Source organism: Carassius auratus, chromosome 36 (genome assembly GCF_003368295.1).
Source record: "Carassius auratus strain Wakin chromosome 36, ASM336829v1, whole genome shotgun sequence".
In the NCBI taxonomy this organism is placed as follows: Eukaryota; Metazoa; Chordata; class Actinopteri; order Cypriniformes; family Cyprinidae; genus Carassius; species Carassius auratus.
The window spans coordinates 15,999,640-16,143,818 of NC_039278.1; the positions used below are offsets into that span (position 1 = coordinate 15,999,640).

Sequence of the window (144,179 nt, forward strand, 5' to 3'; positions counted from 1 at the left end):
CTTTAGTTCATGTGTCTTCTCATTAGTTTATTGTCATTTATTAGTTCCACTTCGTCATTGGGTATGGTCTTGTGTTTCCCCATGTCCATCAGTTTTGTGTATTAGTGTATTTTTTCCCCTGTAACTACTGTGTAGTGAGTTTTGTCAAGTCTACTCACATTCATGTCATTATTAAATTCTGTTTATTTGTGCTCCTTTTTGGGCTACTTGTCCTCAGTGGGTTATTGTTACATCAGAACTGTGTAACACTTCACAATTCAATTTTCAGACCATGTGGTGCAAATGCAAGAAGAAAAAGATTTAACCATACATTCTTTTTTTCTTTTTTCTCTCTCTCCAGAATATGAAAGCAATTGATGCGCAAAAATGCACGTTGCAAGTGTCATTGAAAACCATTATAAATAAAATGCTAAACGTGACACAAGGGACAGTGATGTAAAAATCCCAAATTCATTATATTTATTGCTACAATTTGTTAATAAAGTATAGGTTACTACGTACAGGAAAGCAGATGAGAATATGAACCCAACATGCTGAAATGAATGTTTTCCTTTTTTAAAAAGATAGTGGTATAAAAAGGCCTAATTTGATATACACCTTATTAATGTTGCAAACTATATTGCCTACTGGGAAGCAGATGTGACCGGAATATGAACTCGACATGCACACGTGTTTTCCTCCTAAGAAAAAAAAAATATTTGAAAACGCTTAATGTGACATTAAGGCATTAAAAAGGCATTAAGATAGCAATCATACTGAACAAAATTAGAAAAACAACACTTGTTTTTGGAACCATTTGTCATGAGCTGAACTTTAAGATCTAAGAGTTTTTCTCTCAAATATTGTTCACAATCTGTCTAAATCTCTGTTAGTGAGCACTTCTCCTTTGCCGAGATAATCCATCCACCTCACAGGTGTGACACATCAAGATACTGATTAGACAGCATGATTATTGCACAGGTGTGCCTTAGGCTGATCACAATAAAAGGCCACTCTAAAATCTGCAGTTTTATCACACAGCACAATGCCAAAGATCTTGCAAGTTTTGAGGAAGCATGCCATTGTCATGATGACTGCAGGAATTTCCACCAGAGCTGTTTCCTGTGAATTGAATGTTCATTCTCTACCATAAGCCGTCTCCAAAGGTGTTTCAGGGAATTTGGCAGTACATCCAACCGGCCTCACAACCGCAGACTGTGTGTAACCACACCAGCCCATGACCTCCACATCCAGCATCTTCACCTCCAAAATCTTCTGGGACCGGCCACCCGGACATCTGCTGCAACAATCAGTTTACATAACCAAAGAATTTCTGCACAGAATCTCTGTCAGAAACCTTCTCAGGGAATCTCATCTCCATTCCCGTCGTCGTAACTAACTTGAGTAGACAAATGCTCACATTCAATGGCGTCTGGCACTTTGGAGAGGTGTTCTCTTCATGGATGAATCCCTGTTTTCACTGTTCAGGGCAAATGGTAGACAGCGTGTATGGCGTTGTGTGGGTGAGTGGTTTGCTGATGTCAATGTGTGGATTGAGTAGCTCATGGTGGCGGTGGAGTTATGATATGGGCAGGCATGTGTTATGACCAACGAAAACAGGTGCATTTTATTGATGGCATTTCGAAAGCACAGAGGTACCGTGATGTGCCATTCATCCACGACCATCACCTCATGTTGCAGCATGATAATGCACGCCCCATGTTGCAAGGATCTGTACACAATTCCTGGAAGCTGAAAACATCCTAGTTCTTGCATGGCCAGCATACTCACCAGACATGTCACACAATGAGCGTGTTTGGGACGCTCTGGATCGAGTATACAACAGCATGTTCCAGTTCCTCCCAATATCCAGAAACTTCACACAGTCATTGAAAAGGAGTGGACCAGCATTCCACAGGCCACAATCAACAACCCGATCAACTCTATGTGAAGGAGATGTTGCAAATGGAGGTCACCCCAGATACTCACTGGTTTTCTGACTTTTTTTCATGGCTGTACTTTACACATTTATATGCTCAGCTGCCACGGACTTTCCACAGTTGTATCAGCTACCAGTTAGATGGTTTGAGGTAATGTTGGAACTATAAAATCAACATTTAAAAAACTTAAAAACTTTGTAATTATAATGTCTGTTATGCATAGCTACCACTTTCGCTGTGGCTAGAGCATTGTTGGTATGAGCTGCTGACCAGTTAAGATGCATCATTTGTGGTATGTAGCCTGCTTTCTTATTTTAATATCACTGTCTTAATGCATTAGACATTTTTAATGCATTTTTAAATAATGGTTTTATTGGAGGAAAACACTTAACATCAGACTTTGCGAATTGCGTTCATATTCCAGCCACATCTGCTTGCCTTGCAATTTATACTGAATTTGCCTTTTTACAACACTGTCTTCCTCTATAAAGCCACATTTGTTTATTTATATGGGGGAAAACTTAATGTGAAATTCAGCACGTTGTGTTCATATCGTTGCCTCATCTGCTTTCTTGTACGTAGAAGGCTATATATTTTATTAATAAACTGTATACCAAACTTGGGTTTTTTAGATCCCTTTTTGGTCACACTTTATTTTAGGGTCCAATTCTCACTATTAACTAACCATTAACTATGACTTTCGCCTCAATTAACTCCTTATTTGCTGCTTATTAATAGTTTATAAGGTAGTAGTTAAGTTTAGGGTATTGGGAAGGATTATGGATGTCGTGCATTATATGTACTTTATAAGCACTAATAAACAGCCAATATGTTAATAATAGACATGCTAATAAGCAACTAGTTATTAGTGTGAATTGGACCCTATACTAAAGTGTTACCCACTTTTATATATCGCATAATGTGCTTAGTGTGCAATGTATGCTTCCATATTCCGGGCTATTTTGCTTGTTTGAAAATACAGTATGCTTTATTAATAAAGTGTGTACTGAATTTGGATCGTCAATGTTACGGTTTTAGTAGGCTACATTGCATTCAAGCATTCCGTGGCCACACCCCTGCGCTAGTGGTACAGCCCACAGCGCAAATTGCAATGTTGGTTGAAAAATAGAAAATTGTTTAGATTTAATTTATTCATCCTTTCTGAAAAGTCAAATTTACAAAAGGGAGAGAAATGGCAATTATTCATTTATGAAGTAACTGGAAAAAAAAGAAAGAATAATGTAATCTTACTCACTCAGTATGAGGAGTGCATGCTTCTAGAGATGCTGTGCTGGAGAACGTGCCTTTTCCACAGGGAACACATGGTTTATGGCAGTTTGTGTCCAAATTAATTCCACTAGTGCAATAAAAACCTGGTTTACAGATGCAAACTCTAGTGCATGGAGTAACTTCCTTCTTATCCTCTGTTTCACCCAAAAACACAAAAACAGAGAGAGCCGTCAATCAACAAATATTCTACAAAATCATCCGTACATCTTATCTGCTGTTTATTAAATTAATATTAAAAACTTTTGAATTGTACTGTTGAATTGTTTTCACACTACACTTAATCCAGATAACGGACTCTTCACACAAAATTTTATTTATTTATTTACAGACACACACACACACACACACACACATGTATATTTGCATTATGGTAATGACAATTGTGCTTAATTGTCATGAAAACTATGCTGCAAAAATCCTAATATTTCTACAACAGGCTTAATTTTCTTTTTGCAAAATGTTGTCCTTTATCAGTGTTATTTTATTAGCATTGAGATACTATTATACTTTATAATATGATAATATTATAGTCAATAAATAATTAGAATAAATAGTTTTATATTTTACCATTTCTTTTTGATTTACAAATTTTTTTGTATGTTTTGTAATTTTTTTGTAGTTTATTTTTTTATTTTTTATTTTTTTTAAATCTATATAGTTTTTCTTAATTTTTATTTTAGTTTGAGTTATTTAGTTATATAAATCTGGTTACTATTTCCCTCACTTTAAGTTTCAAATATATTTTATACATTGATTTCCAAAAAGGTATATACAGACAACACCTCCCAACAGTGAATCCAGTGTCATGTTTTGTCAGTACCTGTCATGGGAATGGACGTGCTATTGAAAGTGGTGGTAGTAATGATATTTTTGGTAGAGGATGAGGTTGGCTTCACTGTTGTGGCATTCCCACACTCATTGTCCTGTGTCGCTGTGCCCTCTCTGAGCATTATCATTCCCAACCGAGCACAACTGTGGAAAAATACAGAGAGAGAATGCATGAGACAAGAGCAGGTTGGTCTTAATGTTGTGTGTTTGTAAGGCAGCACTGGTTTGATATTCCTCAAATACTCTGGTTATTTTTTGGGGATATTAAATGCATATTTTGAGGAAACTGAAGTGTTTTTTGACATTGCCTGCATGTAAACCTACTATAGGAGACTCCCAAAACAATATTAGGAACCTTAAAAATGGTATAATAGGGGCATTTTCACGTGTTTCCCCATATCCATCAGGTTTTTGTATTGTTGTGTTTTGTTTCCTGTAACTACTGTGTGGTGCATTTTGTCTAGTTAAATATTTGTAAGTCTCAAATACCATTTTTATCTTTCATTCCATGGCAAAAATGGGCTTCCGTATGTATTTAAGGTATTATTGCAAAACAGTAGCATTTGAATGAATCTTACTCACTCTGTATGAGGACTGCAGTCTTCCAGAGATGGTGTGCTGCGAAACATGCCTTTTCCACAGGGAACACATGGTTGATGGCAGTGTGTTTGATAATTGTTTCCCACTAGTGCAATAAAAACCTGGTTTACAGAGGCAAACTCTATTGCTGGTCTGAGTGCATGGAGTAACTTCCTTCTCATTTTTATCCTCTGTTTCCACCCAAATACACAAAAACATAGAGCAGTCAATGAACACAAATTCTACAAAAACATCCTGAACATTCCAATCAACTGTTTATTAAATTAATATAAAAAAACTTTCAAACTACACTTAATCCAGATTAAGGGCTCTTCACGCATTTTTTTCATTCCCCTGCACAGTTTTTCTATACAAACATGCTAGATGAGGGGGGGGGGGGAAATAATTTTTGCATTGCATTTGCATTGCACATGTTTTTTTTTTTTTTATGAAAGTCTGTTTCTGCCACAGAATAACATTTTTATAAATGTAATTGCGGCTTTTTATCTCACAATCTTAATTGTTATTCTCACACTTCTGAGTTTATATCTAACATCTTTTCGGGTAAAAAATTAATAATTGTGAGATATAAATAAAAATTGTGTGAGAAAGAGTTTCAATTGCCTTTATTCGTTTATTCTGCTTGCATAGGTTTTCCATTGTAAGCATGCATCGTAGATGGACGTGTTTGACCATTGCGTTCACGTCTTAAAAGGCACAATATGTACGATTATTTTTTTAAAATTAAATATCCAAACACCTCTATAACAATGTTAGGCCTATATATAGCAATTTTTTCATTGATGTCATAATCCCTCGATTATGAAAAGTTGGAAACACCAACTTTCTTTGTCTTGAGAAGCCATTTGTTTGTTCAGTGTGTTTGAAAGCACTATGGAGCTTTTAGAAAAATAGCTGTTGAGGACAGTTATGTTCCCAACTTTACTGAACTGGATGTCCCTCCTTAAATATTAGCTGTCCAGGCGTTATTGGCATGCCCCTCTTTTTAAATTGGTGTATGTTTGCCACTATTTTTACTGCTCACTCACCAAGTGGACAGGCAATGCACTGAGGCATAGCATAGTGGGTGTTTCATTCCCCATAGTGTCCACTAGAGGATGCAGTGCGAGACGTTTTTTGCATGTGTTACATGACTTTTCTGAGTGAAAAGGATATTCAGTGATGAGAAACTGGGTTGATTTTATCCCATGCAAAATATAATGATGAGTTGTGGGCATTCCCACATTTCCCTACCAAATAAAAAAATCCTTAGTGACATCAGCTGGAAAAATTTATACAAATTTGCTGAAGTATGTAATAATGTAATAATATGCACTGATGCATCACACAGAGTAAGATCGGGAATGTTTCTTAAGCATGTAAGAATAAAGACACCATTAATTCAGAATGCAAAACAACCCTGTTTCATTTTCGAAACTCGAATGCTGGGAAATGTTGTGCTACTACTAACCAGAACACTCTTGATTGCAGCGTTCACATCTTTGGATTTCCTGAGTGGATTTCTGGTAATAATTACTTTCGCACTTTTGTCCGTTATAACCTACGTGCGAAACAGAATGCAAAAAAAAAAAAAAAAGACATCAAAAGTAATTTCTAGCTTTGCAGGAGTAAAAGCACATACAGCATGATTACACGAGTTTTGAAGTGACTGGCGACTGATTTCGAAGTACACACTCATACACAAATTACAGACATTGTGAAACTTGAGGGAAAATCGTTTAGATAAAAGCTGAGTAAAAACTCCCTATAGTCAATTTGCAGAAATCAAAGCTTTAATCTAACAAAAGGTGCAATAATTTGGTCAGTAAAGGCCATGAGTACACGAACCGCTGCTTGTAAATTCCAGTTAGGTTCTAAAAGGGACAGACTGACTATTTTTAACCAACTCATCTGTCACTTTTAATCTACACATGGTCCAGCAGCATGGTTTTTCAGTTTCACTCAAGTATGAGTTTTGCACCACTCACCACAGCTGTTCAAGATGGTTTGCTAATGTTTTTGGAATAGTTGCTAGGTAGTTATAAGAGTCCCCCTACAAGACTTTTAAGCTATCATTTGTCTAGTGATGATTGCATCCAGATGCGCCAGTAACTGACGTATGAGTATACAGTACGATAGAACTAAATAAAAGGTTGAGGAACTAACCACTGTTCTTACTAAAAGGGCACACTAGGTCATGCTTCATGAGTAAATTTTAGTGTAATCTTCTTTAGACATTACACAAAAATTTATGGTTATGAAGTGGTGAGGTAATCATTTCTGGTAAAACACCATCAGAAAGCTAAACATGGTTTGCATATACCACAGTTGCTACTACTTAGTCTACAATTCATTAGTACATCAAATTGGGTTAAAACATGAGGTTTAGCTATTATAATGCGTTCATTATGAAAAGATTGTTCAAATACAGTCTTAACGGTCTTTACTGGCATTGATGGTTCCATGTGTAACTTTTAAGATCTGTGGAATCTATTGGGGGGGGGAGGGGGGTTAAAGTGGGAAAATATTCTTTTAATTATTAAAATGTTCTTCAAAAATGGTTCTTTTAAGAACTGTCCCCTTTTGGACTCTTTATTTAGAATTTTCTTCCAGTTTCAAGATAATGGGCAATATATGAGTCGCTAATAGACGAAGTCAGTGGCGCCATAATGGTTATTGCACACAATACTATTGAAGTAGGCAGACTGTGGCTTGTATTTCAGAAATAAGGTGAATGACATGAAAGAAATGGAAGTGGTATAAACTTACCAATAACGTTGACGTGTAGAAATGTAAAAAACTGTGAGAGGAAAACAACAGTGAAAAGTTTTATCAGAATGCCTTTTCAAAATCTAAGAGAAGTCAAAAACTGCGTAATTGGTCTCAATCTGAGACCTCTGGCTCATTTTAGTATCTTACGAAAGGAATCAACAAAAGGTGTTTTTTTATCGCTATGTTCCCATCAGTTTTCAGATTGCATAATCAGTTCAAAAACAAGTAGGCAACATCATAGTTCTGACCCAGAAGGAACATTATGATGACACATTGTTGATATGGAGATAAGTGCATTAACTTAAAGGGTGTGCATTTAAAGTGACATTTAATGGCAAGATCTATTATTAAGAAATGTTTGTTTTGGGGGTCTGTCAACCTTAATTGCAGCTCGTTACAGATGCTTTTAGCTAGAATGTTTTCAAGCTGAGATCTATCATCAGATCAAAGCAAGTGAGTTAAAGATTGATGAAATCACAAACAGGTGTTCTGGGTCACCCAGAGTAAAAACTGCAACCATCCGGTTGGTGTCAACAAGGGTCAAGGAAAAAATGCAGCTGAAGGACAATCTACATGTTTTCATTGCATTGCTCAGTTGCATAACAGGAGGACTGACAAATTCACATATGCACGTAATCAGTCTTTGTGCCTAAGAACAAACAGATAAGGGTCAGATCACAAAATGGAAATTTCTCAATGCGTGTGAAAAACACCCACCGAGAAATTCTTATCAAGTTTGCTTTGAATGACCTGGTCACTTAAACTACACAGAAAACCACACAAAATGTACAGGGAAACAGGCTGAGAAAAATAAGCCAGGTTATTACTATGTGCCCAGGTTTTAAGTGGGTGGGTTGTTTCTGCATCGGGGTTCCCTGTTTATCAAACTGAATGCTCACACAGACAGGGCTCACCTCAACTGATCTGTTTAGAGATCTGTTGATAGATCGGGATCTTCATTTGGTCAGCTTGTGGTTAAACTATCACAACCGAGGGTAGAAATGAGAGCAGACGATTACTAGTAACTGGCATGTTTTGTTGTTCTCATACTAAATTGGAAATTCTTTGGTGACTAAATTCTGAAGTGATCCAAATAAGGCTAAAACCTATCAAATGGCCAGGTGAGCTGAAAGCGAGAAGCAGCTTTTTCCATTCAGTGTCTTGAAACGCTTACGTTATTAAATATTATTTATATATGGATTATGTCAGAAATGGAACTGATTTTCATGGAAAACTTATTATTTCATGTCATTATGTATTACGAAAATCGCAAAACCGAGAGAGCTGCCTTTCTAGAGCGCATTTTAAATAAAGGTTCTTTGGAACACGTTCCATCTCCTTAGCAAGAACTATTTAAACTTTAAACGGTTTTGGGGGTTCTGATTTGGAACCTTTATTTTGAAGCTCACTTTATTCACACATCAATTCTAAACCGACAATAATAAAAGTCACATCCGTGATAAATGACTATTAATAAAAAAACGACTATTCGACTATAACTATACATTAGAAATAAACGCCACACTCACCAGATAAAACAGCAGAATAAAAGTGTTTCTTGTTGAGGTAGATGGTGTCATGATTAACAGCAGATGCAGATGCTCAATCCTGCAGTAAATGTGTCATTCATTTGCCTCCTATAGTCTCAGCGCCTTTATATTTGAGCGCGTGGGAAGATCAGACAAATGGACCAATGAGAATAAAGTTGAAAGGAAGTGTTTTTTTTATATTATTATTGCTTGAGGAAAATACAAAATTGGAGCCAAACCAAAACTTGACTAAACTCAGCTATAACTGATCAACATACAGAGAAACCAACACGTCCACAAGATGAATAATCCTTTACAACAAATGAAAGCTTATTTATTCAGGTAACATTAAAACACACTGCTGAAGCCAGATGATGCATCATCTTCTTTTTAAAGCTACAAAATAATAATTAATAATAATAATAATAATAATATATATATATATATATATATATATATATATATATATATATATATATATATATATATATATATATATATATATATATATTAGTTGCAATTTATATGAAATTTCACATTTCATGTTAAAGTTTACAAAACTCTTTATTTGCCTCACTTAAGAACATTACTGTTTTTATTTATTTATTATTATTATCATTCATTATTGTACCTCTATATCATTATTTGCCATTGCCTCATTCATTCATTGATATGACAATTTTTTTTTTTTTTTTTACAAACATTGGTTATTCCATGTGTGTGTGTGTGTGTGTGTGTGTGTGTGTGTGTGTGTGTGTTTGGGGGTGGGGGGGGGGTCATTGTATTTAATAAAAAAAAATAAAAAAACTCACTAAACAAGCTAACACTACCACTGGTCAGAAGCCAACAATTCACATCCATACAAAATGATTAGTGTTCCATTATTACACATACAGAAATACAACATGTACATAAGTATTCCTTTCAGTAAAAGTAAAAAAACACATTCTGCAATCACTCAAGAGCATAAGAGCGGCCATGGGGTTGTGAATGCTGAAAGCGATACCGCGGCAAACAAACCACATTTTGAAGCTGGTCAGAATGCCGATGTCTCGTTGCACTGCGTAAGGATGAATCCTAAAAAAAATATTAATGTTAATTATTATATATATTAATGTTACAGAAACAAATCATCCATAGAAAACAACTGAGATGAACAGCCACCAACATATGAATGACACAAATGTTACTTCAAATCTATAAATGGAATTGCCTCCAGGCCTTTCCTTGGTTTTCTTCTACAGTACACAAGTCTGTGTAATATTAGAAGACTGCAATGAATCAAACATTACACATTTGACACAAAACTTCCATGAAGGTGAAACACAAACGTCTCAGGTTTACTTAGTTTTTTTCCAAAAGATTTCCAAAATCCTCTCTGTTCCCTTTTTGGTCCTTGTTTAGTCTTTTTTTAGTTCATTCTCTTTAGTTGTGGTAATTTCTGATTCTTTTTTATTTGTCTGCGAAGTGACTGTTTATTCCTCGTGCGTTCCGCCTGTATCTTTGTTTGGGATATTTAAGTGCATCATCAGGGTATTTAAAGTGCACTAAGTACATGATTAGGGAAGTACAGAGAGGGTTCACAGGGTTCACATTTCAGCTGTTGGGTTTTCAAAAGAAATCAATCAGATTTCTAAATAAGATCACATTTGTTTGTTTTTGTTCAATGGTTTTCTGAAAAACTAAATCTTCCGATTATCTGATACGCATGATACGCAGGAAAACACCCTGATGCCTGATTTCACGCCAATGTAGCCATTAAAGCAGGTTCATTATAAAACAGATATTAACAGTAACAAAATACATATTATAAACTCTACAGTTTTCATATGAAGTGATACTGAAATGCCATTTAAAACAACGATAAATATGTAGAAGGGGCAATGAGCAACAGTTAAACACCTGGACTGTGTTCCGCTTTAATGTCTCACCGGTTCATGGTCAATCCAGGATGAGGCTGACCCTCCCGTAGATGCTGGTTTCACCATGGACCCCCGCAGATCCAAACTGCTCATCTGAGAGCCAGAGTTCAGGCTGGGATTGGACCATCCGGACAAACAGTGCTGCAATATTTGCATGTTTTTGCAAGATTTTGAGAATCACATTTATCAAGACAACTAAAGGTTAAAGGTCTTTACTAGAGACAAAAATATTCAAACACTAAAAAACTTGTACTATCTATTAATAAAGCTGTCACACACATTATTAGTCAATGCAGATAGTCTCAAAGGCCAAATATCCCCAGGGCAATTGGCCGCTATATATATTTAGTCTTATCAGTCGAGAATTCAATGTTAATGCTGATTTGACTGTATGAAACTCACAGAGGGCAAACCCAGGCTGTCAGAGGGGTCAAAACTGCAGCGGCGATGGGCTTTGTATTTGTGCGCTGGCAGCAGAGTTGAGCGAGGAATACTGACCCTGAAACAAATGCACTCAAACACTCAATAAAATAAACCAAACAGAGCTAATAGATAAATGAAACTGCAATTTTCTGACCTGTAATGTCTAAAGAGCCTCTGAACCATTTTATATTGGACTGGCATGTATGGCACATAATTGTCTGAATCTTCTATGTATTAAACTACTTGATCTATTTAGAATAACTAAAATAAACATTTTGTTTAAAATGAAAAACTATATGAATACCAAAATCAAATAGAGATTTTTTTCTCTCATGCTCACAGAGGCTGCATTTATTTGATCAAGAATACAGTATAATCTGTAATATTATGAAATATTATAAAAACTTTAAATAATTAGGTTTTTTTACAAACCTGATTCCAAAAGGTTGGGACACTGTACAAATTGTGAGTAAAAAAGGAATGGAATAATTGACCAATCTCATAAACGTACATTTTATTCATGATACAATATAGATAATATATCAAATGTTGAAAGCGAGACCTTCTGAAATGTCATGCCAAATATTGGCTCATTTTGGATTTCATGAGATCTACACATTCCAAAAAAGTTGGGACAGCTAGCAATAAGAGGCCGGAAAAGTTAAATGTACATGTAAGGAACAGCTGGAGGACCAATTTGCAACTTATTATGTCAATTGGGAACATGACTGGGTATAAAAAGAGCCTCTCAGAGTGGCAGTGTCTCTCAGAAGTCAGGATGGGCAGAGGATCACCAATTCCCCCAATGCTTCTGCGAAAAATAGTGGAGCAATATCAGAAAGGAGTTTCTCAGAGAAAAATTGCAAAGAGTTTGAAGTTATCATCATCTACAGTGCATAATATCATCCAAAGATTCAGAGAATCTGGAACAATCTCTGTGCGTAAGGGTCAAAGCCAGAAAACAATACTGAATGTCTGTGATCTTCGGGCTCTTAGCATCACATACAGGAATGCTACTGTAATGGAAATCACAACATGGGCTCAGGAATACTTCCAGAAAACATTATCGTGAACACAATCCACCATGTCATTCGCCGTTCGGCTAAAACTCTATAGGTCAAAAAAGAAGCCATATCTAAACATGATCCAGAACTGCAGGTGTTTTTTGGGGGGCCAAGGCTCATTTAAAATGGACTGTTGCAAAGTGGAAAACTGTTCTGTGGTCAGACAAATCAAAATTTAAAGTTCTTTTTGGAAAACTGGGACGCCATGTCATCCGGACTAAAGAGGACAAGGACAACCCAAGTTGTAATCAGCGCTCAGTTCAGAAGCCTGCATTTCTGATGGTATGGGGTTGCATGAGTGTGTGTGGCATGGGAAACGTACAAATCTGGAAAGGCACCATCAATGCTGGAAAGGTTTATCCAAGTTCTAGAACAACATAATATGCTCTCATCCAGACGTCGTCTCTTTCAGGGAAGACCTTGCATTTTCCAACATGACAATGCCAGACCACATACTGCATCAGTTACAACATCACGGCTGCGTAGAAGAAGAATCCAAGTACTGAAATGGCCAGTCTGCAGTCCAGATCTTTCACCCATAGAAAACATTCAGTGCATCATAAAGAGGAAGATGCGACAAAGAAGACCTAAGACAGTTGAGCAACTAGAAGCCTATATTAGAAAAGAATGGGACAACATTCCTATTCCTAAACTTGAGCAACTTGTCTCCTCAGTTTCCAGACGTTTGCAAACTGTTATAAAAAGAAGAGGGGATGCCACACAGTGGTAAACATGGCCTTGTCCCAACTTTTTTGACATGTGTTGATGCCATGAAATTTAAAGGGGGGGTGAAATGCTCGTTTTCACTCAATCTCCTGTTAATCTTGAGTACCTATAGAGTAGTACTGCATCCTTCATAACTCCAAAAAGTCTTTAGTTTTATTATATTCATAAGAGAAAGATAGTCTGTACCGATTTTTCCCGGAAAAACACGACCGACTGGAGGCGTGACGTGTGGGCGGAGCTAAAGAATCACGAGCACCAGTAGGCTTTTGCGTTGAGAGCGTTTGGAAGCTGTGACATTACCGTGAGGGAAAAACCCATCATCCAAAACAAACCATGGCTTACAGTCAGATTCAGCCGTTTATTTATGATCCAGAATCAGATCCAGAGGCTGAAACTGAACGAGAGCAGCAGCAGCAACGACTCGCTCTGAGCGGGGCTCGAACCCGGGTCTCCGGCATGGGAGGGGACGCACTAACAAGGAGGCAGAGATATTTTAAGCAGTTTTACTCACCGCATGCGGTTCCAACACACGATCGTGACCCTTTTTCGTTGGGATTGCATTATCCTTAAGAAATAAACGATACACAAATCCGTCGTCAAACTGGACCTTGTTTGTAAAACAAGCATCTTCAAAATGCAGGGAACAAACACAAACACTTGCACAACTCCGTTGATGCTCTGTAAAAATAAACTCCATCCACTGGTCCCTTAATGCTGGTTTTTTTTTTTGGTAATCTGTGCAGGGTTGTCTTGCCCTGGCAACCAAAAACACACTTCTTTTGTGACATTTCACGACGCTCTCACTCTGATCAGTGAATGTCTCTGCTCTCAGTGCTCTGCTATACTGGAGGGCGCACTCTTCCGGCAGAAGTGCCCTCAGGACCCATATAAGGAAATTCCGCTCCATCTAACGTCACACAGAGCCATACTCGAAAAAACTTTCTGAAACTTGTGACAAACCGGAAGGAGTATTTTGGGTACAAAAATACTCCTTCAAACTTACAACTTAATTTTTGAAACTTTGTCCATGTTTAGCATGGGAATCCAACTCTTTAACAGTGTAAAAAACTCAGTATGAATGAAATAGCATTTCACCCCCCATTTAAAATCAACTTATTTTTCCTTTAAAATGATACATTTTCTCAGTTTACATTTTATATATTTCATCTATGTTGTATTCTGAATAAAATATTGAAATTTGAAACTTCCACATCATTGCATTCTGTTTTTATTCACAATTTGTACAGTGTCCCAACTTTTTGGGAATCGGGTTTGTATTTCTAAAACATATTTTAAAATGTAATTTATTTCTGTGTTGCAAACCTGAATTTTCAGAAATCATTCTAAAATTCTGATTCGCTGCTCAAGAAACGTTTGTGTTTCAAGTTGAAAAACAGCTCCTCAATACTTTTTATCAGGGTGCTTTGATGACTATTAGGTTCAAAAGAACAGCATTTGTTTAAAGTAGAAATCTTTTGTAACATTTATAAATGTCTTTAGTGTAACTTGATCAATTTAATGCATCCTTTCTGAACAAAAAATAAATACATTTTCTTTCCACCAAACTTATTACAGGTAACATATGAATAAATGAGCACTTTGACATATGCACCTGATTAAAGCAGGCTCTCTTTCAGTATGAGGGTGTTTAGATTTGGGCATCTTGCACACTGGACAGGCGTCTTGTGCATCCAGCGGAACTGCAAACAGTCGACTGTTTATTCTGTAGCAGAATGTGCCTGTGGACCAAATGGAAAAATGAAGAGAAGTATAATGATGTAAAAAAGCATGACAACGTGATTTCACGTAAAACCCCAATCAGTAGATCTCTTACACTGATGTGTGTCTGTAGGTGGCTGCGGCTCATCACTGCTGAATGAGGAAGATGCAAGATCAGCAGCAGATGGAAATCTGCGGAAAAAAATTGCATTTGCATGATCAAAACATCTTTACGACATCTTGTGAGCTCGCAGGATTAAGCATATGATTTGCGAGATATAATAGATTTAAGGCACAGATGCCAATGTGTTACAGAAATTTTACCACAGTTAAGGGACATCGAAAGCAAGGATGAAGGTAACCTTCAGTGCATGGTACCAGAACTCATTATCTACCAGGTTTCATTGTGAAACAATTGACATAGAAAGAGACTGACCCTGATAACAAGCTGTGGACACACTCATCTCGATTAGCCAGACGGAATCTACTGAGATCACTAAAGAACTGCTCCGAGTGATCTTCAAGAGAGCTTTCAGCATCCACCAGGCCTAAAAATAAATCAAACTGTAACCTTCATGGTTTCCAAACAGCACCTGCATGGAAACATTGGTGTATTCCATCTATGCAAATTAAAACGGGGAAAATCTTCCAGTCCGCCCACCTGCTATCCAATCATAGCCCAGTAAAGGCCGTATGTTTCGCTCTGATATAGTATCCATCTCCAGCCTCGCAGTCGTTGTGCTGTCAGTCTCTCTCTGTAGTCCCAAGAAAAGAAATATAAAAAAACAAACACATCTGATACTCTTGAAATGAAAACACTATGGCTAAACCGTAACAGATGGGGATTTCTTTCTACGTAGGTGTTTTTTCACTTCTTTGGAGATCAATGTAAACCATCAGATCTCCCTTAGATTTAAGTTTTTTTCTCTCTGCTGTATACTGGTTACCTGGCGCCATCTAGCAAATATGAACCAAGTTGACTAACAGTCTTCATCAGCCGATTTACTGTCTTGATGCATCAATGTTCAAGAGCACATACCTGGTCAAAGGTGCTGAGAGGTGCAGATTTGGAGAGCTTCAGTCTCACAGATCTGCTCTGTCCCTTCCAGCGACTGTTCGCTGTGTCTTTCAGTAGTGTGCTGTATGAGCTCAGTCCTAAACTCTGGTTGGGTTTAGTTTTATGTGCGTCCGGTTTGGGAACTTCATGATCTCCAGGAAGCCATTCATCTGAAGATACAAAGACAATTTCCATCAAACTTAGCAATGTTGAGCCAATATATTCATGTTCAGTGATTCATTTATTTATAAGATCTCATCTTACTAATATATATATTACTTATATATATATATATATATATATATATATATATATATATATATATATATATATATATATATATATATATATATATATATATATATATATATATATATATGAGATCATACATTTAACCATGATTTGGTCACACTGAAAGCACCAGTAGGGTATCTGGCCATCAGATGATACCCTTGTGGGTACCAATTGATGGCTTTTAAACTGTAATGTGTTTTGTGTGTTATAAAAAAAAAATAAAACTGTTGCACTCCATATATTTAGTACCTTATAAAATTGGAACTAGCTAATTTTGCACAAAAATTGGTAATTTGCATTTTCATATTTGTATATTGCACCTTCTCTGTAAACTGCCTTTTTATATCATGTTAACAGTCTTTGTTATATCATTTTTATGTTAATTGCCTTTGTTATGTAATTTTAATTCTGTTATGTAATTTTAATTGTGTAGGACTACAGATGGAAATTAGCATAACGCTAAATCTGATTCAGCCATCTTTTTTTTCATGTAACTGCACATTGTTCCGATATAAATAAACTAAACAAACTGAACAGCAATACGTTTTTAATCATTTAAAATATAATAAAATTTAGTATGATAAATTAACTTTTGTCAGAATTTAATTATTTCGTTTATTTATTTAATTTTTTTATGTAAATGCATCGGTTACACTGAATGATGGTAGAACACTATTTCAACCCGTATTTTGATCACTCATTTAAAACATTGATGTTGATACTTTACGTGCCTTTAAGATGCTTTTTAAGAATATAAAATCACTTTTGTAAACGTATTTTAATGCAGACACCAAAATAGTCTCGTTGTGACCCATATAACATTATGCACATACAAGAGTAACAATACAATACATAAGTCACATAAACGAACGTTACACGCACTGCATGACGTGCATAAAGACACATGAATTGAATCTATTATAAAAACAGATCACAGCTGTGTTTCTACACTCTGACCGGGTGTTCAGCTCTGTTCGTACACTCTGACCGGGTGTTCAGCTCTGTTCGTACACTCTGACCGGGTGTTCAGCTCTGTTCGTACACTCTGACCGGGTGTTCAGCTCTGTTCTTACACTCTGACCGGGTGTTCAGCTCTGTTCTTACACTCTGACCGGGTGTTCAGCTCTGTTTCTACGCTCTGACCGGGTGTTCAGCTCTGTTCGTACACTCTGACCGGGTGTTCAGCTGTTTCTACACTCTGACCGGGTGTTCAGCTCTGTTTCTATGCTCTGACTGGGTGTTCAGCTCTGTTTCTACGCTCTGACCGGGTGTTCAGCTCTGTTCGTACACTCTGACCGGGTTTTCAGCTGTTTCTACACTCTGACCGGGTGTTCAGCTCTGTTTCTATGCTCTGACTGGGTGTTCAGCTCTGTTTCTACGCTCTGACCGGGTGTTCAGCTCTGTTCGTACACTCTGACCGGGTTTTCAGCTGTTTCTACACTCTGACCGGGTGTTCAGCTCTGTTTCTATGCTCTGACTGGGTGTTCAGCTCTGTTTCTACGCTCTGACCGGGTGTTCAGCTCTGTTCGTACACTCTGACCGGGTGTTCAGCTTTGTTTCTACACTCTGACCGGATGTTCAGCTGTTTCTACACTCTGACCGGATGTTCAGCTGTTTCTACACTCTGACCGGGTGTTCAGCTGTGTTTCACACTCTGACCTGGTGTTCAGCTCTGTTTTGACACTCTGACCTGGTGTTCAGCTCTGTTTTTACACTCTGACTAGGTGTTCAGCTCTGTTGTACATTCTCACCGGGTGTTTTGGTGGTTCTCGCCGCTGATGCTGCTGTCGACAGTGACGCTCGCGGCGGGTGCGCTCCGTTCCTCTCCGTTAAAGGCGCGCGATGTGGGCCGCCCTCGGCGATGAACGCTTCGTACACCGAGCTGTGCTTTTCGTCCACCTTATCCGGACACGAGAGCGTCAGCTGATGCAGTTGTTCGCTTTGTTTCTCGAGTTTATGCAGAAGATCTTTGTTCCGCTTTCGCAGAGCGTCGATCTGCTCGAACGCGTCCATTTCGTCGCCACAGCAACGAACCAGACGCGCGTCAAATTAAACACATAACACGAGGCGCGTTTACATCTCTCGCAGCTTAATATTAGTCTATTTAACAATGTTAATTGTGTAAATTATGAAAAGGATTTAAAAAAAAGACTCCGCCACAGGAGTAAAACGGTCAAAATCAAATAATACAAAAAAAAACTCTGATTGGCTCCGGACATTTCCCACAATGCATCTGTGTGAGCTTGTTTAAAGGGACAAGCACATCTATCTATCTATCTATCTATCTATCTATCTATCTATCTATCTATCTATCTATCTATCTATCTATCTATCTATCTATCTATCTATCTATCTGTCTGTCTGTCTGTCTGTCTGTCTGTCTGTCTGTCTGTCTGTCTATCTATCTATCTATCTATCTATCTATCTATCTATCTATCTATCGTCTGTATCTCTAAGTGCACAACAATACAATATGTAGCAGTTATTGTTTATCGTGATATTTTGTTCCTTATTTTGACATTTCATAGGAGTAATGGTTTTGCCCTGCACCTAAACCTACCTCCTACAGAAAACCTTCCGCATTTTTACAATAAAATGAAAAAAAAAAAAAAAAAACTTTTTAACTTTATTCTTATACCAGTTTTATAAGCGAATACGTCCCCAAAGGGAGTTTTTTTTTTTTTTTTTTTTTGGAGATTGTATCAGGTTTAGCTCACTTTTAGGTAAAAATCTGTTTCCAAAATATGGTTAAGTAGGTGCACACACACACACACACACTGTCTGGTTAGCTATCCATGTAGGGACTCTCCACAGGTGTTATTGTTTTTATACTGTACAAACCATATTTTCTATCCGCCCCACCTAAACCTACTATCACAGGAAACTGCATGTTTACTTTCTAAAAAAAGAAGATGATGATGAAAAAACTCCATGGGCAAGTCCCTAAGTGTATGTGTGTATTCAGGTTTAAGTCCCCACCAGAATATATAAACCTGTACACACACACACACACACACACACACAAGCAACATATTAGAAGGATTTCTGAATACTGCAGTAATGATGCTGAAAATTCAGCTTTACATCACAAGAATCAATTACATTTTAAAATATATTATAATAGAAAATAATGATTTCAAATTGTAATAACATTTCACAATATTGTTTTTCACAATATTTGTAATGCAGCCTTGAGAGACTTCATTCAAATTTGAATATCATAATGTAACAGCTTTATTGAAACTGAATTAATTATTTTCTCTTTCATTAGTTAATGTATAATACTGAACACTATACACTGTATATAACACTATATATTCATAAACTTTCATGTCACTTTAACAAGGTAAAACACACACACACACACACACACACACACACACCATTCCACGATATATATGTAATATTCCATAATGTATATGCAATATATTTTTTCTATATTGTTCATATATATTGCACCAAATATGTTTATCATAATGTTTCCATAATATATATAAAATTATTTAAATTATATGCAATATAATATAAATATGTTTTGATTATATAGCTTTTTTAAAATAAATTATTATCTTTTTAAAAAGAAATACTATTTCAGTATATGATTTCATAAAGATTATTTATTTATGCGTTTTATATTGATCTTTTTTTATTATTATTCTTTTCTTTTTTTTTACAACATTGCACCCCTGTACGCTTTACATCTCTCAAATGAATTGACATGTATTTGTACATGTGTCCGTTCATCCTGAGTTTTGATTCTAAGTGTTCATCTTGACTCTGTGCTTGTCCGGATGTAATGGCAGTAATCAAAGCACAGCGTGCGCGCGCTCATGAGGACAGTAATGATGTGGACCCTGTCCTGCGGCGCAGTGCACACTAGTGTCTCTCCTTATTCAGAGCACGTATTTAATGTGTTCGAAGATGTCCACGGAAAATGCATTGTCATTAGACTGACCACTGCACTGTTGTGTTGCATCCCATTAACATTAAACAGTGCTGGTCATAGAGTCGGGTCACCCCTGACCATCCCCTTAATTTCTCGCCTCACAGTTTGTGCTGAAGACAATTATTGCGTGCTGCTTGAATACTTTATAGCTCATTAATGAGGGAAAGTTTTTCACGGCTGAAGGAAGAAAAACAAACATGTGGGCAAGATGTAAATAGTGGAATGGTTCAGAATGTTTCTTTAAAATGTTAGAGAATTATACATAGGTTAGTTAAAGTAGATAGACTTGCTGTGAACTACAGTTGCATGTGGATTTATGTATTATATATTCCAACAGAGGGCAGTATTTGGCTAATTTAAATTGGGGTTTTATGCTAATTGGTAAAAATGTTGATGTGTGATGAGTAAGAGAACCATTCTAAGAAATATGTAATAAAATCCAGATTCATATTCTGAACTGTTTCCCATTATCAAAATTAGCCTAAGTAGAGCTCATAAAACTGTATTTCTGTAAATTATATATAAACGACAGGCTGAAAGCACTGCACTGCATGTTTTTGCATGTAATAGCTTTATTCAAACAGAATTAATTATTTTCTCTTTTCATTTGTTAATGCATAATGCTGAACACTATACACTGTATATAACACTACATATTCATAAACTTATATGTCACTTTAACAAGGTATACAAATAGAAAACAAAAACAAATGTCTTGCTAGTCACACACACACTTCCACAATATATATGGAATATTCCATAATGTATATGCAATATATTTTTTTCTATATTGTGCACATATAATGCACCAAATATGTTTGTATACACACATTATCAACTGTATTATGGAATATAATACATAACAATATATAAGTAAATATATTTTCACATATTTTTCAATATGAAAAGCAGACATTCTCTTAATATATTATGATCTATTAACACAATATATTATTCTGTATATTTTCAATATACATTCAACTATTTGATATATTGATGGTTAATCTATGGAGAAATATATTTTCTTTTGAATGCATTCTCAAATATTAAATATGAATTTAAAGGAATAATATTTTAACAGAACTTAAGTATATTTAGCACAAAAATGTGAACTTGTCACAGTGAAAAATCCTGATAAGCAGTCGAGTCAAAGCGATAAGATCAGCCGAGGAGGTTTCTGTAGAACAGGTCTCCTGATATTGAACAGGCTGATAAAAGAACACTTTTGGGTCAATTGTTTCTGCTGTGTGCCTGATAGAGGGTGGATCTTATTAAGATAAGACAGATAAGCCAGCTAGATGAAAAGTCTTAAACCAAGTGCTGTTAAATATAACAAGAACACACCGGATGACGAGCTCGGTGCAACAAGGTCTGACTGTTCACTTTCTGAATTATCAAAATCATTTCACTGCTGTATAAAACAACAGTAAAGTGAATATAATGATGCTAAAGAAAAAGCCACAGCATGCATTTTCTGGAGAGAGGTCAACCTCTGCACAAGGGAATCCATGCACATCCTCACATTGCCTTGGTAACATGGGCAGTAATAACAGGTTAGCAGACATACAGCATCATTATTTTGCTGTGCATGTGATTAAAGGTGCTAGAAGATTCTTTTGGGAAGTGCAGCTTAGTGGTTAATAACCCGAGTGTTGGCACCAAACCACTTTGGATAAGAAAGGCTCTGCTAAATGGCAAAATCTGAAATATTGTACTTTTGAAACGTGGTGCATCGCTATATTTTATAGAACTAAAAGTTGGTTTGTTTGTTTATTTATTTGATATTTGTTTAACAGGTGTTTGGAGAGGGTGAGAAATGAAGGAGTTTGATGATGTTGGACAAATAAAGTTATTCTGATGTATTTGTTATGAACATTATTTTGATAATTATTTCATTTAAAAAATTTTTTTTTTTTTTACCAATACGATTTTCACAATCTGACCAAGAATATGAATTAAAGAAATTGTAAAACTTTCACTCAAAAATGAAAATTTGCTGAAAATTCTACTCACCCTCAATACATCCAAGATGGGAGGAAAAGGAGGAAAGCAAGTTATGTCATATGTGCCAGCCAGAAACAAGAAGATAAAAACATCTAACATCTTTGGATTACTTGTGGATTATTGTGATGTTTTTATCAGCTGTTTGGACTCCCATTCTGACGGCACCCATTCACTGCAGATGATCCACTGCTGAGCAAGGGATGCAATGCTACATTTCTCCAAATCTGATGGAGAAACAAACTCATGTACATCTTGGATGGCCTGAGAGTGAGTACATTTTCAGCAAATTGTAATTTTTTGGGTGAACTATTCCTTTAAGAATGTAAATAGGGGTCACTTGATTTTATGTTGACTTGGAATATTGTTCTTCAGTGTATTTTGACCGCTAAGCTTTGAGATCTTAAGCAATATTAGATTTAAGACTAAAGCTAGTTTAATGCTATAGGTTTTCTGAGATCATTCATGAGCTAATTGGCCAGCAAAGAGTTCTTTTCCGTTTAAAGAGTGTACAGTGACTGATGGCTTCTTGCCGTCTCTTTGTTTTGCACCTTCTGTTCCTTGTCTGATGAGTTAAATTCGAGCAGTAAATCTCCTGAAGGGAACATAGCAGTCAATCAGCAATGAAATGAGTGTGTGCTGTAGGGCAGGTCACCACACCATGACCGAGGCTCATCAATCTGCCAAGAGCTGCTTGGACTAAAGACAGACGTCTTCAGCAGTCGTTTCGCTCACCTCCAGCATGCAAATCCTTTTTGTTTACTTAGTAAGTCACCCTGTTAATTGGACAAATTTGTGCATATATTTACCAAATATGGAAATGCATTTTGATTATGTGAAACAAATCGGCTCATTTGAACATATATTTGAATTACTTCATGTCCTGTACACTAAAAAATAAAAATAAAGGTTCCAAAAGAGGGTCTTTGCAATGATTCCATAGAAAAGGCATTTTTGGATTCCTAAAGAACCTTTTCAGAACAGTTCTTTAAACCATTTTCATTGGTTCCTAATAACCTTTTTTATCGTAGTGTGAAGAACATAAAAAAAATCTGAACAACATAAAGCAATATCAAGTTTGTGTGAATGTTAAAAGGTTTGTCATGAACCATCTGTGCCAATGAAGAATCTTGATTTTTAAGAGTGTAAAAATGCATATATAAATTGGCAAGATATAAAGTAATAAAAATGTTTCCTTTAAGGGCTTCCGATGTGATGTGCTGGTTTAATAGGGGTTGGTTCATATCACTTACCCTAAATATTACATTTATTGCATAAATTTTCCTGCATAATTTTTGCTACATACATTATCTTTTTCCTTTTGCCTGGCACATTTAAGCTAGAATAAAATAGTAATAGTAACCAATTGTAATTCTAATAATCAGATAATAATGTTTTTTTGTTACACGTTTTATGAAAGGTTATGTTTAAGTATGTCAATTTGGCAATATCTAATTAAATATGCATTAATTTGCATACATTTCCAGAGCAGAAATCTTAATATTGGTTAAAGTAAGATTTAAAATTATTGTTTCATTTTGTTGACATTTTTTATCACTCCATAAATCAGTAAATATTATCAACAGCCAAAATAAAATACAAATTATTAGCCTTATTTATTAACAGCCTTTAAATATATGTATTGTAATTGAAATCTACAGATGCATATAGATAAAGTGCAATATAATAAACACTTAAAAGTGTATTTTGCATGTTGTCTTTCCACTTTCCACTTCCAACACATTATTAAAAGCCAAACAGCCCAAAATTAACTGACCAGTGCATAATTTGTTTTTTTTTTTGCCTGTAATGTCTTGCTTTTTGTTAAATTAAAACCACTTCATGATCATGAGATTTCTTTAAAACATTTCAAAATCCCATTTGATTGTTGCCATTTAAAGAGCATTTTCTTAAGTATTGACCTTAATATGCTGTTGTAATATACCGCTGTAATTTCCTGGAACCAAGATGCATGTTTATTAAACCTAACATCAGCAGAATTTCTAAGCGCTATTCTGTTCCTTTGCACTTTAATCTTATGCAGCACAATGAACTGTCTTAGTAATAAAACCTCTCCTGCACATAGGCCTTAATGTGAAGTCATGCTTCTCCCTCTGAGTTGTAGCTGATGAACCTGCGGCCTCTAATGTGACATGAAGCAAAGATAAATGCTCTTGGTCTCAGACGTCTGCTTGCACTTATTACTGGCTTCATGGCTTGTCATCTGAATGCTCAGGCACCTGCATGGAGCAGACTGAAAACTCGGCTCTTCTTGACAAAACGTGTCTAATTGTGTACCGGTGCACGGAGAACAAATTCAGTCATTAGAGATTTATTTACTGTGCTTTGTAAGACCGGGGATTGAGTACGCTCAGGTAAATTCTCCTCTCAATGATTAGGAACATAGAAAAACAAGCTTTGAAAGCTTTTTAATTAAGATGTTAAGGTGGAACTTGTATCTTAAAACAGCAGCTTAGCTAATATTTGCTAAAAAGCCCATTATTTAATCAAGCTTTCTGCTTATGAACTAATATTTATTGCTCTGAGTTGTACTTGTTCTTTTGTGAGAACTGCTGTTAATATGAGAGTAATGCATATAAAATGATGTTGGGTTTTTTACCATGACAAATGTTGGGATTATTTGTTCACTTTTGCTAATGCTTTTAATTGCTGTCTATTTATTATTTATTTGAGGCAAACTTGCATTCAGGCTGACACATTTCTGGTGCTTTATTCTAACTGAATCAAGTCCCACCCCATCATTTTTTTCATATCAAATATTATGTTTCATTTAGAAATAAATATTGTCAAAGTAAAATCGGTTGTACATAGTAATTCACATTGATTTTAAATGTGAAATACTGTATGTAATTTCTGCACCATTTTGCTGTACTAAAAGTAAATGATTAGTGCATGGGCAAACTATAGGATTAAAGTTTTCTTTAAAACACAAACCTTAAAGTTCACCCAAAAATGAAAATTTGCTGAAAATTTACTCACCCACTGGCCATCCAAGATGTAGATGAGTTTGTTTCTTCACCAGGTTTTTTGAAAAAATGGAGCATTCCTTGCATCACTTACTCGCCAATGGATGCTCTGCAGTGAATGGGTGCCGGCAGATTGAGAGTCCAAACAGCTGATAAAAACAATAATCTACTCCACTCCAGTCCATCAGTTAACATCTTCAGTGACAAGATGTGTGTTTGTAAGAAAAGTGTACCATAAAGCGCTTATTAAACTGTGTATACATTTGAAAGGAAGATCCACTTTGTGTTCAGCAATGTTGAGATCAGCCTGCAGAGCTTCATCATGTTTAATGGACACCTGTAATTAGCAGCAGCCATTCACCCATGTTCCCTATTGTGAGCTAAAGGTTGTTCTCCTTCTATTCTGGTCTCTAGCATTTATCCCTCGACTTGCGTTAGTGTTATGATGGGCTAACTCATATGGACAGCTGGGCAGTTCTGAATCTGATCGCTGCCACCGATGGCTCTCGCTTTCTCCAAAATCAGCTAATTACAGTGGTTAATCAGGCTGGTAATGAGTATGGGCACCGTGCCATTTCAGTCTGACCCTGGTGGGAGTGAAGCTCACTTCCCTGCCAAGCTGATGTCAGTTCCTGACAGCTCCCTGACTGTGCTGCCGTCTTCGTCCACCTGGCCTGTGAATAATGAGAAGCCAGCGGATATTAACCTGTGTGCCCCTCTTCCAGATTTGGACTACCTCTGTTTAACAGGTGTTGGGACGTGAAATAAAGACAGCTAATAAATAAGAGCTTTAGGATATTTTTATTCTGCTTACTGTAATGCTATCAACACACCACTAACAAAGTATTAAACTTTGACTTGAAACACTTAGGGCTTTGCTATCCTGTTTCTATAATGTTCTCAGTGGTTTTAGCACATTGTTGCTATTGTTCTAATGTAGGTGGTTGTCAGCCACTTTAGCAACGAGCATCTTTCTTTTTTGTAACAGAAAATGTAAATGTTTTTTATGTTTTATTATGATTTTAAAATCATTCTTTCTGTGGTCCTCTTGTGGGTTTGATTGCAAAAAATGTAGTTATCAATACATTTATCAAAAAAATAACAATTTGCCACTGAATACAGATACAGACACAGCCAAAAAAAAGGTGTTTTGGTAAATGTTGGTAAAAAAAAAGGTAAATGTTTTGAAATGCTTAAACATTTTATTCATAAAAAAAGTATCGCAATTTCCAAAAAAAGAAAAAAGAAATGGCAGCACAACTGTTGCCGACTTTGATCATTCTTATAATAAATCAGCATATTAGAATGATTTCTTAAAGATCATGTGACACTTTATACTGGAGTAATTGCTGATGGAAATTCAGTTTTGCACCACAGAAATATATAAATGTATATCTTTTTTTTTGTGGTTTTTCATGCAAACGTTTTATTAATCAATATATTGATCATTAATTTTAAAAAAATGCCACTGAATGCATACACTCACACACAAACATATAGCCAGTTTCACATCCCACACCTATTCTGACCTTCTCTTGTTGGATCTATTAACATCTCCAGGAACCCCCACTTCTGCACTTCAGGTCTGTGAAAGGGATCTGTGTCAGATCTTCCAGAAACAGAAGACAAGAAAAGCACCAGGCCCATCTTCACACAAATCTTCAACACATCACTGGAGCTACAGTATGTGAAGTGCTTCAAACAGTCCACAATCATCCACATCTCAAAGAGACCCAAAATCACAGGACTTGATGACTATACAGACCTGTGGCTTTATCGTCTGTGGTCATGAAGTCATTTGAAAGACTGGTGCTGGCCCACCTGAAGGACATCTTTGGATTCTTTCTGGACCCCCTGCAGTTTGCCTGCTGAGCTAACAGGTCTATGAATGATGCAGACAGCATGGACTGCATTATATCCTACAACATCTAGACAGACCAGGGACTTATGAAAGGATCCTATTTGTAGACTTCAGCTTGACTTTCAACAATATAATCCCAAACCTCCTCCTGTCCAAATTTACCCATCTCTCTGTGTCCACCTTCATCAGTCGATGTGAGACTGGGGAAACTGATGTCAAACAGCTGCACCATCAGCACCATCAGCACCATCACTTTCATCAACAGTTAACTTGGCAATAAACATGTGATACACAACACTATTCATACATTTATTTATATATATATATATATATATATATATATATATATATATAAATAAATGTATGAATAGTGTTGTGTATCACATGTTTATTGCCAAGTTAACTGTTGATGAAAGTGATGGTGCTGATGGTGCTGATGGTGCAGCTGTATATATATATATATATATATATATATATATATATATATAAAACATACTTCTTATTCACATTTCCTTGTATTTGTACATAACGCATCTGTACACAAATGTAATCTATTGTCTATTTGTATATTGTGCATTGTTTGAAATAGTTGTATTTTTTATTTCCTATTTACTTATTCTATTTTTATTATCGGTGTCGTGTGGCTGTCTAATCAGTTTGAGCTTCTGTCACCAAAACAAATTCCTCGTATGTGTAAACTGATATATTTATATATAAACTCTCACTAGTATTTCATGTATTTTATATTTGTATATATGTATTTTTGTCATTTGAAAATTTTTATTTTTATACATTTATTTATTTTCAGCTGATACCATCCTTCTGCCCCGTTTTTAGAGCCCCTCTTGATGTTTCTTCAAAACATCAACATCAGGCAAAAATAGCGCCTCGATCGCCCCTCCTCCTGTACATCCCTCCCTCTCTCTTCCTCTTTTCTGCATCTCACTCAGTCAGTCAGAGGAACATCAGCACAGACAGCCGCTCCGACATCCAGCTGTCCGGACGCTGATTCATTTCACCACACACCAGCTCTGGGTGCAAACTCAGAAGGGGTGTTTGGGAAATTGAAAGGCGTCCTAACAGGGCCAGCAAGGACTCCATCTTCAGAGAGGTATGTCTTGCATATTCTACAGTGTGAGGGGGTTAAATTGAATTGAAGAGTTTCCTTGTAGTTTACAGGTGGAGTTATGGAGATGGATGCAAACAGCTGGACTTTTAATTAATGCCTCTCCATTGATTTCCCCCATCAGTTATTCTTGATTTTCATGATTTAGATGATTTCATTGGTTAGATTAATGCAGCTTCTTGTCTGCTGCTTTCTGTTTTTGTTTTTTTTCTCGACTAGATTGCTTGATCGAAGGCATTGCTGCATGCGACTCTATAGCTATAATTTTCTCTCTAAAAAATATTCACATTTTCTTACAAAGTTTTCATACAAATGAGTGGTTTAGAGAGATACGTAATAAATGAAAATGATAAATGAAAATTGCATGCAAGCATAAATTTGTGACGTGCTTCATAAAAAATTTTTTTAACAGATTTTAATAGTTTAACAGTATACATTAATAGTTTAACAGTATACATGGAATATTTGAACTTTAAAAAATGCGTCTGACCTTTGACCTGCAAAAATGTTGGGAAATATAATTCATTGATATGGATTCGGTAGAGTCAATATATACTATGTATAATACTGCATAAATAAATATGTTTCATAGTACTTCATACTAAAAATATGAAGAAAAAAATGGATTTAGTTCAAATAGTAGTTTTAAATGCATGTCTCTGATAATGATGTGCATATACATAAACACTGTCATGTATTGTGTGTATTTATCAGTATGGTTAAGAATCCAAAAGCATACTGTATATCATTTTTGTCTTCAGCTCATTGGCTGACAGCTTTAAAAAAATCACAAAAAGCTCAATACTCATTTCTAGATGAGCCTGTTTCTATGATAATTGTTGCGCTTTCAGACATCAATTGAGTCAGAAAATTAAAAATGTTACAGGAAATTTATCAGCACTTTCCAGCTTCCAAGACACAGGAAAAGTGCTGACACCAATGAGGCAAAACACCATTTCTGAAACAAGTCAGGTTTCCACAGATTTAATACATTTTATGATGTGATGATGTAGGAGACATCTCAAGAAAGCCTCATATAGCCCTGCTTGAATTTAACCGTCATTAAAAATGAAACCAGCTCAAACATGCTGCTCCTTCTGAGTGCATTAACCAAGTGCATATACATTAACCTCCTTATGTGTTGTTTGCCTAATGTCTTAAAGTCATTATGAAATCAAATGGTCCTACTTACTTTCTTAATACACACTCTCGATCCCATTGCTAACGATTCATCACTGCAGGCCATACAAACGAAAGAAGATAGGTAACTCCAGTATTAGATTTGGAATTTTTATGGCAAACTCGCATTCAGGTTTGCTTAATTCTGGTGTGTACTCTACTAGGAAGATAGTCTCCACCACGGGTTAAAAATAAATAAATGATAATAATTGCGATTTTTTTTTATCTCACTTTTTTTCCCCTTCCTGCAACTCTAGGACAAAAAAATTAATAAAAATAAAATACAAAATCGGTGACAGAACTGTGAGATATAAACTTGCAGTTCTGCAGAAAAAAAGGAGAAAAAATCACGTGATATAAACTTTTACTTTTTTTTTTAGAGTTCCGAGTTGACATCTTGCGAATCTCTCAGATGAACTGAGATAAATTGTGAGATTTTATTTTTTATTTATTTATCCCGTGGCGGAATGGCCTACAGACAATCCAATCAATCGAGTGCTATAAGTGGGTCCTGTATGCACCAGTACTCAGTACCGCCACTTCCAAATATAGATCTTGAGCATACCGCCACCTCTCCATGCGCCCAGAATGTGATTTTAGCATACCGGTAAGTTCATTTGGACATTTGGTTTTTTTAATCCTTTGACTGCGATGCCGCTTTTCAGAGCGCCCTTCACAATGCACGCTTCCTAATTCTTCCAGGTTCGGAGTATGGAGCATGAATCATTTGAACCAGTTTGGGAGTTCGAAGCAGGATCGCGAATCATTTGAGTCAGTTCGGGAGTTCGTAGCGGGTTCGCGAATCATTTGAGTCATTTCGGGAGTTCGTAGCGGGTTCGCGAATCATTTGAATCAGTTCGAGGAATCGTAGCGGGTTCGCGAATCATTGAGTCAGAACGGGAGTTCGTAGCGGATTCGCGAATCATTTGAGTCATTTCGGTAGTTCGTAGCGGGTTCGCGAATCATTTGAGTCAATTTGGGGATGGCGAATCATTTGAGTCAGTTTGGGAGTTCGGAGCGGGATCGCGAATCATTTGAGTCAGTTCGGGAGTTCGTAGCGGGTTCGCGAATCATTTGAGTCAGTTCGGGAGTTCGTAGCGGGTTCGCGAATCATTTGAATCAGTTCGAGGAATCGTAGCGGGTTCGCGAATCATTGAGTCAGAACGGGAGTTCGTAGCGGATTCGCGAATCATTTGAGTCATTTCGGTAGTTCGTAGCGGGTTCGCGAATCATTTGAGTCAATTTGGGGATGGCGAATCATTTGAGTCAGTTTGGGAGTTCGGAGCGGGATCGCGAATCATTTGAGTCAGTTCGGGAGTTCAGAGCGGCTTCGCGGATCATTTGAATCAGTTCGAGGAATCGGAGCGGGTTCGTGAATTATTTGAGTCAGTTCGGGAGTTTGGAGCGGCCTTGCGGATCATTTGAATCAATTCGAGAGTTCGGAGCGGGTTCAAGAATCATTTGAGTCAGTTTGGGAGTTCGGAACGGGATCGCGAATCATTTGAGTCAGTTTGGGGATCGCAAATCATTTGAATCAATTTGAGAGTTCGTAGGGTTTTTTTTTTTTTTTTCTTTTTTGCTATAATAGAGTACCTGGCACCTCTTTTGGGCCACTTAAAGCACTGAATCAATCTATGGATTAATTCAAGTCCCAATTTAAAAAAAAAAAAAGAAAGAAAGAAACTTTCATATCGAATCCGTAATTTTATTTAGAAATTCATTTTATTATAAAAATAATAATGGATTGTGAATCATAATTCACGTTGATGAAGGTGAAGTTTGTAATTTATAAACCAAACATTTAACCTCTAGATTCATCTGTGTGAGTGCAATCTTCTTATTAAAAGAGTTTTTATTTTTATTTTAAATTAATTGGACAAAAATATATCTCGGGTCGCTTAGGAGCATTGTTTGAAATGTGTAAATATACTACTTTCTTATTCAGTATCTACACCATCCCACATAAAAAAAAAAAAAAAAATCTTTGACGCATGTTCATGCACAATTACGCGCGCACTCGGCCTTCTCCACCAACACTTAAATACTTTGTTCCACAGCTCCAAGAATGGGAAAATCAGAGAGCCAAATTGATATCATGGAGAAAAGCAGTAAACCGAGGAAGCAGCGCTGGACTGTAGTGGAGATCGGACTGTCTGTCATTGTGCTTCTGATGAGCTGTGCTCTGGCTGGACTCATAGTGCTCTACACTTCAGCTCTGAGAGGTGGGACACAGATTTCTGCTGCAGTTCCCCCCAAAAGACCTAAACATGTTCAAGATCTTTGTAATAGGCTACATTAAGAAACAACCTGAATTAATTTGTTAATATCTCACGTGGAGCAGATTGCGCAACATTCATTTTATAGAAGAAAAATACTTTAAATTAATATTAAAGAATTATATAAATGTATATATTTTTTTTTACAATTGTGTGTGTGTGTACAATTTATAATTAGTGTTTAATTATATATAAAAAAATGTATTCAAAATAAATATAAATGATTTTCATAATCAGTAATTAATATTACTGTTTTCATACATATATAAATATGTTTTAATATTATTAATATTTTTAATATAAATATTATATAGTTATGTATATATTATATTTATAATTTGTGTATTTTATATTAATTATATTTAAAATGTATATTATAAAATAAATAATTGATATGAGTTAAGTAAAAAAATACAATTCTTAATGCTAGTATTAATTAGTAATATTAATGTTTATATATTTTATAATTATTATAGTTTTTAATTATGATAAAATATTGTATTTAACCATATTTAAAGTGTATAGATATATCATAAAATGAAACAGTCTGAACACAAATAATTTTTTAAGATCTTTTATTTTTCTCTTATATTTCAGAGCGCTTTAACATAAATGAATCTTCAAAAGGTACAGTATGCTGCGAATTGATCATAAATCACATTTTGTGTAGTTTGGCATATTTTATCCACGTTGTTTATTTCATTCTGATGTTATGTTTTTTTGTCCTGCCACAAATCCTGTATAGTCACTCCATATACTGTACAATGTTAAATTTTTGGACATTATGTACAGTATATATACTACACATAAGCACCGTCTTGAGTCTTATTAGTCATTCAAACCAACGAGTGTCAGGTTTGCTAAATATGCCGATAAGTTTTGATTGATAAGGGAAAGATATAAGACAACTTTGTTTCAGTAAAATGCATAATATAAAAGCAGTTTCCAGTGTTAAGCTGAAGTGATAAGCTCTCTCCGTAGAACGTCTGAAGTGGATTATGTCACATGATCTCAGCTGTGTTTGAGTCAGATATTAACCTCATGCATGTTGTTTATCTCACCACATCACAACAGGGCTGAAATATCAATCAAGTGCTGACAGCAATGTCTGTACAACCCCACAGTGTGTCACTGCCGGTAAGAACAAAACGTCATTATGAAAGCTTTTATTTTACACCACCTCAAAACTGCAGCTGAAACCTAATGATATTCTAGATCTGAAATGATTTCTTATTCAATGATGCAGCGGCCCGACTGCTCCAGAACATGGACTCCAGTGTGGACCCGTGCCAGAACTTCTATCAGTACGCATGCGGAGGCTGGATAGAGCGTCACGTCATTCCTGAAACCAGCTCACTTCACAGCGTATTCAATATTCTGAGAGATGAGCTGGAGATCGTACTCAAGGGTCAGTTACGTCAACTTCACACAACCACAGTGTGTATTATAGGTTTGTGTAGATTTCTTTCAAACAGTGTTATCTGGTTGGTGTTCAAATCAAATCAAATCAAAGTTTATTTATAGAGCACCTTTTTAAAACAGCAGGTGTTCACCAAAGTGCTGTACATACAATATAAAGTAAACAGTAGAACTAAAAAACATAAAAAGAAATAAAATATAATAAATAAAAACACAATAAAATATGCAATAAATCCAATAATGATTTATACCACACACTTAAAAGAACTCCTAACAGGTAACTCTCATACTGTGTTATATGCTGTACTATACAAATATGTTTTTAAATGTAATTTAAAAACAGCAAGTGAAGATGCCTGCCTAATGTACAAAGGTAAATTATTCCAGAGTTTCGGGGCCGCTACTGCAAAGGCACGGTCACCTCTGCTCTTTAATCTTGCATTGGGGGAAACTAAAAGCAGTTGCCCAGCAGACCTAAGTGCTCTGGATGGAGCATATGGCTGTAATAGATCTGAGAGGTATTTAGGAGCAGTATTATTTAATGATTTAAAAACTAAAAGTAAAATCTTGAAATCAATTCTAAAACGAACTGGCAACCAGTGAAGGGAAGCTAATACAGGTGTAATGTGGTCTCGTTTGCGTGTCCCTGTCAATAAACGTGCAGCCGCGTTTTGTACCCTCTGCAAACGTGTTAGAGATGCCTCACCAATGCCTACATAGAGACTATTACAATAGTCCAGGCGGGATGATATAAAAGCATGGATGACCCTCTCAAAATCAGTAAAAGATACAAATGACTTGACTTTAGATAATTGCCTTAACTGATAAAAACATGATTTAACTACCAAATTAATCTGTTTATCTAGTTTAAAGTCACCATCCATTAAAACACCTAGGTTTTTTACAACGGGCTTCACATATGACTTTAAGTCGCCAAGATCTACATCAGGGGTATTGATGGTACCACCAGGTCGAAACAAAATGATTTCAGTTTTATCTTCATTGAACTTTAAAAAATTAGAGGCCATCCAGGCTTTAATATCCTCAAGACATCTCAACAAAGGTGCTATAGAGTTTGCATTGTTTCGTTTTAAAGGCAGATAGAGTTGCGAGTCATCTGCATAACAGTGAAATGAGATGCCATGTTTCCTAAATATGGACCCTAAAGGTGATATATATAAGGAAAATAAAATGGGTCCAAGAATGGAACCTTGAGGGACTCCACATACAAGAGATGCAGTAGAAGACACAAATTCCCCAAGACGTATCGAGAAAGTTCTTTCACCCAGATAAGATCTAAACCATTGTAACGCGGCACCCTTTATACCAACACAATGCTCGAGACGAGAGATCAGTATATTGTGATCTATAGTGTCAAAAGCAGCAGTAAGATCTAACAGCATAAGAACAGCATAGTTACCTGTGTCAGTGGCCAATAATAAATCATTATAAACTTTGATCTATCATTGCACAGGAGTTCTGGAGATGCAAAGTAAGGATGACAGAGAGGCCTTCAAGAAAGCCAAAACGCTCTACAGCTCATGCATGAATGAGAGTGAGTACGCATTACTGGGATCTACATATACTCTAGATTATATAGATTATTAGTATGATGTTATGATCATAATTGATGTCAGGAGTATCTTGTAAATTTCACAAATATTTACAAAGAAACGGTAAGTAACACACTGAACTAAATGTGAAATTTAGAAGTAGAGAGAGTAAAATGTACTACGATAATCTGTTTACAACTGTAAGCAAATGAAATGATCAAGTTTCACGAATACTTTGGATATATATTGTATTTCATAATCCATGAGTTTCATATTGCAACATCATTTTTGATTTTCCTACAAATTAGCAATGCTTTATGGGATGAGTTCAAATGTTTCACTTTTTCCCCTCTTCTTTAAATGGCTTGAATTAAACGGATAATGTTTGAATTTATCTACAAGCTGGTTGGTTTTAGGGTTATTATGGTCAACCAAAACTAAAACTATTATTTTACGGAAAACGGAACTACAAGTGTTATTTAATTTAACATTTTTGTTAAGTGAAATAAAGCTAAAATGAAACAAAATATTAATATTAGACTAAAACAAAATTATACATTCAAATAAAACTCTAATAATATATAATTAACAATTTAAATAATAATAATATATAATTGGTTAATATTTGACTGAAAATGAAGGCCACCTACTAAGTGTCTGTTATGCTGTTTTTGTATAAATCCAGTTGAGTCTCGTCTCTCTGCTTCCCCCTGCAGTTGTGATTGAGCAGCGTGACTCACAGCCTCTTCTCAGGCTCATTGACAGTATTGGTGACTGGCCCGTAGCCTCTGAGGTCTGGAACGACACAGCAGGTACAAGAGATACCGGTGGCCATCTCTAATTCACTCTCACAGAGAATGGCAGCATCTTGGGCTTATCTAAATGGGATAAATGCAATCGCTCCAGCAGTGCTGTCGCTGGGTGTTGATAAGACACTAGACTGATGGAAAAGTCCGGTGGTTTCACAGAGCAGTGGCTGTCCCGCTCATCTGTCATGTTTAGGGGGAGATAGAGGAGGGTGAGAGGATAAGAGAGTGACCCACTGTGATGCTTGGCTCTGTGGCTTATTATAGACTTTGAGAAGGAGAAGAATAATTAAACATAATAGAAGAAGCTAACTGGAGTACAATCTATAAATGTAGACATCAACCTAGACACACACCTGACTGATTTAATATGTGCCTTTAAAGCGATGCATGCTGGTTGTAGAAGCCAATGGAGATGTTTAACCACAACCATAACTGGTCTTTGGAAAACAATCACTCTGTCTTATTATGCAAACAACAGACATACAGAACAACAGAAATTTGAATAATAGTGAAACTAACCAGCCGTGATATGCAATGCACTCAGTTCTAATGAAAGGCAACCGAACAGCATTTGCAACCTTTTTGACTTCTGTAATGTGATGCATTTCTGGGTGAAACAAAGAACAAGAAAAATGTGGGACCCGATTTTATCCATTGGGAATTAATTGGATAATTAAATGGAGAATGGAGCCAAAAAATAAAGAAGGGTGGCTAAAAAGTAAAGCCATTTCATTCAATTTTTTTTTCTTGATTAATTACATGGAGTTAGATTAGAATAATGCATTTACAGAATAAATAGGATTTCATGTTGCAAGATCCCTTAAAATGCTTTGACAAACGCATTTTTCTGTCCTGTTTTAATGTATTTTCTATGTAAACAGGAAGTTGATTAAAGACATATTAAGTGAATTGTCCTCTTCAGTGAAATGAGAAAAAAATGCATTTGTTCTATCAATTTTTCAAATTTTCCTTGTCAAAGAATTAAATTGGGCAGGCCTACTTATCAATTTCATTGCATTTCCATAAGGCTTAAGAGAGCATTTATTTTTGCTTTTTGATTAAAAATCAAGATTATTCTTTAAAATTCTGTCCAACACGTCTGGCACCGATTCCCAAGTATGGCTGTAGGTGTGAGTTGGTTTGGTCTTAATGATGCAACCAATCAGATAACAGCTTTAAAAAGGGTGTGTGAAACTTTGATTGTATTTGAGAACATACATTTTCCATTTTTCTGAAATGTCTTAAATGCAGCACCTTTCTCACAGTTTACATGTCCAACCACAGTTTGAAAACCGCTGAGTTTTTGCAAAATATTTGGAAGCACACTAAGATATAAAAAATATACATTGCCTCGGATTGAACAGACATGGACTAAAAACCACAAATCTCTGATCTCACAGAACAAGAGTGGAGCCTGGAGGACACACTGGCTGTTCTGAATGCTCGGTACAATAAGAAAGCTGTGCTGGAGATGTTTGTGTGGCCAGATGATCGAGACTCCAGCCGTTACATTATCCATGTAAGTTATTGAATATAGTGCATAGTTTATTCTTTTTTATCATTAATAAATATGCCATAGTATGGAAAACATAGATGGTAATTACATGTTGATAAATTCACAAAAACGTTTTGGCAAAGTTGAACAAATTTCTCCAGCAACATTAATAGAATGTTCATTTAAACATTAATTTAACATTTTTTAAATGTAGCTATAGTACTTGTTTCAGAATGCCCAGAGAACATTAAAAAAATAACGTTTTCATATCTTAATGGGAACATTAGCAAAATGTTCGTAAACATTTTTTATTTTATTTTTTTGCTGGGTATAGTAGTACCATGAATTACCATGCATACCATATATGTTTGAATATTGAATATGTACCAAAAATAAATGAAAAATACCAATTTGATGTTATGAGTTGTCATTTTGTTTTTAGTGGCACATCACCTTTAAAATACACAGAATCTAAGTGCAATTTATTTTACCTAATAGCCCCTGATTAAAATGCCATTTGGAGCATGAGCTAATAAAACAGAATGTGATTTTTCATTGGATTAATTATGAACATTTCACTATTGGATGATCTCATGCATACTGTACTCAAGCAGCAATTCAGATAATGAATTGACTTTGTCATTAAACCACATCCTTTTGTTTCCACAGGTTGACCAACCAGCACTAGGAATGCCTTCAAGAGATTATTACCTCAGTGATGGGAATTATAAGAAGGTATGTTATGTCATTTTGAGAGACGCATTCTTTCCCTAAAAGGAATAGTACACCCAAAAATTAAAATGTTATGTTTATCTGCTTACCCCCTGGGGACCCAGTATGTATGTGAATTTGTTTCTTCAGTAAAACACAAATGAAGATTTGTAACTCAAACCATTGCAGTTTGTCAGTCATATAATGTAAGTGGATGGGAATCGCGGTTTTGAGAGTCAAAAAAACAAACACAAACAAAACCAAATTAAACCCTGTGACTCGTGAAGATACATTGATGTGTAAACATATGAAACAATCGTTCTTTGCAAGAAACTGAACATTATTTACATAATATTTTCTCTCTGATTCACCGCAATGTCTGAACTGTCCTGAGCGTGTTCTCAGCAGCCGGCGTGAGACACGTCTTCTTCTTCTTCTTGCTTTACGGTGGATCGCACACTTATAAGTTAATTACCACAACCTATCTCTCGAATAGACCACTCTATCTTCAATATCAATTAGGAGTGTCAGTGGTCCATTTGAGAGATAGGTGGCGGTAATGAACATGAGTCTGTGATCCGCTGTAAAGCAAGAAGAAGAAAACAACATGTCATGTGCTGGCTGTTGAGAATGCGCTCAGGAGAGTTCAGACATTGCTGTGAATCAGAGGTAAAAAACAATATAAAATCTGTTCAGTTTCTTGCACAGACCGCTCGTTTCGTGTCTTTACACATCAGTGTCTAGTAATTTGGTTTTGTTTGTGTATGTTTTTTGGACTCTGAAAGCCGTGATTCCCATTCACTTCCATTATATTACTGAGAGACCACAACGGTTTGAGTTAAAAAGTCATCTACATCTTTAATGCCCTTGGGGTAAGCAGATAAACATAGAATTTTCATTTTTGGGTGAACTACCCCTTCAATGCTATCGTTCTGATCACATGAATCATCATGTATCTCTGTGGGCAGGTGCGTGAGGCGTATCTGGAGTTCATGGTTTCCATAGCAAGGATTGCACGAGAAGACAGGAACTTGACCCAAGAGGAAGAGCGTGTCTGGGAGGACATGACTCAAGTGCTGGAGCTGGAGACAGACATCGCGAACGTGAGTTGAACTGGAGATGGCAAAACACAACAACCAACTTTATAAAATGCTTCTGATACTCTAAATGCCATGCGTAAGTCATGCGAGTGTCAGCTCTGTGCTTCAACAGGCCACGTCACCTGCAGAAGAGCGCAACGACATCACTGTGCTGTACAACAAAATGACACTGAGAGAAGTGCAGCAAACGTTCAACCTCAATGTAAGTGCAAAGGGCAATATGGAATATCAATGGAATCTTTTTACTTTTACACTTAGTCCTCCTCAGTATTTAGTGTAGTGTATCTCTTTATGAAATTTCAGGGCTTTAATTGGACACGCTATGTCCAGGGTATCATGTCTAGTGTGTCAGTAACGGTGCAGCCGGATGAACCCATAGTTGTGTACTGCTCACCTTACCTGGAGAAACTCAGAGCTGTTCTTTCCAAGCACAGTCACAGGTGATGTTTCAGTTCATGTACCTGTTTGACACATGAAAAATGTGAGTTAATTCTTCATTGACATGTCAATAAGAGTAAAGGTGATGGTAATAATAAGAATTTCATATTGAATGAATGTTTGAGTTTATATTGAGGTTGAAGTTGCAAGTATTTGAGCACAAGTTAAGATATTGTCGAGATTTCTTCTAATTCCACCTGCATTCTATCTAATCCCATTGCAGTCAGGAGACACAACTGATTTGTTAAAGAGATCTTATTTATTAATTTTCCTTCCTACACTTTAATACTCATTTAGATATATGCATGGCAGTTGCTTTGATCCAAAAATTGCATCTTTACATTGCATTCAAGTTATCTGTTATAACATTTATTTATTTAATCATATATATATATATATATATATATATATATATATATATATATATATATATATATATATATATATATACATATATATAGTATACATTTTTTTTTCATTGTTCATTTTAATTTTTATTTCAATTTTAGTAATTTACCATATTTATTAGTTTTTTATATTTCTATTTAGCTTTAATTTATTTTTATTTAGTTCAAGTAATTTTCATCTAATAGTTAAATTTATTTGATATATATTTACATTATATAAAAATGTACGCGTTGCATAGTATATCTTACACATACACCTGTGACCTCTGCAGGACTCTGCAGAACTATCTTGCGTGGATGCTCATCATGGAGAGGGTCAGCAGTATGAGCCGGCGCTTCAAAGACGTGAGAGCGCACTACAGAAAGGTCAGCCTCAATCTGAACAATCACAAACCCAGGAGAGCTCTCGTGGCATTTAACTGCTTTTAAAACTGCGCTTTGGTGGTCTGTTACTGTTTTAGTCCATTATACAGGTGCATCTCATAAAATTAAAATATCATGGAAAAGTTATTTATTTTTTACATTTAATTAAAAAAAGCGAACTTTCTTATATTCTAGATTAATTGCACACAAGCTGAAATATTTCTAGAGTTTTTTGTTTTAATTCTTAATTTAGTTACAGCTTCGGAAAAGAAATTTTTTTTTCAAGATCTCAAAAGCAGGTTTAATTATGAGCTCAATACTTGGTTGGGGCTCCTTTTGCATGAATGACTGCTTCAGTGCGGCGTGGCATGGAGGTGCTTTAATAGCGGTCTTCAGCCCCTTTGTATTGTTTGTCAGATGTTACTTATCTTCCTCTTCACAATACCCCATAGATTCTCTGTGAGGTTCAGGTCAGGTGAGTTGGCTGGCCAATCAAGCACAGTAATATCATGATCAGCAAACCACTCGGAAGTAGTTTTGGCTCTGTTTACATGTGTTTTACGTATTAAATTCAAAATTCTCCTTCTCGCTTTTAAGTCTATGCATGGCCTTGCTCCCCCTACCTCTGTAACCTGCTTCTCCCTTACACCCCAACTCGCTCTTTACGATCCGCTGATTCCAGCCTTCTCGTTGTCCCTCGGCATCGCCTTGCTTCAATGGGGGGCAGATCATTCAGTGTTGTTGCGCCCAAAATGTGGAACTCTCTCCCCCCATCACTCCGTTTTGTTAACACTATCTCTGAATTCAAATCCATGCTCAAAACACACCTATTTTCTGAATGTTATAGGTCTTAGTGTGTTTTTTATTTATTTTCATTTTTTTTCCCTATCTCTCTGCTGGTTGCTGCCCCATCTACCCAATTCTCACTTACTGTACTTGCACTCTCATTTGCCTATTGTTGTTCTGTCTGCTCTCTTTGTCAATTGCCTTTATTGTTGTTTGTTTATTGTAACGTGTCCTTGAGCTCTGGAAAGGCGCTATATAAATAAAACGTATTATTATTATTATTATTATGTGCTGAAGTCCTGCTGTAAAATGAAATCAGCATTGCTATAAAACATGTCAGCAGATCGAAGCATAAAGTGCTCCAAAATCTCCTGGTAGATGCATTGATTTTGGACTTGATAAAACACAATGGAGCAAAACCAGCAGATGCCATGGCTCCCAAATCATCACTGACTTCAGAAACCTCACACTGGACTTTGGATCCTGTGCCTCTCCAGTCTTCCTCCAGACTCCAGACCTTGATTTCCAAATGAAATGCTAAATTTACTTTCATCTGAAAGGAGGACTGTGGACCACTGAGCAACAGTCCAGTTATTTTTTCTGGTTTAGGTTTGGCTTGGTTCTAGGAATGTGACAGCGGTAGCTCTTTTCCTAAAGACTCTTGATGCACTGACTCTGACTTCAGTCCACTCCTTGTGAAGCTCTCCCAAGTTCTTGAATCAGTTTTTTTCTGACAATCTTCCCGAGGCTGTGGTCATCCTTGTTGCTTTTGCACCTTTTCCTACCAGTCAACTTTCTATGAATATATTTCGATACAGCACTCTGTGGTCTAATTTTTCTCGGTTGCATTATGTGTTCCCTCAGGCTTTGCATGGCACTACGGTAGAGGAGGCCAGGTGGAGAGACTGTGTCCGTTATGTCCAGGGCAACATGGAGAACGCCGTCGGGGCTCTGTACGTCCGGGAAACCTTCTCTGGAAACAGCAAACACATGGTAAGAATAAAACACCAAACTGGCCTGCAAAAACACACCACTAGACAAAACAGGAACATCCTCCCTCAAAACATCATATTATCAGCTATTATCAGATTGATATGGATTGTTTAGGCGGTTCTGATGAGGATTTCAGTGATTTGACAGTAAGTCAACTCAGTTTATTAAGTCAGGATGAATGATCCTACATTATTTTATATATACCGTTACTCTGCATGGCATGTATAGATGTGGTGGCTTTATATAGTTTTTCTAGGACAGTCAAAAAACAATAACAGTCAAAATGCACTTTTTTAATGTTCTTAATTCTGGCCTTATTGTGTATGATTTATCCATGCACATTATTCTGAAGAAATATACAAGTATAGGTTTGTCCTCATTTAATCAAAACAACTTTCCTTTTCAGCAGACGTCACATAGTCCTCCCTATAATTTCATGATATGCCCACTAAATAATCAAGAAAGAGTTTCAAAAGTTTTGCAATGTTGACTTTAAATGTGTCTCTGCACTGTTATTCAGGTGCGTGAACTCATCAAGAAGATTCAGGAAGCTTATGTGGAAACGCTGGAAGAACTGAGCTGGATGGATGAACAGTCCAAGGAAAAAGCCAGGGAGAAGGTCAGATGCTATTAATGGCCACAACTCCTGCACTGCAAAAAACTATTTGTTGAGTCAACTTAAAAACTTTTTGACCCTGCTGTCTTGTTGTTCGGTGTGATGCAGTTGTTTCAACATGTGCTTTTGAGTTATACTAGTTCATTCATTCAACATTCAGGTTAATTGAGGACCAATACATTTAATCTTGTCTGGACAATTATGTCTGCAAAAAATTTTAAATAAGGTGAAATGGCAGAATCTCAGAATTTCAGAATTCCTTTTTAGAGTGTGATGAAGTACATTTATTTCTGGAGTTTATCCATTAATCCTAGGGATTTCCATTAGTTTTTTGTGAGCTGAACACCTTTGACCTAAAATATTTACTGTACTTGAAGTATACCCTCTGTTAAAGTTAATATTTTAATAATTTACATTCATATTTTAATGGTTCTCTGATGTTTGTTAATAGGCATATGACATGGAAGTAAAAAAAAAGTATATATATATATATATATATATATATATATATATATATATATATATATATATATATATATGCTAATTTGAATAATTATGATTTTTAATAAACTTCTTTATTCTGTAAAAACCCAGTGGTTAATATAAGAAATGTTATTTTTTTTATTTTGATATAGTCATTTTCTGATATAAAATAATTATTATGTTTTTTTTATGATTTCATTAATTATTAGCATAATTATCAACTCACACCTCAGTTTAAAACATCAGCTTATTATCATTATGAACTGAGATTCATATTTAAATACTATGTTATATTAATTAAGGTATTTTTGTTTGTTTTTATTGTAAAGCACTTTAAACTGAATTACTTCTATGAAAGGTGTTATTTCAACCATAAAGTTTATTATTATTATTCGCTCCTACAATCTACAAGTTCTTCTCGCTCTCCAAACGCCTGTTTTCCATGTCTTGCAGGCCATGGCAATATCAGAACAGATCGGTTATCCCGACCACATCCTTGAAGAGGAAAATAAAAAACTGGACGAGGAATACACACACGTAAGGACACTCAGAGAACTTTGACCTCCAAAGAAACTACCATCCAAACCAACAGTGCTTTAAGTGGGCCGGTACACACCGGTACTCAGTACCGCCACTTCCAAATATAGCTCTTGAGCGTACCGCCACCTCTCCGTGCGCCCAGAACGTGATTTTAGCTTACCAGTAAGTTCAATTGGACATCTGTTTTAATAGAGGTTTTAATCCTTTGCCTGCGCTGCCGCTTTTCAGAGCGCCCTTCACAATGCACGCTTCCTAATTCTTCCAGGTTCGTAACGGGTTCGCGAATCATTTGAGTCATTTTGCGGATCGCAAATCATTTGAGTCAGTTTGGGAGTTCGTAGCGGGTTCGCGAATCATTTGAGTCAGTTTGGGGATCACAAATCATTTGAATCAGTTCGGGAGTTCGGAGCGGCTTCGCAGATCATTTGAATCAGTTCGAGGAATCGGAGCGGGTTCGCGAATCATTTGAATCAGTTCGGGAGTTCGGAGCGGCTTCACGGATCATTTGAATCAGTTCGAGGAATCGGAGCGGGTTCGCGAATCATTTGAGTCAGGTCGGGAGTTCGTAGCAGGTTCGCGAATCATTTGAGTCAGTTCGGGAGTTTGGAGCGGCTTCGCGGATCATTTGAATCAATTCGAGAGTTCGGTGCGGGTTCGCGAATCATTTGAGTCAGTTTGGGAGTTCGGAACGGGATCACGAATCATTTGAGTCAGTTTGGGGATCGCAAATCATTTGAATCAATTTGAGAGTTTGTAGCGGGTTCGCGAATCATTTGAGTCAGGGAGTTATTAAAAATCCTTTTGCACATTTTATTTATGTTCAGTAGTTCTTTCTAGCTCAATCAAATCCACAAACTAATGAAATTATTTATTATTAAGGTCGCCTGTTGACTGCTGTCTATAAAATCCCTTCAATATAGTTGTTGTTACCTCAGGAGATGAGGGGAGTAATCAAAAACAAAAACAAAACAAAAACAGAAAATATTTTTTTTTGTGTGGCTATAATAGAGTACCGGCACCTCTTTTGGGCCACTTAAAGCACTGAAACCAACTAATATCGCATGGACATGAATACATGAATGATGACAGAAATACTTCTGTGTGATTATCTGTCTCTCTCTGTCTGCTCACAGCTGAATTTTAGTGAAGAGAACTATTTTGAGAACATTCTGGAAAACCTGGCAGTCTCAGCCCAGAAAGGTCATAAAAAGCTGAGGGAGCCCGTGGATCCTGACATGTACGAAACATAAAAAAAGAAATGCTAGAATGCTAGAAAGAGTTTTTTTTTAGTTATTCTCTTTGTCTCTGTGAATGTTTTAGGTGGATTATTGGTGCGGCTGTGGTCAATGCTTTCTATTCACACAACAGAAACCAGATCGGTAAGTTCATAGCCATAAAGTCAGAAATAACATTACATTATATAACAAAATATAATATAGAATATTATATAATAATAATAATAAAAAAATATTCTACTCGAACAAGAGAACCTGGATTGGTAAATTCATAGCCGTATAATCAGAAATAATATTAAATTGTAATAAATTAATAGTAAATAAAAAAAAATCAATAAATTACTAAATTAAAAATGTGGAACTCTCAAAACAGAAATTAGATTGTAAGCTCACAGCCATATAGTCAAAAATAATATTCTATTATATAATATAATATACAATATTATATAAAATATAATTATAAATTAATAATACATTTATAAATTAAATAACAAAAATAAAAATGTGTCTAACTCTCACAACAGAAACCACATTTCTAAGCTTACAGCTTAGAAATTAATATAATATAGAATATTACATAATATATAACAATAAATTGATAATGAGTGTAAAAAATTGAAATAAATTGCAAAAATAAAAATGTTTAACTCTCACAACAGAAAATAGATTGGTAAGTCCGCATCCATTTTGGCAGAAATAATATATTGTGTTGTATAATATAATATAGAATGTAATTTAATATATAATAATACATTAATAATAAATGTAAAAATTACATAAACTACTGTACAAAATAATGTGTTGAACACAACAAAAACTATATTTATAAACTATTAATATATTCTATTTTTCAACATACAACATTATATAATATTTAATATTAAATAAAAAATTATATAAAAAAATAATAATAATTTAGTTAGTTCACAGATATATGGTTAGAAATAATATTATATACTATAATATAATATTCTATACGGCATTATATGATATATTAATACTTTTATTTCATCGATTTACCACAAATGGACAAAAAAAACAAAACATTCAAATCATAAATATTAATGAATGCACACTATTATAGCTCCACTTTAGAAAACCTTCAAGCATATCTACAGCAAAGAACCTTTTCAGGTCCACTATAGCTAGACCAGCACAGACCAGTCTAGTCCAGCATTGAGATTCATGAATCTTTCCAGCAGAGAAGGCCAAAAGCGCAGGACTTGTCCAAACGTGAGTCTTCTGTGAAGTATTAGTTCTGGTCAGATTTCTCCTAATCTGTTGAGGGCTCTCAGTATGAACGCTTTCTCAGCCCATTGTCATAATGGCTCTAATGCCTGTAGTGCTTTTCTCTTGTAGATTAAAGCAAGCTAGTTTCAGGCTCCACTGCCCACAAAGCTTGTGTTTCCAGAGGTGGACTGCGGACGGCGAGTACACGCTATTCAGCCTGGGTTAATACCATAAAGTTAATACAGAGATTACAAAAGCCAAGTGATTATGCAGATTTTCAGTTGGAGAAATTTCCACATAATTACTCTTAGATAGCACATTTTAATGTTCCTGGACAATCTAGGAAACACTTCGAGCTGAACTGCCATTTGAGAGACAACTGTCGGCACAAAGTCGTTTCTACTATAGCTGGAGGACGATACACAGCAGAGACGTTTCTGTCCTTCTAATATAGCTTCTGCGCTCTGATATACACCATTACCATCACATTATTAAGCGTTTCTTCAACTACAGGCACTTTAGAGTCTTGTGGAGACTCTTTAAAAGCACTTTTCACACTGTTTTATCTAATGTGTCCACTAATATGATTTCCACTTACATTTGAACTGAACTTGTTCAGACCTAAATCAGCCAAAGTACCAGCACAAAAACATGCTCAACACAATATTGATTAATTATCGTCATCAAAAAAGAGAAAGTTATATTGAGATATCATTTTTTTCTTAAATGCACACATTTATATAATATTATAACATGTTTTGTAAAGTTTTACTGGATATTTGCATAGCTTGACTGAAAACGATGCACAGTAAAAAATATTTTACCTCGATTTTTCAGTTTTCTTCTAACATTACATGTCTCTTTTACCACATTGTTAACATTGCTTTCTTTATGGTTACAAAAGTAGCTAACCTTTCAAATTAACATTATTTGGGACAAAATTGTTGGTTTTTGCCACAACTCAGCACTGGTAACTGATTTTAATCATTTTTACACAATAATGAAATCTTAAAAATATATATAATCAGAATTCATACATGCATATATAATAAATCATGAATTAAATATAAATGTGTGCTTCATATATATATATATATATATATTTTTTTTTATTTTTTATTTTTTTTTTTAAATATAAAAATAGTAAACATGAGTTGAGTTGTTTTCTTGTGACTCAATTAGTATCTCAAAAACACATTTCCTGGTCAATTACCCAGGCATTGTGCTGAATTGCATCTCTTTCTATGCATCCATCTTTCTTTCAGTGTTTCCTGCTGGCATCCTCCAGCCTCCGTTCTTCAGTGAAAAACAGCTGCAAGCTCTAAACTTTGGTGGAATTGGGATGGTTATAGGACATGAAATCACTCATGGATTTGATGATCAAGGTAATATGCATCTCATCTGATGGATTGTACCAAATATCAGTTAGCTGTGGATGAAAAAAAAAAACAGTGTGGCAAAAGAGCAACCACAATGCTTGTCTAAAATTCGACTATGTGTTCCAAAAAAATGAAATATTTATTTTCACAGGCCGCAGTTTTGACAAGGATGGAAACATGTACAACTGGTGGAGCAACTTCTCTGCCGAGCGCTTTGAGGATCAATCTAAATGCATGGTGGAGCAGTACGGCAAATTCAGCTGGAAACTTGCAGGAGGCCAAAATGTAAGAAGAACTTCACTCAGTAGGATACATTCAGAAATCTGTATCTGAATGTTTAAAAATGAACGAATAACAAATATATGCTTTGTACTTCCAGTACTTGCAGTGTGTGCATGCCTTTAGCCCAATCTAAGAATTTCCACTGCCCTTAAATAAATAATAAAATAAATAATAATAATAATAATAATAATAATATTATATATATATATATATATATATAAATATATATATATATATATATATATATATATATATATATATATATATATATATATATATATAAAAATCAAGCAAAAATTACTTGGTATAAATTCTTGAAACTAATTTAATCTTTTTAGCCACTAAAATTAATGGATTTTAAAACTTGACCGACATATTTAGAATGTTTTTTTTTATTTTTTTTTATAAACTTTGAAAATGACTCGTTATTTAGTAAAGTCACCTTAGCTAACCCCACTAGCATTTTTTTATGCTTATTTATTCACTTTTTTGTAAATATGGCAATAAATTGACTGCATTCTCCGTATTTTGCTTCTTTTAAGGATGTTTAAATACTTTTCCTGACTTTTATAAAATGTGCCAGCAATGTCTCAAACTGCATTTATATTTAACACAACATCAGTCTATCAATTCTTCCTAAACCTATAATATCCAAATATAATATACACATTCACTCTAAAAAATGATTTTCTTACTTAGTATTTTTGTCTTGTTTTCTTGTATAAATAACTAAACATCCCTAAATAAAGATACCTTTACTTGAGAAGTATAATGACTTAAAATATTGTGTTTTCTGAAAAATAGTGTTTTCTGAAAAATGTATACAAATTTTGTTTTGCTTAAGAAAAAATATATGTCAAAGGGGCAATAAAAATCTTAATCTTAATTCAAAGGGAAAATCTTTTTTTTTTTCGCCCCATTGACAGATATTCTTAAAAAAAAAATGTTTAGGTATTTCTAAAGGAAACCAAGAAAAAAAATACTAAGTAAGAAAATGTTTTGCAGTTCAATTTATAGCTCAGTACATAAACAAATCTCTTTTATTCCTCCTAAAAAACTTTTAAGGAAATAAAGATTTATAAAAATACTGCTGTTATTGTAAACTTCATTTTGTTAATCAAAATAAAGTTGAAATAAAAGAAAATATAAATATTAGATAAAAAAAAAACCTAAAAAAAACTTAAGTTGAAGTATTAAAATTATTAAACTAAAATCTAAAAGCAAATTATATATATATATATATATATATATAAATATAAAATATATTTTTTTAAAGTATTAAAAAAAGAGCACTGAAAATATCAAATTAAAAGCTGATTTTAAATATTAGTAAATACTTTAATATCATAGAAATAATAGTTAAATAACACTGAACATTTTTACACTGATGTTGTTGCAGGTCAGTGGCATCACAACACTAGGAGAGAATATTGCTGACAACGGTGGTGTTCGTCAAGCATATAAGGTTTGTATAATTAGTTGCCTTTAAACAACTAGAAACACAGTGAGAACTACTTACATCTTAAATACTCACATCTTCATCAGAACATGTAGAACTCGGTTTATGTGAGTTTGATGTTGTGTGTGTGACATCAGGCGTATATGAAGTGGGTGGAGAGGGAGGGCGAGGAGCCCCGTCTTCCCGGACTGGAAATGGATCACAAACAGCTCTTCTTTCTAAATTTTGCCCAGGTATGAATGACATCTACTTTAGGACGCCTGCATGTGCTCCCCTTGATGCCCATGCAAGGTCAGGAGCGTATCAAACTAAACTGACACATATTAAAAGATACAGGTGCTGCTTAATCTCTGTAAAAAAATACATGACCGCAGGCTCTCGATCATGTGCTGAAGGCAAGAAATCAGTGTTTGAATCATGCCATCCGATGGGATGGGTGCAGCTTTGAAGGACGTGGATTTGGATGGGCACATTTCAAAATATGTGCTAATAAAATAACAAAATGTGTTCAGTTGTTCTTGGCTTATTTTTATTGAATATAAAAATGTCTCATGCTTTCTGTAGGTCTGGTGTGGTGCCTGTCGCCCTGAATACGCCATTCAGTCCATCAAAACTGACCCACACAGCCCTCTGGAATACAGGCAAGAGCTTTGTGCCACAGTTGTGAATTAAAGATGAAAATCTAAGTCATACTTAAACATGGCAGTGCATTCGATAACATGCACAAGCTATTAAACATATTTAAATATAGCAAAAACAAACTTTTGAAGGGTAGTGTATATTATACATATACAAAGCAATTTTTCTCTCCCTTAACAAATTTTTAATAGACATGGAAATAATATGCAATACATATATATTTTTGCAACATGTTCAAGCAAAATGTTAAAGAAGCAACACAGTGCTTCAGTAGAGCTCTCTTCATTGAAATTCAGACATTTTTTAGTGGTCGAACTATTTTTTAGGTTCACTGTAGGTGTTTTGTAATTGATCATGTTTTTTGTTTTTAACAGGGTTCTAGGTTCCCTCCAGAACTTTGAGGCATTTTCTGAAGCATTTCATTGTGCACGAGGAGCTCCCATGAACCCCGAGGAGAAATGTCGAGTGTGGTAATGTGCCGGCGGAGTCACGGGAGTCTGTGTATATTATAGGAACCAGGCAGCGGTTAGGAGAGCTTGGATCATCTTATGTTGTGTCTGTTAGTCTGATGTGTCAGACACTACCAAGGTGTTAGACACCTACATGTGTGACTGCATAGATGTCTACTGTGAACCTTTCAAATGCGCACATATAACTGAGTGCAGGCGTTGTGAATGTGCACAGTAAGGGTGTTGTTTTTCTGAAAAAGAGGCATGCTTTTTCATTATCTATAGGTCTTGTTTGAATATTTACAGGTTTCTTTTAACACTATTAATTTTTGCATTGAATAACATGTGTTAACACAATAGTTTCAATGCAACGAGAGGCTTATTGACATCAGATTTTTCCAGATTATGTAAATGGATAAATCCCTCGGTTGGCTTACGATTCTGACGGCTCTCCAATAATATATTCGTTGTGCTTGAGCGAACCCAAATAGCGCCAACAACTGGAGGCTTGGAAGCCGATGGAGATTGTGGTCTGAATAAAAACCAGTCAAGGCATCATGTTTCGTTTCATAATAAGCAGCCTTGAAATATTTTTATTATGCTATAAGAAATATTATTTTATTTTCCAAAGCATGCAGCGGGAAAGAGGCAAAAGCTTGAGTCCTATTGAGTGATGTAGCCCCCCCCCCCCCAAAAAAAAAATCATAATGTATATGTGCGAGCTACAGTACGTTTTTCTAAACAATCTGTCGTTCTTTAAAATCGAGGGCTTAGCGTTATGTAAAAGGACCCGTGTTTACAATTACATGACAACCTTAAGACTGTTAAAACCGTATTGCTTCAGGCTTTGTGTGTTTTTGTCCGTAAATAGCCTCGATTCATGGCTGCCTTGCAATTACGTGACGGGCTTCTGGTAAAGCCAGCAGATAATGTCAGGAAGTGCTGCAATACAGGAATGAATTAGACACAACGGGTCACTCAGACTGATTGTTTGTTTCATGTAAGTTGTTCGTTCTGCCAGGGAGCATTTCTGTTCATTCCTAATGTCAACACAATGTTTTAGCATGTCATAGAGAGACTGAGGGAGCTTTAACTGTTCAATCCTCCTGGTTTGGTTTTCATTCGGGATTCTTAAAAACAGCTGAAGCATTAAGATCCAGAAAGATGTTTTTTTTTCAGATCAAGATAATTTTCTAAAGCAACACATTTTGCAATCATTTTTTTGTTTTCATAACTGAGTTTTAATACTCTTTAACCATTTATGTTTGATTATGGTCATTGGTGTAAATGTTCACGTCACATAACTCTGCTGGAAAAACAGGTTAAAGTGTTTATTTTTTATTGATTTATTTTTTCATTGTAGCTGTTTTTTTTTTACTGGTCTACTAACTGTAACCAGCTAGGAAAAGACCAGGTCAAACTCCAGCTGATGAACCACACTCTTAAAAATAAAGATGCTTCAAGAACCATTTTTGGTTCCACTAAGAACCATTCAGTCAAAGGTTCTTTAAAGAACCATCTCTTTCTTAACCTTTTTGTAATCTGAAGAACCTCCTTACACCACAAAGAACGTTTTATCAAACAGAAAGGTTCTTCAGATGTTAAAGGTTCTTTATTTAACCATTTAGACGAAATAAGGTTCTTCTGTGGCATCTTGAATCACATTTATTTTTAAGAGTGTATCTAGACTACCAATTTTTTTATTTATTTTTTTGCTTATAATGGTCATTGGTGTGAATATTCACTTAAACCCGGTGGAAAATACAAGTCATACCACCATAAAGTGGTTCAGTTGCTTTTGCATTTATCCAAAGCAACTTTCAGTGTATTCAGGCTATACATTTTTTACCAGTATGTGTGTTCCCTGGGAATTGAACCCATGATCTTTTGCACTGCTAATGCAATGCTTTACCACTAAGCCACAGGAACACGTGGTCTTCTAACGTTAATCAGACTTGCAAAGATGTGTCAACCAGGTCAAAGTCCTGCTGATGAACCATCTAGACTAGTTTGAACCAAGTACAAATCACATAAAACCACAAACTATATTGATTTTTCAGCAGGGAATGTGTAATTTTGTACATAAACGTGGCATAGACCATAGTAGCTGGTAACACTTTCCAGCCTGGCCAAGATGGTCTACCAGGCCAAAGACCAACTGATGAACCATCTATACTAACTCCAACCAACTATAAAAGCACATAAACCATGATTTTCCAGCAGGGAATATGTAATCAAAAGGATTCATTATGCAAAGTTGTCCCTCAAGGATCTGTCGGCCAGTGGGCTGGTAATTTTAGGCAAAGTCATATCTCGTAATTTCATAAATTGATCTGAGATGTGTGTTAATGGGGCAGCGGGGGTTCATGTGTTAGCTGGAGCGTAGCGGACGAAGCCACAGGCAGCAGTTGTCTCTCAAATGGACACTTTTTATCACATTAGAAATCCGGTCAAAGCCGGTGACTGTTATTTTCCATCTTGATTAAGCAGTAATGATAGAATGAGATGCTGGAAAAGATCAAACGGGTGTCAGGAGAAGAAATGCTTTGTCAAGTTTTCTGAAAGCTTATAGCAGAGTCAATATTGACTTGGGTTATTGATTATGACTGTTATCTCTCACGACAAAGACTTTAGTCAATTGAATGTTCATATCTACCTTGAAAGCTTCATTGCTAGCCAATCTACACCTCGACACCTCTGTTATGGCACGTACTGTTTGATGCACATGAAACAAGCGATATATTGAATGCAAGCAACTTTGGTACACATAAATTAGGGTTTCATTAAAAATCTAAATTGGAAAGATTTGAGCTTTTACTAGGTCAGATACTGGCGTGCACAGAATCCAGTGTGATTCAGAAACAATACCTGTATAAAATTTAATTTATGCACAATTGATTTACTTGCCAATGACGTCAATGCTATAAAGGTGCATTATAGCAAAATATGTTACATATGAATATGCAACACTATCAACTCCATAATAGCATGCATACATCAACCAGACACATATTTGTGCATTTTTATCTGGCCTTGAGGCATTTGTTATATTGCGAACTAATAAAATGAGGTGTGATGTGAATTACCTGTTCTTTATACCGCATTAAAGAACTACATATTTGTGCCAAGGATTGCTGATGTGCTTTTTAGCAAATCTCATTTTAAAATAGCCATTTTGTATCCTGTGAAATTAAAATATATAAAGCCACCCTCTGTGATTGTTTATACGACTGCCCTGAAGAAATCTGACCTGAAGGGAAAATAAGTAGCTATCAAAACTTTGGCAAGTGTGAATTGTAAAAAAAATAAAAAAATAAATAAAAAGCATTTGTGTGCATTTTTAGCATGTAGCTGGTTTTGAAGGCGTTTCGTTAGAAATAAGCTTATCATTATTATTATTATTATATGAATTATAATTAATTCTGAAATCAGGAATTATGTACTTTCTTCAGTGCACTACGGAACAATCGTCAGACACAAGAATGCTTCACAATTCGGTTTTACAGACTCCGTTGTTATTTTTTTACATTTTATTTTTCAGTTCAAAGATGTATCTCATGAAAACATGTCCAGGTTAAGTTTTGCCACAAAATCAAAAGAAGAAAAGTACAGGTATATCCATAAACTTTTCTATATGTCCAAAATGAAGCATGTTTTTGGACTATTAAATAATACTATATATATATATATATATATATATATATATATATATATATATATATATATCTGTGTGTGTGTTTATGTCAAAAATGTCATAATTTTTTGACATTGACAGACATTTTTTTATTTATTTATTATATTTGACACTTAATTAGTTTTTATTTTTTTGTGGTTGAAATAGACATGTTCTTTGCATGTTTTGTGAGATTCATCCTCATATTACAATATGCCACATGGCCACAGATGCTGCTATATGAATATGTCTGGGGCTGGTCTTATTCTGTATACATAGACATGTTGACTTCTGAAACGCCTCAGTTAATATTTACTGACAGAACTGCTCTTGATATTACATGAGAGACCATATACCTTTTAATGACTTTCCAAGTGAATGCCTTGTAATTATATTGTTCTGCCAATACTGATTGTTCAAGCAAAAATATATGGCTTAAAAATGTTATTTAGCTACATTAAACATTGAAATATTGTTATGATATATAAGAAATGATGTAAGCTTCAAAAATAAACTCATATAAAGCAACAAATATATTCTGCATTCATTGTTTTTTTGTTTTGCTTTTAAACATTGACATTCATACATTAAAAACACAAATATACTTTGGTAAGAGTTTTAATATATTCAATATCATTCACATTCTTTAATTAACAAGTCACATTTGGTCAGACATGTTTGGAGAAAATCATAATAAATATAGGTTTATAAAAATAATCATTAAATGAGTAGATTTTAGCTCTAATGCAAAGCTTATAACACAAACTATTTTTCAATGGCTGATCATTTGTCAAAAAAATTAAGGAACAAAGCAAGATTAGTAATCAACAATGCATATAAAAGTTCTTGCACTATATTTTAATATAGAAACCAACATATCATATAAAAGTTAAGATGATTTGAGTCAGTTTAGTGGGAATACAACACTGGATAACCAGAAATCACAGTCCATGCATCCCTGAAGAACTATGAATCTTCTATCGTGTGCAAACATCTTCATTGCACTGTAAAGAACACAAAATGGAAAATCATTATTAAATTGGTTGATGTTGTGAAAATGAATTATTAAACTTGAGTATTATATAACACTGGATCTCATTGACTTTTATTGTATGCACAAAGGAAAACAACGTGGACATATTTTTCCAAAAATATTAGTGTTTGATGAAGCAGAAAAAGGCATACAGGTTGGGAAAGGCACAAGAATTTGCATTTTGCTGGGGGAACCTACCCTTTAATTAAGGAAAGTCAATTTTTTAAGCTAAAAGCAAAGTATAACTAAGACTCTCAGGTCAGACTGTCAATGCATTCACGGCCGTGTGAAAGTCACTCGCATCTCACACTCCAGAGGAAATGGCATCGATAAAGATGACGCCGATGGTATTTTATGGGTAAACAAGGCCTGCGGCACGTCCTGTTATTGAACTTTAAAGCAACATCTATTCTAAAAGAGCAGCTGTGGTGCGTCTTTTGACTTAGTTATATTAATAGAATATTTCACAGTTACCAGATTGAGCAGACTTATGCATTTCTGACAAACCGTTTAATTCTGAGATTCATCTCATGTCAGAATACAAAAAACTGAATACTGAAGAATTAAGTTCTGTACAGAAAATCAAGTGGCAATTATTTATACAGCGCTTTATACAATAAAAATGACATTATAAAACATGCTAAATTCATCTATAAGCAGCTCTACAGATGTCAACAGTGTCTTTATTCAGTTATTGTGCTCTCGTTTGTTATACTTCATGCTGAAATCAAAAGTCTGCCAACATGAGAGAACATTTTTAGAAGAAAAAAAAATAAAATAAATAAATAGGTACAGCGCTGTCATTGGGGCAGCACCAAAAAGGTACATATTTATACCTTAATTACCCTTACATGGTACATATTAGTTAGTACCTAAAATGTACATATAAGCAGAGCTGGGTTCTTTTTATAGTTCTTTTTAAATGCCTGAAATCAAGATCACAATTAGCTTATGGATTACATGTTTACATATTATTCACACAATGGCAGTTAATGCTTAATGCATTTCATGATGTTGATAAAGAATTGACTGCATTTCCTTTTCTTTAGTTTTTCGGTACACAGTAATCCCATTCAAACCTATGTGATGAACAAGTTAGGTCAAACGCTATCGAAAAGTATGTGCAATCCAGATTACGAACTACAATTTTCGTTTTATTACAATTTGTCTAAACTTTTGAAAGAGTAGCGCCACAGAGAGAGTTTTGGACCCTTTTTTCGGAGAGTGTCTGAAGTCTACTCAATCCCCAGAAACATTTCTCTTGAGACTGTCCCGTGTCATTCAGTGACGACACTGGGTTTGGGACCTTTCCTTCCTGAGGTGGTGTAAGAAAACTTTTTTGGCCAATCTTCTCGGAGATATGCTGCTGACTGACACCATGTTTATTCTCTGGATGGACTAAATGTCTTTTGGTAGTTTTAAGGGTGTGGTACGACACAAAACACCCTTCCTAAAACCAGACTTTTGACTTAGGCATGAAGTTAAACAAATGAGACCACAATAGACCAGCACAGAAAAAAAACATGCTAAAAATATGCCATGACACAATTTGCACAGAAAACACGGATGAAATGAATTGAAATCTCTTTTGCGTGACTTTTGTAATTAGAATTGTTATACAAATCTGATAGTGTCTTGTGTGCTCAAACTTTTGAAAAAAAGATATTCTTTTTTCAATAATTAGAAGCTACAAATTTGTTGCAATGATATATCGTTAATTAAAACTAAAACCACAAAATAATTTCTTTTTGTTAATTTAAATAAAATTCCTAATTAAAATATAATTTTTAAAAAATACAGAAAAGTAAACAATTTATTCCAGTTAGTTATTTCTCATTTTCTTTAAAAGTACTAAATTAAATAAAACTAAAACTAATAAATATAAATAAATAAATTGCATATTAAAAAAAAACAACGAAATCGCTAAAATGTTATCTTATATTTTCAGTTTAGTTACTTTAATTTTTAAATTATAGTAGTATATCAGTGATCCTAAATAGCAGTGGAATATATATATTTTTAACAGGCTTTTGTTTCACTGTTTATGAAGACATTTTTTTATACAAATTACAACAACCACTGACCTATCTATGAAGAAATACATTCTTTCGTCATTTCAGCATTAAATGTTTTGTCTGAAGGACCACAAAATTTTTTCAGGACATTTCTAAGTATCTTTTTTGGTTCATATACCATTATGCTACTGAACCACCCATCTTAATAAAACCGAATCCCTATTGGTCATTTTTTATAAACCGCTGTCTTTCAGAATAAAAACTATGTGGTGTAACCTCTGAATTGTTGCAAGATGGTGATTTACTATGGGAGTCCTGTGCATGCAAGCCAGAAAACTAGAGGACTACATCATTTATCATGTAATGCAAAGACATTTAGACTATTTCATGTGTCCAAATACTTTTTGGAGTGACTGTATTTGTACATAAAGGTAAAAGTAATGTAAGGAAATTCTCAGTTGGAACATACAACAAAACTATCATTTTCTTATGCATGTCTTTCTTTCTTACATGCAATCAACATAATAAAAGGTAAATGAGGACTGGGATAGTTAAGCTCACATAATGACAACAGAGCACAATAAAACTAGTCAGTTTGACTTGTGCACTATATATGAAGTCTGTTTTATTGCACAGACTTGACCATCTACACATACTATGGCTACAAAGCTTTTATAAAGGGTGAAACCCGAAGATTTCTACTTTTAACCCTTTAAAGCTGCAGGTCTTGTTTACTCATAAATACACACTTTTCAAGTGCCTCTTAATTATCACGCGGTTGAAAAACCTGTTGTCCGTAATCTACTACATGCTTTAAGCCATTTGACTGGTAGATTATACTTTTTAGCAAAAAAAAAGACCTTTTAATATAATTGTAAAAACATTCACTTTATGATACTCACAAACAAATATAATAACTTATACTTTTATACTTTTTATTTATTTATTTTTTTGAAAAATCATGTTATGCATGAGTATTGAATATGATCATCAGGCTTTTAAGTAGCATTTATTTGTTAATTTCGCAATCTTAATTTTATTGCATTACATCATATAGATCATAAACACATATAGAGATCATAAAACTAAGCATTTAAATATAACACAGATATATCATTTTATATATAATTTTATCTGATATACTGTTTTTATTTATATCACTGTTTTACGTTACTAGCCATTCAAATTTCATCTTACTTTTTGCCAAACAAAATATCAGCACCTGAAACAAATTGCTTTTTTTTTTTTTTTAGCGATAGCGAATGCTACTCTATTTCTCTGCAGAACGTTTTTTTTTTTTTTTTTTTGACTGGACACACATGGCACCATGTGAACATGCTAGTTTCGTTTACATCTAATCTTGAGCTCGTCAAGGAAGAGAGAGGCCAAAAGTGTCATTTCCTCCAGGATACCACTGTTAACTCCTAACCTCAGACCACGCATTACGTTAAGAGCTACACGTCTGTGTAATAGCAGCCTAGGGAAATGCATCAGTTGGTTTTAGTGGGTTTCATTGTAATATGAGCCCTCTGTAATCTCACTCCCAGGTGCATCAATGGAAACTCGGGCGGTTAAGATCATGTTAAACCAGGAGATCAGCCTCACAACAAGACTCTGTTCTGTCCTACAATCACTTCACTTGTTCAAACATCCACTTACATAAGCATCTGTGCTCCAACATTGGCTCTTGTGTGCTTGCATGGATCAATGCAAACCAAATATTCTTTACTGCAGTAAAAACCAAAGTGTAATTGTCCTTGAAAAGCAACACTACTCAATAAGAGCATTTAGAATGGCCTCAAAACAAGTGCTAATGTAACATCATGGTCACATTTCTGGAGTCAATTAAAGTAAAAACCTAAAAATAGAGAAAAGCAGAGAAAAACCACTTGCTCTTTGACCTTCATATAATAAACACTTGTTCAGTGAGTCATTTTATACATCAAAATGTCAATGTGAGTCATTTAAAAGCACTCAGACAGTTTCTTGCTAAGAAACTCAATTATAAAATAGTTTATGTGTCAGATACATGTGGTAATGCCTATTTTCATATATTCCAGTTGATTAAAAAAGAAAGATACTTTACCTCATTTTAACTGGATTAAATGAATAAGTTTCACATTATGTAAACACTATTTTAGAAATCTCAAAACAGTAACACTAATATTATAAAATAAAGGTTCAGGCTTCAAATTCTGCATTCAGAGTTGCTGTAGAATAGCAAATGCACAAAATATAAAATCTGTATCAATGCACCAAACAAAAAACAAGAAAAACAAAAAAATCCCGCAGAGGAAGAATACCTGACTGGATTGATAAACAGAGCTATACTATAGTATCTGAGGCTTCACCTTACAAATGCTTCATGTTTTACCTGTGGCTTTTCACCAGCCTGGACGTTCGCCGAGATCCCGAGAGCTTTGGTGATGTCCTCCAGAGATATGTTGTCTGCAGGAGATTTCTGGACAAAATGCAGCAGAACCTTTTCTCCACCTGAACAGGGTGACATTTTCGTTTTTAAATTGGGATTTCCGGGTTTTGTTTTCATGACAATTAAGATTATCGTAAGATAGAAAATATCATTAAATAGTGAAGTATTTATACATCATGGAACACCTGTTAAAACAGGAAATTAATAATTTAAGCAGATTTTAATTAGAAAAACATAATTATGTCCAGGCGTAATTATTCTCATTACTCTGTTACAGTAATGAGAGTTTAATGATAATCATCAAGAAATTAATGAGAATCGCAAACAAACCCCGAAAAACATCCGGTTGCATTCAAGTGATGAGAACATGTTTAATTTTCTTGAAAATAATGCCACAATGCACAAAAAGTTATTCAAGATTCAAGATATAGATGAGTTTGTTCCTTCATCTGAACAGATTTGGTGAAATGTAGCATTGCATTATTTGCTTACCATTGGATGCTCTGCAGTGAATGGGTGCCGTCAGAATAAGAGTTCAAACATCTGATAAAAACATCACAATCTACACGACTCCAGTACATCAGTCCATCAGTTCACATATTGTGAAGCCAAAAGCTGTGTGTTTGTAAGAAACAAATCCAACATTAAGGCGTTTTAGCTTTTTTAACCATTGCTTCCGGCCAAAATATGAGTCAATAATCCAAAATTACCCTCCCTCAAGGAAAAAGTTCATCACCTGTTGTTCTCTCACATCACATTCTACTGAATTTTGTTTTAAAATATTTTTCAGTTGTAAAATGATGCTTAACGATTGATTTGTTTGTTACAAGTAACATGCAGATGGACTGGAGTCATGTGGATTATTGTGATGTTTTTATCAGATGTTTGACTCTCATTCTGACGGCACCCATTCACTGCAGAGCATCCATTGGTGAGCAAGTGATGTAATGCTACATTTCTCAAGATTTGTTCTGATGAAGAAACAAAACTCAGTACATTTTCTTTCTTGAGTGAACTTTTTCTATAAACCTATAAACCTATAAAAAATTATTTTTTCTTATAAAAAATAAGACACAGAAACCCATCAAAAACTTATACATCGAGAAATTTTTCTGAAATGATAATATCTGCTACTGGCAGATTTCTTCATACCATTGAGCAGATTTGCATGCTCCAGATTTTATATATGTGAGGTCATGTTGCCCTCTAGTGACAATAATTCAGACCGCATAGGATACAAGATTTTCTTGTTTTCAGTTTTCTATCAGTTCACAGAGAACATTATAGTAACACACCTATCTAACAACAAGACTGAACACATACACTTCATTGAGTGTGTCTGCAGAATAATGAAAATGCATGAAAATGACAGAAAACATTGTAATTTTACCTTTTGCGACGATGAGCATGCCTCCACTCTGCAGAAGATCTCCACTAAAGTTCCCTTGAATTCCTTCTGCACTTGCCTTCAAGAAAGGGTGTAACATAAGGATCAATAGATTTTAAAGATGCTTTAAAATGCATGTACATCTTGAAATACGATATTATTTAATGCCTCAAACAAGGCCTTAAAAAAAATTTACAGACAAGACAGCATTTTAAAGTAATGTAATCTATAAAGTATCACTACACATGAATTATAATTTACAATAAATCTTTTTTTTTTTTTTTTTTATGGCAGCGTGTAATGTTTTATAAATACCTTTGAGGCGATTTCTCGTACTTTCTTCCCCATAGCAGCTGGAATCACATTCATGGCATTGTACCTGAGATTGGAAACCAGAAAGATTTTTGTACATTTTGACATGCTTGCATCACGGCCCATTACACAAATACAAAAAATATTAAAAAACACATACATTACAAGTTTCCTCATACCTTTTAAAGCCTAAATCTCTGTAACACTGTTTTTTCTCATCAATGTAGATGTCTGAAACAACAAAGAGAAAGTTAAAAATTCACAGGATCAGGAAGATGGTAATGATAGCTTTTATCAGTGGCAAACCCAAGGTCAACACAGGCATGGTAATCATAGTAACAGGTCATAAAATAACAGTAAAAAACAAGAATTCAATCACCAATAAATTCAACACTAAACCCACACAATGTGCTTAACCTGAGGTTATCACTTATTTCAGAAGAAAGAATGCAAAGCATTGCATTTTCTAATCTGGTATCTCCTGCTTTGGAGATGCATTAACAAAACCTGATTTCAGTTAGATTCGAAAAGTAGATCACCATTTGCTTCAATAGAAGCAAGAAAGCATTTAGAAATGTCTTGCAATCTGAAATATTTCACCTACATTTCATAATATTATGCCATGTTTATAACTTAAAAAAAATGTTTACAAATATTTTAAACAATTAAATGTTTTGTATTTTCATACATTCCTTTTATTGACAGGTTAAAGTGTTTCTATATTAAAAAAAAAATATAAAAAAAAATCTAAAGGAAAAGTTTTTAGGGTTTCATTTTAATTAAGTTTAAATGTTTATATCTCTTAAAACAGTTTTTAAAATCATACATAAAAAATAAATTAGTATTTTCATTGTTTCCTTTTATTCCCAGTTTTAAATGTTTCTATCTTTTATCAAATAGATTTTCAAAACATCTAAAAGAAAAATCTACATATTTTCAAAGTTTGTTTCCTATACTAAAAACAAATATTTATGCATCTCTTCTGGTTCAAAAAGGAATTGAATCCATTTTAGATGAACTTAATAGAATTTTCACTACAGTCTATATTTCAGCAACATTATTGCAAAACTAAGAAATTAGGAACAATACTAAAGATATGTGACAAATCCTCACCTCCCTTGAAGAACCCCCCATCTATGAACTCCTTCACTCCTGTCTCTTCAGGTCCGATGCCGATCAGAGCAACACCGTTTGCTTTCAGGTCCTTCTCCAGTTTACTGACCTCTGCTGACATCCACAGACAAACCTGACAACCAAACCTCCGCAAGAAGAAGAGAACAACCGTCTGCTCCTGCCACAGAGAACCAATCTCCACCATCTAAGACACAAGACATGAGACAAACAAAACAAATGTCGACAAGATATATTCAAAGTGAATGGGCTTCCATGTTTTCCATGATATTAAACATGAAACTGTGACATCAGTGTCAGACTTTTCCTATGTACACAAAAGGCCTATTTCTCTCAAATATTGTTCACAATCTGTCTAAATCTGTGTTAGTGAGCACTTCTCCTTTGCCGAGATAATCCATCCACCTCACAGGTGTGACACATCAAGATACTGATTAGACAGCATGATTATTGCACAGGTGTGCCTTAGGCTGACCACAATAAAAGGCCACTCTAAAATCTGCAGTTTTATCACAGCACAATGCCACAGATGTTGCAAGTTTTGAGGGCGCATGCAATTGTCATGATGACTGCAGGAATGTCCACCAGAGATGTTGCCCATGAATTGAATGTTCATTTCTCTACCATAAGCCATCTCCAAAGATGTTTCAGAGAATTTGGAATCAACACAGGTGCATTTTATTGATGGCATTTTGAATGCACAGAGATACCGTGACGAGATCCTGAGGTCCATTGTAGTGCCATTCATTCACGACCATCACCACATGATAATGCACGGCCCCATGTTGCAAGGATTTGTACACAATTCCTGGATGCTTTTTTTAATGCCCATGGACATTACCTTATGTGAAATATACCTTTAAAATATACCTTTAAAAAAAAAAAGGCAAAGAAGGCAAATCTATTACATACAATGTTTAATATTATTACAGCAGCAGCAGGAAGCATGAAGTGCTCTAAAACTTCCTGATATACGACTGTGTTGACCTTGGACCTCAGAAAACACAGTGGACCAACACCATGCAATATTTACTTTCATCAGAGAACATAACTTTGGACAACTCAGCAGCAGTTGAGTCCTTTTTGAAGCGAGATGCTTCTGACGCTGTCTGTTGTTCAAGAGTGTCTTGACACAAGGGATGCAACAGCTGTAAACCATGTCTTTCATACATCTGTGCGTAGTGGTTCTTGAAGCACTGACTCCAGCTGCAGTCCACTCTTTGTGAATCTCCCCCACATATTTGAATGGGTTTTGTTTCAAAACCCTCTCCAGGGTGCAGTTATCCCCATTGCTTATACACTTTTTTCTACCACATATTTTCCTTCCCTTCGCCTCTCTATTAATGTGCTTGGACACAGAGCTCTGTGAACAGCCAGCCTCTTTTGCAATGACCTTTTGTGTCTTGCCCTCCTTGTGCAAGGTGTCAATGGTCGTCTTTTGGACAACGGTCAAGTCAGCAGTCTTCCCCATGATTGTGTAGCCTACAGAACTAGACTGAGAGAACATTTTAAGGCCTTTGCAGGTGTTTGGAGTTAATTAGCTGATTAGAGTGTGGCACCAGGTGTCTTCAATATTGAACCTTTTCACAATATTCTAATTTTCTGAGATACTGAATTTGGGATTTTCCTTAGATGTCAGTTATACCATATTTTCCGCACTATAAGGCGCACTTAAAAGCCTTTAATTTTCTCAAAAAAACAACAACCGCTTGGCTTGGTGTTCATCTTCAGTTCTCTCTTCACAGCAGTTCAGTCAGTGTACTGTTTGAGTAAATGAATTACTCCGGGATATTGGTATGTTTGAACTCAGAGGGAGTGTCAGCCACATTAAAAAAGTTAACAGCTTAAGTCATTTGTGGATTAATGCGTATTGGAGACACGAACAGTTTAAAATGATTCAGTTCCATCTGGTGAACTGGTTCAAAAAGATCAGGTTACATCGAATGATTCATTTGTGAACCGGATATCACAAACTGCTTTGTTTTGAACTCTCTCTCACTAGTGAGGTCCGATTAGTGAACGAATCATTCAATTTAACCGGTTCTTCTTAGTGAACCAGTTGAACCAGTTCACCAAATCGAACTGAATCGTTTGAAACGGTTCCCATCCCCAATTCGCATTAATCCACAAATTACTTAAACTGTTACCTTTTTTAACGTGACTGACATTCCCTCTGAGTCAGAATAAACCAATATCCAGGAGTAATTCATTTACTCATACAGTACACTTACTGAACTGCTGTGAAGACCGAACTGAAGATGAACACCGAGCCGAGCCAGATGACGAACGAACACGCCCACTGTTTGAGCAGTTCTCGTTCTCGAGTAAAGAACCGGTTGCATCTGTTTTTTTTTTTTTGTTTTTTTTTTGTAAGTTGAATGTTTCTAATCTGTATATTGTAGATAATGTATAAGCCAAAAAGGGTTTTCAGTAAAGTTGGACAATAATTAAGACTCTAAAGACTTAAAAATAGTCTAAAGACTTAAAAATAGTCTAAAGACTTTAATAGGAATACGGGACGATTTATGAAATATCAGTACTGTATTTATAGTTAATGATGACACATTCACAAATTGAGTTTGTAGTAAATAGAACCAGAACACGAGTAGAGCAGCTGATGACACTGAACTGCAGCACGTGCCGGTTAGAGCGATTCTCGTTCTCGAGTCAAGAACCGGTTGCATCGGTTTTCGGATCATCAGTACACTGAACTGAAAACCGTTTTTTTTCCAGACGCGTCCGATTCGAGAACCGAGGGGCTGATGATACTGCGCATGTGTGATTCAGTGTGTGAAGCAGACTGACACACAGAGCATCTGAACCAAACTGGTTCTTTTGGTAATTGATTCCGAACCGATTCTGTGCTAATGTTATGAGCGCGGGTAATCCGAGGGTTTGAATGAAGGGCAATCTGGAAAAAGGTAAATTCATTTAATAACAAATACATTGCAATGGATTATGTATAGTAAGTGGATCATGGTTTCTGTGCTGATGACACCTAATTTATTTACTTTATATCTTCAAGACTTAAATCCTCATATGCACATTATTGATGTTACTGTATTTGGGTGTGTTGTTGCAAAACTTAATTGTAAACTTTTCATGATTATGAGGTTCCCAACTGACTAAAGCTGATTACTGACTTTATATATTTGAATGTTTGATAGACGTGACGCCATTACGTCATCACCAATGACGTCAATGATGTCACATGGACTTCTTTGGTGATGTTTTCTTACCTTTCTGGACATTGACAGTATACCTTAAAAACAGTTTCAATGGTGGGATTGAGAGCTCTCGGACTAAATCTAAAATATCTTAAACTGTGTCCGCGGAGGTCTCACGGGTTTGGAACGACATGAGGGTGAGTTATTAATGACATGATTTTGATTTTTGGGTGAACTATCCCTTTAACAGGTGCAGTGTGAAAAGAGCTCGTGCAATCAAGAGAATTAAAACATCATTACTTATGTTCAAAAAGTCACGTGAAACATCAGAACAGGAAGCGTATTTTTCTTTTTCATGAAAATACCTTAAAATAGTCATTTAAACGACTTGTTAACTTAATATTGTCAAATTATTTTCAAGAATAAGGTTTATTTTGTACTATTTAAGTTTAGTAATTGATTCATTCATTGAAAGTCACTGCACTCGCCTCGTACTACTTAAGAGAAACATTTCACGTAAAATATTATTACCTCTCCAGTCGTGGTGCTTTTCAGTTGGTTGGCTCCTAGGCTGGTCAGATTTACGGATGACATTTTCTTAATGTTTATTTATTGCCTTTAGGTGTGAGGTTCGTCCTTGTTTCCTTCAGTGGTTTCTGTATTTTACGCAAGAACACAAACACGCCGCTGTTATATACACACGCCCACTTGTGTAAGACATGACGTGAGCGACACACGTATCGACCAATCACAGCGTGAAGAATTCAAACCATGCGCTTGAGGGGCGGGGCATATTACATAAATATGACAATGGCAACTCTGTGTCATTATTTATGCAACAATACATCTTATCTTAACACCCCGATTTTATTTACCCCGTGCAAACTGAATATTAAATATTACACGGTTTTATATATAAATATTTGAGCCCAAGATTAGGTTTAACATATAAAATAATTCTAGGGTGTGGTTTACCTGTACATCAAAGGTCAGTAATTTCAGTTCGTCTGTCTGCCATTTGAATGTTTTAATGATTTACATTCAATAATCAATACTGACCATTAGGAGAAAGAGAAGGGGAAAAGGTATTTTATTCAATCAATGTAGCCTATATAGTAAATCATTGACTTCAGAATAGAGTTGGTTTGCCAGGGCTTTCCACATAAAATAAAAGTGAACTAAAAATAAAATAAAATAACTATTATCACAAAATTAGGCACTTTACCTTACCAAGAGATGTTTTGTTCGTTTGAGTAAGAAAAGAAAAGTATCCAATCAGCTTACTAAAAAAGAAAAAAAAAAAAAAGAAAAAAAAAAACAGATAAATAAATAAAAATCCAGTAATGTCAAATATGAAGAGGTTAATCACTTATTTATTAATTGCGAAAATAATATGCACCTCTCAACACATACACACATGTTTATATTTTGTATTTTTAATTTAAACATCAACAATATCAATGAATGGAATATCACATTCCCAACTAACAGAGCACTTTAGCTAACGTTCTGGAAAAGGTCTCTTCTGCACAAACGTTCTTCCAGGAACGTTAATAGAACGTTCACTCAAAGTTCAAAGATTCAAACGTTTTTCATAACTTAATTTAGAACATACTCTTAAAAATGTTGAGTCCTTTCAACCCAATATGGACTACAGTAATCGAACAGCTGGGTTAGTTGACCCAAAGTTGGGTTGAAACAACCCAGCATTTTTTAGAGTGTATTTTTGTTATGCGGATGACACGAGTGAAAATCATAAATAATGAATTCAGGATGACATCTTGAAGGTCCACCGAGCTTTTTAAAGTGTTTTGGGCATGAGTCAATTTTCAGCTGATGCTGATGCTGTGACGTCACGGGGGAGAGCCGATGGACTGGAGGAGGAGAGATGCGAAAAACAGGGGAAGACCGGAGGAGCACGATAAAAGCTGAGACATTACTGTGCCAGAAAGCACGGAAAAACATGAGACCTTAAACAGCAGCGTTAACACGATGCGTCCTTCCGTCTGCTGTTGACAAACCCGAAATGCGTGAAGAGCATCCCGGATAAAGGTAATATAGCTATCTGCTTCCATCCGCACGCCTCTCACAAAGAACACATGAGTGGAGTCGACTGTATCATTTTTATCTTGTAAGCCAATGATTAGGGTGATTACTACACCGCTGAAGTGCGGCCGGTGTGGATAAACTGAAAATAAACACGTCTTGCTCTCCATACAAGCATCCTCCCTTTCATCCATATATTTATATTTTATTTTATTTCATTTTTTTATTGTTTTTTATAAATCAACCATTATGTTCGCTTCTTATTATTGCTTAATAGACAAGACCTAGTGTATTTCTTAGAAGTGTGCAGGAACGAGGCTGCAGTTATGCGTTTTGCTTCCTCAGCTATTGAGAGACCACAAATGCAATGCGCATCTGACAGCGGAGCTGCGCATTGGTTGCAGTACGTCGTGTGCACGAGGGAAGAAGAAGTGTCATATCAATGACCTCCTTGAAGCAATGGCGCTTCAGCACGATACCTTGCTGCATAAAATCTGATTATAAAACGGCTATTGTGATGCTTTTCACAATGGCTTTAAGCAATTGTGTTGTTTTGCTCTCCTTATCTCAATGTCACCATGACCTACACTCTTAGAAATAAAGGTTCTTAGTGGCATTTACTGTTCCATCGGGGACCTGTAAAATTCATGAAATCTTTCCAGGTTCTTTATTTTAGAAAAAGAATGTTCTTTCGATTAGTAAAATGTTCTCAGAACTTTGGCTAATGTTCTGGCAAGGTTCCCTCAACGTTATAAACAAACATTCCTCCAGTAATGTTAATAGAACGTTTGTATAGAATGGTCTAGTCTTTCATAATGTTCTAAAAAAACATTATTTAAACATCAATCATGGAACATTTGTTTTCTAAAACGATTTAGCTGGATGTTCATCTTAAATTTTTTGAATGTTACTACTTTCAGAACAACCAGAGATCATTCAAAAATAACATTCCATAATGTTTGCAAAAAAATAAAGCTGGAAGGTTCCCTTAAATGTTTGTTTAACCAATAAAAAGTATTTAAAACATTTAAAAATTAATGCTGTGAACATTCAAAGAACCTTCAATTGTTATGTTCTCATGATGTTTGCAAAATTATAAAATGAACGTTTCCTTAATGGTCAAATAACCTAGAAAAAACTTTCTGAAACATAAAAAATGTTGTTGGTTTTTTTCATGTTTAGAGAACATTCAATAGTAACATTGCCATAATGTCTGCAAAATCAAAAAATGGAATGTTCCTTAATGTTTGCATAACGTACAAAAAAAAAAAAGGATTAATTTTTGAAGTGAGCCAGGTATGGCTAAACGTACCATATGGAGCGATCACACTTATCAAAGGAACCAGGTTTTGGGGGTCAAATGCGCTCGGGCATGTTTCAGATTGCCTGGTGAGAGTTCACCCTAAGAGCACTTTGTGCAGCTGTTACTGTACTGGAGAAGTGGTAGATTGCTTTTTCTTGTTTTCTGAAATGTGTATCAACACTTTTTTTCCCTTTTAGTGTGAGCAGAATGTCATCTCCTGGAATGGGCACCTCGAGCGACCCCCTGTTGTCCAGTCCTGTAGGGGGGAAGTTCGGGATTGCCCAGCAAGGCACCTGGAGAGCCACTCTGTCCAAAACGTCCAGTTTCCCATCGTCCACCACACGGCACCTCAGTCACAGAGCCAACAACTTCCAGAGGCACCCAAAGCGACGGAAACTGATCAGGCCGTCTCCACCACCACCGCCGAACACACCGTGTCCCCTGGAACAGCTCGACCTGAGCGAACTTCCTCCGAGACGCACTTGCCCCGAGCTTCTCTTGAATGGCTGCATTTTGTTTGGGATCGAGTTCAGCTACGCAATGGAAACGGCGTATGTCACACCCGTGTTACTTCAGATGGGGCTGCCCGACCAGTTCTACAGTCTAGTGTGGTTCATCAGTCCAATTTTAGGTAAGCAGATCTTAAAGGATTAAGTTCCTGTGGTTCCAACACATTTAGACCATTAAAGTCCAGTGATTATGACACTATTTAAAGGTTACAAAAACTTTATTTTCACATAAGATATAACGTTATTTGAATGTTTATTTTTCATTTGAATGTTTTCTCTCAATGTTAAAAGGACATTCATCAAGTAAAAATAACAATGAGGATGTAATAATTATTTTTTTCTCAATGTTACGAGATTTTATACCATATATTAATAAAGTGACAAGAACGTTCCATAAACATTACTTTAAAAAACGTTTTGTCCTAACCTTTATATAACTTTTAAAAAATGTAAGTGAAAGTTGTGAGAACGTTTTCTGTTAGCTGGGATCCTGGCTGCTCTATTCAATATGTTGGTTTAAAAACGAATGAGGATTTAAGCTGTCAAGCTCTAAGAATTAAAGGAACACTCCACTATTTTTTGAAAATAGGCTAATTTCTCAACTCCCCTAGAGTCGAACAGCTGAATTTTACAGTTTTTGAACCCATTCAATTGATCGCTGCATCTGGCGGTAGCACTTTTAGCTTAGCTTAGCAGAGATCATTGAATCTGATTAGACCCTTAGCATCTAGCTTAAAAATGACTAAAGAGTTTCAATATTACGAAGCACAAATCTGCTATTGTTGCAGCTACACAAAGTAGCACTAGTAGGGACTAATTTCAGGCGATGCGTAATATCACTTCTTGATTATTACGCCAGAATATAGTTGCTAGACATATCATCCTAGAAAATTGCAACTTTTCATTTTCCGTCAGTCTTATTACACGATGTAACTACAGAAGAGACAAGTTTTAAATAGGAAAAATATTGAAACTCTTTGGTCATTTTTGAGCAAGATGCTAACGGTCTAATCAGATTACATGATCTATGCTAAACTAAGCTAAAAGTGCTACTGCCAGACCCGTAGATAAGCTGAACGGATTCAAAAATGCTAAAACTCAACTGTTTAACTCTAGGGGAGTTGGAAAATTAGCCTATTTTGTGAATGATGAGTGTAGTTCAGTGCTAACAACACTAGGGTCATGGGTTGGATTCCCATGAAAAGCATGAACTGATAAATTAGTCACTTTTATGCAGTGTGAATAACTTTGCATTAACAGTCTCTGCTAAATGCATAAATGTAAATAAAGTAGTTTAAAGTAAAGTAAAACTAGTGTGCTATATTCCAAAGTCTTGTATAAACAAGTTGCCTGTTAACTGTAACCAGAGGTAAATTCAAATATATTTTCAAATACACTTGTGTGAAATATTTCTTTAAGTGTCAATGGTGTTTTTAAGCTAACATTTAACCAGTTAAGTTTTGTTCTCTCTATGATTCTCAGGGTTCCTTCTGCAACCATTTCTTGGGGCATGGAGTGACCGGTGTACGTCTCGCTTTGGCCGCAGGAGACCGTTTATTTTTGCCCTGGCGATAGGTAAGCAGTACTGAATTTAGTTACTGTTCAATCAAGCAGCTCGTTCTCTATTTGCTGTTTAATATGTGACACTGAATCTTTTGTAATTGGTTATAATACTGATTGAAATGTTGCTCTTTCTTTTGGTGTGACTGTAGGGGCTCTGCTGGGTCTAACACTGGTGCTGAATGGACGGGACATTGGATCGGCTGTGGCGGACACCACCCTCGATCATAAGTGGGGCATCGTGCTGACGGTGTGCGGCGTGGTTCTGATGGACTTCAGTGCCGACTCAGCTGACAACCCCAGTCATGCATACATGATGGATGTGTGTAGCCCAGAGGACCAAGACCGAGGCCTGAATATGCACGCTCTTCTGGCAGGTCCGAGAAAATCTCTAAGATTATTTAAGATTAATCATTCATTTAAAGCTTTTTTGTTTTTGAGCTAACAGCCTGAGCTGTGGTTCTCATAAGGACATTATTTTTCTAATAATACTCACAATTCAATATGTCTAATCACTTCAGTGTTATTTTAGCAAAAATTATATACCACCTACAATAATTATAAAAATTTAGTTATGTTATTTTATGTTATTATGTGCTTTTGTCATTTTTAAAGTAATTTATTTCATTTAGAAGGCAACATTTCTCATTTTTGTTTTGTTTATTATTTTAGTTTTATATTTTTATATTTATATTGATTTATATTTTCATTTAGCCATAAAAGTATACTACTCCCAGATCCATTTAACACATTTGACCATATTTAAATAAATTCCCTCTGTGTTATTTTATCATTTTTTATATAATCTAATTTAATAATATTAATTATATTATTTTCTGTATATAATTTGAATTTGCTTTTATTTTTATATTTTTAGTTTTATTTTAAGTTTTGTTTCAGTTTAAGTCATTTTGTGATGTGCTTTGGTCATTTCTATAAGTTTATTTTTTCTTTATAGTTTTTTTTTTTTTTTTTCAGTTTTGGTTGGGGTAATTTTAGCACTTCAGCTACTAGTTTATTTTATTTAAGCTTTACTTCAATCACCAGCAATACGTAAATTAATAATTATACACAATAATTATTTAATAATTAATCAAATGTTAAAGTTTTACTTTCAAATAGCAAGACTCAATCACATTACCATTGCAACTTTGATTTAACTCAGGTCTTGGCGGCGGCTTCGGCTACATTGTGGGTGGCATTAACTGGGATAAAACGGAGTTCGGAAGGTCAATGGGTGGCCAGCTCCGGGTCATATACCTGTTTACCAGCATCACCCTCACTGTCGCCACAGCCATGACCCTCACCAGCATCCCCGAGCGACCTCTGCCCCAGTCCCAGCCTCAAACCAGAAGCTCCCAAATCCTCAAGAGCCCCAATCTTCCTCTGCCGCCCTCCCCACCTCCTCCTCCTGGAACTGCTTTGGACCAGGATGATGAGGAGGAAGAGGAAGCCCTCTATAACAGCCAGTTCTCCAATCGCCATTACCAGGATCTACTGGGTCGCTCCAGCAGTGCCAACGCACGTCTCTACGCAGGCCTCACCAGCCCCATTTCCCCTCTGAGTCCTCTGACGCCCAAATACGGCAGCTTCATCAGTCGGGATAACTCTCTCACTGGCATTAATGAGTTTGCTTCCTCCTTAGGCACCTCTTATATAGACAGAGTATTGATTGAATGCTACACTGGGCAGCAGACTCCATTAGAACCCGAGGCAGTGGCTCCGCCCCTTCCACCAAGGGACACACCCCCTCCTCCTCAAAGCGAAATACCTACCACATATGAAGTTGCACAGCAAAACAAACTCTCGCAGCCTAATGGACAGTTGCTGGCGACTGAGGAGTTGCGAGCTAGTGAGCAAAAGCCAGCCATTGAACCCGCTGAGCAGCCTAATGATGTCCAGCAGGCTGCGTCTGGATCACAGAGAGGAAGTACCTCAGGGATACTGAAGCGCCCCCAGAGTCTGGCCTTAATGGAGGACCAGGTAAATGCTCCAAGTGGCGGTTTGGACAACGGCCGTAGGCGTACTGTCACCTTCAGTCAACAGGTCAGTGTGTACTGTAGTTAGTTTATGTACATAAATATACTTTAACCTTATTTAAATTGCCTTAGTATCTAAACCACATATTATTTGCATACTCAAGTCAAGGTTGCAGAATTTAGTAGGGACGCTAGGTACATGTCCCTACCAATATCCAGCAACTACTAAATTGTCCCTAGCAATAATTTTGATCAAACAATTACATATATATAGTTTGTAGCCATTGTTGTTGTAATTTCGATTGCATCAGAAATAAATTTCTTTCTTTCTTTAAGTGTGTACTCATGCTTTTTATGTATACTTGCCATTGAACTTTAGCATGTTTTTGCTCTTTTCCCAAGGTGGCAAATATATTGCTGAATGGCATGCATTATGACAGTGACCTCAGCAGCACCCATGAAGCAGCAGACTCTCAAATGTCAATAAAGCTGCTCTGTACTGCCATCTACAGGATGCCTCCATGTTTACGAAGTCTGTGCACCAACCATTTCCTAGGTAATAGAGGTTAAATTCCCTAAATTTGCTGTTTTTATTGTTCATTAAAACTAAAACTATTTAAATCATTTTCAAAATAAATAAAAAAAATACATGTAAATATTTTTAAAGTTAATTGAAAGATTGCTGAAAACAAAACATAAGTATACATAAAAATAATAATAAAAAAATAATTATAAAAAAAAAATGATTGTAACAAAAATTAACAATGTTTCCTTGGCAACTAACTGAAATAAAATTGAGAAATAAAAATTAATGAAAGCTAAAACACTTATATTATTTAAAAAATACAAATTTTATTTTAAAATAACAATAATAATAATAAACATGACTAAAACTTAATACATTTTATAAGCATCTACTAAATGCATAAATATAATATAAAAAAATAGTCAAACTATCCAAATTAACAAAACCTCCATGGCCACAGGATCTGTACAACTTTACAAATGAAGAGCATGTGGTTCAGCTAATATACAACGGTTATCTAAATCTTTTATCTTCCATCACAGGTTGGTTATCGTTTGAGGGGATGCTGCTCTTCTACACTGACTTTATGGGGGAGGTTGTGTTTGGGGGCGACCCAAAGGCCCACCACGATTCAGAGGAGTACAAGCGCTACAATTCAGGCGTCAGCATGGGCTGCTGGGGGATGTGCATCTATGCATTTAGTGCTGCTTTTTATTCAGGTTGGTAAAAGTGTGACCGTGCAATCCGAGCATGCACATACTGTAGATTCTATGTAGTAACATGTCTTTTCCTCTTGCAGCCATTCTTGAGAAGCTGGAGGAGCGGTTCTCATTACGTTCTCTGTATTTTTTCGCCTACCTGGCCTTCGGTTTGGGCACAGGACTGGCCACTCTCTCCACCAACCTGTACGTGTTGCTGTCTCTCTGCGTCACCTACGGCGTTCTCTTCTCTTCTCTCTGTACGCTGCCTTACTCTCTGCTCTGTGAATACTACCAGAGCCCACAGGTGAGAGCATCTGGAGAACAGAAGCAGAAAATGTACAAATAAATACAGTTGTGTTTATTGGACTCTACATATAATGGAAGTCTAAGGGGCACAGCATATGAAATGATATTGCATTTCATAAGAATATCATCAAGATGATACATTATTTTTGTGAACCCAGCTAACAGAGAACATTCTCGAAACGGTGGCTAACGTAATATTATATGGTTTTTAATAATGCTTTCAAAATGTTAGCACAAAAACATATAACATTACAAAATACATTTAAACATTATACATGGAAAATTTTAGTTGGACCTTCAACTAACTTTTTTTTTAAATGTAACCACTGAAACAATTGTTCAAATGGAATGTTTCCTTGATGTTTGCATAACCCAAAAAAGTCATTGAAACATTTTTTTTAAAAATTGAAGTTTTGCATATTCACAGAACAAAATGTTCTTGGGACATATTTTTGTTAGCTTGCGACATGAGAACAGAAATAAAATAGCTTGCTAACCCTCTATGGGTAAAAGTATATAGATTATTTAAAATCGCAATTTAGTGAATGGCAACTTTTACACAATACACAGAAATAGGGATATAATAGGAATAATTGCATATAAAAAATATTTGCAAAACAAAGATTTCCACATTTCTGTAATATTTTATTTAAAATCACAATGTAGTGAACAAAATGTTTTACACATTTCACAGAAATAGGGATGTAATAGCGACAATAGGTATATAACATTAAAACACTTTCCACATTTCTGTAATATTTTGCATCATAGACTTTCACTGTAAATGCAGTACAAAACATGCTTTTTTTCTGTTTTTATGTGGGGCCTAAAATTATTTCGGTGGTTTTCAACTACACATTGATTGAGTACTACATAAAAAAATAAAAATAAAATACATTTTAAATCTATTAAAATAATTTTTAAATCAAAGCTGAAATAAAATGAAAACAAAGAAATATATTTTAAAAAATAAAGCTAAATAGAAATATAAAAAATAATAAAAAATGACAAAAACATGTCAAAAAAAAATTACAAACAATTACTGACTTAATGATTTTATTTTAGTTTGTTCTCAAGTAGGGTAAAATATGTTTTTTTCACAGACATGTCCTGGCCAGGGTTTCTAAATTGCCAAAAAAAAAAACTCTCCTTAGATGTATGTGTATTTGCATTTTTTAATCGGTTCTCTATAAATCCTACTTTCTCACGCAATGATTGGTTTATTATGTACAGTGCCCCCACGCTATTGGTCAAACAACATTTCAGTCATTACATTCAGCAAGTTTAGGAATACAAATAGGAATACAAAGCTAAAACAATTTAGAAATCCCAGCCAAGACATGATTTCTGGGAAAAAGAGGACGTATGGTCACCTGACCTCCATCATGTTGTCCCTGCAGTTCTGCGGCTCATCAGAGGACGGGACCAGGCGTGGTATGGGGGTGGACATCTCCCTGCTCAGCTGCCAGTACTTCCTGGCACAGATCCTGGTTTCGGTGGCGATGGGCCCTCTGACATCGCTGGTGGGAGGGGCCCAGGGCGTGATGTACTTTTCGAGTCTGATGTCATTTGTGGGGTGCCTGTACTCCTCACTGTGTGTGGTGTACCATCTGCCACCACCCGAGGGTGAGCCTCCCCAGAGTGAGACGCAGCCACTGCTGGTGCACATTTAGACCTGATCTCTCACACACCGGGTCCAAAATTAACAATCTAGAAGCAGAACACAGTTGTTTGGTAACTTTGTTTAATTACAACATGAATTAAATCAGTGTAAAAAGCTCATTGATATCTGGGAATCAAATCAAAGAAATTCAAACAGTCCAGTGACTGCCATGCATCTTCAAACAACTTTTTCTGTAGTGGAAAACTTCATTGGATGTTTATAGGAAACCCTTTTGTTTTTGACAAATTTGAACAAACCTAAATTTTGAGGAGCAGTATCATAATGTACTTTTTTTTTTAAATTACACAAATATAGAAAGGTAAAACAGTTAAATAATTCCTTTTTCAAAAGTACAACAGATATACACACACTAGGGCCCATAAGTCCGAGACAAAACTGGAATCAACGTTTTTTCATGGAAAACACAGAAATAGAAAGAATTCATAATGCAAAAATAAATTTATAACATGAAGGATAATACATTTTTTGAATCTTGTATGAAATGTATAAGATTTTTATTATACATTCATATTATATATTATTACATATAATATATGAGAAAAATACACACACAAGAAAAAAGTTTATTTAGTGTCATAACTAGCAAAGTAGACAAACCAAATAACCAAATACTGAGTTTACAAAAAAAAAAAAAAAAAAAAAATCGAATTCAGTTTATGCAAATTAGGCAATTGGTAATGATTTTTGTTGTTTTAATAAAATAAATAAATAAATTATAGCAACTTCTGGACCCTAGTGTATACTAAATTTACTAGTAGTTATAGGTAAAAGTTAATTTTGGACCCTGTACACACACACACACACACAGCCAAACAGCTCAGACTCCTTGCGCTTGCTTCAGACACAGCTTCCTCACTTTACGCCACACGTATGCATTACTGGAGATGTGAGAGAGGGTAAAAGAGCTGTGATTCTGACTGTGCATCTCACTCAGATTTCTACACATAAGCATGCTGCAACAGTGACTGCATGACAGCAAGCTTGTGTAGTGTGTGTGTGTGTGTGTGTGTGTGAGAGAGAGAGAGAGAGAGAGAGAGAGAAAGTGTGTTTGTGTACATGTGATGCCTGACTACTTTCACTTGGCTTGTACATAATGTGAAATGTTTTTTTTTTTTTACTATCAACTCCTCATGAAGGAAGAAGCCAAAACTGTTTATAGCTCCCCGAACTCTCTTTCTGTGGTTCATTGCTTCTAATAAAAGTAAACCCCTCTCACATATCCAAAGCAAATGTATCCTGTCAGTGAACTGTTTGAAGACCTGTCGGTTTGTTTGCATGTAAAGCCACATTGATGCCTTATTGTAGGCCTCTGTTTCGAACTGTACCGCAGTAAAACAGAGAACGTGATGTGTGTCTATCGGTTTCTAGGTTTGCATATAGTATTTAGATTCATTATTTGAATACAAGCTACCTTCTACACACATCCTTATGAGTACGAATATTCCTTTCGCATGTTTGCCATACTGTAATGGCTTGACACTGGTGGACGCTCCAATGACATAGTTTTAAGAAAAACATAAATGAGGTATTTATGGTTCCCCTACTGAGGCATGTCATGGAACGCAGGTGCTCATGCCTGTTTCCCAGTGGTCTGGCGTTGATCGTTGTAATGACAGTCATTCTTGTCATTATCAGGCAGAGCTGACGTTGAGGCTGGAGTGTGAGTGATCGCAATACGGAAACAAGCCGAGTGTGGAAGAACAAGCCGAATGTATTGTTCGGTGACTACAACAAATCTGGACAACCGATATGGACTCTCCACCAAAGCACTCACAATTGTGCGCCCGTAATGCTAAGCATCTTTTTTTTTGTTTTGTTTAGTTTGTTTCGCTTTGCAATACATGCAGCACATCAAACCTTTAAAAACTCCAGGTAGCAAACAGTTAATAAAGAACTGAATGAGACAAAAGCTCATTATCACATTATTTTCCTCAGTCGTGTGTTATCTACACAAAGATGTACAGATCTTCCACTCTGGAAAATAATATGTTTATTTATTTTTTATTAATAAATTAATAAGTCGCATTGTACAGGTACATGCTCTGAGAAATAAACAGTTGTCACAAGGTGAAGGTTTTCTGCTGCATGTGGCAGGTGTAAGACTGCTGTAGTTTCTAGTAAATATAACCAGCAGGGGGCGCAGTAGGATCTCAAAAGGAGGTCAAACTAACTATATTGAAGGAATAGTTCACCCAGAAATGAAACTTTGCTGAAATGGTCAAGATGAGTTTATTTCTGCATAGGAACAGATTTAGAGAATTGTAGTATTATATCATTTGTTCACCAATGGATCCTCTGCAGTGAATGGGTGCCGTCAGAATGAGAGTCCAAACAGCTGATTAAAAACATCACAGTAATCCAAACCACTCCAGAAACAAACCCATGATAGTGGTGTTCTAACTTTAAAACACTGGCCATAATATGAGTGTATTATCCAAATATTACTAACTCAAAAAAAAGTCCATCCCGTTGTCCTCTCACACTCAAATAGTGAAATGTAGAACGTTCGCTTGTCACCGGTGCTTGATCTGTGCATAAAAATGTGAGAAAAAAAAACTATTATGGATTGAGGACTTGTATTTTAGTTGGAAGCAATGGTTTTAATAAAAATAAAAAGTTGATGGATTTGTTTGTCATAACCATGCAGCATTTTTCAGTTGGTTGGACTCTCATTCTGACGGCACCCATTCACTGCAGAGGATCCATTGGTGAGCAAGTGAGGGAATGTTAAATTTCTCCAAATCTGTCCCAATGAAGCTAAATCCTTTAACCTTTGTGCAAGAAACCACCACAAATTTTAGCACCAGTTAACTTCTTTCACATATTTAGTGCATGTCCAATCTTGTTTCAAAAAGCTTAAAATTTGTGTTTTGCAACCCCCAAAACAACGTTAAAAAAAGACCCAAGAGGCACTGGTTTTAAAAAGACAAGACTTTTTTATTTTATTTTTTTATTTATAATCCTGAACCAAACTATACAAAGCAGTGGTCAAAAAGCAACCAAAACACAATGAAAAAAAAAAAAAGGTTTCGCTTGAGGGACTGAAAGAACGACCAGTATCGGTATACAGTTCTGTTATATTTTTTTTTTTCCATTCTGCTCTTCCCATATAAAACGCAATGATAAACAAAACCCCAAAACTGTACATAAGGACAGAAAGATACAATCCTTTTAAATGCATATGGAACAAAAGACCTTCAAGATTTAAAAAGGGGTTAATTAACATGTTAAGAGGGCGGGCGATGCGTTGATATGAACCATCTGCTATGTTAACTGATCTGCCAAAGCGAGGGATTAACTTCTAGCAGCACAACCAGGTTAAACATTGTTTATTAGCCCCTGCTTAAAACTCATCTTTGGTCTTTAGTAGATTGAAAAAAATGGCACCCATGAAAATGATAGAACCTAAGGCTTTCAGTTGCTTGTGTGTATATCCGATGGTCAAATAACAGAGTAGAATGTGTGCTTGTTAAATGTGTGCTAAAATAAAAATTGTTCCTTTTAATACAGGGTTCTAATGTTGGTCCAATAAATAAGGTCTTACAAAAGGGGACGGGGTCATGATGTTATGGGCCTCAGTGCAATATAAAGATCTTGTAGCGCACAAAAAGAATTGAATCTGTGAAATATACAGAAAAGCACAAACTCTACTAGGTCAAACTGACCATACAGACAGAGCTACTGAAGGCCGGCAAGAACTTTAGGCTTGGACTTCAGCCTCTGTGGAGTCACCATTCTCCTCTGTCTTCTGTTTCTTTGTTTTGACTGCCTCCTGAAAGCAGACGGGCAAAGATAAGACGTGGTAAAGATGATGGAAACATGTTGTGGAATGCGTCCGAAACCCGAACCCACCTCCTCTTCTGCTGGACCGTTTTCACGGGTTTCCCCATCTGCCTTTTCTTCAGCACCGTTCTCCTCCTCCTCCTCCTGCTTCTCCTGCCGTTAAAAATCAATTCAATTCAAGTTTATTTGTATAGCGCTTTTTACAAAATAAATCGTTACAAAGCAACTTTACAGGAAATTATGTTCTACAATATTAGTAGTAGCTAGTAGTTGTGCACCATTGGACAGGATTTTAGAAAAATAATAATAATAATACAAGACTTAGTCAGCTAGACGCTGAACTATCCAATATTATAAGTTATTATATGATTCAGTCACACATTTAACCAAAAAAAAAAACCAAACGTGTTTTTCAATAACCGGTTTTGTACTAGTAAAATATGTAATGATGACAAAGCCGAAGTCAGACTCACCCTCCTCATCATCTCCACCCTCTTCTTCCTCATTGGTTTTCCTCTTCCTTGTGTGAAGCACCATTAGTCTAAAACAGAGAAAACACTATTAGTGAAACGGATACCAAATTTGTTATATCACCAGACGATTTGCAAGTAATGTTAATAATTAACGATAATTACGAAAAGTGTATGGGAAGGTCAGTTATGTAAAAGCCATGTGCTGAGAACCACGTGCACAGCCTCAAAGCTGTCATCTCATAAGATGCATCTGTGGCAGTCAATTTGAACCCTAAACAAAGAGCAGCACGATGAAAGAAGGGGAGGGGGCCCTCTAACACCTGCACGGCAAGCGGGTACTCGGGGACAAAAACCACAAGGCCTGCTGGGAAATACTCAACGCTTACTGTTCCATTTCCATTGGCAGGTGCGTCTTCACTGCCGTTTTCCTTTGCAGCCTCCGCTGCCTCCTCAACCACCTCCTTCTTCTCTTTCAAGTCCTGAAACGAAGCAGAAGTTTATCGGTTAATAAATAAACCCCCTCTGACTGCATAAACAATACAGCATGTGATTATTTCATAGGTAGTAAAGGGGAAAGTTTGTTTCTTTGAGTTTCCTCCCCACACACACACACAGATGAGCCACAGACCACACACACACCAGCTGGCTGACTGCCTGTTAAAATACATTCAATGGCAAACCAACACCAGGGTCATGAAAACCGCCTCAGGTTTCGGCATTAAAAACACTTACTAAACTATGCAATCTTTTTTTTAACGTATATTAGTACGAACATCACGTAGTCGTAATGGTCACCTAATCATTAACTCAAGTGGACTAATATGAAATTACGTTGGAACTGAATATATGCGAACTGTTATTTAATGGGGAAATAAGTAAATCCGTTTTTGTGTGCGTGTGTTCTTTATCTGACACCTGCACCACAATAGATCTATTATATAGACGCCTTCGTGAATTAAATCTATTGTACCGACACACATGTCGAGGTCACTTAAGGCTATTTCGCGCCAACTGCCCCTTTTATTCCCCGGCAGGAACCGTGCACGCGCATGCGCGCACACGCGACGGGCTGGAAACAAAAGAGTGCAGAGCGCGCGCCAAGACAACGTGCTCGAGAGACCGGGGGCGGGAGGTGCGAGCGATTTACAGCACGCGGCGGCGATATTCCCGCCTATTCGAGCGGCGGAGATCAAGAGCCTTGACTTCACACAAACACACACACACACACACACACAATCAAAGAAAGAAAAAGAATGTAGCAGATGGTTCACCAATTCACTCCTTCCTCAACTTAACGTTAATGGGATATGATTACACGTTGAAATCAGTCCTCATAGAGTTTCTTATGACTTGTTTTTGAATGAAATGTGCGTAACGGTCGTCCATTTAACCAGTAACGTTAATTTTAACACGACTCGACGCGGGCTGTGAATAAACGAAAAGAAAAGATGCTGCTGTTCGAAATATTCTGTTTTAACGTTTTGTATTCTCGTTAAGTATAACATTTATCGCCAATTAAAATATCTCACTGACTTGTCGATTTTTCCTGTGTTTAATTAACGTAGACAGGTAACATTAGGTTCAATTTCTTCAAATACATAATTTTCAATCAAGCTTACCTTGGCGGTGATCTCTGTGGTGGTGGTCGTATCAACAGCGGTGTCAGCCATGGTGGTTTATAGAGATGTTTCAAAGAAAAACGTCCGAGAAACGCGTTAGAGGAGGTGGGATGAGGTAGGACACGGTCGAACAGGAGGAGGAAGAGTGAATCAAATCTGCCTGAACCTGAGAACTGAAAGAAGTGTCGAGAGCAGCAGCAATCTCACTGACATCTGATTGGACAGGATCGTGGCAACGTAAATCCGTTCTTCGATTTGATTGGAGGAGTCACTGTCAATTGTTTCATGACGTCCCGCCTCTTTAGTAATGCGCCCGTTTTGTCTTATTGGTGGAATATTTAATTTTACCTTTACCCGGTCTTTTAAAAATACTGCTATGAAGGTCAGGATTCATTCAAGCCATTCTGGTAACTTAAATATAAATATCTGACTTTTTATTTCTCTTTGTGTACATTTGAAGAAAATTCAAATGGAGCTTTTAGTTATTAAAAAAAATCTGTTGCTTTTGAGGAAGAGCTGTTTATATATATTTGCCACTATTTCCCATTCTTTTTGAAAACTGCAAATCGTTCACTAACCCCCCCCCCCCCCCCACCCCCCTCGTTATTTTTGACAAGATCACTTAATAACTGCTTTGTGTGGTTGGAACCTTCCTCCTAGCTTGCACAGATGAATGCAAGCTTCTTTGGGGTCTTTGTTTACAGCCACTGTTTCATTAGCATGTTGTATTCAGAGACCATTGTGTCCCAGATAGGAGACACACACCAGGCAGCCGTTTCATTCATAAAGAGAAGTCACACTAAGATGCTAACATGACTATTCCACATCATCAAACATCTCAAAACAGAAAACCAACTGATTTATGGCTTAAAAAGATAAGACACACAGTCATTTTGGCTTCTCCATCACAGGAAGACTATACCTGTTGCACAAGGAACAGATTAAGGCTGTGGTTAATAACGTTCCCTACCCTACTTCCCCTTTCAAGGGGTCAAACCCTGCCTCACATCTGTAATTCCTTAACAGGAGCAATACTCTAGTATACTAAACTTTAAATTATTTTAGTCAAAAATGTGGTGGAACATTTCTTTTGGGGTTTCCTTTGCACACACAGAGATAAACCCCCCTCTCTCATCCAGATCTGCCAAACCATGGTAACAAAGCCCACTTGGTGGTCACAGATGGTGTTGGCCTATGGTGTGCTCTGTTGGGGGTCAGCATGTAGTCTTCATTCTATCAGATGAAGTTTTAAGCAGTACTAGACCACTGATTTAAACCTCAGTTTTGACTCATGTAAATTAAAAACGTAATGAAAAAACGAAAATGGTGATTTGGAGACTAAAGCTTTATTCAGACTAGTTTTCCATATGAAATGCCGGTAAATTTGTGTTACTTTTCAGATGTACTCTAGTGAAATCTAACCCAACCGGAGAGGAATATAACTTTTTGCTTATATAAGATTTTCACGTTGTGTACAGATCCTCTAACTGCATGCCCTGTTCCCTTTCATAATGGATTTAGGAATTTCTGTGTAATAATAGTTTGTGGTTCAATAACTGCTGTCATCCCACACTATTATAAAGGATCCAAAATGGGGGTTTACACAGATATTCCATAGTGTTAAAAATAAACGTTCTTAAGTTGCATGAAGATCCTTTAACATTAATGGGACCTTTCCATTGTACAGACGATTATTGAAATGTCATTTACACTGAGAAATAATGGTTCTTTTTCACAGAGAGGTTTTTTGGGGAACCAAAAACATTTCTTCTATGGCATCAGTATGAAAAAAAAATCCTTTTGGAACCTTTATTTTAAAGAGTGAAGAAGAACCGTTTTTGGATTTCCCAAAATAACCTTTCAGTATAAAAAGAACCATTTCTGAGTGTGAAGACCATATGAAAAATCAAAATAAGCTTTTTTTTTTTTTGTGCAGCAGAATGTTTAAAGTTCTTAACGGACCCATAAATGCCAATAGCTCTTCTTTTTAAGAGGCCATCCAGTGTAAAAAAGGAAATGTAATAATTAAAATATCAACAATGAAAAAACGTGAAAAATGCACCAACATCACCAAATGGATTTGCAAAAACTCTTCTTGTTTGCCACTGGTCAGAAAAACCCTTTCTTCAAACTCATTGGCTGAGCAGATGTTGATGCTGAAGCAAAGAAGCAGTTCATGAAATGATAACATTAACAGCAATGCCATTCAATAAATGCATCCCAACAAAACAGTGCTTAGGAAAACACAAACACAAGACTTCATATTGACACGTGGATGTAATTGGCCCCCTGAGATGAAAGTGTTATATGCAGTCTTAATCTGAAGAGGTTTTAAGAGCTTGTGTTCAGATTGGTTTGGAGTTTGGCAGTTTGTCAGAGTGGGTGGAGACATGTCAGACTGACAGAAAATGAATTCAATCTCATGAAAGGCTTATTTGCGCTTGGACGTAAACTCAGTGGAACACATGCAAATAGAGGCTCTTTCATTGGGGAAATGATGACCATATGTAGCAGACACCGAAACAGCCGTCTGCTGCTGGAAGCCCATGATGTGTCTGCCGTACAAATCCAGACAAATAACAGACGGTTTTTTTTTTTTTTTAAAGAAAACACTACTTGTCCAAGTATTACTCATTCGCTGCCACTGGAAAATGGGAGCAAACGGAGAGGAGAGACTCTTTGTTAGGTCATTTCCTGTCGGTTTTTCTTTTTTCGTCTAGTAGACCCACAGCCTGCCCACGAACTAGATTTGTTTCCATGGATACTGGAACAATTCCAATGATTGCCTGCTGTTTTTTTAGTGTGCTCTTTGATGAAGGAAAGCCTTGGGATAACCAGACATGGGAAGAAGAAGAAAAGAGCCAGCACGTTCCTCTAATCCTCACATTTTCTTTCATAGCTACTCTTTCTTTTTTTTTTCTTTTTTTTTTCTGTTGAACACACAATAAGATATTTTGAAAGAATGTCAGTAACTAAATACTTTCTGGTAGCCACTTGCACCCATAGTATGGAAAGAAAACATTGTGGAACTCAATAGCTATGGTACATGGCAAAAATACTGTGGAAGTCAGTGGCTATGGCAATTAACAAAGGCAAAATTTCAGTGTAATTGCAAATAAAAATCTGAGATGTAATCAAAATCCACAAAATTTACTGTCTTAAAAGGATAGTTCACCTGAAAATAAAATAAAAATGTCATTACATGTGATTATTTAGCATTTATACTATATAATAGTTACTATTATATAGTATAGTAACAATACTATGGCAGTCAATGGCTACCAGTAGCTGTATGGTTATCAATAAATATCTTCTTTTGTGTTCCACAGAAGAAAAAAACTCATGCATGTCTCAAATGACAAAAGAGTGAGTAAACGACTATAGGGTTTAACATTTTTGGTGAACTGTCTCCCTTAATGCATGTTTCTGGCTATTTATCAGTAATGTCATTCCACTGCTTCTGAAACAACTTTACATTTCAGCTGACATCACAAATGCCTCTTACTTCTTACTTTTCACAATACAATTGGTTCCCACTGAATACAATCACATCCCATCTACATTTGTAAATTTTTAATATACCATTTCAACATCAGATTTTGACAAAAAAAGGGGGGTTCTGAACAGCATTTTAATAGAGCTGATGCACTACTATCTTTGATATTCAAAGCTATTTACAGTTCATCAGTGAGATAGACTACATTAATTAGTTGTAAAGCAAATCATAAACTCTTATCGAGTCAGAGATGGCATATATCATATATATATATTAAACTACAGGTTTCATAGTAACCTCAGATATGTGGTTACTATAGAGACTTGTCGTCAAAAGTCTGCAACTTCCCCTTTGGTGAAGGAAGTAATTTGTAGTTGCACATGAATTTTTGAGACAAAAGGCTGCAACCTGATCCTTGGAATCTAAGGGGCTTTAGGGGAGTTTGAGGAGGAGTTTGTCAAAGATCGGGGGTCAGAATTAAGGAAGAAAAGGTCACCATAATTGGAAAAATCAAAGGGAGGGCTTGGTGTTCCAACTGTGCGCTTTTGTCTTGAACAGTGGTAACCCTTAACACTGAAAATCAGCCACATATACACTGAAAAAAAAAAAGTTGTAAATTGCTAGTAAATTTCACAATTTCAAAGCTGCGGGAAGTAACAAATTGAATTTAACACAGAATTTAGAAGTAGAAAAACTGAAATACTATTATCTTGTAAAATATACAAAAAAATGTATAGGCCTACACATTATAGAAAGCAACCATGAGCGTAGAAAAGCATTACAGCCAGTTTGAATCATCATTTGAAGTCAGCATGTTTAATATTTTATTTATTTATTATTTACTATTGGATACCTCTTTTGTAAGTCACTTTCAATAAAAGTTTATGCTTAATGCAGAAACATTAATTTGATTTGAACAGAGACTTTTTGACCTTTTTGAAAGTCACATGCAATTCAATAGAGATTATTAATGACAATGAAAAACATTTATTTCTTCAAATAAAATCCTGTTAAATCTGCACAAATCATTATAATCGGACATGGTCACATTTAACCTGCATATTTGTCCCAACATCTATCATTTGCATCTCTAATTCAGGCTTTGTCTGCGTACTGTAAAAATCCAGGTGCAGTCTTTTGTGTCCCTATCCAGGCACAGACTTTTAATAGGAGATGATGCTGTGGAATGTGGCCAATTTCCCCCCTGTCCTGTATAGTGACGCTCAATGGATGAGGCATGCTGGGAACTCCAGTAAGTGTGTCCACTGCACTGGCCGTTAACATAACAAAGAATGTGAGATGCAGATGAATGAACTACAAAGCAAGGGTAGTTCAAGTATTTACTTTTTTGCATTTTTAAAAGGCTGATCCTAATAGCACAACACTTATCAACAACCATGATTAGGAATCATTTATGTTTGGTGCACAGGATGAATGACTTGTTAAAGTTTAATATTGTGGATTAGGTTGTTGTTTAAATGATTAAACCATACTAGAAAAAGGTTGGAATAATTCAAGATTTGTAATTGTTTGAAATATTTATTTATTTATTTATTTGTTTTCATTTTTTAAACAAAAATAAATGTAAAAACAGTAACGTTGTGAAATATTATTACTTTTTAAATCTTTTTTTAATAAATATATTTCAACATATTTTAGAATGATATCTGAAGATCATGTGACACTGGAGACTGGAGTAATGATGCTGAAAATTCAGTTTTGATCAACAGAAATAAATTACATTTTACATTATATTCAAATACAAAACAGTAATTTGAAATTGTATTATGTTTTGCAATATTATTGTATTTTTGATTTTTGAATAAACACGGCCTTGGTGAGCATGAGAGTCTTCTTTCAAAAAAATTATAAAAAAACGTAATTATTCCACATTTTTGACTGGTGCTGTAAGTATAAGCTTGATATTGAGGAACAATAATTGCTTACAGTGCAATAAAGTTCTCCTCTCTGAATGAAATATAAAGATGCATCAATTTTACCGGCGCTGCTGCATTACAGTCTACATCTGAGAGACTTGATTACTTGCTCCTTTTACTAGTGGAAATTTCCATTCTTCCAGGGAGGGTCTTCTAAAGAGTTCCCTCCCATAATTCCTCCTTACCTTTGATGATCACTTAGAGGTGGCCGTGTTTCACCCATATTCAGGAGGATGATCTCATCACCAAAGCCACTCCTCGGTATACAGTTTTCCAACGGTCTGCAGGTCTTAGCAGGTCGTAGTCGCTCTGACAACCAAGTCCTCGTGTTCCTACATGAAGATGCCCAATATATGTTAAATTCCTAATGTTTTACAGTAATCCAGTTTCTGCGTGCCTCAGTGTCATTGGATATTTTAACAGTTTAAGAAGGAACCAATCAGGTTTCATCCTCCCGGATCCGTATGGTAGCTTTCGTTTGCAGCAGATGATAATGCACAAGGGAATTAAACAAATGGCCAATAATCCAGATGGCAAATTAGCATTTCTCTCTTCAAGCTGCAGCTGACATTTTCTCGTTGGATTTGATTTGGGATGCAAGCTCAAACACACCTCAAACTGCAAGATTTGCTCATGTGAAATGTAGTTTTCCAGAGAAACACTGGCAGATGCAGTGTTGAGCTAATACGAAATGCATCCCACAAGAGCTGCCATACACACATTAGTTTTACAGGACAAAGAAGTCTTTATACACAGCCAGAGCTGCTCACAAGTTATTGCACAGTGCAAACATCACATACTACATACAGTAACAAACCATTTCATTGCTCTAAGAAAAGTTATGTGATGTTCAGCATTATTTAAGGATTATTTATGTTTTTAGGATTTATTAATATTTTAAAATAGCTTCTTATTTTTACATTTTCAGTTTCATTTTAATTTTAGTTAAATGCTTTTCTCATTTTTAAGTATTTTTTAAACATATAGTTTTATTTAATATTTATTTTAGTTCAATATAAAACCTATTTATTTCATTAAGTTGCCAAGTCAGCATTTCTAAAGATATTTTTTAATTGTATGAAATGAACTCCATCTTTTTCATTCAGAGAAACAGGTTTTATAAATAGATCCACTCCCCCCCTCATTTTTTTTTAAACAACCTATTTTATTTCATGCCATTGCACTCCATCAATGAGGTAAAAGTCATATAAAAACAGTCCCGAATAAACCTGTCTGATTGGGTCCAGATGAACCTGAAACTGGTCGAATTAAACGGGTCTTTTAACCCTGTAATGCCTGCCATGTAAAATGATAAAATGGAATAGTTGAACATTTAGAAAAATTATAAATGAAATTTTAAAAAGTTTGAATATATGTGTTTTTTGTTGAGTGTCATATTCAAAAACATCAGGCTTTTATAGGTCATTTAGTATGATTTAGGGAGAATATGGATCTCTATGTAGATGCCCCAAAAAAATGCAATTTGGTGAAGTAGGATGAAATTCTGATAACTTATAATATAAATCAATGATATATATATATATATTCAGTTGTCATTCTATATCTTATGATCAAAGCTCTGTAGTTTCAAAACATATAATGTAATTCAAAACAATGTTGATTGTGAGATTAACACATAACATTTCTCAAAAGGCTGATGTATCTCATTACTCACATTAGTTTTTCTTAAAAAAAAAAAAAAGTATGGATAATCAAGTAAACCTAAGCAGCTTCGGTCCAGCAAGTACTAATCTTAAAATTTTACTAACAATATTAAAGTTATTATTATGTTTACACAATGCATGTAGGAAGCCTATTTCCAGTATTGAATAAAAAAATTAAAAAGATAATTTGCAACTTTTTATCTCACAATTCAGACTTGCAAATGCGAGTTCATGTCGCACAGCTCTGAGAAAAAGTCAGAATTGTGAGATGAAAAGTCGCAATTACCTTTTTTCAACTTTTTTTTGTTACTTTTTATTCAGTGGCGGAAACATGCTTCCATATGAAATAGATTGTGTATAACTTTCTCAGCAAAATTTTGATCTTGTTGACCTTGTATCAAATATGATAGATAAGGGTTAAAGTCTGATTACTCCACTAGTTTTCAATGCAAGGCTGTTATCATCAGCCAAATCGTCATCATGATTTAGTAAACCACTCATGCAGGATTAGTTACACATCAAAATTTTTAATAGTTTGTTTATCAAGTACATTGAGTGTTTAGTGCCATCGCTCATAAAACAAGTGCCTGGCAGTGCAAGCAGAGAAGCAGCTAAAGTTGATGTGATGGGGTTTATGTCTGTTTTAGGCCACACTGACCTCAGCCCCTTTGTGAGGCTCCAACAAAGAACCATCTGCAGGCCAAGCGAAGCTGAGACAAGAGACAGAAACATGGAGGACTGACTGGGGGAGGGACAGCAGTTCCAGAAAGATGCAGAAACAGGAAAGAGAGGAACAAAGACAGATGAGAAAGAGAGGAACAGGATCGGTGGGCTTCTTCTGCAGAGAACTTACATCTGTAATTTTGCGGCCACGGGGAAACCAACTATGCTTTCTCAAATGATGAGGGCACAGAACGAAACCCAGCACATGGTCAAGAAAATGGAGGGCTCTTGTAATCTTTTGCAAACATACTTCCTTACAGGGTTGGATGAAAGTAATTAGAGCTCTCAGGGGCTGGGTTCTGGTTAACCATTTCATGACCAGTTTCTACAGCCACTACAGGCAGATAAACTCCTGTTTCTCAGAAGAATCCGCCAACTCTGAGAAGTCTGTAAAGGTCTGAGCTCTCAACTGTACCTATAAAACATTTAACAGCTGCTTCTACATTTGTTTTGCAAAGCAGAAGTGAAAATCAAGAAGTCAACAGATGCATGGCACTGTTGTCGGTTTTAAATGTCTAATCAACAAGTTTGAATTCTGAATACAGTTTCATGCACATTACCTAGAAAAGAAAGAGCTCAGAACTTGAAAACATGTCTATATAGATTGTTCATGATATTTGCATGCTATAGTGCATTCCCATTTTTCTCAATAGATCTCATAATACAGTAAAATTAATTGGAACAATATAATTGAAATTACTTTCAGAATGGCTTTTGTTCTAGCTGATGAATGATAAAAACACTGACAGCCAATCAGAATCCATCCTGCTAAAAGCTGGAGCATTTAAAGTGTGTGTTCCTGTAGCTCAAGCAGTAGAGCATTGTGTTAGCAAATGCAAGGTTGTGGGTTCGAATCCCAGGGAACACATGATGAGAAAATTGTTAGCCTGAATGCAATGTAAGTCACTTTGCATACAAGCTTCTGCTAAATGCAAGTAGCAGTAGCAGATGATAAAACTGAAGCATGCACTTACAGTATAATTAATTAAAGGAGAACATTGATGTGGATGCTAATATAGGTATTGAAATAGTTAACGTTATCAATAATACAGCAGTAAAAATACTGTGTTGTATATATATTTTTGCATTAAATCAACGAGAACATGTCCTTAGTTGTCACAAAAAAAAAAAAAAAAATTGAAGGTCTTAAAAGTAAACATTTTTTAAGCAAAAAAATGTATAAATATTTAATGAATATTTTTCTTTCTTTCTTTGTGAAAAATCATAAAAATTTAAGCAGTCCTAAAAATGAACTATTTTCAAAAATGATTTTTCAATAATAGATTTTTTAATAATCTATTTAAATCTAATCTCTCTCTCTCTCTCTCTCTCTCTCTCTCTCTCTCTTAGTTTTTGGTGAAATTATGATCCAAATATGGGTTTTACCTTATTTGTTGACATTATGCATGTGAATATATTTTTCAAACTCAAGGCATACAAGACAAATCATGTATAATCATATAAAAACATACTGCTGTACACATCTTGGAAACATATCACAACTAGACACTTAAACGATGGTAGCCTATACACTATCATGTAATCAGTGCAATGCATATTGTATTTTATATAGAATAAAAGTGTTTATTTACTAGATTTACAGTTTTGACTTCATAACATGACAAACAGCTGCAGATGGATCACCTAGCAACAACAGCCTTCTTCTCAACACAGTCACATGTGACTGTTACCACCATCTAGTGGCATAGTGATGTGACTGATAGTACATTTGTGGCATATTCACAACTAAACGTGTTAAACTTGTTCCTTTCAAACTTGTTAACCCATTCAATGTATGTCTCTCCTTATAGGACCTTAAAACCAACAGGAAGTCCCTAATATCTCTGATGAGATCATGCAAATAAAGCAACAGAGCATGCATGTATTGTGACAGATGAAAATTATTCTATGGCTTTGTTCAAATATGATTTGTGTGGCTTCATCATGTGTGTAAAACTGTGCATAAATGTCAGCAATAGCATTAGCAATTCTGAGTTGGAGAAATGCTATGGCATTGTATCCATGTGTGTTAAATGTGTCCTCCACATATTGTGATTATGTTTACTCTAATTATGGGCATAACCACATTAGCATAATTACAGTGTTCTATTCAATGACTATAATGCCTTAATCACATTGTAAGGGGACATGTAATGTTTTAGCAGCTTTATTAGATCAGATTTAAAATCAGAACAGGGTGCAGAATCAAACAGTTATTTTTTTTCTTTTTTTTTCAACACACGTTCAAAAACAAACAAAGCTCCTGATTGGTCAGGTTAATGAAAGATCTCAGGTTGCACAGTCAGAATCCGGGGAGGGCCTCTGGGAACACAGTTTGAGGATGGAAGAAAATACTTGGAATTCTGCCAAGAAAAATGAACAGAGAGAGAGAGAGAGAGAGAGAGAGAGAGAGAGCAAGAGAGCTGATAAAGATGTAAAGAGAGTACAGTGTATTATCAGTCATAGGATCTGACGGCAAAGAACGCAGCCTTCAGGAACAAACCATGAGGAAGTCACCTACAACAGCACCCTCATAAAATACAGCTTTCCATTTCAAAATACATAAACCACTAAAATACAGAAATAAAATGTAAAAACCTGTAGTCTAGAGTCTCATGGTGCTTATAAGGTAGACAGCAATATTACTACTCATATTTAGGGGTGGATTTAAAATTTGTTCACATTCATGATCATGATCATGAACATCATTATATTTTTGTTTTTCCTGCATCCTCTTGTCTAAAATAGTTTGAAAACATACTTGCAAATTTATTTATTTATTATAATTTTTTGCTTGGGACAGACCGTTCAGAACTCCTATGCCATAGCAATGCACTTAAAACAGTCAGAAGAGCTTAGCAACAGCCTAGTAATACACTAGCAATCTCTCAGAATCTACTAAATGGCACAGCACTGCAAAAAATAAAAAATAATACAAATAAAAAACATTTATAAGAACTTAGAATCTGAGAATGCATTATAGTAACCACTTACATCTTCCTAGCAATTCCTACCATTCAAAAAAATATAAAAATATATATATATAATAAGTAACGTGCAGATATGAAGAACCTATGAAAGCCATTTTCTGCCACTGATGAAAAATAAATTAACAAAAGGTAATTGCAACTTTTTATCACACATTTCTGGCATTTTTTCCTCACAATTCTGAGATCTCATAATTCTGACTTTATAATTTCCAACTGCAAGTTTATATCTTGCAGCAGTGAGAAAAAAAAGTGAGATAAAAAATTTTCATTTTTTATTTAGTGGCTGAAATGGGGCTCCATAAGAAGCAAATGCAGCCAGACGTGGATGAAAACTGATATTTGATGAAAACGGAGAGTGTGTGAGCGACCGAACAGGATGTGTTTCTGACGGCTGGAGAGTGTGCTGACAAACCGCAGGATATGGGCCAGTTTGGGCGCTGAAGATAACACTGAATTAATATGTCAGGCGTGTTTGTCAACCTTTTATATGTGGATAAAAAAGTGCACACAGTTTGAAAGCAATAAGCCAATAAGATGATTAGGAAATCACATATGAACATGCAAAACAAACATGTGACTATAACATTAAAAAATGGAACAATTCATATTTTTCAAGGCTGCATTTAGTTGATCATAAATACATAAAAAAATCTGTGAAATAGTATTACAATTTAACATTTATATATATATATATATATATATATATATATATATATATATATATATATATATATATATATATATATATTTTTTTTTTTTTTTTTTTTTTTTTTTTTTTGGGTATAATTGTACTTCTTTGGTGAACAGAAAGGTCAATGAATAGCATTTATATGAAATAGATATCCTTTGTAACACTATAAATGTCTTTACTGTCACTTTAGATCAATTTAATGTGGCCTTGCGAAATAAAAGTATTAGTTTCTTTTTTTGTTTGTTTGTCAATAAACTAAACCTAAATCAGTAATGTTTGTATTTGCAGACACTACTAACGGATTCAAAATAATAAATGAAAGCTAACATTCTAGTTTTTAAAACAAACAAAAACACAGAAAGACGTAGAGGAAGGAACCTGCTGCATCATGGGAAGAAAAAAGAGCAGAGGAAGGATGAGATAAGATGAAGGGATAGTAAAAAGCTAAGAAGTTCTAGTATAGTCACTGTTTTTCTTTGTGTGATTTCTGATTGGCTGATTTTTTGGGGCAGTGTGGGCGGTCCTTGTGAGTGAGTGAGACCGAGCCGTTTTCATGGAAACCGGGTGGGCCGTGTGCACAAAACATTTTGCAGCAAATGGAGAGGGTTAAAAAGGGGTCGAATTTCAAAGCATCTAAACTTCCATCTTGAGTTGCGTCTGATGCATTATCTGCTTGTACAGGATGAGTATTCAGAGCGCTGGCATCAAAACAGACGCAGATCCTTCAAGGATTAAGATTCCTTTTTATCCACCCTCGAATTATAAATCAGAATATTTAGTAGAGACTGAGCCCAGAAAAAAAAAGAAATATATGCATAATTAAATAATGACTTTTTTATGATTGGCAATGCAATCTTCTTACTCTCCATCATACTGTGTGCTTCTAAAATTGAAGATTACATTTTAAAATTAAGAATGAAAGAATAAGAAGGCTAATTAAATGTTAGTTAAAAATGAATGCTTAAATAATACTAAAAATAAGTAAATACGAAGCCTATTAAAAATTTGTTTGTGTGTGTGTTTCTTTTAATTTATTTTATTAATTTATTTTATTCCCGGTCTTTGATGCTGAATTGGTCAATGCTATTCCATTTAAATTAAGTACTTAAAATGGTACTTATATTTGTGTCTTTATCATCTTGTGTAGAAATGGTTGTATAAATGCAAAAAATCATTCATGGCCATGCTGCTTGTGAATATATTCTCAGTTTAAACGACTCTTCTTACTGTTGTCTCTCAAGTGCCTTATTGCGGAAATAATGCACAGCTGGTGAAAATATAGTAACTGAGATACATAGCATAGTCAACAGATCTGCTAAAATGATCTGATAAAAAAAAAAAAAAGCAAAAAAAAAAACAAAACCTGCATTGCAGTTTAGACAAACTTTTATTGCTGTCGCTCTGAAGCAGAACTGTCCTTAATAGAAACAAAGAAAGAACAAAGACAAATAAACTGTGGTACTGAACAAAAAACGAAAAAGAAATGATATCTGATATTATATGAAGGCATTGTGTGAACTCTAGTATGATCCGGGTTAACATGACTAAATGCTTCCCTCTTCTGTTTGTTGTTAGGAACTTCTGAAATGACATTCTATCATAATTAACTCACCCTTACAAGGCAGCATTTATCATTTTCATTTTTCATTAGATTCAATTTATGTTTGAGTTTACATACTTTAAGCACATAGATTAATCTTGCTAATTTAGAACAAACAAAGAAATATACAAACAAACAAACAAAAACACTTTCCTACTCTGCCCTGATAAAAGTGGGTGAAAAAGACAGGGGCGGATCTACCGGGGTGGCAAATGCCACCCTAAAAGAAAGCCTTGCCACCCCTGCTGCCACCCGAGTTGGCAAAAGAATTAAAAGTTATGGCCAATTTGAAAATTTACGAGCGCGAATCTTTCGTGATTCCTGATCCAGCTCCGAACTCCCGAACTGCTGATTCAAATGATTTGCGATCCACAAACTGACTCAAATGATTCGCGAACCCGCTACAAACTCTCGAATTGATTCAAATCATCCGCGAAGCCGCTCCGAACTCCCGAACTGATTCAAATGATTTGCGATCCCCAAACTGACTTAAATGATTCGCTATCCCACTCCGAACTGCTAAATTGACTCATTCGCGATCCCCATAACTGACTAAAATGATTCGCGATCCCGCTACGAACTCCCGAACTGATTCAAATGATTCGCGATCCCCAAACTGACTCAAATGATTCGCGAACCCGCTCCGAACTCCCGAACTGACTCAAATGATTCGCGATCCCGCTTCGAACTCCCAAACTGACTCAAATGATTCGCGATCCCGCTTCGAACTCCCAAACTGACTCAAATGATTCGCTATCCCGCTACGAACTCCCGAATTGATTCAAATTATTTGCGATCCCCCGAACTCCCGAACTGACTCAAATGATTCGCTATCCCGCTCCGAACTCCCGAACTGACTCAAATGATTCGCGAACCCGCTCCGAACTCTGACACATATTCAGATATAAATGTAATTTAAAAAATAAATTAATAATTTTCGATTTTGAATATTGCTTCACGATAGAACTTCACGGAATTCGGCCTTTTCTTAATTAATAAATCAAAAGTAGAGCATTTAATCAAGTCTCGATATGGACTAGTGTCTGCAATATTAAAGGTGTTCAGTACCTTCGACAGCTGCTGACTTGCATTTTATGAATCAACACAGTGGTTTAGGGCTGAAAATCTTCTTTACTGTTTCACTAAAGAAAAGAGGCACATACATCATACATTTTAGCGTGATGGTGAGTAAATTTACAGGAAATTTTCATTTTTGATTCATTTTCATATCCCTTAATGAATGTAAAACATCTGGCCAACAACAGACGTTTAATTATGAATAGACTAATAAACACAAAACATGAGTGACAGACAACAAACCTAACAGTCACCAAGTCCTATGATTTGTAAAAATAAGCTTTACATAAAATTTTCTAGTAAACTCTACAGAACCTAAATGGTTGCATTGTTTTTTTATGTTAAAAATAAGGTGGATAGAAAATACGGGTACATAATCATTATACTAAACTAATATCAAGTATAAAACATGTAGGGTACAAGTAAAACATTTCAGATTAAGTATGGTACATTAAACATTTGATTCACTGAGATTTAATATGAGACAATAGTGTAACTGCCTGATGCCAGTTTATTTCTGTATTAGCACTTTTACTATTCTGTTGTTTCTGTTTTTGAATGTTAACAGCAAGACGGAACTAATTATTGGTTCCGCCCGGAGGTTTTCCGGGCGCTTTTGAGCGACGCACTGAGAAAAACTTTACGGCGAAAGAGACTAGCTGTGTCCAAATTCAGGGTCTGCATCCTCCTTAGGATCCTTCCTACCCGGTTGAAGGAGGATGGGTCCTCCGACGACCGCAAAAACCGGAAGTCGGTGTTTGTGAATTTGGACAGCCTACCCTTCTTTCAGTTCCCTCCCTTAACCGTTGCTCATATCCTGTCGCCTAGCAACCGTGACAGCGCCAAGCAAGACGCCGGTGAAGAGCTCATCGTTCTCTCCTCGGAGCTTTATAAACACTTCTGTCTGCTCTTTCGTCCTTAGAAGCGTTAAAACAGCTTCAATCACTAACAAATAAGCTGTGTGTAAGGGGATATTCACACAGGCAGTAAGGAAGAAGCTAGTTTACAAAAGTAAACGTTTTTTTTTTTTACATATACACGTACACATGTAAAAAAATGCTTAACGCTAAAACAAAATGCCTAACTAGAAAACCACTGAAAATATATCTTTTTGAAAAGCCAGTTTTTAAAAAACATCGAAAATAATACTCCTCCCCCACTCCGCTACCGCTCGCTTCGTCCTGCCGAAAAGAATTATGGGATAGGTAGGACGCGAAAGGATCCATCACACCCATCCTTCGAATTCGGGGAAAAGGAGGACGCATTTGTGGGCCGCATTTGAAGGATCCTACGAATTTGGACAGCCTTCGTCGCGGCGCTGTGACGTAACATCCTTCAAATGCGTCCTCCGAAGGATGTAGACCCTGAATTTGGACACAGCCACTGATTATTCCGCTGTTGTAGTGTTTAAGTGCATAAATTTACAAGAAAATAGACAGAAGATGATACGGGAGATCTGAAAGGATGTTTGGCACCTCTTTGTGATAAGCAGCAATGAGGTTTGTTAACTGTTAATTTTACTATTAGGGTGATATATGTTTTCATGTGCCATTTTTTCTGATGTATAACATATAAAGTATCTAGCTGTAAATGGCTGGATTGTAACACAATATGTTGAGACATGCATATAGCATTATTTTGTTAATTTTTTAATTTTCTTTCTTCAAACCAGTTCTCACGGGTTGACCAACATTAAAGCCCTGTATTTTAACCAAGACCTCCTGCCTCATGCCTGTCACTGGGGGAGCTACAAATAGTTTTACATAATTCACACGGAAAAAAAATTGGCTGATAATTTTTACAATAATTATAATTTTACATTTTAATATTTTGATCAATCTTTTATTAACATGACATTTGAATTTAATTAATTAATGTTGCTATTATAATATATGCTATAAATATAATTCAAATAATATATATATATATATATATATATATATATATATATATATATATGTTAAAAACTCATCTTTTTAAAATTGCTTTTATGGACTGTCAGTAATATTCTATTGTGTTTTACTGTAATGAGTATTTTATGATTTATAATAGTATATATTTTAAATAATTATTAATTATTAAATGATAATTTAGCAATTGCATCTAGCTTTCTTCAGGTGGTGTTGGTGGGACTCCTTCTAAAAATGTACGAAAGTGATCATCTGTGTTAAGTTCTGGGTGTTTGACCAACAGCTGGCATTTAGGGAAGAAATAGGCTGCTACCAACCCTAGATTACTGAGTAAACTGACTCCTACTTGAGCGATAGACTTTTCTTTATCATTTAGACTTGTGTAGATGGGGATGAACATCACCCACAAAACACAGTAACTCAAGGTGGAGATGGTGATGTCTCTGGCCACGTTGTACTGTCCAGGCGGCTTTAGAGCCATGAAGGTGGCCATGAATGACACCAGTGCCAGCAGAACATTGAAACCAAGCATCAAACCAAAGTTTAACATGGGCTCCACTGGACAACGCAAAAAGGTTTTAATGTACGTCACCTCCAAACTGGCGACGTATTGGGTCAAAGAGGGAGCTTCTTGGGCGTACCAACCGCACAGTCCTGCTTGGACCCCACAACATCCCAGAATCACAAACAAGCTCCCTCGTCCTCGTATGTTCTCCAGGTGGTCACAAGACTTTTCAGGGAATTCTGTGATGCACACAATCTGGTAAGTAAAAAAAGACAGCGGATATCATTTTTTATTAAAATTTAGTTCATAAAAGTAAAAAGTTTTTTTATACAGTGCAATTAGTCCTGAGTATTATTAATTAACAACATGTATATACTGTAGGGCTAGTACTGAGCCTCGCATATGACATGAAGACAAAATATAAAGGATATATCATGGCCATAAATGAAGAATGCATTTCCACAATATGTATATATTTGGGCACAATTTACTAACTCATTCTCTCTTCATAGTGAAATTAAAACAAGGGAACAAATGATTAAATTTACTAAAATTAGGGAAGTAATTTGTAGATCATGGTAATAACTTAAAGCTGCAGTAGGGAACTTTTGACGTTCTAGCTGTTAATAAACAGAACTGCTTGCATCTTGCGGAAGAACATTGTAGCCGGAACTACTTCTCTCTTTTTATGTCTATGAAGAATCACAAAGGTACTGGGTTACTCCGCCGCGGTACCCCCGAAGCAATCTAAAATAGTCCGAATATAAACACTTATTATAGGTGTACCCTAGTGATTCAGGACAAGCTAAAAACATGGTTTGGAAAATGGATTCATGGTGTACTCGCTTATTATATACATTTTTCTACATTTTGAACACAAACAAAGTTACGGACCGCAGCTCTGATTGGTTGTTTCTTATCGGGAGCGATGGAGTTTCTGCAAATGGCAATAGGACACTGGGAGGAGCCAGAGGAGCTTGATTTTTTTTTTGACAGGTTTAACAAATAGTTACCTATTGCAGCTTTAAATAAAACGAGGGAATGAATTAGTAAACCTTCCGTGAATTAACAAATTGTGTTCTTAAATTGTGGCCATGATTAAAAAAAAAAAAACTGTTCATGCTATGTCCTCATAATGTTTGTCTAATAAATTACTGTTGCAAAAATTAAAATGGCTATTAACATGCATGATGCTTTTTTTTTTAGGATCACCTGAAGGGAAATGGTCAGGATGACTGAGAGGGCCACCGTGGGGAAAAAGGCATTTAGTGGCCCCTGCAGACGGCAGACGATGTCTCCTGGCTGACCCAGGAACAGCACCAGGCTTACACATGTTCCCGCTAGGCTCAATAACATAAGGCCACTCAGTAGTCCACCTGCACTTTTCACCAGTGGAGTTCCTCTGTGCTTGAAAAATAGAGCCCCTACCCATACATGTGACACTAGAACCAAAACTCCTCCCAGAATGAGTCCAATGGACTCATAGTTGCTCCAGTCCAGGTAAGTATAGATGGGATAGATGCAGCTTGTGCTTCGTAGGGTGGACCACTGGCCAGCAGGACATGATTTACACTGGATGTCATCTTCCAATCAAAAGAGAAGACAGATAAAGGTTAATCAATATCAAATGAAAAAGCTCTTAAATGCATACATTTCTATTTGGTTATGGTGTAACATGTGTTAGATAAAGCAGTTATGGTCAGTGCTGATAGTTAGAGCCTTATTAATATGGTTTAGAATGACTTAACCTATGTTGGTGTAATGGCGGACCTGAGTTGTTCAGGAACGTTCCTTCCTTGCAGTCAATACAGTCGAAACAGCACGAGTGGAAGCCTTTAACTCTGCGCACCTGTCCTATCCCACAGTCTGAGGAGCAAGTGGACATTGGCACCTGTTACAGAGATCATTTGTTAAGAGGTGCTGACTCCTGGATGCACCGGTCACGTGTCTCTGTTATTAATATTTTGTGTATTTCAGATTAATGGATTTTTTTTTTTTTTTTAAATCACACTTTTTGTTTTTTAAAGAATTTCAAAAGCATCATTTATATTAATCTTCAAAACTCAATTCAAATCTTTAAATTACAGGGACAGTTCATACAAAAATGAAACATTTGTCATATTTTACATACCCTCATGTTGTTCTAAACTTGTGAGTTTCTTTTTTCTGTCGAGCTCAAAAGAAGATATTTTGAAGAATGTGGGTAACCAAACATTTGACGGTTGCCATTGACTTCAACAGTATGGAAAATGCACTATTGGAATCAGTGTCTACTGTCAAAAACTTGGTTAGCTACATTCTTCAAAAACCTTTTGTGTTCAGCAGGAGAAATTCAAACAGGTTTGGAATGACACGAGGGTGAGGAAATGATGACAGAATTTTCATGTTTGGGTGACTATCTCTTTAAAGGATTTTTAAGATCATGAGAAAGTGTGTCAAAACTATTGGGTGGTAGAAAACAAGGTAATATGATGCATTTAGATAGCATTTATACATATAAATAAATTAGTTATTAATTATTGATAAAAGCATTTCAAGTGCAAACAGTGTTAATGTTCCATTCATACCTTTCCGTTTTCCGTGTGCCACTTTATTTTCTTTTCATTAATTGTTAGGTTCTGATAAAAGTTTCCAATTATGTCCAAGTGCACAGTGTTGTCACTAAAGTTCCATTGCATAACATCATAGCCAACGTTTGGATTACCCTCTTTATCAAACTTAAAATTAACCCCCTCGAGATCTACAGAAAGTTTTTGGAGACTCTGTAACAGCTGTAGAAAGGACCATAGATCTTCTATTAGTATACTCTTAATCTTCTAGGATAAAACAAGCAGATTTACGGGAATAATAGATTGCGTGTGATTACCTGCCATGGATAAACATTGTCAGTCCTGGGATTTAGAGCGCAGTGGGTGGCATTGCATCCCAGCAAGTTATGGAGTGCATGAGCAGCACAGTAGATGGCAGTATACACACTGAAAGCTGACCGCTCCACCGTCTGTACCATGCTCACATTGGCTTTGCTTAGGTAGCTGCACATTGGGCAAGGGTTGTCCAGAGGAGAGATATCTGTATCTGGCTGCTCGGGGATTGGCATCTCCTCCAATTTGGTGAAGAGCTCATCGATATAAGGAGTGAATAAGTGAAGAGGTCTTGTGATGTCTGCAAACGCCAGCACTGTTCCTATTGAACTGATCCCGGGCAGGGTGGCTACAGCATCATTCAGAGCCCATGCTGTGCTTGCCACCCAAACACCTGTCATGTTTCGTTTGATTACCTGCTCATCACAAAAGCATTTAGAATCACCAAACCTGTAGACTTATGAATATAAAGCAGTGACTGAAAAATAGAGGAACATACCCACCCACCCACGAACACTCACACACACACACACACACACACACACACACATATATATATACAGAGAGAGAGAGAGAGACAGAGAGCGCTGACTTGACTAAAGATTTTTTGTCAACAAATAGTTGGCTGGCTAATTATGTTTATATTAATTAACTTCTTAAATATCTGCTTGGAGTTAATATATATCATATTCGATACTCAAGCACATGCCTGATATACTATAATTACCTTAAGGACCAGCTGTTAACAATCTGTCTTTTACTGACCGATAGTTTTTTTTCTCTGACTAACCAACTACAATTTTTGTTTATTAAGCCTCATCGACTATTGGGGGGCAGCCTTAAAATTTATATGTATATTTTTCCCTGAATGCCACTAATAATGTCAGTCAAGATTTCTTGCATTAATATAACTTCACAATTTGTTTTGTGACCATTTTCCACTCTTTTTTAAGCCTTAAATTTAATCAGGCTAGTTTTGCTGCTTTGACTTTAAGGGACTTTAAGAGATTATTGTTTGCATTCCGGTGTGCTGCTTTTCTATTGTTTTTCTATTTAAACGTGCTACATGGACATCTTTGACTGTTGCTCTTGTGTCTTCCATCTCACATCTTTTGCAGCATCTTAAGCATCACGTTAGTTAAACTTGAAAAAAGCATGTCTTGAGACCTTGCTCCCCCACCCCCCCCCCCCAATTTCTCAGACCTGCATCAGCATATTCTGGTTGGGCAACCACTAAATGTAGATGAGGAACATTACAAGCAAATTGTCATAAGGGGAAAAAAATGTGTAGTGCAAAATGCCAATTTTAAAGTAAGTGCCTTTGTTTATGGTTGTACTGGAGATCAGGTAAGCGATCTGTCTTCAGCTTTTTCTTGAAAGATGCGGTGATCTCAGATTGGCAGCTCATTCAACCAATCTTTGAACTTTGTGAATTGCTAGAAATAACAAAGCCTTCGTTAAACTGGGTCCAGCTGTTGTTATGGGGTGTTGTGACACCTCAGCCTAGGTGTGTGCTTGTGGTTTGTGTTTTTAAGTGCCGCCTGGATGGGGTGTGACTAGCACACCTGACACTTGTTGATCGCAGAGTTGAATGTCCCTGGCAGAGTATTGTTTTGGGTGATCATCTCTACAACTCTATTATTTCAAAGTATTTAAAAATTTTGCTTCAAAAGACCATTTTTTTCCATAATATGACCCATTTAAAATTGCATAAAGCTTTTCACCTCTATGAAGAAGTCTCTTGCTGGCTTTGGAGAAGAGAAGACCACCACCACTCCCACTTTGGCGTCCTCAATACGACTGAGAATCTCTTTCACCGTTTGCTCTTGATCGCTGTATACAGGAATCAAACCCTGATATGCCACACAGATGGACTGCTCATTGGCCATGCTGGAGAACAGCTCCTGACCCTTCTGTCCGTATTCATCATCACTACCTACTACCGAAACCCACTTCCACCCAAACTCTTTCAGAAGCTGCACCATGGCGGCAACCTGCCAGCGATCACTAGGGACTGTGCGCATGAAGGACGGGAAGGTCTCTTTGTCACTGAACACGTCGCTGGTGGCACCATAGCTAATCTAAAAATGTGAGAAATTAGAGAAATTCAAAAACAAGAGGAACATCCTACTAGTTAAGTGGCCAGTCATGCCTGTTATATCATTGCATGAATTTGCTGAAACAGTTTAAATAACATATTCAAATAAATAAGTATTTTGCTTACAAAAACAATCCTTTAAACATCCTTTTGGATTCTTTAAATCTAACACTTCATGTCAACTCACCAGAGGCATCAAGAAAAATCCAATCAGCTTTCCAATAACTGGGACCAGCTCGGAGCTGTTTGGTCCTATGATAGCTATAACACGAGGCTTGTAGTCGGTGTAGTTACAGGCAATGTCCAATTCTTTTGTCGATTCCTTTGTGAGAAGCTGGAGGACGGGCCTCATGACCACGGCTGGTTGCATGCACGTGTCGTAACTCTCAAATCCCAGTGTGATTCCAGGGAGAAGATACTCTTTAGAATTGATTTCGTCCAAAGAGAACTTCATCGCCAATGCGAGAGACACACCGTACGTGCTTATACTGCCAAAACAGAAACAGTGATTTTAGGAGGAAAGCATTTTCAGATTCCTAGACTATGTGGCTTCCTTCATGATTTTACCTGTTGCACTCAAGATCGTCAGGCTTTACCCGTTTGCTCAGGTCACTGGTCAGTTCGTTAATGGGGAAAAGTCCTCCAATCAGAATATCTCCAGGGGATTTAAAAAGACTTGTTGTGATGTTCTTGAACCATGCTGGCTTTTCGCTGCATCCAGACCCCAGAATGCCACAGAGCAACAGAAGTGTCCACTCCTTAGCCATCCTGGAGGGCTGAAATAGCTGGACTGAGCTCATGTGGAAGTATTGCTTAGGCTCCTCTTGTGTTGATGTGTTGTGATTCCCTCAGTAGCGAGTGATTATGATGGTTTGATGGTCAATCAACGACACGTAAATGAGTGAAACGCCCCACCCCAGGCCTTAATGGGCTTTGAATGTAAAATTAGGGGTCTACATGAAGTTTCTTTCCGGCTTCACCTGGATATGTTCTGGTCTCTCCTCAACGTTCAAGCAAGTTCTAAATGACATAGATTAATCGCAGAGTATTTTGTTACTTGTGGATCTGTCCCACTTTTAGAGCAGTGTTGTTTTCAAGCAAAGGTCAGATTACTTTTTATACCTTGGGTATAAAGTTATTATATTGTACATAAAATATTGGAGTCGAATAAAAATGATATGTTCTTAAACAGGGGGTTATTTCTCAGTCACAGTACTCGTTCAGAAACACTTTGTGTCATGCATTGACACAACACAAGCACAGAAAAGAGTTCTGGTTCAAAATATTTGTCTGGAAAAATATGAGTGTTGAATAAACTATGGAAATGTGGCAGTTTGCCCAGTGCATTTGTACAGAAATTGTGGGTATTTCCATAGTATTTGTTTGTGGCTTTGATTTAAAGTGCTTTATGATGGATGCTGGCCCATTTATGAATGATTCGAATGAAACATTGAAAGACGTCATCATGGACCTTTGGCACATATATGCACAGCAAGAACTAAGGAAGTATTTATAAGTTTTCAAAAGACTTAATATCCATTCTGCCTCTTAATATTATTATTTTTTACATTAGCATTTATAAGATTAATTTTAAACACCGACTTATCAGGATGTTACTGAATATTTCAATTTGCATTTCTAAGTCATTTGTGCTGTTTTTGCAAGTCGTGTACATACTCTGCTCAATACTGTGGCTTCCTGATGGATTTGAATAAGTGTAACATCAGACATATAACATTAAAACTGTCGGTCAGATATTTGCTTGAAATTTTGACTGTTGTTAAAATGACCTTGAAATGAATTCCAACCTCAGCCACGTTTACAAGCATTTTGCATAAATCTGATGCGAGGCACATAGCATTTGCCTCTCGGATTTTTGTTTATATCTTTTTGTAAATCTCACACAGGTTATTGTGGCTGAATGGATTAAATCCAGAGGATGAACAGATCAGTTATTATTAGCACAGCGTCAGCTGTCACATGCATTATGAATGACAAAATTTAAAAGCCCTAATTCACTGTGAAATGAGAAACATTTGAGATATCCATTGCATATGGGTGTATTTCTAATATGACATATTAAAACCTTTTGACAAATTATTACAGTTGATTTATTGTCTATACCTTCTTCTGGCAATCGTAATCACTGTATCACTTTCATTAACCAACAGAGGAAAAATTATGTTTTAATTGAAGATTAGTAACTAAGGTCTTCCCATAAAGAGAAAAGAAAAGTTCTTCTTCGTATATCCCTTAAGATCTTGACGCCCACCGGTAAAGACATAAACATCTGTCCCGCTTGAACCAAGCTTTTTGCTACCTTTGATCTTTTACTTTTGCTTTCTCCCTTCTTTTATTTTACACGTATTACTTTCCTTTTTATAGAAAAGAAGGTCTTAATCAGAGCATTTTTTTTGGCTTTGATGTTCAGATGTGGATGTCAGCATAGGGGTATTTGTATGTTGCTCTGCTACAGAAGAAGATGCGTGTTTGGACGGCACCGGGTGTGTTTTTAAAGTGTGCGTGGGTGGATCTTCAACCTTCCCTCTTCCTGCATGTGTAGGTGTGGATGAGCGGGTGTGTGCGACTGTGCGTAGGTGTGGGTTTGAGTGAGTTATGATGAAGCTGCACGTTTGCAGTGTGTTTTATGTTTTGGGGCTGCATTAAACACGCAGGTTAAGAGGTGATTCAACCCCCCCTCCCCCTTCAACAAGCTATAAACACATTCAAAAGCAGGATAATATCTTGGTTTTTTGACTATGTCTGTTCACATGTCAGCTATTTTTTTTTACTTTTAGTGGTAAAACAGCTTTATCTGATAATCTGAAATGTACACTTTTGTACATTTTATATACCTCTAAACGTGCATATTAGTACTTATTTATGGGTAGATGAGGCATGTATCTGTACACAAAACATCTTTACAATTGGAAATATGGTATTATAGGAAAGTACATTTTAACTCGTCAAAATTTGCACAAAAAAAACAAACAAAAAACAATTGGTACCTTTAGTACAACTGATTGTTACAGTAGCAATAATCTGTATTTTACACATTTTTTACATTTTATATTCCACTAAAAGGTCCATTTTAGTGCTAATTTACATAATTTATGATGCATGTATCTGGCCACAAACGTATTTTCAATAGGAAATCCATCAAAATATAGTCACAACATTTTCATATTTGTCATGCTTCTAAGTACCTTTCTCAGAAGCACAATGGTGGTGTATGGTAATGATTTGCAGGATTTGTGCACAAAATTTTACAGTTATCAGTCCAGGTCTTTTTTATTTAAACTATGCTATGCCACATGTACCATCTTTTCTGTAGTGAATACACTGTTCCTTTAATCAGACAGATTTTATCCATTGTTTAATTTTGAAAAGTTTCAACATGCTAAAATTGGGAAAAATGTATTTACTTTAAAATATTATGTATATTTTGCGCACAAACCATTGAGTTTAGTCAAAAGCACTGATCGTTCAGTACTATCCTGTACCATGCACTTGTTTCTCCACAGGAAGCCACTAGGTGGCAGGACTGTGTCTAGCAAACAGCATGCAGTGCACATGGTTTGAGGATGCATCTTGCCTTATTAGCCTGCGTCCTGATGTGCCCTGCTTGCACAATATTCCAGAGTATTGCTTATTAAGAAGTGGTTAATGACTACAACAGCATGCTGTTGGGTTGTTCAGATAAATGAACAAACGTACACAAATAAAGGTTACTGCAAGATTTACCAGCTGAATATATTAGTCTAATCTGATTAGAAAAGCAGCAATATCACACGGATCTCGTAATGTGCACAGAGAGGGCAAAAGAGACATGTGTGGGTGGATGCTGATGGCCTCGGGGCCATACAAGGGTACACTGTGTAGCCAGAGCGTGTTTGGACAGCTGATATCATGGGTTGAATGTACCTGCTTTCAGGGAAAGAGATGTGACCGGTTATGAGTCTGCTTGTCCTATCAGCAGATAATTACTCTGTCAACATCATGTGTGTTTGGTTTGTTCCCCGGCCGGTCTAGTTTATGCCTGAGAGTTTACAGCTTGCGTAAGAATCTTCTGCTGCCGCTCAGGACTGTGGCTTGTTGTGCTGTGTAGGATCGTATTTTCATTGAAGGATTGATGCATGATGTAATTTTATCCAAAAAAGCATCAGTTTGCAAACATCAGAAAAGGTACACAGTTGCAGGAGAGAGTGCGTGGGTGTTTCGGGGAGTGTTGAAAGCCAGTGCTGTGATCTCCCAGAATGCTGTTCTAGCCTGAATCCCTGTGGATTCGCTGCCTTGTTCTGCTGGACTTCCATTTGTGTTGAATCCAAAACCCTGCTTTCCCACCAGACCCCTCATGTTCCTCTCTCTCTCTTTCCACCCCGTGAATGGTTGGATGAGTCCAGCTCTAATCTCCATCAGAGGAACCAGGGAACACTGGGCCCGTTGTCAACACGCTGGCTAGATCCACCACAGTCGCTGACAAATGATTAACTAGACTCTCGTTCTCTGCCTCACTTGATCCGCGCTTTGCTCTTTTTCCCACTTTCTTTGAAAATCTTTCTCCCTCGACATGTTCCTTTGTCTTCATATATACGCCTTATAAGTCCAAAAACTTGATCTGAAGTATGTTTGCATGTACGTAAACTGCTTTGGGAGATGTGTGTGTGTGTGTGTGTGTGTGTGTATATACCTTCTTTGCCTAGATAGATATATTTATTTCAAAACATAATTTCATTTAGAGATTCATTCATGACTATTAATAATAACTAATTTGTTCATTTCTGCCTGCATCCTTTACAAATTACAAAATGTTGAAAAGATATTACTATATATAGAAATTAACTTTTTTTACATGCTTATTAAATGCTGTAAAAGTATTGTTCATTGTTTGATTTCTAATGCATTACTACCAAATATTTATGTAACATTTTCCAAAGTGTTACTAGTATGTTGTACTATTCCACACATTAAACTGGAATAGAAAAAGTATTTTACGCTTAGTGTAATTGCACATAGCAGCTTTAAGGAAAAGTGCCAGCATGATTGCAACCACAGTAGTTGCATCACCTGTAGGGTTTTAGATATGATTGGAAAGTGCAAATAAGAGCACAGTGTTAATATGAGTCTATAACTTTAATAGGATGATCAAAATGCAAGTTTTTGAAAGTAAGAATTGTAAGGTTTATTTTGACAGTACAGATGTTACTAATTGGCTTGCTGCAGTGTTTATTAAGATTATAAAGATGTCTTTATTGTCTGATTATAAAGATGTCTCTGTTTTTATGAGTCAGTGATTTTAACTGGAGTCGATCATTTTATTTGGCAAATGCATTAGGGCATCTGGTATCCTAACCTGTAATAAACAAACTAGAGTGTTTTGTGTTGAGATTGTGTTAATGATGGTTTTGTGTGTTGGCTAAGCCTGCCACCCGCAGCTAAATACATACGACTCATCCTCGTTTCCTGTTGTCCCCCTTTATCTGTTGTCTGACCTGTTCTTCTGGTTCCCATGAGCTGTGTGTTACTGTATGTGAATGTGTGACACACACACACACACACACACACACATACACACACAGACACATATACACATAGTCATGGGCACAAACTTAAATAAACACTGCCTATGTTGTCGAAAATGTACCAGATGGTTATTTTCTCCAATCAGACAGCCACCTGACACATATCAAATACGAACTCCGTAACTGAACAAATTAAAGCTTGATAGATGGAGGAGGTAAAGAAAATAAAGCAAGCCAAATACAAATGTACTCATAATAAAACCAAAGTGCAGGAACCAGTTTCACATAACAAATAATCGGCTGACCCCTTTCTACATCAAACCAAACAGAGTTTCAAACAGAATGACTGCATCTTTAATCTCTTTAAAATTAACTATGTTTTTACATAAAAATCTTTCTGAAGAGAGACAGATAAAGTGAGAGTGAGGACTGAAGTGGGTTCCCAGTCTGTGTTATAAATATACAGCATTTCCTCAGTTCTAGAAGAGCTCAGAATTGAACACCCAATTGTCACCTACAAATATAGAAACAGCGATGTGCATTCTAACCCTGCAACAAGAATAGGTGCTGGTTACCGACACACGCACATATACGTATAATCCACTCTGAGCTTCCCATTTGGCACGCACACTTGAATGAATTCAGCACTGCTCATTTAATTTAGTTTTCAGATGTAATGAAGCATAAATTATGAGCTGTCATTATGTAATTCAGCTGCTCCCTACTGTAAAACAGTAAATCATTAAGCTCCTCCACGGCCATTAGGGACCTCCAGCAACCTCTATTATAGTTACCGATTACAGTTTGTGAATCCTCTGAGCTATTGTTCTGGAACTGTGATTGTTATGGTTCTTGAAAATTTAGATTTTGTGATTCTCTGTAGATGTTTAGAATGAAAGAACTGGCTTTAAGCATTTGTTATGAAGTGAAAGTATTATAAGGACGGCTTTTCTGAAAAGGGCTAACGTTGAGCATGGTGCTGGGAATGCCAAAGTCATGGGTTTGAACCCCAGGGAATGAAAATAATAATAAAATAAAATAAATAATTACATAAAAGAGTTGAAATGTACATCCTAACAGTGTCTTCATAATGTATAAATGTAAATACTTGGCTGCTTGGTAGATGCTTTCATCCAAGCAAACATACGTTGCATTCAAAGTACATATTTACATGCGATAAGTTCTTGTTTTGTTTTGAGAATCGAACCTATGACTTTTGCTGTTGTTAGCACCATGCTGAACTGTTTGAGTTATAGAAAAGCCCACAATGTGATATACAGCTCCACTTCTTCCATCAGTGTTAGTCTGTGCAATGTTTTCGCCAGTTTTATTGTAAGCTGCGTGGAAAATCATCATTAGGCTCCTCCACAATCATCATGAACAACATCCATTATAGTTTACAGATTACAGTTTGTGAATATTCTACAGTTCTGATTATTGCAGTTCTTCAAATGAAAGTTTTTGCATTTGTTTCTGTAGAAAAAGTTTAAAAAATAGCTTTTCCGTAAAGGCCTAATGTTTAGGCATCCCTGTAGCTCAAACAACAATGCTAGCAATGCCAAAGTCTCCAGGGAATGCTAAATAAATATAAATAAAAATGGTTTTCCAAATCAATAAATGTAAATGTTTGGCTGCTTGTTACTGAGGCTGCTCGTTACCTTCTTAAAAAGGCCAGATTTGTGTGTGTGTGTTTAGCGGAGTGTTGTCAGGATGTCTCTCTGATGGATCGGTTTACAAATACAATTGGAAGGTGCTTTTTTCAAGGCAACTTATATTACATTCAAAGTACAGATTTATATTTGAATTGGTTCTTGCATTCCCTGGGAACTGAACCCATGTTTTGGCATTGCTAATGCCATGGTTCACAATCAAAGCATTCATACAGATTAGTTCCCAAAATCCAGTAAAGACTAGAGAGGTATATAAAGGTTTGAAACAAGCAGTGAGAATGACCTCTACTGGCTAGTGTTTAACATAATTGAATAGACCCCCACAGGTAGTTGTTCTTGGAAACCTAGCACGAAACACCCCTGTTACTTAAAGCTCAGGTAAACTGGAGCAGCCTATGGGTAAACAGGGGCATATTCTAGGTTAATTGACAACTGTACCAATCCCTGTGTTGTAGCCACAGGCTGAAGCCAAAGGGAGCGTGTGTGTGCATGTGTAAGTGCAATTATCAGGTTTATGTAAGAGTAGAAGTGGGCCAGGAGCGGTCAGGCATGCAAGCGTTGCTCTGTCCTGTTCTAGATCAGTGGTCCATATGGGACATTAAATGCATAGAATTAAATTAGAGAGTGTTAGGGATCTTTCCAGTCTCATAGTTTAAAGAAATGCAACATGATATTAACAACAGCAACGTCACTTTGTTTAAAATTGTAACCGCATCACATACATGTTGGAAAAGTGGTTTGTAACCGAAAAAGTGTTAGTACCACTACTTACAAAATACACAGTTAAAGAATACATAACATGTTCTTCATGTTTTTCCTCCCTGTTTTCATCTCTCATTTTATCTCCTGATTCAATAGACCCAATTTCAAAAAAATCCCACCTGTCGAGACGCATTTTCACCCAATGTGACTCATGTAATCACTTTTTCCCAAATTCCCACCTGGAGTTTAGAAATGGGATGCTTTTTATGTGAAGCTTTTTTTAGTTGCTTTTTTTGCCCCAGGCTTTCTGAGCTTCTTGGCGCAGGTCTAGATTTGATTTCACCACTGTCCTGTTCATTCAAGGCAGGCTGATATTAACTGACTGGTCGTGAGTCACAAGACCCTCTATGCCTCATACGTTCTCAGAAGCCAGAGGGATTTTAATTATACTCCAGGTGAGCAGTTAGTCATCTCTCAGATGTGTGGGCGCATCCTGTATGACAGAAGGGAGAATAGAAATTTTAATAATTGTAGGATAAGAGTGGGTGTGATTTTGTGTTACTGTCTGACTTTACGAGACTATAAAACTCCTGTCATTAAGATCAGCTGGGTAATTTAGAAATAGAATATTCATTAAATGTGGGATTTTATTACAGGGATTTTTATTTCTGTGCAAAGATAGCCTAGGGTTTAAATTATAACGAAGGAAGAAAGTTGTAAGAACAATGTATAGTTGGTGCACTTAAAGGATTGGATAATTCTGCCATCATTTGCTCACCAACAAGTCATCAAAAACTGTATTACATTCTTTTCGTCTGTGGAGCATGAAAGAAGATATTTAGAGAAACTTCTCAGTGTCTTTGTTTTCTGTAAAATGAAAATCAATGCGCTCCAATGTTGTTTGGTTCCCAACTATCTTCAAAAATCGCATGTTTTAGTTTGTGAATTGAAAAAATGCATACAGATTTAGAACCACATGAAGGCGAATAAATGATAATGATGTTTTGGGTGGATTATCCCTTTAAATACAGGTACATTTTTTGATTATTCTCAGTGAAATCCCCGAGTTAGATGACTTTAATATCTCAATCGCTTCTTCTAGATATTGTTACTGTTTCTCAGATTGTTCTCTTATTAAAAATACTTTCTTTATGGCCCTCACAAACTGTGTTCAGATTTGTCAAGAAGATTCAGTACATACTGACCATTAATCATCAAAATGGTCAGAGCTATACTATCGACATTTAAAATTTTTTTAATGTTAACATTTTAAATTGTAAATTTACAAGTTGTAAATAAACCATTATATACAGCAAAAAAAAAAAAAAAAAAAAAAAACTCTTTTAGACTTTCAACTTCAAAATGTAATGTTAAAATCATTGTTACTTCCGTTTTTTTTTTTTTGTGTGTGATTTTGTTTGCTTAAGATGGTATGAAAAACAGTTCTGAATGGGACTACATTGTTTGCTTTTCACATGGTGCTTGTTGCTATGCTATGTCAGTAAAACATTAAATACTGTGATTTAAAAATGTAAAGGTATGGTAAATCTGTAGCATACAAGTGCTTATACTGTATGTTAAAATATGAATGAACAATCAGGTTGATTTCAGATGGGGATGATATCATCAAACATTTCAAACATACTAGCTGGACACGCTTCTCAAACAATAGTCCATCTCCTCCGGTATACCTCCCTTCACTTTGTAGTGCCTGATGATTCAATCAGTTCTTTTGACTCTCGAGACAGTTTACGTCACTATTGCCATCTTACAGGAAATTCCACATGACATGAGCGCCGATCACAATAGCACTCAATGTCACTTCACAGATTGATTGTGCCAAAGTGATACAAGAGTCATTTGCTTTTCTAAGGCAAAGAATCAATGGCCGAAACCTCCGTTTAATCTGTCAGAAAGCTAATGCTTCTATTTGTGTGGCTATCATTGGGACAGGACTTTATTTATGTTTTTACACAGAAATATGAACTAATATAAAATACTAAGTGGAACATGAAAGATTTCTGGATTATATGTAGAACATGTGTGGATACAGGTCAAAGGATGACCTTTAAATGTGGCTCATCCAATCAAAATTTTGTTTTATTTCTTTGAAATTTTTATTTTGGAGCCTTTTTTGAAGTGTTGCGTAATTTTAACCTGTTCATTTTTTAACAATGTATGCATAAATATAAACATAAATTATTGTCCATTAACATGCATAAAACTGTGCATGTAAGTATTTGTTATATGATTTAATATTTTCAAAACTGTCCTGGAGCAGCAGCACTGTCTCCCTCATTCCTCAACTCATTAGTAGAGACTTTAAAGGATTAGTTCACTTCCAGAATAAAAATGTCCTGATGATTTACTCATGCCCATATCATTCAAGATGTCCATGTCTTTCTGTTTTCACAAAGAAATTAAGGTTTTTGAGGAAAACATTCGAGGATTTTAAGATTTACAATGTTTAAATCACAATGGTTAAACATTAGGGGAAAAAAAACAATTTCATAGAGAAATCATTAGTACTGAGTATCAGTGATGCATGCTTTTAGTCATAAAAATATACCATTAAACAAATATTAAAAATATATTAGCTTTTTGTTGTTTCTACATTCATTTGAAGTTTGAATGTGAAATAATAGCAATATGAAATTAAATCTAAAAACTTTAATGTTGGGTGGTATTAATCGTGATTAATTTTAGAAAAAAAAGTGTGATTAACCAGTTATTTTTTTAATCAGTTGACAGCACTAATTATAATATTTATTGTTACTGTAATATAAAATTAATAATGGTGTGATTCTTGGTCATAGCGCCCATTTATGCATGTGTGTGTGTGTATGTGTGTGTGTGTGTTTAGGTCATGACAGAGGTTTGCGTGTGAAGGAGTGAGCCGACTGTCAGTCTGAAACTAAAATAAGCAGGAGGATGTTACAGGTGCGTCCCTCTACTTTCAAAACACCTGTACCTGAGTCAGTCAGAGTTAATCACACCTCTGCCGAAGCCACGCCCACTGCTCCGAGCAACCTCAAGGAGACAGGAGACAGACTTCAAACGCACACACATACACACCAAAGACAAACATGCCCAGCGAAAAGGAAAACGAGTTATGTTTGTAAGAGACAGGAAATGTAATGCTTCAAATATGTAGTCCTGAAGAGAAAGGGTTAACAAGAAATCACAGTAAGGTCATTTAAGGTTCAAAGTAGATCTAATTAACATCCTGTTTGTGAGCTTCAGTGTTAGTCTGTAATGCATGTCAGTAATTTTGCATGCGTTTGTGACTAATAAACTAAATTTTTCAACTTCCAAATTAAGTTGTTTGCTAAACCTCTTGAATCACTGAACTCGACATAACAAAACTATGTTATAAGACATACAAAGCATTGTATGAAATACTACATCTTGGAGTCAACGGATAAACAGTTTGTGTCTTTGCAATGTGTCTGATTCATCTCATGCCAAGAAAACTTGGCATGAGATGCAATAAAGTCTATAAATGATCCTGACTGCTATTCAGTTAGCATTTTATTCCAATTGTATTTCAGCTATCGGCTAACTTATGGCTTATTGTTTCTTTAAAAAACTTCTCTCAAACATAACATAAAACTCAATCTCATGAGCCAAGAAACAGCAGCCTCTGATCAATAAAATGGTCCTCTCAGTTAGAAAAGCAGATTTAGTTTGACTGGGCAACATGTTTCTAGACACATGTGTTTGAAATTACTGCCCTTGGGATTCGGCCTACTTCTCTGTGTTGCCTGTTGATAATCAGTGTGGAAAACTTACAGGAAACCACTTGTCCTGGGATGCACTTCAGATCTCACTTCTGTCACACGTCAGCAATAGTATACCTCCATTTTATACGTCACTTCTCACACATCCGTGACTCATTTGGATTTCTTTGGCTTTAGTGTGCAACCATTGGCTTCCCCTAATCTAGGCTCGAAGGTGATTGGATGATAGATGGAGTGGGGGGGGGGGGGGGGGTCTCTGAGTCTGAGTGTGGCGTTTCCCAGCAGAAATTATGATGTGCTGCGTTGACGAACACTTCCTCTGAGACAATAGCAATGAAATGTATTTGAAATCTCCAGGATGTCTAAGGGTGTATTCATTCACACAGGAATGTCTGCTAGTTCACTTGCTTTTGTCCGGACCAAATACAATGTTGAATTTTTGTTTTGTTTTGTGCGTTCGCTTTCACACTTTTTTGGAAAGTGGACCAGAAATAGTAAACAAAACTAGAGGAGTGCTTCAAGGTCATTGGACAGAAGTTCTCAAGCAGGGAAAAACAGGAAGTGCAAAAACAGTTTAATCATGGAGATATTTTGTGGTGCAATTTTTATTCTTTTACTAATTTAGTCCTATCAGAAACTAATGCAATATGAAGAAACTTATTATTACCGTATTTTCCGGACTATAAGTCGCACTTTTCTTCATAGTTTGGCTGGTCCTGCGACTCACAGCAGAGCAGCAGGAGGGGGAGGAGTAGCAAAGTGGGCCAGGATGTGAAAGCAGCGTTTGCTCAGGATTGTAGAGGTAGAAGACACTAGCAAAGTATAATGAACGTAGATGAGAGATATTTAAATTAAAATATCGATTCAATTTCAATTGTATCGATCCGATACAAATACCAGTGTTTTCATCGATACTATCGATATTTAGATCGATCCGCCCACCCCTACTATATATATTTTTTTCCTCATCATGATGTATTTTTGGACTGATGTGATTCGGGAGCGTTTCACCAAAATGTCAAAATATTCATATTCAGAATGTAATAACCACTTTAATGTAGCTAGCACACAGTGTTGTACACAGAAGCAGTTCCAGGGCAGATGACGTATGAAGTCCAGTTTGCGCATGCGCAACTCAAAAGTGACAAACGAGGAAGCGCAGGGGAGAGATCATTACAAAACAGCGGTCACTAATTAGAAATAAAAATTAAGATTTGTAAAGAAGAATATTGGAGGATTTTGTTATAAGCCAAGAGGAGATTGGTTTTCCTTCACACCCCAGAACCGTGTGAGACACTCTTTTTTTTTTTTTTTTTTGGATTGGGCGCTTTTTATTTAACTTCTTTTGGACTGATGCATGCAACACCCGCTGAGTGGCATTAATCAGCTTGAAAGATTAAAGACAACTTTTAATATAACTCCGACTGGATTCGTCTGAAAGAAGAAGGTCATATACACCTAGGATGACTTCAGGGTGAGTAATTTATGGGCTAATTTAAATTTTTGGGTGAGCTAACCCTTTAAATACATTGTCAATTTGAACAATTTTGGCTGATAAAACTCGTAACTCTGATTGCTTAATAATGTCAGACTCTTCTCAACTTGATTTTAGACTGCTATACACTAGTTTAATACAAAGAGATATTCCCTGTGACCCCTATGAAATATGACTGACAGTAATAGTGATGCTTGTCCTATCAAACCCCACTAATTACAGCAGCAAGAGTGTATGTTTCAGGATAGTGGGCTAATTTGCTGTTTGACTCCAGTGGAATGTGACTGCTGACTCAATGTGTCTGTCAGTATGTGGAGATTAACACATACAATCCTCCCCTTAATGGGGGTCACTTGTGCCTTACGTCAGATTTCCGGTAACCGTTGCGAGATTTCGGGAAGGGGGTCTTCAAAGATTCTCAACAGTGTCGTGTTTAGTGCCGCCAAACACTGAATTAGAGCATCAGTCTAAACACTGAGTCATTGCGAGGAGTAGTAAGCAAGGTCTAGCACCCTCCCAATCATGTTTATCTTTTCTTGTCATTGTTTATTTTGATTTCCAGGGTGGAAGAAGTTGGAAATGATGACATAAGCAGTGCCCAGGTGGCCCATTCAAAGAGTGAGAGACAAGCTGTACTAATGCACCACACCCTCATGTGTCTGAAGCAATGTCCGTAAAAGTGTACGCTTGCAAGAGTGCTCAGTGTGCTGTCATAACAAATAGCCATGCATAAAAGCACCAGCAAATCAGCATTCTCCTCCATGAAAAACTCAGAACCGGCTCATCTGCTGAGTTTTGGGGAAACCCTTTTGTCTTTGCATCAGGCCCATTAGGGAGTTCCTCCTTGTCACGTTGTATGTCTGGATTGCACTACTAAAAAATATGAATGAGCCACCCCAGCATGGTTACACCTTGGTGGCGAACATAGAAGATATGATTAGATGACATATTGATCTATTCTTTGATTTGTGGACATGTCAGAATGACAGAGCAGTAACTTGAAATCAATACATAAATGCATAATGGCTGATGTCAAAATGCTCAGTCCAAGACGTGATTTGATTGGACAGATTTAAGACAATTGAATTTGTTGAACACGTTTTACGTTCAAGTTTCAAATTCACCTCCTTTATCAGTAATTGAAATTCAAAGTGATTGAAAAAGTGCAGTGAAAGAAAATAGATATAAAGAAGATCATGCTTAAGTGTCGTTATACAAACATATTTGTCAACAGAATTCTGTAATTGACCAATCAGAATCAAGTATTCCAAACAGATGTGTAATGTGCAAATAAAAGTACAAATTTAGCAAATGTATCCTGCAGACTCACTTTTGCTACTTTGCAGGAATGTTTTTCACAAAAAGCTGCACTTTTAACACAGTCTCTTACACACAGTCACACACCATGTGCAACGTCTGCCACACACACACACACAGAGAGCACATCCCCGTGGAAGAGTGCTAAGAGGTTTTTAGGAATGTCACCTCTTGACCCTTGAAGCCTGCCTGGAGATGTCCACACGGACGGTAGGAAGACGAGACGGGTTATAGTGAACGGCATGGTAACAGAAACTTTCAATAATAGTTATTCAGTATAATGTCACCTTCACAAAGAGTGACACAGATTGTAGTTTTAGGTTGCAGGAAGGGTACGTTTTGTTCATCTCTCATCAGATGCTTGCAGTCGCACATTTTTTTCTTGCTTTCATAAATCCTGACTTTCCAGTTTGACCATTTCTTTTTGTTCTTTTTCTTCTCTCTCTCTTTCTCTCTCTCTCTCTCTCTCTCTCTCTTTCTCTCAGCAAAATTAAACATGTCATGACCTTGACATATGACATATGGATAGAAATGACCTGGATAAGAAGGGCTTAATCCATTCAAATAGGACTGGATAATAGCATAAACACACACACACACACATTTGCAATCACAAACACTGGTACAAGCCACTTAAATACGTAAACAAACACACACGGCATAGAAGACACATGCAAACACACCCATCCAAAAAGATACACATGCACACAAACACACACGTTCGGAGGTTGACACAACTTTACAGAATAATAGTAAGTGCTAAATATTAACTGCTTCTCAAATGTTACAGGAAGAAAACTCATTGAAGCTTGAAGCACAGACATAATCAGGAACATTAAGTTTTCATGCTAATACATTTGGTGATAAATTAGCCATGAATGACAGCATGATGATTAATGTGTAGTACAGAGCGGTTTGCCAGCTGAATGTACAGCATTAAATCTCTCGGCTGCATGCAGTGTGCTGGACGTTCTGGAGTTATGTTAAGCAACCCACGATACTTGTCGTATTGCAACTGATGACTATCCTGCGAAAACCATTTTTGCAACAACAGCCAAGGTTCAGTCAAACCTCACCCACAGCGACAAGGGAAAGGACACTGACATATCCGACAGAGCTGGTTCTGCAAGTGCACAAGGACAAGCCTCTAGAATTGCCCTTAGCTTCCGAGACTTGAGATTTAGCCACCTTTCTTACCGTGCTGTTGAAAGCACATCTATTGCAAAAGTGTGAAGCATGTAATTTTTTTGTTCAATTAATTGTAGGATAGGTTGATAAAGACATAACAAATTAAAATAATGTATGTCAGGATATCTTTTGCTTTTGCATATCATCTGTTTCTTCCCCCGTGGCATACATATCCATTATTTTTTAGGAACAATTTAATACCTATTTTCTCTAAGTTAGGTTAAGGAGAAAAATATGGAAGCCAGTTTCCGTCACTGAATACAATTTTTTTGAAAGGTAATGGCGACAGTTCTGACTTCAACTTGATATAAACTTGCAATTCTTACTTTTTTTTTCTCAGAATTGCCAGATATAAACTATCAATTGCGAGAAACTGTGATATTTAAACTATGCAAACTGATGCAATTGCGAGTTGTGAGATATTTACTTGCAATTGTGAGTTATAAAGTCCAAATCTGCAATTAATATAGATATATATATTTTTAAACAATATATTCCGAATTTATAAATCACATTTCTGACATTATTACTGGCAATTGTGTGTTATGAAGTCAGAATTGTGAGATTTAAACCTACAATTCTGACAGTTGAAAGTCAGAATAGTAAGATGAAAACACAACAATGAGAAATAAAGAGATGTGATATAAAAAGTTGCAATTATCTTTTTATTTTTTAATCAGTGGTGGAAATGAGGTTTCATACTCAACTTAATGAAAGAAATGCAGAATACTGTAATTATCTCAATAACTGCATGCTGATATTTTCAAACCACAGCTGGCTTTACTGGAGTTCAGCATTGATTTCTTTGAGTTTGAACTATTATATTTTCTAGCAAGAACACACACTTGATCCATGGGTTCAGGGTCATCTCCTGTGACTTGCGGTTGTCATCTGATATTAAAGCTGCAGGTTATAATTGTAACTGGGACAGACAGGCTAGTGCCAATGAGCCATGAAGCATATCTTTCTGATTGAATGAAAGATGCACAGTGGTTTAGCTACGAGTTGTAGCTGACATATTCCCCTTTGACAAGCTAGATTTACAAGGTTTCTAATGCTGGCAAACATAATTGTGACTGCCTATGGCTATCCTTACTTATTATACTCTGATGGATTTTATTCCACCAGACTATAATAAAACTTCTGAGGTTGATAAGTACTTTCTAAATGCATAAGAAAAGCAATATTAGGATGTCTCTCCTAAGGCTATTTTTGACCTGCCCAACTAGAATATCACTTTTCAAGAGTCATTTCCTTGAAAGCAGTTGCAAATAAGCAACATCTGCAGATCGCATGACTGCAGTTCCCTGACCAAGCCGGGCGAATTGGGCGGGAGGGGGTTTAGGCACACCATCTGAGTCACACTGTTTCCTCTAATACACAGGAAAAAGGGGTCAATGAGTAACGCTGGTCTCATCGAGTGGTTGAACAATGTAAACGATGTGAGGAATCCGACAGACGCAAACCCTTTCAGGACTATTATCTTAGCTCAGCCTGAGCTATTGAGTTCAGCTTCTAATGGATGACAACATCACTATGGAAACAAGTAAAACAAACAGTGTGTGGGTTTTGCATGCAGATGAAACAGTAGACTAACAATTGCCATTCACAGTTGGGTTGATCAAAATAGCAGCTTCCTTATGAACAGACAGTCTTTTTAAAAGTTTACAGGTATGGTTGTTTGGCTCTGGCTGTTTCGATTCCAAAGAAACCTTTTTTTTCTACGTTTACATAATTAATTTCAATAGATTATTTGCAGCTGAATAAATCGTTTGTAGATGGTAATCTACAGGCAGACAGATGTATTCAGTGCAACACTATGACTTTAATGCTCATGGATGTGTTTTTTTCTGACCATGCAGATTCAACATGAGTCAGAAATTTCTCATTTGGCAAGCCATTTTTCAATTAAATCAAATGTTTAGTTTCCTTAGAAGGACACCAGTCACTTTTTTGGCTGCAGGGTAGACCAACCACAATGTTTGACAAATTACATTTCTGACAGCCCAACCAATTAGCAGTGGTTTTCTGGAGAAACCCCTCTGCCCATTACAATGAGCAGTTGACCATCATTCATAAAAGTGTGCCTGTTATTTGTCTGTTAGCTTGATTAGGCACCCCATGACTGATCCCCTTCTGACCAGACACACGTGTGTGTGTGTGCTTGCACATTTGTATTATTGCAGTAGTGTTTAGGAAGCAACTTTACATTTATGCATTTGGCAGACACTTTTATCCAAAGCAACTTGCATTGGATTTGAAGCATACATTTAATCAGTTCATGCATGTCTAAGAATCACATATATTTTGATATATATTTAATTAAAATGGTTTTGAATATTTTCTCAACTTATTTGGGAGTAATTTGCATGTCCGATATAATGTGACATTTAAAAACATTGATATAGTGTTAGGTTGCACTACGCTGCTTTCTCATTGGGAAAACATTAGCTTGTTACTGGAAAAGCTTTTAAAAACTGCTGTCACATTACTGAAAATGCTAACAGAATAAGTTAATAGTGTCACTACATAGTATTTAGATACTCCCCTATCCAGCCCATTCCAAAACACAAGATTTTATTGTGTAAAGATGTGGAGAATGTTTTGGTCTAAAGAGGATATTTGGGTATTGACTTAGTAAGCCTTATCTCAGTGTGCATAACACTGGGTTTTATCAGAACTGTAGGTAGATGGCAACTGACATGGATGTCCTGGGAACATTCAGCAGCAGGGAGAAAGGTAAACACAACCAGGACAGTAAGGAAAAACAGATTCTGCCAAAGAGTAAAAATTCAAAAGACAGACATATAGGAGGAACATGATAGTGTGCAATACTACTAGACTCGCTGCTGCAAAGATAACTCATGTGCACCAGAGAGACTGTGCACACATGAATCCCCTGAAGGTGCAATAGTTTCCAAGTAGTGACACTATTCTTTAATTTGAATTGAATTTGAATTGTGGAAGCAAACAGAACTGCAGTTTGGATTTGAATGCAAACACTGAAATTCAAATACGTTTATACAAATTTAATTAGTAAATGGAACAACTAAATTTCTCATGGCAAACTTTGAGTGTTGGCTTGACAGTTTGATTTGAAGAAGCAATCCAGATGCAAAATTGCAATTCAGATTTGGATGTATGGAAGTAAAATTGAAACGGAGTTCCTTTGTGTTTATTTAGTTTATTTAATAGTCCACATTAGACCTTCTAATAACTCAAAGTAACTTTGCAACTACATGTCAACTATCTCATTAATTTGCAACATGTCAGTTAACTGTCATTAGTGTTAGGATTTGATTAGTAGAATAAGTTGACGTAGTTGCCATCAAAAATAAAAAAGTTGGCAGATGTTAAGCAAGCATTTACTTATACTCTAATGACTGGTGGTTGACACATAGTTGCAAAGTTACTTATAGTAAGCAGAACGTGTACTATCAAAATAAAGTTTTACAATTTCTTTGAATTGCAATTCAGTTAATTTTTCTTAACTGATATTTCATTCGATTTCAATTCAAATTCCAAATCAGCTTCCTGTTTGGTGTGGCTAATTCAATTCACTCCCACTAATTGGTCAGTTCAGAATTGTTCAATCCATGACCACATGTACCTGGTGAATGGTACTCAACAGATTTCAGGAGGATGCAAAGCACCCTGCAAACTAAATGAAATCTCGAATATTCAGGGAGCACATTCTGTCTGCTGTTTGCATCTTTCTGAGAAGCGAACAGACTGTTATATAATCTGAATGGTGTAGATGAGACGGAACCGTCGTAACAAACGCACATTGTGCCTGATGCTCTGAGTCTGCCAGCATGGAACCCAGGACACTGCCAATAATACAGCCATTGTTCAATTCCCACTCGTTTGGTTCAGTGCATGACACTCCAGTTTATCAGTCAGTCCTAAACAGAGCTACTATACTGCTAGAAAGCGGCGAAAAAGTTAACAACAGGACCTTTGCCATTATGTTAAATGTCTATGAGATGTCTGTCTGATAAAATGTAAGCTGCCACTCAAACGTTTGGAGACACGTGACTTAATTTATGTTTGTAATGATCTAAACCTTTTGATCTAAGGAGTTTTGCTCAGATACTTTAAATCACATGTAATAATGAATTTCTGGTTTTAAAACATCACACGATGCATCTCATGAAGTTGGTTGATGAATGTCCAGAGTAAACAGAGCTGAAATCTACACAAATGTATGATTTCAGAATTTTTCCCCATATGTGTTATTCCTTAGTTTTCATTTTTCCATTATTCTAAGATGTGAAAAATATAATGATAAAGAATGAGTGTCCAGATTTTCGATTGGTATTGCATTTAGAAATAGAGAAATTGAGAACAGATTCAAAGTACTGCTGAACATTTAATTGAAAGTATTGAAGTTACAATGGTAACACATGGTTTAGTGAAACTATTAATAGATTTCCTTTAATAAACTCTTAATTTGCTGCACATTTATAGCAAGTAAGGTAGTTATGTCTGTTTAATTATTGGGTATGGTTAAAGGATCCAGAAAAGATCATGCATTTATATGTGCTTTATGAATACTACCAAACAGCCCATATGCTAGTAATATATACTAATAAGGAATTATAATATTGAATAGTGTTCCCTAATCTAACGTGTTGCAATTTCAACAGAATAAGTGTTACAATTTACAACTTTCCCACTTCCACTGACCAGTGGTTGACCATTTCTGAAAAACTTTTCCAACCTAGTGTGCCTATTAGAGTTCTCGCAGGCAAACACAAACAGAATTAGGTCATCTTGAAGTTTGTCAGGATGCTGTCAAAACGCCCAACTGCGCAGATTACATCACATTGTGTGAGTGACATTTGGATTATTGAAACTGACTTTGTGAAAACATGTGAGTAACAGCAAATTGAACAAACACAAAGTGTCCATTCCTCTTATTTCCCACCCAGTTCCAACATGCTGGTGTGCCTCTGCTCCATTCATGTTGGCACAGCTGATTGACCCTAAGTGCTCAGCCCACAGGACTTGTGTGGGATGCATTTCCTGTGAACTAACCTCATTCTCATGACTCACCGACTGTGCTGTGGTCAGTGTAGGTGTCTCTTTACCCTCTGTCGCTACAGCAACCATGGGTTCCCTTCACACCAGACTGTCCCGTGTGAATCACCAATGTAGATGGCGCCACTTTGTCAAAAGAATAAACATGAGTCTGTAAATACTGTCAAAGACCTATAATGTACATTGGGTAATTGTTTGCCTTATAAGAATGGACTGATAATGTCCGTTTTTATTTATTCCCCCAATAATATTTGAAGCCAGGAGCACAACAGTGACTGTCCAAGTTGTTGGAGTCTTCAGAAATTCTAAGTAAAAAGTTGTAAGCCATGCATAATATAAAAACGCTTATAAACCTTAGTAAAAAAAAGACCAAGGTGCAAGACTGTGTTAACTTTTTTTTTTTTTTTTTTTTTTAAGGCAGTGAACTATGCTTCCCTCGAAACACTGTAATTCATGTAATTAAATTTATGCATTTAGCAGATGCTTTTATCCAAAGTGACTTACAGTGCATTCTGGCTATCAATTTTTACATATCATGTGTTCCCGGGGAATCGAACCCCCAACCTTGCGCTTGCTTGCTAGCGCAGTGCTCTACCAGTTGAGCTACAGGAACACTAAATTAAAATTAAAAAACTAAAAGTAAAGAAATTTTAGCTGGCAATTCTGAGAAAAAAAGAAAAGAAATATAAACTCAGAATTTGCAAGATATTAACTCAGCATTGCAAAATGTAAATTGCAATTCTGAAGAAAAAAAGTTTTAATTGTGAGGCATAAGCTATTATTACGTTTTATGTGGTGAAAAAAACAAAACAAAACAAAGCAAAAAACACTTCGAATAATGAGGTGTAAACTAAGAATTTCATTGAAAAATGAAAAAAAGTAATTCAAATTCAATTTGAGCTAATTTCCATGCAGTTCTAAGGGAAAAAAAAAGCTGAAATTACCCTTTTTAAATGTATTTTAATTTTGAGAGATCATTTAATATAAATATTTGATTATGTTACATTCACAATGCTTTATAGGAGTAGATGGACTTCAGATCTCTTTTGCCGCAATCTTCAGTAATGTTGATTGGTTGGTCTGTTTTCAGGATTATGGGTTGCTTAGTACTTTTCATGGAGTATGAATACTAGAACACTTTTCTAATGAAGCTGAAATCATACCAACTCTTCCTAAGTTTTATAAAGTATCTCCAAGGAGAATTTAACTTATTTTTTCCACAACTCTACTGTCGTGCTCTATTAACATGCTCAGCTGTGGTCATGCTTAACTTGATTGCTCTCCTGGTTGAAGCTGTGTGCCATGGCTGATGAACTGGCAAAAGGATCAAAACCTGCATGTAAGTCACTATAAAAACAGTGACCACCCAACACCCATGGGATCTACATCATCTGTATAATTCTCTCCATCCTTCCCTTTCTCACCACCCTCTCATTTTCTCACTCACATAGATCCGACATTAAGCAGAGGTTCCTGCTCTTCCCATTGACGCAGTTGCTGTCACCAGTTTTCCGGGCGTCCAAGGCAATTGAATGGTAGCTGTCCTGTATCTGCAGCAGGGTGCTTCCTGTGCTGATACAGGAGCTGGGACGATAGCCCTGTATGGAGTGCTCTCCATTGGCTGGGATGGTTTAGGTAATGACCAGTTCTCACTGACTCCCAATCTTATCTGGCCAGTGTTTGGAATGTGTCTGCTGGGACACAGCAGAATGTGTGAAACAGAATTGGAAACCCCATGTTCTTCCCAACAGAGAATGAAAAATCCCAAATGAGATCTATTTAATATCTCAATTGTTTACCTAACTTTTGTTGATCACATTTGAAGACTGAAAGTCAGAGACCTCATGTTCTGGGGCCCTATTCACACAACATTTAAGAGGTCTAAGAAGTCTAAGTGTTCTCCTAAATAGCAGTAAAAATTCTTATCTAAGAGTTTCCTCTTAATACCCATTCATTTAGCTGCTGAGACCAACTTTTGCTAAGGAATCGGGAGAAATCTTAAGCTAAAAGAAAAATGGCGGGTTGATCTTGTTGCTATGCTATGATGATGTCATGAGGCTTAATAACTATACCCACACTGATTGGCTGAGAAGGGATGGGTCTCAGTAACGATTTAAAGGTGTCATATGATGCAATTTCAAGTTTTCCTTTCTCTTCTGAGTATTACACTTGGTGCATAAAGAAGGTCTGTAAAGTTGCAAAGAATCATTTGAGTCAGTTTGGGAGTTCGGAGCGGGATCGCGAATCATTTGAATCAGTTCGAGGAATCGGAGCGGGTTCGCGAATCATTTGAGTCAGGTGGGGCATTCGTAGCGGGTTCGTGAATCAGTTCGAGGAATCGGAGCGGGTTCGCGAATCATTTGAGTCAGTTTGGGGATCGCAAATCATTTGAATCAGTTCGGGAGTTCGGAGCGGCTTCGCGGATCATTTGAATCAATTCGAGAGTTCGGAACAGGATCGCGAATCATTTGAGTCAGTTTGGGGATCGCAAATCATGTGAATTATAACGCCACCCAATGTTCACACAAAGAAACAAGGCATAACTTTGGTTCTAGCTGTTGCCGCTGTCACCTTGTTGTGGAGACAATGTTTCGTTGTGAAAGCTTCAAGAAAATTCTTTGTTTGGCCTTTCAAAAGAGGTTCAAAACTAGAAATAAGTGGTTAAACACTGAACAGTTCAACCCAAATATTTAGATGTGTGCAATATTCTGTGCAATCCTGATCCGGAGAGAGAAGACTACAATGCCTGCTCTTCTGATGGCTTTGCAACCTTGCAGATCTTTTTTTTATTTTTTTGTTCAAGCAGCAATACTTCACACTAACTAAAGTTGAAAAAGTGAAAAGCATAATAGAATCCCTTTAGTTTCCCCCAGCATATTTACACTCTTAAAAAAATGTATGATTTTCAGACAGACATTGCTAGTAAATGTCATAAATAATTACAAAAATATGGCAAGTAACATTAAATTGAATGTGGAATTTTCCAGTAGAAAGACTGAAAAGTTATTTTCTTTTAAAACATACTCTGTTGATTTTTGCTTTATTTACAAATTTGAAAATAAATAAATAAATGAATTAATATTTATAATGCAGGATCAAATTTCTTTGAACGAGTTGCACATCTTTTGTGCCATGTTCTAATAGGACAATCTGTTCCCGCAAGGTGATTTAAATGGGAAGTTACAGCTTTTAAACTGCACTGATTTAAACAGTGATGGAAAGAGAATAGGAATAAAACAGAAGGAGCCAAGAGGGTTTGTAGGACGGAGGACAATTTAATTATTACTCATGTATAAGTATACTTTTAGAATCACCCATGTTCTCCTCCCTCACGATGTCTAGACACTCTCCCTGGAATCATCTCCTTTTATACTTTCATTCATGGCTTCCCACACATGTTGTTCTTGGCCATATATGCACTCTTTTGGTGAACCATCAAATAAAATATAATGAAAACTGAAACACACAGCATGCTTGTTCTAAAGTTTATTGAGCAGAAATATTAGTGCCCTCACAATAGTACATTTTGTTTAGGAATTGTGATCTCATAACTCACGGGACAAGTCAAATAAGTAGTGTAGTTTAAACAGTGTTTAGTTGTACCATTCTGCAGGCGTTGGATAAATAATAGCATTTAAATCTCAATTTTGTCATTTTGATTGAAGGCAAGCTTTGTTACATTTACAGTTTATCATTCAAAACTTTTAATTAAGATAAGTTTAGGAGCTTAATGTGAATTGGTGAAAGATCTCTCTGTTGCGTGGGAAACTTTGGCTGTGTGTCTCAGAAAGGCAGAAATGTAAACAGTGTCAGCAACTTCCTCTGTCGGTTCAGCCCTCCTGCTTGTGTCTGATAAATAGGACTGCTCTTGTTCTTGTTAAGTGAGGTATAACACAGATGTTTTTAGCATGATTTGCAGTCTTTGTTATAAGCAAAGCATCATTTTTTATATGAAACCACATTAAGAGTTGTTTTGATGGGGTGAAGTTGAAGTGTGTCATTGGAGTTCTTTGTGGTCTTGTTCTGGTGACTACTGATGCTTCTGACATTTACAAAAAAATGTATGATGATATTAGCTCGGTTTTTGTCAAACAAACATTTAAGATCAGTTTTTCTTTTAAGTAATTAATATTTTTATTCAATAAGGATGCAAAGTGACAGTCAAGACATTTATAATGTTTCAAATAAATGCTGTTCTTTTGAACTTACTATTCATAACAAATTTAACAATCATGGTTTCCCCAAAAATATGTTAAATAAAGTATGTTGTATGTTAATGTTTTCAATCATCTATCGGAAATGTTTCTTGATAATGTAATCAGCATATTAGAATGATTTCTGAAGGATCATGTGACACTGAAGACTGGAGGAATGATACTATAAATTCAGCATGTTATCACATAAATTACATTTTAATATATATTCAAACAGAAAATACATCAGAAATAGCAGCCTTAGTGAGCATGAGAGATATCTTTAAAAAAAATGTTTTTTTACCTAACTCTTTTTGAATAGTAGTGTTTAGTTATCTATCTATTTTTGATAATCTAGTGAATTCAATGTTTTTAAAATGAAAGGTACATCTCCTATTCAATTACTTTATTTTATTATGGAAATTGGAAAATTTGTTTGCAAACCGAATGACTCAAATGATTCACGAACCCGCTCTGAAGTCACGATCCGACTCAAATGATTCCCGAACCCGCTCCGAAGTCCCGATCTGACTCAAATGATTCGCGAACCCGCTCTGAAGTCGCGATCTGACGCAAATGATTCAGATGACTCAAATGATTCGCGAACCCACTCTGAAGTCGCGATCTGACTCAAATGATTCGCGAATCCGCTCTTAAGTAGCGATCTGACTAAAATGATTCAAATGATTCATAAACCCGCTCTTAAGTCGCGATCCGACTCAAATGATTCGCGAATCCGCTCTTAAGTAGCGATCTGACTAAAATGATTCAAATGATTCATAAACCCGCTCTTAAGTCGCGATCCGACTCAAATGATTCGCGAACCCGCTCCGAAGTCCCGATCTGACTCAAATGATTCGCGAATCCGCTCTGAAGTCGCAATCTGACTCAAATGACGCAAATGATTCGCGAACCCGCTCTGAAGTCGCGATCTGACGCAAATGATTCAGATGACTCAAATGATTCGCGAACTCGCTCTGAAGTCGCGATATGACTCAAATGATTCGCGAATCCGCTCTGAAGTAGCGATCTGACTCAAATGATTCGTAAACCCGCTCTGAAGTAGCGATCTGACTCAAATGATTCGCGAACCCCCTCTGAAGTCGCGATCTGACTCAAATGATTCGCGAACCCGCTCTTCAGTCCGGATGTGGTATAGTTTCCACATACTTGTCTAAGTCCAATTTGAATAAAGAAAAAAGAGGTTTATAGCCAGTAAACTTTTTTTTATAAATCTGAAATTTAGCTAACAGGAAACATAAATTAATTATGTAATATTTTCCAGTATTCTCTTTTGAATGGTCAAACAATCCAAATGAAAACAAAAAGAGAAGTCACTTACAAAATAACACTGAAAACATGCCAAAAAGTCTGACCAAAATTTTCCAGTGTAGGAGCATTGCCAAAATAAATGAATGAAGACTTCTTCAGAAGAATGAAAAAAAAATAGTAACTCACGTCAATGTCTAACTTTAGTTGGGTAACATTTGTGAATTAACTTAAATGTTATTTATTTTACTTTGTTGATAGGCAGATATCTATGAGGAAATGTCCATACTTTCTCCCAAGGTATATTCTCCACAATGCTATTCCAATTAGGAATTGTGTAAGGAATTGGTATTATCTCTCTCTGAAAGACACCTTTAAATTTATAGAAATTTTTTTGTTGATCTGCAGAAAAGCAAACATTTCCGATCATTGTGTCAGTTAAATTCAGAGTGTAAGTACATAGCCATGTACTTACAATACCTTGTTTGGTGTGTGGTTCACATTTGTCTGCTGTGCTGTAAATAAACAGTCGTGGAGCAAAAAGCCCAACTCATCTGGTTCAACTTATCGAGGACCTTTTTATTGCATCTTTTTTTGTTTTGCTGGAAAGACACACTGCAACAACAATCCATTGAACACTGCAAAAGACAATTTTTCTTAATAAATGAATTATAAAATAATAAGATCAGCTTTTTCACATTATTTACCACTTGAACTGGCCAATATACTCTGGTACAAATGCAATAACAGAATCTCTTTCGATTACTATCCACACACAGGTTAATACATCATACTGCCCAGCTTGTTTTCAATCCCAAAAAGGAGTGTAGCTCTGATCTAGTATATTTAAGATCACCAGCCTCCTCACACGCTTGCTTTCAGTGTCAAACTGATGCTTGATGTGCAAATATGGGTCCATTAAGGGTGAGCTCAGCTGTGACCTGAGCACATGTGTGGGGGAGTGCTGGCGCTCACCTCCGCTCCTTTGTTATTTGGATTGATGAGGTGTCAGTGTTTATGCTGGAATGTCAGTGTCAAGGAGGCACACATGGCACTTTTAACTCATGCACTGGGACTGTGCCACATGGGCTCCCACAACCCACAATCCACCCACTCCTAGTGTCAAAGACATTTATGTGTTTAGACGTGCATGCACTCGCACATTAACACACATACATAATTATAATGGCAAGAAAACATGCAGTAGGTCCCTCCATGACGTGCGAATATCCTCAGATATCCAGATGTTTGTAGTATGCTGTGCTGCATCAGACATTGCATTTTCTATAATTAGAGGGTAGGAGAGTTAATTAGCATGCAGTGTTTGTTTTAGAGAATTTGCTGCAAACAGAGCCTGTGTTTTTCCAGAAGCGTTTGATCTTTAAAAATATACCAGCCTAGAAGAAAATTAATTAATATCAGATGAAATGCAGCAGTTCAAGTGTAAATGCAGTCAGGCAAAAAAAAAATAATTAAAAAAAAAAAAACCTTTATATATATATATATATATATATATATATATATATATATATATATATATATATATATATATATATATATATATATGGTAAATGGTAAATGGACTGCATTTATATAGCGCTTTCAACAGACCACATGGCCATCCAAAGCGCTTTACAATTTGCCTCACATTCACCCATCCACTCACTCATTCACACACCGACGGTGGTGTCTGCCATACAAGGCGCCATCCAGCTCGTCGGGAGCAGCTGGGGTTAGGTGTCTTGCTCAAGGACACCTCGACACTTGGTCAGGTGGAGCCGGGGATCGAACCACCAACCTTCCGGTTTGTAGACAACCTACATGAACCACTGAGCCACTGCCGCCCGTATATATATGATAACAAATATTTTATATAACAAATGATGACAACATTTTCATTTTTGGGTAAAAATATATAGTCTTTATTAATCTTAGTTAATTTTAATTTCAATATTTACTTATACATTATTAAAATATCTTAATATTATTCAGTGGACTTGAGCTAACATGAACAATTAATCTTAGTTAATTTTAATTTCAATATTTACTTATACATTATTAAAATATGTTAATATTATTCAGTGGACCTGAGCTAACATGAACAATGCTTAGTTGTCTTTTTTTTATAATCTTAACAAAGATGAATAAATATTGTAACAAATGTATTGCTTATTTTTTTAATTAATGATAGTTAATGCATTACATAACGTTAAGTAATGAGACCTTATTGGATCTTTGGATGCCAATATTTTTGGGCTCCACAGAAGATAGGAGATAGTATGAATACATTATTATTTTTGAGTGTACTTTCCCTTTAATTAAAAAAAAAAAAAAAAGAATGGTGTTTTAAACGGGAGCGATTATGCTTTTTCAGTTTTTCAACTTTAGTTAGTCTGTAATGTTGTTGTTTGAGCATTAAAAAGATTGGCGAAGTTATGAAGCTCAAAGTCCAGTTCAAAAGGAGTTATTTTCAACAGAAAACAGAAATCATGAGTTAGAGGTCAGTGTGTTTGCTTCATGTGGAGTTTGTGCATGCGCTTATGCAATCATCCCATGAAATCACTGCTGCATGCTCCTCATACACGCTGCCAAAATATGAAAACCGTGAGAAAACTCTTGATTTAGGCCTTTAGATGAACAGAGCTTCTGGTATAAGACCATGGCAATTTTTGCACTATTTTTTTTTCTCATTTTTCCACTTCAAGTATCTTAATTCTTTTTAAATTAAAATGAGAATTTATTTAAAATTGGTTTTCTGCACTAACAGACATATTGTGAAATATTATTACAATTTAAAATACCTGTTTCCTATTTGAATATATATTCAAATGTAATTTGTGTGATGCCATGCTAAATTTTCACCATCATTTCTCCAGTCTTCAGTGTCACATGATCCTTCAGAAATCATTCTGACATGCAGATTGGCTGCTCAAGAAACATTTCTTATTATTATCAATGTTGAAAACAGCTTCATAATTTTGTGGAGTACGTGATATGTTTCTTTCAGGATTCTTGAATACAAAAAGAAAGTTCAAAAGAACAGCATTAATTTGAACTAGACAAATGTCTTTACTGTAAATTTTTATCAATTTAATGCATTTTTGCAAAATAGATGTAGTATACTTTCTTACTAACTTCAAACTTTTGAATGAGTGTATATGTAAAGAAATAAATAAAATAAAGATATTACTGCCCTGTTTGTGTGTTTTATAATTAGTACTGTTTGCCAATGCATGCATGACTTACTATTGCTCATGCTTACCAAATATACCCTTAACCGTATCTTTTTTAAACCACATGTAACCTGTTCTGCACAATGTATGCATCAGACTTGAATATTTCATTATCCTATTTGTCTTGTTGAAGTCTGCTTTTTCTTTTCTAATCCATCAGGCAAGAAATTTACACTGAAAGAGGGACCCAAGCTTAATTCGTTAGATGTAAATATAATCACTGTGATATAATGATAAGTCCTAATCATTTTGTGCCATGTGGCAAATGCAAAATGAGGCTGTAAAGAGTATGTGTGTGGGTGTGTATGTGGATTAATGACCTTCAAACACCTAAAGTCCGGTATGTGAGCACCATTCCCAACCTGTTGGTCCTGCTGCAGACTACCAGACCTTTGGAGGGTTAAAATCTTCCAGGTTTGCAGAAGGCCAGAAAGCATGCTGTAAAAGGGTTTCTCAGGGTAATTTATTAGACCTGCAAAGCCTCACGCTCAGTAAAACATCTTTCCTCGGTGACAGCACACCTTTATGACACCATTATCTCTGCTTAGCAGCAAAACATGTATAATCGCAACCAGTGTTGCTTAGCTAGTGCATTAAACAATTAAAGTCAGATGACTGATCAGTTATACTTTGTTTGATAAGACTACGAGATAACAAACAGTTGTTGATGCAGACGTTTTGTAGTTTTGGTATGCACTGCTCTTTCATTCATAAGAGTCCATGTGCATAGCTTGTCTGGTTTTCCAACGCATTTCATTAAGGTCAGTGTTATGTAATACCAGAATATGACCGATTTAGAACTATAGACTTTTATTCCCTTCTAACCCAGAATGCATTCAATGCAAGATAAATTTTTCAGTGAGTTGCTTAGATAGTAACTGCATTGCTTCAGTTTCTCTTTTGAATCACAAAAAAAAAGAATGTGCAGAACCGCATTGTGTTTGTGCAAGACCATTGTCTTTTGTCATTTAACTCTGAATGCCAACAGACGTTTTCTCAGAAGTATTGAGACATGCATTGCTGGTCAGTTTTCCAAAGACTTTCTTTTTTAATCTTTGCATTTTCTTGCAGCCAAGCTTAAACATGGTTGGTTTTGACAATCTTTTGAAGGTAGGGCAGGACAATGTGTTTAAAGGTGCCTATCTCAAGAAACCTTAAGTCTATTGTGGCTGCTTGTTCAGTACACTCTTAAAAATGAAAGTTCTTTATTGGCATCTATAATATGAAGAACCTTTAACATTCATTGGGTCTTTTTTATAATAGGAAAGGTTTAGACTAAGAAAAAAAATTGCTCTTTTTAGAACTGTTCATTTAAATTCTTTATTGGGTTTTCTCTGGCTTTTGCTGTGAAAAGTTTGATATACAGTATATACACTCTTAACAATAAAGTTTGGAGTTTTTCACAGCTATGCCATTGAAGAACCAGTTTAGTTTCCTCAAAGTACCTTACAGTGAACATTTCTTAAAAGAACCAGTTTTTCTTAGTGCCAAGAACTTTTTAATGATCTAAAGAACCGTTTTCCACTATAAATAACCTTTTGCGCAATAAAAAGATTCCATGGATGTTAAATGCCAAATAAGAACCTTTATTTTTAAAAGTGGTGGAACCTATATTTTTAGGAGTGTAGTCAGTAGGTAGTACCTTTTAGTTCAACTTGTCCCTGTGTTAAAGGTATGTTCGAGACTGTGCATACAAACTCACCTATATACATATCATTTATCCCAGCTCAGATGCGTTCACATGGACACTTCGTGTTAGGAGATGGAAAAAGTGATGCAGGTGAGCCCCAGGGGCAGGTACTGGGCCTCATTAAGTTGTTCTGTGCTTGTGTGTGGGTGGCTGTCAGGAATTAAAGTATGTTACTGGCTATGTTTTTCTAAGAGTAAGGTAGTAAACTCTTGGGTTGTTTACTTATCACTCTCTTTAAAATAAAGCTGCCCAAAGGGGATTTTGCACTGATAGTACATAGTAGAAGCATTTTCCCCGCCCCCAAAGCCTTCAGTAAACAGTTCTTAAAATAATCATTTTGTCTTAGTGTGAAGAACATTTTAATAATCAAAAGAATATTTTTCCACTGTAAACAACCTGTGGATGGAACGATTCCATGGATGTAAAAGAACCTTCATGGAACCATGGAAGCCACTGAAGAGTCTTTATATTCAGGAGTGTTTGTTAGAGGAACAGTGACCATCTCAGTGGTTCCATTTCTCATGAATCAGCAATAGGGTTTGGTGAATTTCACTTTTACCCTATTCAGAATGATGCCATATTAATGTGTTTCACTTCTGTAAAAACTGATTGCATCACCGAGTCACACCTGTATTGGGCGATTTCCTTTTAAGGCTACATTCAGTTGACATAATTCCAAAGCTGTCAGCGGTACAATGCTGTTATGATGTACACCCAGTGAATCACAGCCATTCTGTAGGTGCCCTTATCATGAAAACCTTCATAGGGGTTAGTCCACAACCATCCCTGCTCATTTCCCTCTGGGCAGCACATCTGAAATCTTTATTAGCAGTGTGTATGGATCTTTATGTTTCTCCAGGGTGTCCCTGAGGCCCTCCGGAAAAGTGACTCCCTCATCCATCAGCTCTCATGTTACTCAAACCAAGTGCAACGTTAATGAAGCCTTGACCCTGACTTTTGAAGACGACTACAGGAAACGCAGCAAAAACCTGGAATCTGCATTGCCCCATGCCAGGATGCAAAACGTTTAGCATTTCAACATCAAAGCTGTGGTTTACAGATAAATACTACATGCATACATCTTCAGCAAAAATGCATTAAATTGATAGTAAAACATTTGTAATGTTTCTTTTTCTTAAATGTATATTCTTATGTGTATATTGTAAAACACAAAATGTATTTCCAATGTGTACATATGGTGTTAATTTAATACAGTTTTGTTAACTCAGCCTCAGTCTATCCACAATAGATGCATGTAAAATATATTTAAATCTGTTGTTAAATGTAACACTGTGTTTTAATCACTGAATCTATAAATCTTTGGATTGTCAGATTACATTTTCGCCTTAGGAAACACCACTTATTATAAGCTCAGTAGTGTTCTTTCTTTTTTTCTTTCTTTTTTTTGGCTGTAAAACCTTCCTGACCAGACCACAGGGTCTGGATTTTACAGTCTTCCTCTCGTTGTGGAGACTCCGTCAGCCAACAGGCATTTCTATCCTGCAGCCCGTCTGACAGAGATAGACAGAAGAAGAAATGAGAGAAAACGGGAGGTGAGCCACATGTAAGACAGATGATCCTGCCAGTGTGTCATTATCATAAAGAACGTCTTTAGGTGTTTGATTTTATCAAGGGACATAATTACAAGACAAGCACCACTAAAAAGTTCTTCAACAAACGAAAAACTATTTATAAGTTGCTCTGTACAAAATGACATGCTAAAAGAGAGCAGATATAATGAACACCAACATTTAAACTATGTCAAAGTGACAGGAAAGAAAGAAAGAGAGTAAGATAAATGAGACGGCTCACGCTTTTAAGTCCGTCATAACACATGATGCTGCTGCCAGCAAGTCAGAAAGCAGTATTTTCTGAACCGACCAAACACACCCTCACAGGAATAATTGCAGCTACGCCCCTTTGCTATTAATTCTTAACCTTCAATTGAACGAGTGCAGCACACATCTTAGATAAAACACATACAGAAGGAATGGAGCAAAACGTTCATGCTTCCTCACTGAGACATCAATGTGTCTTAAAGATCATTTCCAGGAAACAACCTTATTAACTGCATGAGAGAAAATGATTAATATTTGCCATGGGTGGAAGAAAAGGTTGAGTAAGACTTCTGTAATCATTGTCTGTGTTGTAATATGGAAATGAAGAAACACTTGAATGCGTATGTGTGTGTTTGTGCAGAAGCATGTCAGCCTTCCAGACAGTCTAATGTCTCTACGATATTGACTAAACAAATTTGAATCAGACCGGCTGGCGCTATCATCACCATCATCATCGTAACCAAACATTTGTTATAGTTTGACTGTGTAAACCAGGCCACATGTGAGGCAGAGCTTGTCCAACAAGTAAAGTTTATGCATTCATTCATGCATAATCAATCAGGTATTTGCTCTGACTCAAATAAAACAGCACTTTCCAGCTTCTGAGTTTGTTTCCAACTTATGCTGCAATAGTCAGTGTTAGGCAAAAGACAACGTTCTTCTAATTTTTAGAAGAATACAGCTGTGCAAAAATCATTGCTGCTATGCTTGTTTGTTGTTATTGGTTGCTTAATGGTTGCTAAGATGTTCTGAGTGATATTTACTATCACTATTTACCATGTGGTAGCTAGGGTTTTCTGGGTTGTTGCTAGGTGGTGTTAACAACCAAAAGGATCAGCCCACATGATTTAACGTATAAAGTCTGCAGCACAAAAGTTAATACTTGGGGTTTAGGGTTTATGGTCACTGACCTGGACTTGTAGTCTAAAACAGCTTGCATGTTTTCTTCTGTCTCACACGAGGAGCTAAATTCATTGGATTGTCTCCATATCTCCAGGTTGAACTTTGATCCTGTCTTTGGGAATGTGCAAAGTGAGATTACATCAACAGGTGCAGGTCCTTAACCTGGTAACCCCATGAATGATGATTCACTCTTTTCCCTCATAACCGGCACACCCTTTCCCTGAGGAGCACCATGACAAAACACCAGCATGTCACAGTTGTTGCTTTGTAAAGAGAGCCCATCTCCATCCGTTTAATCAACAGGTGGGAATTCTTCTTTACATATGGAGATGGTCTGAAGAGGTGTTGTGGGTTGCAGGAGAATTTCAAGAGAATTGGATTCTTATCTAAAGAGAAAATTCCCGAACAAATGTAAATTTGCTGTTAATTTACTCACTTTCAGGCCATCTGAAATTTAGGTGACTTTTCTTCTTTTTCCTTTGGCGGAACAGTAAAACATTTTTTTAGCTGGAACCGATTCATAAAATACGAGTCTGTGGCTGCCCGTTTTTGAGAATAAGAAATAACATTTCAAGGAATACCCATGGCTCCTGATGATATATTGAGGTCTTATGAAGAGAATTGATCTGCCTGTGCAAGAAACATGGATGTTTTTCAAACAATAAGAAACCATAAAAACTTTAAGTTCGCCCTTTCATTCAAGAATCAGTCAGTAAAAAACAGCATCACAGGATCAGGAATGCCGGTATTTGGCCAATTTCGAGTCGGAGTGACTCCGAAAGTGAGTTTTGATTGAGTAACTTGTAGATCTGTGCTCCTGGAGCTGCAAAATGTTTCATCACTTCATATTGTTTGCCTGAAGCTCTGGATTACAGGTAATGATGTTGTAAAAAAAAAAAAAGAATTCAGTTTCTTCCACAGAACTTGTTCCTTGATATGCTTTTTTAATTCTCAAAAACAGGCAGCCGTTGACTTGCATTAAATGAATCACCAAGGACCACAATTTCAGCTAAAAACCTTCTTTACTGTTCTACTGAAAAAGATTAAATAAATGAAAAACAAGTAACCTAAATCTTGGATGGCCTGCAGGCGAGTAAACAAACAGCATATTATAATTTTTGGGTGAACAATCACTTTAAGTTTCTTAGGAACTGGATTCTCAAATTAAGCTGCTTCTAGATTTAATTGGGAGAAATAAAAATAGATATGTCAATAAGAGCTATGCAATGAATGTGGAGAAACCTTCATATCGAGATCTCTGATTTTGATTTAAGACTTGACAAATCTGAGAACGGTTTGAGACATTGATCTCTTTGGAAACTCTACACGAGACACTTGAGAAAAATTTGAGAAATCTGCTCTCCATTTCAGCACATTGTTGTCAAGAAGAAGTGACTAAGATTTTAAAGACCCCAGTTGATTGATTACATTAAGAACTCAAAACATTTAGGGTATTGCATGTTTTCTCAAATGTTATGTTAAAACATGCAAGTTAGGGATAATGTACTTAAATATTAACTGATTTGCATATACTTCCTGGACTTTTTTTATAACTCAACTGGACTTTTTTTTAATGCAAATGTGTGTATGTAAGTGCTGCTTAAGTGGAGATTTCAATATGACTTAAAAATGGACTCCATTTACCTTTTTAACACAGACACACTACTGGTATTTTTATGCATTTTTATGGTCTTTCATTGCATGTTATTTTTAAGAAAACCATGTTTGTAATCGTTCATCAGAATGTAATAATTTTCTCCGCTGCTGAAATGGTTTTTGTTTCCTTTCAACTATGTCACATTTTACATAAAGTTTTTCATTTATTTACAATAAATTCAAAACTTATCTCTTTTTTTCACTAATTATCCTGTTTCTTTCAAAAATGTGTTGCTGTATGAGAGAAAAATCTACAGTCTATAAAATTAACCTTATTTCAGCTTCACCAAACTTCAACATGTTTTTGCCATGGTTTGCCCTTAAAATATTTTTAAATCCAGATTGGTGTTCCTTATGTGTATTCAACCCTACTGCGGTGTTATTGTTTAAACATTTCAAGCAGGTGTTCCTTCAAGCCTGGTTAAGTGACCCTTTCTGCTCCAAAGGTGCATGACGGCCTGACTTTATAAGGCACTTCCTATGTGTGCGTACGATGACATCATTTCAACAGTTGAGTAGTTGAATGTCTATGTGTGTGTGTGTGTACCAGAAGCGGGAGTTGGGAGGGATCTGGCAACGGAAGAAAGTTCATGGCCGTGTTTCTATCAACACAAGGCAATCTGAGCTCAGATCAGTTAAGTTCTGTCTCCACACCTGATTGCAAAGTGAGGTACACTGAATGACGAAGAAACAGACTTTTATTTAAATGATAATGCATCCTGTAGGAATCCTTGTAAATGGATATATGCATGCTGTTGCATGACAGTTACTATCAAAATTACATATAAATTTACACACAAACTCAGTGCACATGCATGCATGTTCACCTATGTGTGAATTGCCACTAGTACAATGTGAAAAATCAGCATTTAGTTCTCTTCCATGGCCACAACTGGCCTGCTGGAATGTGTAGAATGTTCCTGAAATTATTAGGGGATTAAAGTGAGTCGGCTCATCCATGGCCAAATATCGTATGATAAGCCTGTTGGGTTTGTGGGCCAAGGCCAGACATGGAGATTCGCAACACCGTAGCACAAGCACATTTTGTTCCTGCTGCATTCCTGCCCTTCTGTTTGTTTAGCACTTGGAGTTTTTGTGTGTGTGTGTGTGTGTGTGTGTGTGTGTGTGGCATTGTGTTTGATATGTAAAGCTTCGCCTTTATATGCAAGTTACAATGGTCTTATGGCATGGAGTGAGTGACCAGATTTAATTTAATACTTTTAAATTATTTGTGGGATCTGTTAGTGGGCTCATAGAGTCTAAATCAGTGTAGTGGCAGAAAAAAATAAAAATAAAACATTGTTAAATATAACATTGTAGCATGCATGTTTGTTCTTATTCTAGCTTAATGTATCTGCATTTCTTTCATTTCAGGTATTCTTCTTAAAGGTTTTTATTTTTTTTATTTTTTTTTTAACCCAGCTAACAGGGAATGTTCTCAGAACTTTGGTTAACATTCTGCCAAGCTTCTCTCAACGATATGAACAAACATTCTTCCACTAATATTAATAGATTACTCATAAAAAATAAATAAATAAATACTAATAATATATATATATATATATATATATATATATATATATATATATATATATATATATATATATATACAAAGAAGAAAAAACATAAAAAAAAATTTTTTTTGAGAATGAGGGCATGCCACTTGTCCATGTTGGCCTCTCTAACTTCGGTAGAGTATTCTTTTTTTCCTGTGTGTGTGTGGATGAGAGCAAGTCACTTAACTTGTCCATGTTGTGTAAGTGGCAGATGAATCTGCACCAAAATACAAAAGTTTGATTGGACACAGACTTTGACATCATAATTATGCATGATTATATGACACGTGATACATGGTTAGTTGCATTTTATTATTTGCATTTTGCTTTCTGTTTTTACTGTCCACAACAGACCTGCTCTCTGACAGAAATCTACTGTAAACGTGCACAATCACTGGGATGATATCTCTTCATCTCACATGCACATGGGCATCTGGATAAGACTGAATCAGAGGTATATTTTATATGATACACAGCAGCTGTTATCCATCCCCGCAGAGATCATAAAGAAGAAGCATCACCCATATCCATCTAGCTTGCAGACAATATAGGCTCCAGCACTCGACAGGTTGGTAAATGTAATGCAGCAGTAAAACATCACAGTGTTTGCTGTGCGTGCTTTCTTATCAGCAATGGAGCCACCTTTTGTCTGTCTTACTGTCTGTGTGGATTCAGGACTGTGGGCACTTATTTTTTTTCATTTTGTGCATTAAAACTGTCTCTATTTGCACTTCTCACTGAGGTTTTTTAGCCTTGTATGGTCTGTCTGTTCAAATACTTCTTGACTCTATAAGGACTCTAGACTCTCATGCATGTCAGCCGTCTGTCTGGTTCCAGATGCCTAATATTTGTTTGCTTTGATGTATTCCTTAAAGACACATTTTACATTCATTATGGTTATATATTTAATATTTACATAGCACAGGTTTGACCATGGCTCTTAAAATAAACCCCAAATAAGCAGTTTGTTGTGTTTTCATAATAAAAAGGAAAAGGGTGGATTTCAGTTTTAATAGCACTTTGCTTTGGAAAAAAAATATGTTTCTATACAGGGAACACTTAAAGAATCACTAGATGTTCAGGTAAATAATCTGAATTACATCACTCATAAATCAAAAATTTCTATCAAAAATAAAAAATAAAATGTGTTGACTGTGTTTTTAAGAATAAAATGTTGTATAAAATTAGACAAGCGATATTTAAACAAACCACTCTGTATAAACCTGCAGAATATAAATACTAAAGAAACTGTAAAGTTTGATGTATGAGGCTAGTAATCTAAATTCTGAAAGTACTTGTGTATCCTCATATAAATGCATTTTTGATAACTAGTGGAGTAGTGGATGTAAATTGAATTTGAAAAAATATATGAAATATATAATTACATTATTTTTCATATATTATTGTTACTATTTTTATTACATCATGTATGTGAAAATATCATATTTGTGATTATTATAATTTTTTGAGACAAAATGTTCAAATTCGTATTTGTTGTCTCTATGGACGACAATTATAATTTGAAATGCATATTTATTTGTATTTCTGTAAGGGCCTTACTTTCTTTCAAACCATTATGAGGGCATTTCTCCTCATTATTTGTCATGGTTTCCTTTAAATATACTGAAATCAGCAGGTTTTGTGGTGTTTGAAGTTAAAAATAAATCATCACTTTCATATAAAAACCATTACGTCTAATAAATTCCCACATTCGCAATGAAAACAGGTGTGTCCTTGTATGCTGTCTTATTTTTCCAAATAAAACTTCATATGCATTCTCATAGAAAACATGTAGAGGATACAAATACATAACACATAGGGTAACAATAATGCAGAGACATTCACAGATAATGTGCGCACTGTGTCTTTAAATCCCGTCTGGAAGGGGCGGGGCTTGCGCGTCCCTCTGCCTGCAGTGAAGCATTTAAAGCACCGCGCACACAGAAGACCCATTTGTTAACGAACCTCTCGAACTCTGTAATGATGGTCCTTTCGCATCTGTAGAGCTAAACTGAAGCTTTCAAACGGGTCGAACAGGGTCATTGCGGCATTATGAATTTTTAACGCCGGACACCTAGAAATCTGTCAGGAGATTAAGGTGAATTTAATTGCGTTTATCCTATTGTCTGTGTTTGTGGTCTCTCTCTGTCTCTCTCTCTCTCTCTCTCTCTCTCTCTATGTGCGTGTGTGTGCGTGTGTGTGCTGATGACGACAGTGACGTGTGCAAAGATAACATCAGATTCTGTGACAGGGCATCAGATAAGAAGTGTGTGTGTGTGTGTGTTCAATTTGGAGGGAAGCGTATATAGGTATGTTTTAATTCTAAAACGTAATTTATTTTATTTATATTTAATAATAATTTTATTATAGAATTTTGGTATTATAATAATAATACTAATGATTATGATGATGGTCAGCTGATGTGTCATAATATGTGACGTTGACGTATGTCGCTTCATTTCGAGGAACATCGGTCTATTTTAATTTAAAATTGTGCGAGGTGTGTTTCGTCAGGTGTGATAGAGTTTAAGTGACTCATCCCGCCAGGTTGCGGAAGCGGACAGGTAGATCGGGTATGGTTGCTTGGAGACCGCGGCGGAGGTGACACGAGCGGGGTGTGAACGCGCGCGACTGTCTCTCCTTCATACCTTCTCACAATGTCATGTCAGTGGTTTGTCAGGACGCAGATATTTCGTCATTTTAAGGCCACGTACTGGACTACTGGATTTTTTGTGACCGAATGAGTTGGCTTAAAATTGTATAAACTTGTAAGTGTTTGTATTCTGAGTATGCATACATTAGATGTGCTCTAGAACTGCTTTTGAAGTGTGCATATGCAGTATGTCAGGTCTTTCCAATAGATCCACTGCATGCTGTCAAGAACATTTGAATGAGAAAGTTAAGAAATTATATTCTGCATGCAGGAAATCAAGCCTATTTTTAGAACTAGTACTATTAACTACATCACTTTCACAATGAAGCACATTTGTAATCCAATAATGACATAATGTCACTATTGTCTTAATAGAGCTTAGTGAACTTGGACATATTTAATAAGTTTGCATCATGGATATTCCTGTCTAATACTGAGAAGCTGCTTTGAAACAATATATAAAGTGCTATAAAAATAAAGGTGACTTGGTAATGCAGAAGCATCATATCTCTTTACGGTATGTTTACTGTAATGTAATAAATATTTAGCAGTATGTTGTATGTGGCACTTAAGATGAATTAATGAATATAGTTATCAGTCTTAATAATATTTTTGGATTGTATTGTGACATTCTTGACCGGTTGTGTGAGATTCACTGATGTTTTTCTTGCACAGTGCAAATGTACCATTTTGGTTCCTGAGATTTAAATGTAGAAAAGGATATAATTCATAAATGTTCATTTTAAGTTGTTTTTTTTTTATAGAATGTTTCATGGGGTTTATGCCACAACGAGCACATTTGCCACGCTTTGTTTACTTAACGTCTTTGAAAAACATTGGCATTGTCTTACTGAAGGCATTGAGAAATGCACTAGGAAGTCTGTCCGTCTTGCACCTGTTGTGTGAGGAAGTGCTTGTCCCGTGGGGATCATTATCACAGATCAGGTTGCATTGTGTGCTCATAGTGACTGTATCCAAGGTCCAAAGCTTTTAGGATGCATAACTGCTTGCATATATGAACCGGATCAGAGACTGTAGACAGAAATGCACATCCCTGTTGAACCAACTGACCTGGTTTGATCACATACCCATTTATCAAATGGTATTGCAGTGCTTTCTTTGACTAGAGTTTACTTTGCAGATCACGCTCATTCTGCAGAAATGTATTGAACCATGCTTATGCATTGTGCATGTTGCTTGCAATAAAATGTTCTATAAAGTGCTAATTGCAGTTTAATTGGGTATGTGAGTTGTTTGTATCTCAGGAAGACCGTTGTAATGTCAGTGATTCGATAGCTTGTCAGCATGATATGTGTTTGTAAGCTAAAACCAGAATGAACCTTGCCTCCAGGTCCATCACTCTTCACGTTCTCAGGGTGTAAAGCTGGTTTCTCAAAGAGAAAAAAAAAAAAACGTTTTACTGGATTCTACTCTAGA

General features: G+C 36.0%; 7 protein-coding genes and 1 long non-coding RNA gene across 13 annotated transcripts in view; 3 read left to right on the plus strand and 5 right to left on the minus strand.

Moving 5' to 3' along the window:
- LOC113055411 (uncharacterized) overlaps positions 1-9,029 on the minus strand; it is a 16,705-nt gene extending 7,676 nt beyond the window's left edge. The window contains exons 1-6 of one of the 3 annotated variants that reach the window (XM_026221712.1): positions 8,918-9,029; positions 7,386-7,416; positions 6,088-6,177; positions 4,620-4,807; positions 4,030-4,181; positions 3,175-3,343 (exon numbers count right to left, since the gene is read on the minus strand). In XM_026221712.1, coding sequence (XP_026077497.1) covers positions 3,175-3,343; positions 4,030-4,181; positions 4,620-4,798 — 500 coding nt within the window. In that variant the 5' untranslated portion in view covers positions 4,799-4,807; positions 6,088-6,177; positions 7,386-7,416; positions 8,918-9,029. The remainder of the gene's footprint in view (positions 1-3,174; positions 3,344-4,029; positions 4,182-4,619; positions 4,808-6,087; positions 6,178-7,385; positions 7,417-8,917) is intronic. The other 2 variants (XM_026221710.1, XM_026221711.1) reach the window with 2 other exon arrangements.
- A 645-nt stretch (positions 9,030-9,674) lies between these two features.
- miip (migration and invasion inhibitory protein) lies at positions 9,675-18,324 on the minus strand. Of its 2 annotated transcripts, none has more exons than XM_026221713.1 (9): positions 17,874-18,323; positions 15,811-15,998; positions 15,433-15,526; positions 15,208-15,319; positions 14,887-14,963; positions 14,665-14,791; positions 11,242-11,338; positions 10,849-10,980; positions 9,675-9,994 (listed from the first exon to the last, which is right to left on the minus strand). In XM_026221713.1, the coding sequence occupies exons 1-9, from the start codon at positions 18,133-18,135 to the stop codon at positions 9,872-9,874; spliced, it is 1,212 nt and encodes a 403-aa protein (XP_026077498.1). In that variant the 5' UTR covers positions 18,136-18,323; the 3' UTR covers positions 9,675-9,871. The 2 variants fall into 2 exon arrangements, with proteins under 2 accessions (XP_026077498.1, XP_026077499.1); XM_026221714.1 differs by having other exon boundaries at positions 9,861-9,994; positions 10,820-10,980; positions 17,874-18,324.
- Positions 18,325-27,880: 9,556 nt separating this feature from the next.
- LOC113055413 (membrane metallo-endopeptidase-like 1) lies at positions 27,881-51,343 on the plus strand. Its single transcript, XM_026221715.1, has 24 exons — positions 27,881-28,028; positions 31,280-31,444; positions 32,096-32,125; positions 32,573-32,635; positions 32,745-32,906; positions 34,392-34,472; positions 35,187-35,282; positions 36,680-36,798; positions 37,444-37,509; positions 38,454-38,588; positions 38,698-38,787; positions 38,889-39,025; positions 39,703-39,796; positions 41,444-41,572; positions 42,093-42,191; positions 43,125-43,208; positions 44,345-44,448; positions 44,532-44,590; positions 46,942-47,061; positions 47,207-47,340; positions 48,737-48,802; positions 48,934-49,029; positions 49,361-49,437; positions 49,810-51,343. The coding sequence occupies exons 2-24, from the start codon at positions 31,288-31,290 to the stop codon at positions 49,907-49,909; spliced, it is 2,298 nt and encodes a 765-aa protein (XP_026077500.1). The 5' UTR covers positions 27,881-28,028; positions 31,280-31,287; the 3' UTR covers positions 49,910-51,343.
- A 2,816-nt stretch (positions 51,344-54,159) lies between these two features.
- On the minus strand, positions 54,160-65,744 carry prxl2b (peroxiredoxin like 2B). The gene is made up of 7 exons (XM_026221716.1): positions 65,565-65,744; positions 61,849-62,053; positions 60,915-60,966; positions 60,739-60,802; positions 60,427-60,502; positions 58,980-59,098; positions 54,160-54,561 (listed from the first exon to the last, which is right to left on the minus strand). The coding sequence occupies exons 1-7, from the start codon at positions 65,625-65,627 to the stop codon at positions 54,535-54,537; spliced, it is 606 nt and encodes a 201-aa protein (XP_026077501.1). The 5' UTR covers positions 65,628-65,744; the 3' UTR covers positions 54,160-54,534.
- Positions 65,745-66,739: 995 nt separating this feature from the next.
- Positions 66,740-78,703, plus strand: slc45a1 (solute carrier family 45 member 1). Of its 2 annotated transcripts, XM_026221718.1 has the most exons (10): positions 66,740-67,085; positions 68,580-69,013; positions 70,374-70,466; positions 70,604-70,828; positions 71,617-72,497; positions 72,833-72,986; positions 73,499-73,675; positions 73,756-73,961; positions 75,364-75,589; positions 77,283-78,703. In XM_026221718.1, the coding sequence occupies exons 2-10, from the start codon at positions 68,590-68,592 to the stop codon at positions 77,309-77,311; spliced, it is 2,415 nt and encodes an 804-aa protein (XP_026077503.1). In that variant the 5' UTR covers positions 66,740-67,085; positions 68,580-68,589; the 3' UTR covers positions 77,312-78,703. The 2 variants fall into 2 exon arrangements, with proteins under 2 accessions (XP_026077503.1, XP_026077502.1); XM_026221717.1 differs by lacking the exon at positions 77,283-78,703 and having other exon boundaries at positions 75,364-76,290.
- Positions 78,704-78,727: 24 nt separating this feature from the next.
- LOC113055417 (uncharacterized) lies at positions 78,728-81,715 on the minus strand. The gene is made up of 5 exons (XR_003277526.1): positions 81,523-81,715; positions 80,290-80,382; positions 79,904-79,971; positions 79,500-79,583; positions 78,728-79,419 (listed from the first exon to the last, which is right to left on the minus strand). It is a non-coding gene; the product is annotated as an uncharacterized LOC113055417 (long non-coding RNA).
- Positions 81,716-97,803: 16,088 nt separating this feature from the next.
- LOC113055418 (taste receptor type 1 member 3-like) lies at positions 97,804-105,168 on the minus strand. The gene is made up of 8 exons (XM_026221720.1): positions 103,642-105,168; positions 103,262-103,562; positions 102,701-103,057; positions 100,982-101,392; positions 100,683-100,886; positions 99,886-100,006; positions 99,328-99,698; positions 97,804-98,370 (listed from the first exon to the last, which is right to left on the minus strand). The coding sequence occupies exons 1-8, from the start codon at positions 103,872-103,874 to the stop codon at positions 97,804-97,806; spliced, it is 2,565 nt and encodes an 854-aa protein (XP_026077505.1). The 5' UTR covers positions 103,875-105,168.
- Positions 105,169-142,024: 36,856 nt separating this feature from the next.
- LOC113055419 (ERBB receptor feedback inhibitor 1-like) overlaps positions 142,025-144,179 on the plus strand; it is a 7,540-nt gene continuing 5,385 nt past the window's right edge. Inside the window, exon 1 of one of the 2 annotated variants that reach the window (XM_026221721.1) lies at positions 142,025-142,187. The gene's annotated coding sequence lies outside the window, so the exon portion shown is untranslated. Of the gene's footprint in view, positions 142,188-142,283; positions 142,399-144,179 lie in introns of those variants that run through there. The other variant, XM_026221722.1, reaches the window with a different exon arrangement.

Bases quoted from the DNA above. Each gene is read 5' to 3' on its own strand.
- miip (XM_026221713.1), bottom strand. From the start codon at position 18,135: ATGGACGCGTTCGAGCAGATCGACGCTCTGCGAAAGCGGAACAAAGAT. The intron at 15,999-17,873 runs GTGAGAATGTAC...TTGTATCTTCAG, and splicing joins GAGAACCACCAAAACACCCG to ATGAATGGCTTCCTGGAGAT. The intron at 9,995-10,848 runs GTGAGACATTAA...TATTTTTTTTAG, and splicing joins CCTGGATTGACCATGAACCG to GATTCATCCTTACGCAGTGC.
- LOC113055413 (XM_026221715.1), top strand. From the start codon at position 31,288: ATGGGAAAATCAGAGAGCCAAATTGATATCATGGAGAAAAGCAGTAAA. The intron at 37,510-38,453 runs GTATGTTATGTC...CTCTGTGGGCAG, and splicing joins GTGATGGGAATTATAAGAAG to GTGCGTGAGGCGTATCTGGA. The intron at 38,788-38,888 runs GTAAGTGCAAAG...ATGAAATTTCAG, and splicing joins AGCAAACGTTCAACCTCAAT to GGCTTTAATTGGACACGCTA.
- prxl2b (XM_026221716.1), bottom strand. From the start codon at position 65,627: ATGTCATCCGTAAATCTGACCAGCCTAGGAGCCAACCAACTGAAAAGC. The intron at 62,054-65,564 runs GTAATAATATTT...CTTGTGTCTTAG, and splicing joins AAAGCACCACGACTGGAGAG to ATGGTGGAGATTGGTTCTCT. The intron at 60,967-61,848 runs GTGAGGATTTGT...TTGTTGTTTCAG, and splicing joins TGGGGGGTTCTTCAAGGGAG to ACATCTACATTGATGAGAAA.
- slc45a1 (XM_026221717.1), top strand. From the start codon at position 68,590: ATGTCATCTCCTGGAATGGGCACCTCGAGCGACCCCCTGTTGTCCAGT. The intron at 70,467-70,603 runs GTAAGCAGTACT...GTGTGACTGTAG, and splicing joins TATTTTTGCCCTGGCGATAG to GGGCTCTGCTGGGTCTAACA. The intron at 70,829-71,616 runs GTCCGAGAAAAT...GATTTAACTCAG, and splicing joins TATGCACGCTCTTCTGGCAG to GTCTTGGCGGCGGCTTCGGC.
- LOC113055418 (XM_026221720.1), bottom strand. From the start codon at position 103,874: ATGAGCTCAGTCCAGCTATTTCAGCCCTCCAGGATGGCTAAGGAGTGG. The intron at 103,563-103,641 runs GTAAAATCATGA...CTGTTTTGGCAG, and splicing joins GACGATCTTGAGTGCAACAG to TATAAGCACGTACGGTGTGT. The intron at 98,371-99,327 runs GTGATCCTAAAA...TTTACTTACCAG, and splicing joins TCCTGACCATTTCCCTTCAG to ATTGTGTGCATCACAGAATT.